Raw genomic sequence first — 140,287 nt, forward strand, 5'->3', positions numbered from 1 at the left:
AGCCATGAAGGGGTTTTCAGTCTCGCTTGCCACTCTCACAGAGTATCTGACTATTAGCAACAAAAACTAACAGATTTTTTTTCCTTTGCAGTCAATAGACAAAATATAAAGTATAAATATTTTGTAAGTGACAGAGAAGAAAATGTAACAAAAATTTCAAATATCGTAGTTGGCAAATGTAGCATTGTAGTCATGTAGTCAGTAAAAATCAGGTTCTCAGATAAATCTAGGTCTACAAAATGAAGTTAAAACAAAATTGAACTCAAAGAGAATTCCAAGGTCATAGTTAACGCCATAAAGAAACTTTAGAATACCAGACAGAAATGCCCAAAGGGAATTTCAAATTAAAAAAAAGGAATTCCCAAAAGCCTAAACTCATTTTAGGGAATTCCTACTCAGTCCAAATTCTCGGTCCCTAAACTAAGAAAACAAAATCAAAACCTAAATAAACTTTGCTGCAAACAATTATTCTGAACAATTATCTTCTGAATTTGCACGCCAATATTTATAGCAATGCCTACCACATCACAGTGATGTTGTCACTTTTGAAATAATGACATCAACAGACAATGTCGAGGAATCAAGATAATAAACAGAAACCCAAACAAACAGTTAAAAGATTATCTATTTACATCAAACAGAACAAAATCAAGCTAAAAGGCTCTAGACCAGTGGTTCCCAGCCTTTTTTAGGCCATGCCCCACCTAGGCCTCTCTAAAATCATGATGTCCAGCCATCCATCCATTATCCAACCCACTATATCCTAACTACAGGGTCACGGGGGTCTGCTGGAGCCAATTCCAGCCAACACAGGGCGCAAGGCAGGAAACAAACCCCGGGCAGGGCGCAAGCTCACCGCAGAAAATCATGATGTCCCCCCCTGTAACATATACCTTATTCGTATTATTACCTATTCAAAAAGTGAACTCCTACTCACATGGAGGAAGCCCATAATATCATTAATTTGTCTAAACAAGCTTCCAAAGAACATGGAAACAAAAGAGGGAAAGGATAGCTGAATTACTGACAAAGAAATCACTAAGAAATTATAAAAAAATATAATATGAAGTAATATGAAAATACAGCAAATACAGTTTTGAAAACATACAATAAGAGATGTGATATTCATAAATATAAAATAACTTTCTTGACAGCTTTTTCTGCAATATTTTGATCATTTCATATTTTTGTTATATTGCAAAATTTTATAATCATTGTTAAAATTCATATTATTTTAATGGTGAAAATGATTTCTAAGTAGAAAAACCCAAGCTGGTTGTAAAAGCATAAATTAAAGGGTTCTTCAGCATCCTTTCTTTGTTTATATAAATATATAAATGTCTTTGTAAAAAATAAAAATTATTTGTTTATTTTTTTCTATCATTTTTAAGTGAATTTCTGTTTTTTCATTTTATAAATTGTTTAACATACCTAAATTCTCAAATTGCTCCCCTAAAAAAATTCTCAAAACTAATATCCTGCTATATACAGTACCTCTTAATACATTTTCTGGTGCTAGGAATGAAACTGGTGTGTGTGGCATATAGTGAGTTGTGATGAAATTAAAACAAAGGAGACTGGTCCCAGTTGTTTTTGATTTTAAAAAAGTGCAAAGATCCTGTGAAGAAAAAAAGTATATGTATGTTGCCAAATTGTGCTCATTTAGGAGTTGACATTTTAGACTAACCTGCTCTCTGTAGTGTCCCCACAGTCCTGCTAGACGTTTGTAACAATTTTTTCTTCAACCAAACATGTCACTTTGGACACTAAGGTCTAAATGTCAAAGCTAAAGTTAGGAAACCAAAGTTGAATTGTTCAGATATTTGTGCTTCTTTCACTTGTGGGTCAGACTGAGTTTAAACACATTGGTTTGTGGATAATAGGACTATGTACTTACAAATGCCAAGATTGTCACTGGAATCAAGTAATGAAATCACTTTCAGTTTCGAGTTGTGCATGTGCCTACAAGCAGATGGCAAGAGCACCACATAGAATGGCAAAAAGATGTCAAATGCATGTGACATTCACAGTAAAAAAAATGTAAACAAAACTTGATATATGAATAAACAGTAACAAAAAAAAATCCAGTTTCATAATGGTAGAAAACTAGTGCAGAGTCATCCACACCTGGTGCTTCATCAAAAGGGGAATTCTACCATGACAGTAGATAACAAAGGCAAGAAAGACAGATAGTGCACAGTTGATTTTTAATAAGGCAGAAGGAACAGGAGCTCAGGGAGATTACTGTAGATAATTTGATTAATATCCACGCATAAAGGGGGACCTCAGTTTTCATTTTGATTTAGATTGTTTAGTGTTATACTGAAGACTAATGCTGATCTTCTTACACTTCAATGGAACCTAATGAGAGCACCATAAACTGAATGCTCAGTTTCTGCAGAGGACGTTCATTAACCTGGACGATTCTGGCATACATTAGTTACTGGATGACGTGGTGTTTGAAGTGCCATCTGGAGACTGGCATTTTATTTACACACAATATCACCTGACCCTCAACTACTTCTTGATGGTAATGAGGTTGCACTGAAAGTACTCCTACATTTTGGGGCCAAAAAGGAGCTGCTTTGCTTTACTCAGGTGAGTTAGCGTTTGGAGTGGAGTTGGGCATCGGGAATAAGTGGAAGACAAAGACAAGAAGAAGGAATTAATAAAGAAGAAAGGTGGAGAAATGTTCAAAGAGATAATCTGTAAGAAGGTATTTGGCAAAACAAAAATACTTTCTTTGAGCTGGGACTGTGTTGGTGTAGTTGTGTCAAGGGGTTGGAACTCAGTTATGCCCCCTAGTGTCAATGCTATCCTTAATTTTGGGCCTTGTTACCACTCATTGAATTTCTCAAGAAACATACTAAAGACTCACTGAAGAAAGATCAAGGAGAGGCACATACTGTCAAGAAAGGTTTAATCAGGGAACACTAAATAGTATATTTTGCATCTTTATGAGTCTACCTTTTGCCTCCCATATTAATATAATAATGAAAAATAGTAGCAGGAAATACAGAATATGTGGTGGTATGGGTCTGTATTTGGTCATGTTAAACATCTTTTAGGTAGATTGAGTAGTGCAGGAAAGCCCAATTAGCCAAAAAGACCCAGTGAATAACTAAACGGTGGTGGACAATGGTGATTATTCCTTTAATTTGATTTGAGAGTGCATACTTGTTACAGAGATAGGATAACCTGGCTGTAGGACTACTGACACCCCCAATTAAACATCAGAAAGACTGCAGCGTATTGCTGAATACAGTGGAACTTCATCCTTTTATAGCAGCTGTCCATTAATTAATGACCTATTATAGTTACACGATTCATCCCACACATGTATGTAATTTTAAGTGCTTTATTAAGAATTGTTTACAAGGCACATTTCAAATGCAGTTACATGAGCATATTTTAAGCAAAAAGAAAGATAACAATAAAGAAAGTACAGTGCTTTCTAAACATGTATTCTTAAATTTAACATGGTAAAAAAGCTAGAAAAAAATAATGTATTGTCCCAAGAAAATCTATAAATTCTCTACTTGTAGCTAGTTTGTTATGTAAAATGGCATATGGTAAACTGAGTTCAATAAGGGATGGATAAATGTGCTGCTCCATTAAAGGGTACATGCTGAAAGGGGTGTTACCCGGGAACAGTGGACATTGTAAGAAGCCTGGGCCAAGTCCATCTAGCCAGTGGGGCAGTTGGCCTTGTGTATTTACTCAGCACAAAGGGAGGCAAGTACTTGCTGCTTGATATTATTTCTTTGTCACTAAGCACACTCACGTATTGACACAAAAATGACCTTGGCCATGTCTGCTAAGTTAACATGAATAAAAAAGGATATGGTTCCAAAAACGTTTTTTAAATGGTTTTTTCCATTATAAGGTCTCATCGAGTCAGGGCCTATACTGGTGATACTGGATACACACACACACACACACAGTTAGGCTCTGCCCTGGAAGCATTTGTATTCACACAAAGCAAGTTAATATCTAGCCAATAACTAAGAGGAAGAACCTTTATAGTCCACATAAACATATATTGGGCTGGATTAAAACCCAATTTCCACAAGTTGCAAGGCAGCAGTGCTAAATTAGGTGCTACCAGGCCAACCTGTACAATGTATATAATTTCATAACATATGAAATACTTAACTCTCCTTCATATTTTGTTAGACTTTCCAATACAATAAGCCAATTATATATACATATATATATATATATATATATATTGGACTGGCGCCCTGCCCGGGGTTTGTTTCCTGCCTTGCGCCCTGTGTTGGCTGGGATTGGCTCCAGCAGACCCCTGTGACCCTGTAGTTACGATACAGCGGGTTGGATAATGGATGGATGGATATATATACAGTATATATATGAAATAATGTATGAATGTATGTATAGCTCTGCAATCTACTGTACACATATTCTCTCACATAGACATTGTGCATCACCATAATCTATGTGACAGAAAATCATGACTGGTATGACTGGTCCTGTGACACATCTCATTTGGATCAATGTGATGTACGGCACAGTAAAGGTTATAAGGAGCCCGCTATATATTCATTAGAAAGTGCTAGAGATGCTGTCAAAGCACTTCCAGTTAGTGCTAGGGGGTGGAAGCCTTGACCATGTTTTTTTAGAAGGAACACTTAATTGAGTTCACATCTCAGAACAAAGCTTGATTTTCTGTTCCTTATAGGATTGAACAGGTACATGTACAGTAGTTGACACATTAGTGCCAAATATCCATATTATGAAAATAGGTCAGGGTTTTACAAAGATGGGGGCTGAGTGAATACAACACTTTATAATTATTATCCAGCATCAGTAATTAATGTTTGAAACATTGGAGAGGAAGGCCTGAAATGTTGTTGCAGAAAGTACTGGGGCCCAAGTTTATTGTATTATTCTCCCTATGACCTTCACTGTATTAAGGATTGTACATACCTGTGATGCTCAACAATTGCAGAGTGAATAATATATGGAACATTCAAAAATGTATTTACATACAAGCAGACAGAAAGTAAAGGCTCCTAAAATGACTCCACTGGAGCCAAGCTGTTCAGCATCCAGGCCTACAAAGCCATCTTTAAATTCTTGCAATCATATCCATTCATTTTAAGATAGCCTTAAATCAAAGAAATTTAAAAAATAAGTGCATATTTGATAAATTAGAGAGTTATTTTCATTCATCCGTCCATTCATCCATTTTCTAGTCTTTCAATCTTCTCTTACAGTGGTGGGAAGTATTCTGAATTCATATCAAAATGAGGTTTTGGTACAAATGAAGACTGCAATACTTAATAGGATTTCAAAAAAAGTTAATGGCATGATTTAGGTAACATAAAAGCATTAAAAGGAGAGATCCAAAGTGGAACTGAAGTCTATATTGAAGGATTCTGGAATTAATACTGATAAGCTGTTGATCCTATTAAAGACACACTGTTGTTGTCAGCTGATTCAAGAAGAGTTCTGAAATTCCTGACAGTAGGAATGGAGACTGGGGAAAGGGTGATGCTTAAATTGTCCCCATGTGCTCCATGACAACAGTATGGTCTTGCAGGACACATTATCCATGTAGTAAGGATAAACAGGATCTAAAGGCTTTAAGTAAATACTTTCAGAAGAGGGAGACAAGCTTGGTTTCTTCTGCTGCTACTCTTCAGAGAGCTGTGCAATTCAATGCGTGCTTCTGGTAATTTAACAAGAGTAGTGCTATAGGCCTGCAATGATTCATACAAGTATCTCAACACAGAGGAAAACCTGGAGAACATGAAAGCTCAGTCAAAATTGTAACATAATTCATCTCGATGTGGCAACCAAAGGTATTAGCTAATGAAAATCATTTATCCAAAATGACAGAGAACTGTAGATATTACACCATTACACTGAAAATGAATGTTGTTGAAGGCATGAAAGAGAAAGGGAGCACTGAAGCTTATGCAGGAAAAGTAGTACATTCAGTTGAAGCTTTGCAAATGGTGGCCTCCTTCCATTCCTCCTTGAGCAAACCTGAAAGAACAACAGACATATCAAAAATAAAAACCTTTCCAGTGCTGCAAGTTGTTCTATCATGTGAAGAACGTTCATATGTGGGTATTGGCGTGGATTGAGTTACACAGGGCATTGCTATGAGTCATTTGTGAGAGCCATAGGTTGTTCACCTCCATTGAAGAAGTCAGTAGTGTGAGTCATTTCTGGAATTGTTTTGGAGAGAAAGACCAAGACGAGTACAGTACTCCTAAAAATACTGCTTTGTTTCCTATATTGGAATACTGTTGGTGGTTATCAAACTAATTGAGTTAGAACCGTTGTCTTCATTTATGCAGATAGACAGGTGATATGCCTGACTGGTAAGTGATCAAAAAAGTTACAGGTTTAACTTAAAGCCCGAGATAATTATGCCTATCAATAGACCTGTGTTGGGCTGGTGCCCCGCCTGGGGATTTGTTCCTGCCTTGCACCCTGTGTTGGCTGAGATTGGCTCCAGCAGACCCACGTGACCCTGTGTTAGGATATAGCGGGTTGGAAAATGACTGACTGACTTATCAATAGACTAACTGCAAGAATAACAGCTGTAAAGAGCTTTGGGATAGATGTTGTCATGAAAGGCATCACACATAGTACATAAATAATAATAATAATTCATTACATAAAGCAAAGAATGCTTTAATTTCTCTATTTTTTCTTATTAGTACGGGGCTAAAATTATCAGGAAACAGCAGGATGCTTGGGAGTTTGATCAAACTAGCCACTTGTTGCTAAAAAGAGAAAAATGGACATGCCAGTACTAGAAAGGATCCCTAGGAAGTGCAAAGCAGAAGACGACTGTGATGTAGGCATGTACAATTAGGTGTCACACTTACATTTAAATGTTTCTGAAAAGGTTAATTTGAACTCAGTCTTACCTAAATGTTTGTCAAGGCCATTTTCTGCAGAGATTTTATAGTGGAAGTGGCGACATCATTCACAAAGAAACCCTTTTTTAGTCCTTTCTGCAAAAGGAAGAGAAAAACAAAAACAAACAAGACAGATTAATGAAGCAGATGTCACCTTCTTATAGAACACTCTATTACATAACAGCATGTTGGCCTTTCCACATTAACTTGCAGTGCAAGTTTCTCATTTGCAAATTGGAAGGAAAGTGGAAGGTTTCAGGCATCGGCTGCATGATATTTTTAAAGGTTATTGGGATACAAAGCTACTAAAAGGACAATTAAGAGAGTAGGAGCAAAGAATCCTACATGTAAATTAAAGTCCATTTGCAAAGTCTGTTGTACATTACACAAATATAAATTAAACTCAAGACAATTCATATGCCCTAAATCTCCATCTCAATTATGTTTGTGTATACTCAGCATAACAAGAGGCATGACAAAAACACCGTACAGGCAGAACTCATTCATTATGTGCCACATTGACAGATTTTTCCCCAACTCATCAGAAACGTCTTCAGTAATTCTGAATGTTCTTTCAACACACATTGGCACATTTGTCAGTGACTGTGGATTTTTGAAAGTGATCCTAGCATCTTTTTTAAAGAAACAGAAATTATGCAAATAGTGTTTAAGGTAAGCATGTCACAAACTATGAAAAGCTATTTGTTAGAGATGAGAATAAACTGTGATTTTGAGGAATTCAATGCTATGAGACTTCAAGAAAAATCAAACTGAAAAAAACTTTTAACATAAAAACTCAAAATTTAGTAAACTAAACAGTTCTATGCAAGAAAATCATACATCCCAAACCAATAAAGAGCATAGTAATACATTACAGATGTTTAACGTCTATAGCCATGCCTATTAATAAATGAAGTCCCATTCTGATTCACCAAAGCAAACATGGGAATGTCTAGTGCACTGAATAATTCAAGAAGTATTTTCAGAACAAACTAGTTGTAAGCAGTTTTGACCAGGAGCCATGCTACTTGAGAAAATATTAACATTTTACATAATTTCAGTACAACACACAACATTACAAGATATGCCATGAAAAACTAAAAAATAAATTTTGCATTTCTTCTCTCATTGCCACAGAGCCTTTATGTTTATGCCAGTATTCTTGCATTCTTTTATGCATATAACTCTAGATAAACAGCTTGGTTTACATTCCTGGTCATGTTCAAAATTAAAAACTTTTAAAGAATATTCTTAAATACCCAAGTTTCCAAAATAATTTTGTGTATGGAAAAGTTTGCTAAGGTACTTATGTTTTTTCTTCCTATAATCAGGGACTGTTCAGGACATTTACATGCAGTAAAACACCACCTGGAAAACAAAAAATGGTTGGTTGGGGGCTTCAAGTGTCAGCTTTAGGGTCTATTTTTAGGCTCATTAATTATAAGTGACTTTCAATACAAGATTAATAAGAAGAATGAAAGAAAGAAATGTGATTATGGCATTTACTTTTTGAAATAACCTGCTAGACCAGTTACTGTTGTCTTGATATTATATCTATTGGAGACACTATACCAAAGCAGAGAAAGACTAAAACAGAATCTAAAAAAGGCATTTGTTAGGTGTTTTATTTCCAGATCCATCATTTCAGAAATGAAAATAACTGTAATTTCCAACTCATTAAACCATATCTTGACTCGTTTTTTCCATTACGGGGTTTGTGGAAGATGAGAGTTAACAGGACTAAAGTGAATTGACTAGAATGTGAATTTAGAGTCTCCATTTAATGTAACCACAGATGTGAGATAAAACCAGCGCTGCAAACGTAATCCATACAAAGAAGAAAAACCTACAAACTCCAGACAGTGACCAGGCTTAGAAACAAATCCAGGCCCATGGAGCTATAAAGCACTACCACTAGAAACTGAACCATCCATCCATCCATTTTCTAACCCGCTGAATCCGAACACAGGATCACGGGGGTCTGCTGGAACCAATCCCAGCCAACACAGGGCACAAGGCAGGAAACAATCCTGGGCAGGGTGCCAACCCAACGCAGGACACACACAAACACACCCACACACCAAGCACACACTAGGGCCAATTTAGAATCGCCAATCCACCTAACCTGCATGTCTTTGGACAGTGGGAGGAAACCGGAGTGCCCGGAGGAAACCCATGCAGACACTGCCTGACGCTGCCTATTCCAAGCAAGCTTATGTTCCCTTTATATCATGAGTGCCATACCAACAATATTGTATACAAAGATCTTTAATTGGAATAAAACAATATGAAAATGTTATAGACCTCCATTGAATAACTTTGAAAGCAGACAGTCCAAAGTCTAAGTATGAAAATGTGGGAAGTTAACAAAAGATACACCTTCAGTATGACAAAGTTTTACATTTTTTGGTCTTAAGAAAAACTGGAAAAGCGTCTTACACAGAAGGGACAGCATGGTGCGGTAAGCACAGAGTTTGCATGTTCACTCTGTGTCTGCATGGGTTTCATCCTGATGTTCCAGTTTCTTCCCATGCTAAATTGGCTCTAATGTGTGTTGGTGTGTGGTGTTCCACTTGCAATGGACTACTGCACCATCCAGGGTTTGTTCTTGCCTTGTGTCCTAAGCCCTTATCAGCTATAAGATTGAATACCTAAAGCCATCTAAAGTGATCTTAAGTGAAATAAAATTTAGAAAGAAATACTGTATACACAAAATTTACTTACAATTGCTTCAATTTATTTTGGGAAAAATGATCCTCAATGTATAGCAAAATTATGAATGAATGTCTTTTTGCAATTACTGTAGAGTCATTTGTTTTAGTAGTATATCATAGATGTATAAGAGCATACAAAGTTGAGGCAAATGCTTGTTACTTCTAGTGAGAAAATCACATAAGTGCTTTTTCTCTCCTACTTGTTGGAAGGCTATTATAGATGGCACTGAAAACATTTCTAACCAGTAGGACAATCTCCTGAGTGTTGTCTCCTACTACACCCCACAATAATGGAGGAGCATGGATATCAAAATAATATGTACTGCTAAAACATAGTTTAGCGGATTATATAGTCAATTAAAATGTTTTTACACCTCTCTGTTTTTTTATGATTAAGTATTTCTTTTGGTCAAGTTTTATCTTCCTACTCCTCTTTCATTGATGTGATATACTGCTTGAAAAATATCTTCATTGTTCCTTTTGCTAAATACAATGAACCAAAACTTTAAACAAAGGTTAAATGTTAAGTTAAGATTTTACTGTATCTAGCTAAGGCTGCTAAAAAAGTTTAAATATTGTTGTGTTATTGAAGGCACACAATGTGATTTCCAAGTGTCACATAATAGCAACTGGACAGTGTTGCTAACAACAGCAATGCCAGAAAAAAATATTGCATCAATGAAAAATAAAATGGGAGCATAGAAATAAACAAAAATAATAGTAAAAATGAATGACTAATACAGTATTAAACATAAATGCATAAAATCTAATTTTCTGAAATTCTACACTCCTAATTCATGACAACCTGAGAGTAAACTAATGACCCACAAAATTCTTCAGTAATCCATCCATCCATTAGCCAACCCGCTATATCCTAACTACAGGGTCACGGGGGTCTGCTGGAGCCAATCCCAGCCAACACAGGGCGCAAGGCAGGAAACAAACCCCGGGCAAGGCGCCAGCCCACCGCAGAATTCTTCAGAAATCTAACTTAAAATCAGACTGTAAGCTCACAGATATTTGTAAGTGATGAAAAGCACTTTTGACAGAAAAACTCTTACTGTGGAACGAACATAAGCAGTAAGAAGTATGTTAGCCATTTGCTGACAAAACATGTGGACTGGAGGCTGTGACATTCTTTCTTTTTGTTAAATTTCTGACGCATGCAATAAACATTAAAGAGCAATGCAAATGGTCCCTAAAAGGTACTGTATCCAACAATCCCTAGAGCTTACACCAAACATGGCTAAGCATCAGAACAGGATAGTGTTAAAGCATAACATTTCTGATTGCTGAAACAGCTTGGCTGCAGGCTCCTGTGTCACATCGTACTCTATCCAAAGATAAAAGCCTTGGCCTAATGGTATGGTGTGTGACTGCAAGAAAATCATTTAGCTCTCCCTCTTACTTTAGATATACATACTGTAATACATATAAACATTTTATTTTAGTGCTGTGCTTGTAAACACGTTTAACATGATGCTAGTAGGAATTAGTGCAACATGAAAAACACACATTTTTGTTAATTCTTCATTCTTTCTTTCCCACCAACATTTTTCAAAATATATACGGTAGCCAAAGCAAGTTGAGATGTAAATGCAGATGGAAATGTCTGATGTGAATGGCGGGTGAAACATGAGATAAATGAACTTAAACATTTCTAGGTCATAATAAAGTAATCACTGCCCAAGAGAAGAACAATTTTGGCCCTAAGATTATTTTTGGCACTGCTGTGAGAACAGGATGTGCTGAAGTGCAGCTCTACTTACGGAAGAAGAGGTGCCTGACACAGTTTTTAGCCCTGAAGCCAAAGCACACTCTGTAAAAATCTGGTGGTACAGCAATCCAAACAATGCGCTCTTAGTGCTGGGGTTATTGTCTTGCAGAGAGAAATTACTTTATTTTGTTCTTTGTTACAAAAAGTAATTGTAAGTATCACAAGTCAAAAAAAAGCAGGAATATCCATAAACTGAGGGAAACATGAGTGGATGTGCAGGCTCTTAGCAAGCTGTCTGTGACAGGTTTACTGCTGTGCATGAAATAATAAGCATTAATATTAATAAACTACACTACCCACCCTGACAAAATATTTACTGAACAATATGCAGTTCCACAGCAGGAATTATCCCTCTGCATGCCTGTACTTCATTTCAACAATAAGGCAATGCTCTATCATGCATAAAGAATAAAATCAAAATGGATTAAAATGGAAAAAGGGTTGTGTGATAATGCAGTTGACTCATCACTCCAAAAACTCATTGACTCTGTGTATAGGGTTTGCTAATTCTACACATGTTCATGTGGGGTTCTCCTAGTATTTCCATTTTCCAAAAATGTGTGAATTAGGATAATCCGAAATGCTAAAAATCAGATTAGTGTGGGTGTGTGAGAGAGTGAACCCTTCAGTGGACTGACATTCCATCAAAAATTGGACTTCTGCTCAATCTTCCCGGAAGAAGCTCCTGCTGTCCAATATCCAAAAATGTATAAAACAATATTGGCAAATAAACAGCTTTTGCATATACAATTCAATGAAATAGATTACGAAAACATAAAGGTATCCAGCAATCTCTTTCAAAACAACAAGAAATTTAAAAATTCAATTGAATTCAAGGTGACACAAAAATAAACCTAATGAATCATATTAATTGATGTCAGTGAACTAGGAGAAACATTTGTTTGAGATCAGTTTCTAAAGTGTTTTTCACATTTCATTGTTATACAACACTAAATCACAGTGGATTTCATTTGGCTTTTTTGACGCTGTGTTAGAGAAATCTCTATTAAATAATCAGTTGAAGCTCTGGATGATTCAAAAGGTTCTTTTCTTATACCAAAATACCTAGGGAGACAAGCACAGTTACCTCATGCAGAACAGCAAGGTTATTTATTGTAGGTGGATCTACCATTCTATTATGAACAGATACAGCAAACAGGCAGGGTTGGGGTCAGGTGTGGCCAAGTTATAATACTCCCTGCATCACCCATCGAGTGACTGGTGCTTTGTGTGTGGCAGAGGTCAGCTTGTAATTGTTTCCGTGGCGCTGCGAACCTTCGGTTGCCTCTGCAACGGACAAGCAACCCTCAAGAGATGGGCAGTCACACTTCTGCGTGTCGTTCCGTTGGGGAGAGTCTCAAAAGGGTGCAGAAGTCACACAATATAAATGTTAATGTTAAACCTTTCTCACAACTCCCAGTGTCACACAGTTCACATGACCCTCAATGTTAAACATCTCCCATAAAGTTTCTTCATACCTTTTGCTTGCAGTTCATCATGAACATGATCAACAGAAAAAGACAGCGCTCTTTAATGTCAACGAGAATACAGATCTCTGCAAAGTGGTCTAAATTAATTGAAAATATAAAACAAAAAATAATTGGTCACTTAAGTATTCACTCGCCTTAAAATGATATACCTAAAGCATCACTGGTGCAGCCAGTATGGTTTTAGAAGTCACACAACTAGTTCAATGGAGATCCCCCTTCTGTAGTCAAGAGTATTCAACTGACATAACTGAACATCACTTAAAATGTTCTGCAACTGTTGTTGTCCTGTCTAGATCACCCAACCTTCACCCAACTTATTCCCCTGTTATATGTCTATCAGCAGTGCCAATTCATGTCTGTTGGATCAAAGGTACTTGCTCCCTGTCGCTCCCCACCTCTCTGAGCTGATCCATGCCAGAACTGAGACTGCCCAGGAACAACGTACTAAGATATAGATGAATTTTAGCAAAAAATAAATAAAATAAAACATGTGATTGTTTTCTTTCTACCATCGACACAACCAGTGTACAAAGCTTGTCTCTCTCTCTCTCTCAGGTTTGATCCACCAGCGTTACCATATTTTACTTTTGGTAAACTTATTTGATACAACATCATTTTCAGAACTGTTTAAGACATTGCCAGACTATTTCAGAAGGATATACAGTGAGGATGAAAGATGAATGTTATCAATTATGAAAAATAACATTTTAGTGATATTAATATTAACCAATAACGGAAAGCTTTTGTTTTGAACACTCACTAATGTTTGATAAGTTTGACCCTTTTCAGAAAAATAAATACAGGACTAGGCTAAATCTAGAAACATTACTTACCCACACAAAAAACTATTAATAACCCCTTGTTAAAATTTCTAAATGCATTAAAAGGGAGGGTGGATTAAAGAAATATCACCTTCAGTTGTGCTTTGTATGAGTTCAGTACATAACAATTTAAAAGTAAAAAATAAAATGGTGGCACAAAACAATTCTGGAGGATTTATGCCAAAAAAAGGGTTGTGTACTTTGGCCTAGAGCTATCATGTGATATTTCATAAAATATTCATCAATAGTCTGCAATACTTAAGCATTTGCTTTGAATGATACAGGGGCTATTATCTAAAATCATGCTGTGGAATTGCTATCAGCAGAAGCCAGGATCCAAGATCATTACCAGCTTCGCAGCATTGAGTTTAAGAGCGGGGGCCCTGACCAGGTCATACAAGATTTTGCAGGCCTTTGCTTAAAAAAGTTTGGGAACCCCTGGCGTAATCTACACAACGAAAACAAAAGAACACTTCAAGCAACTCTGTAAGAAGGTGATTGAAAAGCACAAATCAGGGGATGGATGCAAGAAAATATCCAAGACAGTGAATATCCCTTGGAGTCCAGTTAAATCAATCATTAAAAAATTGAAAGAGTGCAGCACAGCTATAAATCTGCCTAGAACAGGCCATATGCAAAAACTGAGTGATCATGCAAGAAGAGGACTAGTGAGGGAGGCCACCAAGAGACATTTGAGAACTATGATGGTGTTATAAGCTACAGTGCTAAGACTGGAGAGAATGTGCATACATCGACTGTTGCCCAGGTGCTTCATGGAGAGAATGGTTATGTGATAAGTTATTTTGTGTTTTATATTTACAATTAATTTAGATCACTTTGCAGAAATATGTTTTCATTTTTACATTTAAGTCTCTTTTATGTTGATTAATGTCAAAAATTCAAATTAAACCTCAGTGATTGAAAGCTGTAATAATTCCAAGGGGGTGAATACTTTTCATTGGCACTGTACATATGGAGAGTGTTTTATAAATGTTTCAACGTTTCATATTCAAGCTTCAAAATGGAAAGACAAGTGGAAATAAACATGTGAGGAATCAGGTAGTTAGAGACAGCAAAAGTTCAGTTATGTAAGAGAATAGAAAATGTTTGCAGAGATTCATCTCTTAATATTGTTTGGTAGGCATACCTCTTTAAACAGATTCTGAAGCTCCTTCTGTCCCCAGAGATCATACATTAAGAGGGAAGCAGATTTCAAAGATTTAGGATCTGACCTGTAAAAATGTGGACTATAGTTATTATAATGGTTTTAGTATTTTGTTTTAATTCAATTAAAATTTTTGTATGCTATACCACTGTTAAGAGACATGTGACATAGCTATAATTAACTATGCTTTGATCTAAGAAAAAACAGATTACATTTTGATACAATACTCTTTACAAAAGAAACAAGGTGAGTGTATTTTTGTTTATCTGGTTGCACAAATGTTTAATTTCAGACAACTGAAACTAGATTTAACTGAGGTCTAACAAAATGAACTTTGGATAAAAGACAGGGGTCTTCCTGAGAGTCATACCTGCGTAAGGTAACGTCATGCAGCACTGTCAGCAACTGGCCATCAGCCAGCGTCCTCTTGGCAATTCCAGTGTCAGCCATTGCCAGTAAATGAAAAGTGTTACACGCTGTTGACATAAGATCATCTGAGGCTTTTGGATTGTTACCTGTATCCCTTATCATATTGGAAAGATCAGGGAGGACTTGTTGACCTAAATAGATAGATAGATAGATAGATAGATAGATAGATAGATAGATAGATAGATAGATAGATAGATAGATAGATAGATAGATAGATAGATAGATAGATAGATAGATAGATACTTTATTAATCCCAAGGGGAAATTCACATTCTCCAGCAGCAGCATACTGATACGAAAAACAATATTAAATTAAAGATTGATAATAATGCAGGTAAAAACAGACAATAACTTTGTGAAATGTTAACGTTTACCCCCCCGGCTGGAATTGAAGAGTCGCATAGTTTGAGGGAGGAACGACCTTCTCAGTCTGTCAGTGGAGCAGGACAGTGACAGCAGTCTGTCGCTGAAGCTGCTCTTCTGTCTGGAGATGACACTGTTTAGTGGATGCAGTGGATTCTCCATAATTGATAGGAGCCTGCTTAGCGCCCGTCGCTCTGCCACAGATGTTAAACTGTCCAGCTCCATGCCAACAATAGAGCCTGCCTTCCTCACCAGTTTGTCCAGGCGTGAGGCGTCTTTCTTCTTAATGCTGCCTCCCCAACACACCACCGCGTAGAAGAGGGTGCTCGCCACAACCGTCTGATAGAACATCTGCAGCATCTTATTGCAGATGTTGAAGGACACCAGCCTTCTAAGGAAGTATAACCGGCTCTGTCCTTTCTTACACAGAGCATCAGTATTGGCAATCCAGTCTAATTTATCATCCAGCTGCACTCCCAGGTATTTATAGGTTTGCACCATCTGCACACAGTCACCTCTGATGATCACAGGGTCCATGAGGGGTCTGGACCTCCTAAAATCCACCACCAGCTCCTTGGTTTTGCTGGTGTTCAGGTGTAGGTGGTTTGAGTCCCACCATTTAACAAAGTCATTGATTAGGTCACTATACTCCTCCTCCTGCCCACTCCTGATGCAGCCCACGATAGCAGTGTCGTCAGCGAACTTTTGCACGTGGCAGGACTAAGAGTTGTATTGGAAGTCCGATGTATATAGGCCGAACAGGACCGGAGAAAGTACAGTCCCCTGTGGGCTCCTGTGTTGCTGACCACAATGTCAGACGTGCAGTTCCCAAGACGCACATACTGAGGTCTGTCTTTAAGATAGTCCACGATCCATGCCACCAGGTATGAATCTACTCCCATCTCTGTCAGCTTGTCCCTAAGGAGCAGAGGTTGGATTGTGTTGAAGGCGCTAGAGAAGTCTAGAACAGGGGTAGGCAACGTCGGTCCTGGTGAGCCGCAATGGCTACAGGTTTTCATTCCAACCCAATTGCTTAATTAGAAACCAATCATTGCCAATCTCAGACCTTATTTAATTTTATGGCTTGTTAGTCTGTGCAATGTAAGGCTCTTATATCGTAGATTTTTTTCCTTTCCAAGGATATCATGCAAATGATATGAAGCCTAAAACAGATCATTTTCAGTCTGTAACATTTTTCTATTAAGTGTTTTATTAAATCAAACAGTGCATGATGAACACACACAGATGTAATTGGAAAAAAGCTAGCTGGAGAACTGCTGGCTGCTTTGTCTTTTACATCTTATTGCTAATAAGGAGCAATTAAAACACTGAATGCAGCAGTTTAAGATTGAAATAAGCAATTAAGGTTGGAGAACCTTAACAAGCGAGACCACTAAAATGAAGCATCAAAATGTCACTTAAGCAATATGTGCTTCATCAGCAATAATTGAGTTCTCGTTAAGGAACTGGGTTGGAACAAAAACCTGCACATACTGCGGCTCACCAGGACCGACGTTGCCTACCCCTGGTCTAGAAACATAATTCTTACAGCACCACTGCCTCTGTCCAAGTGGGAGAGGGACCGGTGTAGCTCACTAGGATGTGATACCTTTGGGACTGGGGTGATGCAAGATGTTTTCCAAAGCCTCGGGACTCTCCCCTGTTCCAGGCTCAGGTTGAAGATGCGTTGTAGAGGACCCCCCAGTTCCGATGCACAGACCTTCAGCAGTCGTGGCGATACTCCATCTGGACCCGCTGCTTTGCTAGCACGAAGTCTCCTCAGCTCTCTGCTCACCTGCGCCTGTTGTAATTATGGGTGGGGATGTCTCTCCTATGCTGGTATCGGCAGAAGGATGTGTGGAGGGTGCAGTACTCCGAGGTGAGAGTGAGAGTGGGTTAGGGTGGTCAAACCTGTTAAAGAAGTTGTTCATTTGGTTTGCTCTCTTCACGTCTCTCTTGATGGTGGCACTCTGCTTCGAGCTGCAGCCAGTGATGATCTTCATCCCATCCCACACTTCCTTCATGCTGTTATTCTGCAACTTCTGCTCCAGCTTTCTTCTGTACTGCTCCTTCGCCGCCCTGAGATGGACTCGGAGTTCCTTCTGCACGCACTTGAGCTCATGCTGATCACCACTTTTAAAAGCATTTTAAACATCACATTTTGAAATCTGTTATTAAGTAACACAATTTACAAGTGATGACAGAAAAAAACACCCCAGCTATTCTGCAAAGTTTTTGAAAACATAAGGTACTTCCTATTTATATACTGAGGTTGGCCGTAATGCAGTGCATAACATTACTTAATAAGAGAATTTATTTTTACCATGTAGTTAAGCCTGTAATCACATGAAGACAGAGCTATATGGCAACCTCAAGCCATTAGACTGACTCATAACCCCCAAATTACCCCATGCTTGCTGATGTTCAACTATATCATCTACAGTGGTTTCAGCTGCTAGGAGAGAGATGATGGGTGATATAGAAAAGTAAATGTTTCTGTGATGCTGTGAGACTAGTCCTTCCATCATGCAGAAATTAGGCATGCTTTGTTAGTTGTTATTTTGGGATAATGACTATGTTTCTGTATGTTTGCACACCACAATCAAAATAAATAAGCAAGTAAATAAATGAATAATTTTGCAGTTTTAGGAGGCCATCTGAACTTTGCTTGATGTTAACCTAGTGCTTACTGCATTTATAAATTAAATCCCTTCTTATTCATATTCTTTATTTTATTTGAGTTCATATCCATCCACTATATGTATTCATTCACCCAGCCAGCAAGAAAATGTCTGTCTTCTTTTCTGTTTGGAGTCAATGGCAGTTAACAGCAAGAGGTAAAGTTAGGCACTAATCCTTATCAGAATGCTCTCACTCATATTAATCCAGTTTACAGTGCCCAGTCCACCTAAAAGATTTCTTAGGGATATGGGAGAAAACCTACACAAATGTAGTTAGAATACGGAAGCTCTGCACTTCAAGGCATTCAAACCAGAATTCACACACAGTGGACTGCTAATGTCATCTGATGCATCAATGTGCTGCCCTACTCTCAATATAAACAAAAATAAAAATGATATTTTTTACCACCTATAAGAACTATTCCTTTTTGTATCAAAAGTTGCTTGTCTCATTATTGTGTCTTAACTTAGGGACATGAAACAGAATTAATAAAAATTTTTTTTTCTTTTTTTATTTTAATGAAGCACATGAATGCCAAAATGTAGAAATGGTAGGTTCTATTATTTAATCTCCCCAGGTTTTACAGTAGTGTTAAATTTCACATATTTCTTGTATCTGCCTGATGTTCCTACATATACTCCGTTTTTTATATCTCAAAGATGTTCAGTTAGGTTAATTTTCAATAATAAATTTTACAATTTATTCTTCTAAGAAGACAGCTTTAAAATTATAAATTAGTAACAGGAAACTACCAAAAATACAGGCATACAGTATACCCATGTAAATATGCAAAACATACCTACTCCAAAAATCATAAATTAATAAATAAGTATCAATGTTTTATATTATTTGAAATTGGAGAAAATCAAATTCTCAGTTAGAGGATCTGCACAAATTTTTTTCAAAACCTGGCAGGATCTAATCAATAATATTTTAGAATAAGAGAAATAACTATTACCGCATTTAATTCCCTTCTCCATCTCTTATTTACAAATATATTTTTTTCTCCCTTTCTTTTGTTTATTGTTGCCTTATTAAAAAGCCCTAAGCAATTCTCCTTTGGCTAAGCTCTCCTTCTCAGGGGTGGGGTTTGATTTGTCTTCAATTTTGTTTGGTTATAAATTGATCTATTTGTATGGAATGATTACAATAAAAATTAATAAATAAATAAATAAATAAATAAGTATGATAAGTATGATGTGTGGAATGAGCCTAATTTATTAACTTTGGTATTGGATAAGCTGCTTGTACAGAAAGTTTAAATTTATGGATCAATGTATTCTCAACGAAGTTAAAGCAACATGTGTTGTATTGGCTAGCTTTAGGTTATATGAGAGTTAATAATTAAGGGCTTGTTTGCCTGCTAGTACGGACACTAGCATGAGGACAGTGTGCAATATAAGAATATAAGAAAACTTTATCTTATGTGTGGATCCTCCTTATCTCAACCCTAATGGTGAGAACTGATCAATAAATATGGTTCAGACACCTGCACAGGGTATGATGTAATGTACATTGCTGCACATTTGGATGTCAACTATGGATCTGCAAATGCCATAATGCAGGATGACATGGGGTACCATAAAGTGTGTGCAAGATGGGTACCTAAACAGCTTACTGATCTGCACAACCAACATTCTTTGGTATGTTTCAGCAAGTTTCAGTCCCTCTTCCCAAAGAAATCTCACTATAGCATGTTTATTAACAATGGTGTAATCCTGAGTAAGGGTGTCCATTTTCATTTGACCTTGGTTTCAACTATGTTCGAACTGTCCATAAGCCAACGCAAACATGTTGTATTGCATCAGATTCTATCTGTTGCGATTACCATGTCATTTCAGATTGCTTTTACTTTTCAATTTGTCCTTGTATTTTTCCATTATAATGAGTTCTACTAGTTTGCCACTAGTTATAGCATTACAAAATAAGAAAAAAGCAGCAGTAGTAGTAGTTCATTACCAAAGAACACTTGCTTTCCCACTTACAAATTGTTTTCTGCACACTTGGAGTTCTTGAAATGTTTCCAAGCACAGACACAGCAGCCTTCTGAATGTTGGCATTGCTAGACCGCAACAGACGGGAGAATTCTGGGAGCCCCTTCACCTTATGCACAAGTGAGTCACTCATTACATCTGACACCTTGCCGGGTAAAAAGAAACAAAACAAAACTTTAAGAGAATATGGACAAAGTTAAACACAAACATTTTCACTCTTTGGCTTTTTCTTTAAGAATGTTACATTTTTCATTTTGAACCTAGATTTTTTCCAATGTAATATTTCACACTTGAACTTAGATGTCATTAGAGCATTTAATAAGGAGAAATTCAGTGACTAAAACTAGCTTCACTAGAGGTTATCTCCCAAGCTGAACCCTTCTTCATTAGAAGACTTTATAAAATCAGTCTGAGGCTTTTCATATGTTCAGAGATGGCAGGCACTTCAATTCACAGACACTATTTTTCTAATTTAGATGAACTGAGTGTCACTCATGTTTGTGCTCCTTCCTTTCTCCTGTCATGGACTTCTATTAAATACATGCTCTGAAGACCCTATGCAAAAGGTTCGGTACACATATGTATTTATTTTAATTCAATACAGAGTGACAAGTTAACTTCTTGGTCTTCTTGAGCCACTCTGACAAACACAACAATATTCAGTTTTTAGAAACTACAGTTAGGTCCATAAATATTTGGACAGAGACAACTTTTTTTCTAAGTTTGGTTCTGTACATTACCACAATGAATTTTAAATGAAACAACTCAGATGCAGTTGAAGTGCAGACTTTCAACTTTAATTCAGTGGGGTGAACAAAACGATTGCATAACACTGTGAGGCATCCATCCATCCATTTTCCAACCCGCTGAATCCGAACACAGGGTCACGGGGGTCTGCTGGAGCCAATCCCAGCCAACACAGGGCACGAACCAATCCTGGGCAGGGTGCCAACCCACCGCAGAACACACACAAACACACCCACACACCAAGCACACACTAGGGCCAATTTAGAATCGCCAATCCACCTAACCTGCATGTCTTTGGACTGTGGGAGGAAACCAGAGCGCCCGGAGGAAACCCACGCAGACACGGGGAGAACATGCAAACTCCACGCAGGGAGGACCCGGGAAGCGAACCCAGGTCCTCAGATCTCCCAACTGCGAGGCAGCAGTGCTACCCACTGTGCCACCGTGCCACCCCACTGTGAGACAACTAAAGCATTTTTTTAACACAATCTCTTCATTTCAGGGGCTCAAAAGTAATTGGACAATTGACTCAAAGGCTATTTCACAGGCAGGTGTGGGTAAGTCCATCGTTATGTCATTATCAATTAAGCAGATAAAAGGCCTGGAGTTGATTTGAGGTGTGGTGCCTGCATGTGGAAGATTTTGCTGTGAACAGACAACATGTGGTCAAAGGAGCTCTCCATGCAGGTGAAAGAAACCATCCTTAAGCTGCGAAAACAGAAAAAACCCATCCGAGAAATTGCTACAATATTACGAGTGGCAAAATCTACAGTTTGGTACATCCTGAGAAAGAAAGCAAGCACTGGTGAACTCAGCAGTGCAAGAAGACATGGACATCCATGGAAGACAACAGTGGTGGATGATCGCAGAATCATTTCCATGGTGAAGAGAAACCCCTTCACAACAGCCAACCAAGTGATCAACACTCTCCAGGGGGTAGGCGTATCGATATCCAAGTCTACCATAAAAAGAAGACTGCATGAAAGTAAATACAGAGGGTGCACTGCAAGGTGCAAGCCACTCATAAGCCTCAAGAATAGAAAGGCTAGATTGGACTTTGCTAAAGAACATCTAAAAAAGCCAGCACAGTTCTGGAAAAACATTCTTTGGACAGATGAAACCAAGATCAACCTCTACCAGAATGATGGCAAGAAAAAAGTATGGAGAAGGCGTGGAACAGCTCATTATCCAAAGCATACCATATCATCTGTAAAACACGGTGGAGGCAGTGTGACGGCTTGGGCGTGCATGGCTGCCAGTGGCACTGGGACACTAGTGTTTATTGATGATGTGACAGAGGACAGAAGCAGCCAAATGAATTCTTAGGTGTTCAGAGACATACTGTCTGCTCAAATCCAGCTAAATGCAGTCAAATTGATTGGGTGGCATTTCATGATACAGATGGACAATGACCCAAAACATACAGCCAAAGCAACCCAGGAGTTTATTAAAGAAAAGAAGTGGAAAATTCTTGAATGGCCAAGTCAGTCACCTGATCTTAACCCAATTGAGCATGCATTTCACTTGTTGAAGACTAAACTTCAGACAGAAAGGCCCACAAACAAACAGCAACTGAAAGCCGCTGCAGTAAAGGCCTGGCAGAGCATTAAAAAGGAGGAAACCCAGCATCTGGTGATGTCCATGAGTTTAAGACTTCAGGCTGTCATTGCCAGCAAAGGGTTTTCAATCAAGTATTAGAAATGAACATTTTATTTCCAGTTATTAAATTTGTCCAATTACTTTTGAGCCCCTGAAATGAAGGGATTGTGTTAAAAAATGCTTTAGTTGCCCCACATTTTTTATGCAATCGCTTTGTTCACCCCACTGAATTAAAGCTGAAAGTCTGCACTTCAACTGCATCAGAGTTGTTTCATTTAAAATTCATTGTGGTAATGTACAGAACCAAAATTAGAAAAAAGTTGTCTCTGTCCAAATATTTATGGACCTAACTGTAGATAAAGACTGATAGTTAAAAAGTAGTTAATCATCCTATAAACAGTGAAGGAGATAGAAATGTAAAGTAAACAACTTATCACAAGGTCAAACCTATGCCAACGTTTAGGTGAAGCTAGAAAATATTCTTTATTCTATAATAGCAATGTACAGTATTAGAGTATACATATGTATAAAACTACGTTTATATACACATACATATGTATTATTATAATACATAAAAAATATTTCCTTCACACCTCCCTCTCAACATTTGATGTATTACATTTTAATACATCTGTACCCCTGTTCTCTGTCAGTGATCACACTCTCCCAATTCCCATGTCCACAGGCTCAACTCTCTTACTGTGCTCTTGCAAGCTGTAATATTTTGTAGAGCTCCAGCGCAGGCCTCAATTGTGGCTTCATTTCTACTGTTTTTAATTAAAGACATGTATGTCTCTAGTCCTTTAGTGTTGCGCAGCCATTCCACTCCTTCTGGGTTTTTATCTTCTGGTACATTGAAGTTAAATACATCCTTCAAAAAAAAAAGAAAGCCAGTTTAATCCAGGTTAGTTTGTATACAGATTAAGGAGATGTACCCAGAAGTAACATCTGTTATTTACATGCATTTGCTTTGTGCCAGACATTAGTACATCAATTAAAGCATTGATGAAGTATAACAGTTAAATCTTCACACGGTGAAAGAAACAAGTCCAACTCTAAGCATTCATTTTCTGAATATGCCAAATCCAAACCAATCCTAAAATATACACTGTAAGCCCACTCTGCTAAACACAGCAAGTGTTTGTGAATTATATATGTAAAGTTAGTAAGCCACCTTTAGACAAAGGCGGCTACTTAAGTGGGGGCACTTCAAAAACAGTATAAGTAGAATAAAAAGCTAATCAAACACACATACTGTAAGTATAGCGATGTCACACTGACTGGTACTGTGAAAAATTATTCCACACAAAATATTATAGATGAGCATCCCTCTTACCTCCTCGGAAATTTTTCCACTCCGAGGGCTGAAGCAACCCACTGATGATGAAGACTTCCTAGAAGAGGAATTGCGAGGACGTGAGCACTCCATCGTTTCAAGCTTGGATGGCACCTCTGAGTTGAGTTGATAAGAAAGGTTGTGCAAAATGCAAGCACAGTTCTCCACGGACTGGGAGGGAAGCATACAGATGGCATCAAAGCATTTTATACTCAAAAAGATTTCATATGCTGTATAGTACATAAGAGTTTATGCATAATCTATTCAATCCTAGGGAGGCTAGCCCAGTACCTTATAGGGCAAGACTGCATGGGCTAGTCCAGTATAGTATTGCACATTTTTAGAAATGAAGTTTCTTTCTCCATGGTCTCTGCATATTACTGTCAGTTTCTCAAAGCCAAGAGCTGGGGTGGAAATAATGTGGGAGCCATTTTTGTAGTCAGACATTAACTGGGTATTCCACACCAGAACCCTAGCATGGTTATTTTTCAGAGGCATTTTATAAGACCCAGGACACGCTGGAGGGACTATGTCTCTCGACTGGCCTGGGAACGCCTTGGGATTCTCCCGAAAGAGCTAGAAGAAGTGGCCGGGGAGAGGGAAGTCTGGGCATCTCTGCTCAAGCTGCTGCCCCCGCGACCCGACCTCGGATAAGCGGGAGACAATGGATGGATGGATGGATTTTTGAAAAAACTAGCTTCATTTGCAGCATGCTTATTTTGCATCATATGTTGGGTACCATTTTGCTGGTTATGCTAGGTACATACACTCAACAAAGCAACAAAAAATTTCTACAAAAGGTGCTCCAAGCTTTATTGTAATCTTAGAAAGGGGTAGAGCGAATAAGAGGAGGTGAATCAGACCTCTTGTCCTTTCAGGCTGTCCAAAGTGGAGAAGTCTATAAACTGACCATGGACTAGTCAGGAATAATCCCAGATCAACATCCTCTCCCCTTGTACTAGGAGACAGTTCATGAAAAGCCAAAGAGCATCCTTCATGTAGCAGATTAGGTCCCAAGCCTTTAGATTGCTTTGTGTGTGTATGGGTGTTAGGAAATAGACCAAAGCATTAATATTCTCTAAAGGCATTAACAAAATTTGAAGTAAAACAAGGCAAACAGAGAAGGTCTCTATAACGGCTATGTCTAAAAGCATAACATGTGGTACTCAAGGAAACCAGATAAGTTAAAAAAAGAGTTGAGGACTAACTTTATCATCTGCTCTGTTGGCATCCACACAAGCCTGTAGGTAGCTCATCAGAGAGTCAATCAATCCCCGACATTCCCTCATGGCATTGCGTTCCTTTTCAGAAGAGCAGCTTAAATTTCTGTAGAGAAGACAAGCAAAGCAGAAGTGCATGTAACATTATAACTTTGGGTAACATGTCTTTAGAAGGGACCTTTGTAACTTGTTATATTTTATGAAAATTGTGTTTTGATTCAGTACTTGATGACAGCAATATTTCATTTACTTTTACCATACTCTATTGTCTCCTGTGCAAAGTATTATTATCTGATCTATAAATGCACATTGTAATAGTGCTTGTTGTAAACAGTGCAATATAAAATAATGATTGAGACTACTTTTAAATGTAATTGTTCACTGACACTGAATCATTATACAGTAATGAGAATCATCTAATCATTAAATCTGAATACAAACAGGATGAATTAGTGACTTGTTTGAAGGTGTGTGTTAGTGAGAAGTAGAATTTTTGTGGTTGCAAAGGTACAGCTTGAGAAGATACCATCTATGGGAAGCTTCTACTTAGGTTAACATTATATTCTATCCTCAAGGTACAGTACTTGGTAATATCTCAGTTACAGTTTTGTGAAAACTACTCCCCTTCATTCCATAAAGATTTTGGGGCAAACAGCCCTCATGTGTTTACAGTATGTGTTTGAATTTAAACAGTGTGTACCTGGAAATAAATAGATCTCTTGTTGCATCAAGTAACATTTTAAATTCAGACATAGCTCAGCAGCATGGACTCAACTGGACACTGCACACAAATTAGCCTTCACAAAAGTGGGGGCATACACTAGCAGATCATCCAAATAAATATTGTAAAGCATGAGACCAAAGAAAATTTGCTAGCACTAACTCCATTAGACTTTCAAATGTTGCTGGTGCACTGAAAAGTCCAAAAAGCATTACTGGAAAAGTATTCTGCAGCTAAGGCTCCACAGTCCAGGTAAGTCTGCAGGTCTTAGTGAATTGAAGCAGGATAATCCAGAAATGCAATCCAGAGTTTCCTTAATGCAGTGGTGCACCAATTGTTTCTTGTAAAATTTTTGTTCGTGCAGTAATCCACATAGAAATGTAATCCCTCTTTCAGATGACCATTAACAGGTGCTTCTCATAGCTGCATGGCTGTTTGACAATGCCGGCAGTCATTTTTTTCAATCTTATGTTCCACCTACTTAAGATTGGCTAGTGGAATATGGTGTGACCATCCTTGGACTGCAGTGGCATCCCCAGTATCAATGATGTGCCATGACAACATGTCCTTTTACAGTTCTTATCACTAACTGTACTATGTAACTATATCAAAAAACTCACCAAGTAACTCTCTAAGTTGTCCTTCTTTGCTATGAATTAGTCCCTCACTGTTGCAGTACCAAAACTCATGCAGCACAGCCTGTGTTCCTCTCAGTGCCCTAATGCAGATACCTGTCTTGGACCTGCCCAGTTCCACTGTTCCTCCAGGTCTGGATTCTGCATGTTTCAAATCTGCTTCTTAATTATCCTAGTCTCATGGGGCCAGATATGAATACATGTCTGGAAACAACCCGTTAAAAAATTCTGCACTGTAAAGGCTATGCCCACAGAATGTCTTCCCAAAACACCCACCTCCAATTCCTCCAGTCCATGAAGTTTAAATTGGCGGGATTTCAGGAAGACAGCAAAAGAAACTGGATAAAAGACTTGGCACTGAGAGAAAAGAAATGGCTAAAATTGCTGTTATTATTTCAGGAGCTCAGCAGCACAAGGTCACTGAAGCTTAACGATTAATATGGGCATTGTAATGAGCTGGGTCACAGAAGACAGAGACAGACAGACATACTGTCACACATACAAGCACACACACACATGCGTAGACAATGGCAATTACTTGGCTCCACTTGTTTGAGATGAGCTTCTGTCTGCTACTTTTGTCTGCTAAAATATCTTTCTGTCATTTTGACTACCACATCACTATATGGCATAACAACAGCAAATAGGATTAAGACAAGCATTGTGGTCTATGGATATACATGTCAAAATGGTACGTCTCTACTCTGGCATGGCATGTTTGCATTTCTAATTAGACAGTAATGATATCTTACTTTAGTTACTTGTTTAGATATGCAGTCAGAATTATTGTTAGGCATATTGAGTTGATTTACGTGTTTTGAGTACTGAAATATGCATCTCCTGTGGCTCTTCGTCATCAACTCCCATAATGGCACAACACAACTGGGTTTCACTTCAATGTGGCCTGCTGCAGGGTTGAAGCTTGCTTCATATGCAGTCAGGACATCTAGGTCCAGCATGTAGGGTTCACATATGTGCACCAGCTAGAACTAGAGGTTCAGAGTCTGACCCCTAATGCTGATTCTTAGGTAGCACTGTCCAAGTAATGTACAGGCAAGTTTACCAGTCAGCAGTATACCAAGGGCTGCTCACAGGAAGAACTACAGTATTTGCCTGACCTCACTCATTGTCAAGATTGTGGTGATGAGTGATTTGAATTTGGTGTGCACAAGATCACACAGAATGTACAGGCTCTTCCCAATTCATATTATGCCATTTTAGAAATCTGTGTGGTTGTGATATAGGCAGAGGAAGCAGTTTGGGCTGGCTGATCCTGTGTTAGGCTGATTCACTGCTGTCTTCTTGTGCCATTTTTGGTGCTATCTTTCCAAGTCTGTTCTTCAAAGGTGCCAAGAGTGTTCAGATCACCGGTAAATCTGTTCTTTTTGTTGGTTTCTGGTTCATACTTCTGCATTTTGTGGGTGTCCTCAGCTTCCTTGTTTTCTCCAGGAATTTAGGTCCAAGCTTCTGATTTGTTCCAATGTGAGGACAATGATGGGGAAAGCTGTCATTCAAGTGCATAAAAACTGATTCAGGTTCTGCTTTGTCCACTATTTTGGGTCGCGTTAAAAAGACATTGGTGGTGCTGTTGAGTCTGCTGAAGCACTGCTCAGAATACTTCCAATGATAAAGTACAGACCTCTTCTCCAGTCAGACTGCCTGTATAATCTGCATAACACACTGTATACCTGCTGGCAATATGTCTATTACTTCCTCTGGGGACTGATGGCACTGATGGAAATGGATGCTCAGCTGATCAGCACATTGCCCTCCCAATGTGTTATTTAAACATGACTGTCACGTTTGTTGTGATACCATTGATTAGTAAATTCCATGTGTAAGCGAACCAGTTGTGCTGTCTTTTCCAGGGCAGTCACAACCTCATCATCTGACCAGTCCACTAGTGCAGCCACTTCTAATGGGTGCATAATGCCTCCCAAGTCTATTATAAAGCTATTTCTGCCATCTTACCTGAGGCATCCAGTGGCATTGAAGAAAATCTCAGGGTCCATTTTGTTGTTTGCTGGAATATGTTTCTCTGGACAGCCAACAAAGGGCAGCACAACATTCTCGGTAAGAGAAGGCAGAACAACATTGATCATGCGAGATTTCAGGTCATCACGCGAGGACAAGTTCCACAAGAGGCCTGTGAAGGGTAAAACAGTTAATTAAATCTTATTTTAATAAATGTGTGCACCTTGTGCATAGTTGAGAAAAAAACACTTTATTAACATACATAATTAAACAAATATATGCAGGTGTACACTAGCATTCAGTAGTTTGAAAAGTTTGGAAACAGTCATTCATTTTCAAGTTTTTGGTAGAAATTAACACGTTTATCAAGATGGCAAAAAATAATTTAAAAATAAAGCTAAGACATTAATAATGTTGAAAATGTTGTTATCATACTGATATTTTGAAGCCAAAAAGAACATTAACTAATGGATACATTATTTTAGAATAACTTAAATATCACATATACCAGAAGTAAAAACAGACTGTTATAAAAACATTAGACCGCAGAGGCATTATCTACATGTGGTACATCTCAGCTTCAGCTCTATTAAGTAGTACATACAATAACGGTAATTCAGCACCATTTTTATGTAGCTATACACTTTTCAGGCAAGCACATTTATATAACTCTACACACTATTTTTCTACTTTAGGAATAGATAACACAGTTATCATGATAGCACATATACATAACAGTGAAATGTAGAGAATAAAGTCCCAGCTAAGAAGATAAATTCAGTCATATGAACTAATAAAGAACAATGCAGGACAGAAGAAAAATAAAAAGATACAAGCATAACCCTAACCACAAAGCCACTGACTTGCAGTCAGACATGCTAACATTTATGCTATTTTGAAATTAGCATAGACCAGAAGTAAGATTACCCTTTCTTATGATGAAATATGAAACATCATTTCTCAGATTTTTTTCATGAATAATTTAACTTTTCATACGAAGCTTAATTTTTTTTAGAGAGAGAAGGAAAGACAGAGCATTTTTAGCAAAGACCATTATTAAAGGGTGTTTATAACACAAACAGTAGTAGTTTAGAAGCTCCCCAGCCCTAAGTCCTCACCAGTCAGTTGTTTTTGAGTCTCAGTGGACTCTTTATTATTGAGAACTCTCAGTGCTTCATCGATTCCATAGCTGTTAAATATTTCCCTCTTATTCAAATCATGTTTAAAGGCAGCATTGCGTAGAGCTCCAGCAACTGCCTGCTGAACCTTGGGATTACGACTCTTAATCAGGGAAATGAGTTTTTGGATGCCCCCCAACCTATAAAGCTAAAAAAAAAACATAATGCTTATTCATCATATAAATATAAAAACACTTAATCAAGTTAAACTTCATTTAGATTTTTTTACTTATTATATCAATTGTTTCTTTCTCAAGAATATTAAGTCCCAGAAGTGTTTGTTTAATGGCTCAAGAAGCCTGTTTCAACAATTTCTAAACATTCTTGTGTACCTTATCTTCAATATAGCAGACTATACTTCAGTATTTGGCTCTTTAACATTAGGAATTATTTTATGATATCCCAGAGGTGTACAACCACATTTAAGACTGGCATCAATTTTCATGAAGTTCACAACATTTGGAGAAACACTTTTTTTTTTTTTTTTAATTTTAAATAAGTTTGTGGATTGGCACACATTTTCAGACTGGAAATAGGATATTGGATTCAAAAGGAACACAAGTGCATATGAAGGAAATTGCTCTGACCTCACAGTCAAGTAGAAAAAAGAATAGAAAGAAATTATCCTTCGGCACAAAATCCTGTTAATTTTCTTGAAGAAACACCCTTTGTACACACCAGGCTAGAGCTACCACCCTCAGCTACACAGCTGATGCCTTCACAGAAATAAATGAATTTACCCCTTAGAACCTACCTCATCTTTAGCTGTTTCATCTTTATAGCAGGCATGTTGAATGAAACTGGCTCCACAAAGCTGCATGTCCTCATTATTGTTGTCCAGGAATTGCACTGCCTCTTCAAAGCTTATATTAGCATTTGTTGGTCCTGCACTATCAACCCTACAATTATACAAACATGGCAAGAAATAGTCTGAGAAACATATCATTCTATAGAAATGTAGGAGTGAAAGTAGTAGAACAATGAAAAATATACTGTATTTATATTTAGGATAATTAACATTCTGTTGGGCTTCACAAAGCCTGAAATGCTGGTGACACTCACACTACATGATTCTTTGTGGTTCTTCAGTGCTCCAGACCTTGTATTTCTTAATATCTTTGCTATGCACAGGGTATCAATGGCATGTCATGCTTTTTTCATCTGTCTATGTTTATGAATATTATGCTAAATTACATGCTCTTTACTTCACTAATTTCATGCTTTATTCAAATGAAGGATGCAGTAGAAGTGATTGATGGGTCATGCAAATACCATCATTACCCAATAGGGTGGATGGAAGACTGAAGATAGAGCAGGGTCAGGAAAAAAGAGACATGGTTACGTTTGGCATCTACAGACAGGTATGAAATGGAAGGAGAAAGTTCAGCAAAGCTCAAGGAAAATGCAAAGCTCAATGGTTAATAAATGTGCTAAACCTCAAGTGCTGGTGCCAGGTGCTGTGGCTGGGAGTAGGTGTTGCTTCGGCAGAAGCAAAAAGAGAGTGTTAGAGAAGTAGAGGAGGAAGTATGAAAATGTGTGAAAGCCCAAAGGGACCCAACCCCCCAGCTCTTTGATTTTATATACATGTATGATAGAGCACAACAATAACAGAGGTCGCTAAGACCCTGACACTTGCTAATCATAGAACAACCCTGGACTGATGGTGTCAGTTTAAATTTAATGGGTCCCCAGGCAAGCTATTTATTTCTTAATACATTCAGATGTACAGACTTTGAAAGGGGACCCTCACCCCCAACCTCCAAAATCATGTACATGTGCAAATGCTTATTTTCTATGGCGTATCCCACATTTGCACTGGTGCTTAAAGTGGGCAATTACTTCTCAATTTTTTGCTTTCAATTACCAGCAGTCTGTGTGTTCTGATTAGTCTACCTCCAGCCCCGAGACCCAGCTTTGGTACCTTCAAAGGCACACTTCCCATACCCTGCTCTTCAAACATGGTACAATACCCTAGAGCCAGTCTTAACTTGTGGCACTTGAATTTTAAATGGGAAAGCCTCAGAAACCGTGTTGCGACAGTCAAAGCTACTGCTCCACGCTCCTTGCTCAGTATAACACTTAGGGTACCAGCACTTATGTACATCCAGTTCAAGTACAGTTTTGCATATGCATTCACATCTGCCAAATTTAAAGGCTAACAAATCATAAAAATCTAATGATGATAATAATATGCAGTTAATTATCACATATTCTACCGAATACCAGTTTCAATTCAAATGAATACATTTTGCTGTAAAACTGTGTTTTGCAATGATCACGAACAAAAGCCATGTCAGTATGAAAAGCAGGAACTGATCTAATGCAGGAATGTTTAATGCATGTGCAACTGTAAATAAGCAGCTCCAGTGACCTAAAAAATTAATATAATAATTACTTATCATTTGACTGACACCTTTATTCAAGGTGACGTACAACAATTGAGATATATTTTGTTACATTTCTTTTGTTTTCCCAATAGGTGCACAGGCAGGTGAAGTAACTTGCTCAAGGTCACACAGTGTCAGTAATAGGAGCTGAAGTCCTACGTACAATGCCTTAACCACTACACCAAACTACCTGCCAATAATATTAGCACTTGGCTTAAAAAAAATACAAAAGTATATGCAGAAAAGTACTTCATTAGTTACATTGTACTTTTTATACACCAGATTAACCAACAGTACTATAACTGTAGCCAGTTTCTTATGCCATTTCCTGGGTGAAGACAGGCAACATAGCTAGTACAATAATAAAATTAAAAATCTGGCAAAGCTTGCAAAGGCACTACTGGCTTAACAAAATCTGCTTGTGTAAAAAAAAAACTCACTACCACATGGTAGTATGATCACCAAAATATGAAGATTCAGTTTAGAGCAATGTACTGGTAGACTATCTCCAAGAATCTGGGGACATACTTTATACGTATTTCCTGGATACCTTGGGATTTCTGCAGATTCAGCATAAAGGCAAGTATTTTGGAGATCCCTATGAAATTTATTTGTGGACCTCACTTCACTCCTTTGGGTGGAAAAAGAGATATTCACTAAGCAGACAATGAATCGGTGGAAATCAAGGCCATTTGAGGGACTCATTGGCTTGCGGTACCTACAGGCATTACACTATGTTGTTGCTGCATGTGTATAGTAAGGTAAAGAAAGTGACAAGACTGTTTGCATTTACTATCATTGATAATTTTATTTAAAGATTACATAGCCCATTAAAACATCTCACAAGGTCACAGTCTCTAAAGCATTAAACCTTAAACCTTGGAAGAAAGTTGCATTCTTTATCCTGACTTCCATTGACAGTGGAACTTAAAATGAAACCATCATAGCTCAAAGGGAACAATATACATTAACAGTTCTGTTATCTCATTATACTTACACTGCTTGCTCGATGATACATCTGTTGACAGTATTCATAAATCTGTTTTGTGCAATATCCTCTATGTTGGAACTTGAAGATACAGCTCTGGAATTTTGTACGGGCATCCTCTGGGAGCTTACTATCATATCATCCCGGATGGTATCACTATACAGGCTGCGCCGGTTGGCGTTAATGCGCTGGCTTGGAGCTCCACGCAGAGTGCGACTGTAATTCAGTTGTGGCAAGTCAGGCTCACTGCGGCTGGCAGGCATTTGGACAGGGTCACGATAGCTGTTAACCTGACTGATTGGCTGTGAAAGTATATCTTTTTGGCTATTGGAGCTGTAGATCCTTCTCTGTGAAGAAGTACTGTTAATCCGTCTTGTGCCAGACCTAAACGTTTGCTGTGAAAACATAAAAGCTTGAAGAAGCCATGCACAAAATTGAGGACATACAATTCTAACACATATGACAGAAAAAGTATGAAATATTACAGTGCACCCAGAAAAATTATGAAATATTACAGTGTACCCACAAAAAATGAAAATAAAAACGTTTTTAAAGAGAACAAACTATTGAGTCTACTAAGCTTATTTGGTGGCCTAACAGTTAACATTTCTCAAAATATTACCCTATTCATTTTTAACAATTGCTAGGGTCCCCACAAACCTCTGTTAACACTGCTGCTACTTTAAATGGCCACAGGAAAAATATATAAATAACCACTTAACATATGGAATGTATCAGGTGTACACACTTTAATGGCTCAAAACAGAAAGCTCTGCCTATGAATCTTCTCCATATTCAATACCACATAGAACCTGAACAGAAGACCTAGTCAGGACTGGATCACCATTCCACTGTGAGCAGTACTAGACAAGAGCTAAGTGGTAAGGTGTCTGGGACAAGTCTGATCTGGTACTGAATTTCATACGGATGTCTGTGATTACATTCATTGCATAAAAAGTCACTTTGCTTTCAAAAACCCAGTATTATCATCCATGGCTTGTCTATTTCTTGAAAATCTGATGAATGAGGAGCTGGAAGTGTCTGTAACCAACAGTTACACGACTGCACAGACACCTGTGCATTCCCTAACGATTAAATAGTTGCAAAAAACAACTTTACATGCAATTAGTTTAAGGCATGCATTGCGAAGTGCACTCGCTGTAACAAATACCTGACCACTGTGCAACCTGTTTGCGTCAATTTGCCTTTTCTTTTTTTCTTTTAAGTAAGTGGTGAATCTCTGTAAAACGCACATGTCCAAAGCAGTATACGTGACACCACATAAAAAGTTATTTGTGAATTTCTCCCTGGGATTGTGAATTTCCCCCTGGGATTAATAAAGTATCTATCTATCTATCTATCTATCTATCTATCTATCTATCTATCTATCTATCTATCTATCTATCTATCTATCTATCTATCTATCTATCTATCTAAGCTTCCCAAATGACACAGGCACAACAGACTGCACTCGTGTGCGAGTAACGTCACCGCCAAGCTAAGAAGAGACATAATGTGTAAAATACAGATCATTCCGTAGTATCAATGTACAGGTCAGTCCTTTTAAACGACAATGACGGCTATGACCAGTGGTGTTGTCCAATCTGACATTCTGATGAGGGCAATCGCACCCGTGGCAAAAGCTGCAGCCTACCATTTGCTTGCCAAATTTATCTTTGCATATTAATCCATCCATTTTCCAACCCGCTGAATCCGAACACAGGGTCACGGGGGTCTGCCGGAGCCTCTTTGCATATTAATATATTGTATATTCTAGTAATTTGGAAATATGTTCCTGAATAAAATTTTCGATTGCAGCCAAATACGCTTCATATTATTGCTGAATACTTGTTTTAAGCGTTTCAAGTATCACGTTCATAAATTAATATGTTCACATTTTTAATGCGTTTAATTTAATTATGCAATGCTCAATTTCATTAATGTAATGTACTCGGGCATCAGTCTGCTAAAGATTATCCCACACCCCACATAGCTTTTTTAATAGCAGACAAATTTCCTTATAAATCAACTATTATTTCTTGATCAACTGTCGTTATCGATTCTTCTATTTTATGACAATTAAAAAAACTTAGCTTTTCAAAGGTGTCCAATATTACACTATATAGCAAATCAGTTTAACGCTGAAGGATACAAGTATTCAATATGCCGATATTACGCCCTGTTCTGTGCTTTTTGAGCCCTTGTAGATGTTATCAACAATTATCGGGGATGCTTATATCTTACGAGTGTGAGCACAATGAACATAACATGAAACACATGGCGTTCGTGGAACCGACTTCGTCGCAATAGGAAAACGAAGCTTATTCAAGAGATGCGTCCTCAGTTATGTGTCGACTTTGTAAGCGCAATTCATTGATTACGTTTACACCCTGACAGGTCTTCACTGCCAGTGACACGCCCCTTTCATCAAATCCCGCGCCTTTTTTTCGACCGCTTCATCAAAGTGTGCTGTTTGCGTCGCACTACTCATGCTGCTGCAAGAGCTGAGATTCACCAATAGGAAAAATGGCTTACCTCTGCGTTTTAAATTTTAGGTAATTTAGGTATAAATGTCCTTGATATTGGACAGTTCCCTTTGGTTAGTTTTAGACACTGAAAATTGCATCACATTCAAAGTTTGTCCCAGCATGGAAGGAGGTAGCTCATCTCTAAACATGACAGGCTTATGCCCTTGAAGACAGCCTCACATTTTAAAAAATTTTCATCTGAAAAATGGCATACACGAAAATATTCCCTTTAAAACCCCATTAATGAAAAAAGTTCTGTGCATACCTTCGGCCACCACCCAACTCACACTGCACCCAACCTCCTTGGCCCCTCCCATAGGTGGTAAGCCCATGGGAAGGGGGACCCACGTTGCCTCTTCAGGCTGTGCCCGGCCGAGCTCCATGGGTGCAAGCCCGGCCACCAGGCACTCGCCATCGAGCCCCACCTCCAGGCCTGGCTCCAGAGGGGGGCCCCGGTGACACGCGTCCGGGCGAGGGAAAACGCTGTCCAAATTTTTTATTCGTCATAGGAGGTTTGTATATCCGCTCTTTGTCTCATCCCTCACCTAGGACCAGTTTGCCTTGGGTGGCCCTACCAGGGGCATAAAGCCCCAGACAACAGAGCTCCTAGGATCATTGGGACACGCAAACCCCTCCACCACGGTAAGGTGGCGGTTCGAGGAGGGGGTGGCCGAAGGATCCTCGGCTACAGAAGCTGGCTCTTGGGACGTGGAATGTCACCTCTCTGAAGGGGAAGGAGCCTGAGCTTGTGCGTGAGGTTGAGAGGTTCCGGCTAGATATAGTCGGGCTCACCTCGACGCACAGCTTGGACTCTGGAACCAATCTCCTTGAGAGGGGCTGGACTCTCTACCACTCTGGAGTTGCCCCCGGTGAGAGGCGCCGAGCGGGTGCGGGTATACTTATTGCCCCCCGACTTGGAGCCTGTACATTGGGGTTTACCCCAGTAGACGAGAGGGTAGCCTCCCTCCACCTTCGGGTGGGGGGACGGGTCCTAACTGTTGTTTGTGCATATGCACCGAACAGCAGTTCGGAGTACCCACCCTTTTTGGAGTCCCTGGAGGGTGTGCTAGAGGGCATACCATCTGGGGACTCCCTCGTACTGCTGGGAGACTTCAATGCTCACGTGGGCAATGACAGTGAGACCTGGAAGGGCGTGATTGGGAGGAATGGCCCCCCCGATCTGAACCCGAGTGGTGTTTTGTTATTGGACTTCTGTGCTTGTCACGGATTGTCCATAACGAACACCATGTTCAAGCATAGGGGTGTTCATATGTGCACTTGGCACCAGGACACCCTAGGCCTCAGTTCGATGATCGACTTTGTGGTCGTGTCGTCGGACTTGCGGCCACATGTCTTGGACACTCGGGTGAAGAGAGGGGCGGAGCTATCAACTGATCACCACCTGGTGGTGAGTTGGCTTCGATGGTGGGGGAGGCTGCCGGTCAGGCCTGGTAGGCCCAAACGTGTTGTGAGGGTCTGCTGGGAACGTCTGGCAGAGCCCACTGTCAGAAGTAGCTTCAACTCCCACCTCCGGCAGAACTTTGACCATGTCCCGAGGGAGGTGGGGGACATTGAGTACGAATGGGCCATGTTCCGTGCCTCTATTGTTGAGGCGGCTGACCGGAGCTGTGGCCGTAAGGTGGTCGGTGCCTGTCGTGGCGGCAATCCCCGAACCCGTTGGTGGACACCGGCGGTGAGGGATGCCGTCAAGCTGAAGAAGGAGTCCTACCGGTCCCTTTTGTCCTGGGACTCTGGAAGCAGCTAATAGGTACCGGCAGGCCAAGCGGAATGCAGCTTCGGTGGTTGCTGAAGCAAAAACTCGGGCATGGGAGGAGTTTGGGGAGGCCATGGAGAACAACTTTCGGACGGCTTCGAGGAGATTCTGGTCCACCGTCCAGCGTCTCAGGAGGGGGAAGCAGTGCAGTATCAACACTGTATATGGTGGGGATGGTGCGCTGCTGACCTCGACTCGGGACGTTGTGGGTCGGTGGGGGGAGTACTTCGAAGACCTCCTCAATCCCAATAACATGCCTTCCAATGAGGAAGCAGAGCCTGGGGACTCGGAGGTGGGCTCCCCCATCTCTGGAACTGAGGTCACCGAGGTGGTCAAAAAACTCCTTGGTGGCAGGGCCCCGGGGGTGGATGAGATACGCCCGGAGTTCCTAAAGGCTCTGGATGTTGTAGGGCTGTCTTGGTTGACACGTCTCTACAACATCGCATGGACATCAGGGACAGTGCCTCTGGATTGGCAGACCGGGGTGGTGGTCCCCCTCTTTAAGAGGGGGACCGGAGGGTGTGTTCCAACTACAGAGGGATCACATTCCTCAGCCTCCCTGGAAAAGTCTATTTGGGGGTTCTGGAGAGGAGGGTCCGTCGGATAGTCGAACCTCGGATTCAGGAGGAACAGTGTGGTTTTCGTGGACCAGCTCTACACCCTTAGCAGGGTCCTGGAGGGTGCATGGGAGTTCGCCCAACCAGTCTACATGTGTTTTGTGGACTTGGAAAAGGCGTTTGACCGTGTCCCTCGGGGAATCCTGTGGGGGGTGCTCCGGGAGTATGGAGTACCGGACCCCCTGATAAGGGCGGTTCGGTCCCTGTACAACCGGTGTCAGAGCTTGGTCCGCATTGCCGGCAGTAAGTCGAACCCGTTTCCAGTGAGAGTTGGACTCCGCCAGGGCTGCCCATTGTCACCGATTCTGTTCATAACTTTTATGGACAGAATTTCTAGGCGCAGCCAGGGTGTTGAGGGGGTCCGGTTTGGTGGACTCAGGATTGGGTCACTGCTTTTTGCAGATGATGTTGTCCTGTTTGCTTCATCAGGCCGTGATCTTCAGCTCTCTCTGGATCGGTTCGCAGCTGAGTGTGAAGCGGCTGGGATGGGAATCAGCACCTCCAAATCCGAGACCATGGTCCTCAGCTGGAAAAGGGTGGAGTGCCCTCTCAGGGTTGGGAGCGAGATCCTGCCTCAAGTGGAGGAGTTCAAGTATCTTGGGGTCTTGTTCACGAGTGAGGGAAGAATGGACCGTGAGATCGACAGGTGGATCGGTGCGGCGTCCGCAGTGATGCGGGCTCTGCATCGGTCTGTCTTGGTGAAAAAGGAGCTGAGCCATAAGGCAAAGCTCTCAATTTACCGGTCGATCTATGTTCCTACCCTCACCTATGGTCATGAGCTATGGGCAGTGACCGAAAGAACGAGATCGCGAATACAAGCGGCCGAAATGAGTTTCCTCCGCAGGGTGTCTGGGCTCTCCCTTAAAGATAGGGTGAGAAGCTCAGTCATCCGGGAGGGGCTCAGAGTAGAGCCGCTGCTCCTCCGCATCGAGAGGAGTCAGATGAGGTGGCTCGGGCATCTGATCAGGATGCCTCCTGGACGCCTCCCTGGTGAGGTGTTCCAGGCACGTCCAACTGGGAGGAGGCCCCGGGGAAGACCCAGGACACGCTGGAGGGACTATGTCTCCCGGCTGGCCTGGGAACGCCTCGGGATTCTCCCGGAAGAGCTAGAAGAAGAGGCTGGGGAGAGGGAAGTCTGGGCATCTCTGCTCAAGCTGCTGCCCCCGCGACCCGACCTCAGATAAGCGGAAGAGGATGGATGGTTCTGTGCATAGCTTCCAACAATTTTTCAGTTTTGCTTTCCGTCAGCATCGTTATTAAGGTAGATAAAAAGCAATTGCCTAACGAAATTGCCAGAAAACAATGAAAACACAAGTGCACAAGTCATGTCTGGGTGCGTTTTCACATTACAACTCTGCCACCACTGCAGCAGAAGAGGTGGAAGGAGCTGCTGAGCAGAAGCCTGTTAGGAGTAGTACAAAATTAGCAGCAAAAGAAAGGGTCAGCTGCAGACAGGCCCTGGCAAAGAGTGCAGAAGAAAGGAACAGGTAGTGAGGCCGTGAGTATCAGATGTTTGTTACAGTATTTAGAACATTGAAACTCTGGGTTAAGGGTAAGAAAGCATCCCTAGGAAAGGAGATAATACACAACATTAAGGAAGGATGCATATCATCAATAAAGTTTGTAAAATAAAATCATTCCGTAGTATTGATGCACAGGTTAGTCCTTTTAAACGACAGTGACAGCTATGACCAGTCGTGTTGTTCAATCTGACATTCTGATGAGGGCAATCGCTCCCGTGGCAGAAGCTGCAGCTTTCCATTTGTTTGCCAAATGTATGTTTGCATATTAATGTATTTTACAGATATTCTATTACTTTGAAAACATATTCTTGAATATGCAGTAATTTTCAATTGCAGCCAAATGTGCTTCATATTGCTGCTGAATACTTACTTGTTTTAAGTGTTTCAAGTATCAAGTTCGCAAATTAATTTGTTCACATTTTTAACGTGAATAATGCAATTAAAATTGACTTATGCAATGCTCAGTCTCATAAATGTAATGTACTCGGCCATCAGTCTGCTAAAGATTGTCCTGCAGCCTACATAGCTTTTTTAATAGCAGACACATTTCCTTATGGATCAACTATTATTTTTTGATCAACTGCTGTTACCTATTCTTACATTTTAGGAAAATTAAATAAAACTTAGCTTTTCAAGGCTGTCCAATATTACAATATATACAGTACCAAAAACAGTTTTCATGCTTAAGGTCACAGGTATTTAATATGCCGATATTACGCCCTCTTCTGTGCTTGTTGAGCCCTTGTAGATGTTATCAATGATTATCAGTTATTGGGGCTGCTTAAATCTAACGAGTGCGAAATTAGGAAAGGAGATAATACACAACATTAAGGAAGGATGCATATTATCAATAAAAGACTTATTTCATTCTCCTGTCTCGCCATGCCTCATATGGAGTTGCCACAATAATATAACTAGAGCAAAAGCATTTAAGTAATTTCATGTATTAATATAAATATTTAATATCTCTCTATTATAAAAAAAATCCTGGAAAGCAAAAGCAAGGCTACGATACGTGATCTTCTCAGAAAACATTTAAAAGACCCGCGAGACAAAACAGACTTGCCACGGTGCGGCTTGCGGGGACCGTAAACATGAGACTTGGTGCCAAGAGATTGTCCAAGGGACGTCTCGCGGGGACATGGAACATGAGATTCTTGCAAGAGCCCTACTTACAAAAGATATCATATAACAGCACACCCATCAAAAAACACGTAGTACACACAGATCATGTGCTCTCAGCACATATAAAGCGTATAAGGACAATACTTAGAATTGAGACCCAAATGCGTTGGAGAGGAAAAAAGGCAGATAAGAGATTATGAAAGCAGTGGAATTCAAAAGGCTCAAACAAATGATGGCGTGATACACATGCAGAGAAAGGTACAAAATATCAAAGCAGGAAAATTCGAAAGTATTGTAGCGTCACAGCCAGGTTGAGGGCTTTTTGGTTTTAAGTGACTGTTAGGTCCGATTGAGGAAGGGCGGAGTACAGCACGTAAGACTGATAGCGGGGTATTGATTGATGCGGTAAGGGGGGCGGGGGGCCGTTGGAGAGGGTGCTATAAAGTTGTGTTTGGGGTTAGGAAGTCGGCGATTGTTCAAGTAAAACTTTTGTGACACTTTATCATGTCAGTCGCTACAGTATCAAAGAAAAGATAGAAAATATCGAATTACCGCAAACAAAAGGTGATTAATCATCAGAACCAGGTGTAATTGAAAAAATAGCAGGACAAATCGAGATCAGAAATAAAAGGCAAAGAGTACACAACAAAGTCTTTTCGCATTCGCATCATTCAATGCATAAAACGTGGATTTACACAATAATGGACCATACGCTATGAGAATCTGTGGTCCCGGAACAGTTAAAGGAACTACAAGTTAAATTTCAAAGAATACAGAATTCGGTCAGGTGTATATTGATGAGCACAGAGAAGCGATGCAAATATTAACAGGCAAAAAGAAAGGTAATGTATATATTCTGCGAATAACATTACACACCAAAGGAGATCATGATATGCCATTCGTATTAAAATGTTTACAGTTTACCGTGAGAATAGCTTTTGCTATGACAATCAATAAATCACAGGGACAAACATTAGAAAAAGATTCAGATTATTTATTAGAGAAACAGAAACAATATTTACTCACAGGCAGTTATAAGTTGCGTTGTCACAATGTGTCTCCAAAAAATATTGTTTTTAATGAAGCTTTAAAGTAAAAGTGCAAATAATGAAATTGAAACAATTCCAAAGAAAAAAAAAAATTTAAATTGTATATCCAATTAACCAAACACAGGGGTTGGCCAGCGAAGCGAGCAGGGGGCATAAAAAAAATCAAAACATTTAGTTTACAACAAGAAAGTTAACAGCTATCAATCCATGCATTTTAACACTTGCGTTAAAAGTCATTGAATTTGGTATGTGTTAACTGGGGTGACACAGTGGTAGCATTGCTGCTATATAATAAGGAGATTGGGGTTCTCGTGGATGGAATTTGCATATTCTCGTCATGTTTACACGGGTTTCCCCAGGTGCTCCAGTTTTCCCCCAAAGTCCAAAGATGTACAGGGTAGGTGAACTCGGATTGCTAAATTGGCATTAGCTTATGTGTGTGTGTGTTTGTTCAGCCTGTGGTGGACTTGCACCCCGTTCATGTATTGTTTTTGCTTTGTGCCTGATGATTGCTGTAATAAGCTCCAGCTTCCCTGCCCTGGGTAAGTGGGTTAAGAAGATGGACAAATGAATGTGTTAAGCTGTGTGCTGGGTTTTAAGGTTTAGGTTCATCTTATTGGTGCCCTATGGAAAAATATTTTAAACGATTTTAAATATATTCTAAAATATGACAAAGTAAATACAGGTAATAATAATATATGTGCCCAGGAATAATCAGATGTGCCACAAAATGTTTATATTTTGACAATTATTTAATGATTTATTGCCTTATATATTTTAATGACAAAACCTGCAACACTGAGTGGAGGCAGAACCTCTGTGTTTTTCCTAGTTGATTCTGGGGTTCATCAGGGATGTGTTCTTGCTCCTACTCTGTTCAATGCTTGTATGGACTGGGTGTTGGGCAAGGTCGTGGGGTCCAGCGGCTGTGGGGCAGTTGTTGGTGAAGAAAGATTCATGGATCTTGACTTTGCTGACGATGCTGTGATCTTCGCAGAGTCAATGCAGGCTCAGATTGGGGTGCTTTAATGACAAAATAAACTACGTGATTAAAGTGGAAATTTCGAGATTAAAGTTGATGGTGGGATACGACTCATCTTTTCACGGCGTATTTGATATCTGACCGCTTCTTTTTTATTTCAGGGACTATGCGACTTTGTGAACTTGAACTTTCAAGTTTCTCTGACACTCTATGCCACTCGATCAACTTCCTTTTGTTGATTATATCACTGTTTAAACCAACAAATAGTAAGTTTTTCCTTGCCTCCACTTGGTATTCGCTGAAATTCTTCTATTTTCCCCCATGCTTTTGCCATTGTCTTTTCACAGAAGTCTGAGCTTAAGGGCTATTTATATTGATTTGCATATTCAAAGAAGCATAATTCTGGGAGGAGTTGATGCGGGACAGCAGGCGCGTGCACATGTGTTACTTTTCACGCTGACTGGGATTTATGTAGTAGAAGAACGTGGAAATTGGCGTTCACACAGATTTATGCATCTGGATTTTTTTGTGCGTACGTACATTTCCGCTTTTGTCCATACGCCATATTATAGTGTGAATTCTACGCATGGTGTTATACATGAGGCCCCAGGTGATTACAAAGAGCATTAATAAGAGGACATTAAGACACAGAACCAAAATAAAAACAGGGAAAAAAAGATAACAGGATATCACAAAAACAGTATGTACAGAGGAAAAAAAACATCTATAGAAACGAAGAGTTAATACAAGAAAAATGCTGACAGAAAAGTGTTGAATTTGGTTTAAAAGAAGACAGTGAAAAGCAGGCTCTAAAGAATTGCAGTAATGCATTCCACAATTTAGGGGCCATAGCACTGGGGCACCTCAAGAACAGTTTGGTCTGCACGACCATTAGCAGCCTAGAGGACCCAAGTACACATGGAGGTTGTAAGAAAGCTGTAATTAGATAAGTGGGTGCAAAACAAAGTAAAACACTAAAGGTGGTAAGTAAAATTTTGTATTTATATGCAAAGAAATTGGTAACTATTGTAAACTGATAAAAGCATATGAGTGATGTGCTCTATAGTCTTAGTGTAAGTACGAACATTTACAGCTGATTTCTGAATAAATTAGTCCATTGAGTGTTTTAGCTAGAATACTAGTGAGCAGGGAATTGCAATTATCAAGTCAGGAAGCAATGTAAGCATGAACCTGTATTATGGTATATTTCTTGTCTTTAAAGGGTGAAGGTGAGCAATGCTGTGGAGATGGAAAAATGTAGTTTTTAGTAAGTGAGCTTATATGTGTCCAGTAATACAGTAGTAATATACCAAGATAATGAATAGTATGTAAAGGATTTACAATCACTGCACTAATATTAATACAAAAGTTTGATATCTTGGAAGTCTTATTTTGAAGCACTTAACAAAGCTTCAGTTTCCTCAGTATTTAATCTGAGAAAATTAGCATTTTACTACATGTTTAGATAAAAGATCATTTTTGTCAGTGAGTAGTGTAGGAAATCAGTAGTAGACTTAATCCTGAAATAAATCTGTCATCAGCATAATACTGAAACTGAGACCATAGCAGCAGGTGATCTGGCCAATGAAGAGAACATCATATATTAAAAAGAAGACCAAGACCAAGACCTGAACCCTGGGGTACACCTTGAGTAACATGGGCAAGGAACAATTTGTGGCTTTCTTGTGAGATAAAATACTTTCAGTTAGGTAACTGAAGTGAGCCAAGAGAGAAGAGTATCATTATCTACAGTATTAAAAGCAAAACTAAGGTCAGTTAGAATAAGAATGTTGAGTGCATCTAGACAGGAGGAAATCAGAAGGGCAATCTCTATACAATGTGTGATGCAGAAACCAGACTGAAAAGTTCCAAAATGTTTATGTTTGAAAATAAATGTGTGATATTGTGTAGCCACTACCCTCTCCAACACTTTTCCTAGAAAAGGGAGGTTTAAAATAGGCTGATGGTTGTCAAGAATGGGTAATTCAAGGCCAGGTTTCTGAAGGATCAGCAATTTTAAGGTAAAGTGGAACACAGACAGAAACTAACAGTTTATTGATAAGGTGGGAGGTAGGAAATAACTGATATACAGGGTTTAATTAGACAGGTCAGGGCAGGTCAAGTTTTGAGGAAGAGGAGTTTGATTTTGCAATGATATCAGAAACTGAAAAATGGTCAATGGTGGTGAAAGTTGACAGCAACTGCTCTGAAGCTTTAGGAAAAGGTTCATAAAGTTCTCTCTGTGTTTCTCTTTATCTGTCTATCTATGGGGAAGAGGAAATGGGTTGGCTAGATGCAACAGCAGATACACAGTATTTTACTTGCTTTGTTTCTGAGGAAATTAAAAAGCCCTCATTGTTTGTGTGTGAGGGAGAGGATGTTCAGCATTGTTCATAATGACATTCAGTTTTGAAGTGATGTTACCAGGCCAATACAGCACAATGTAGAAAATTGCACTGGCCCTCACAGAGTTATAGAAGATGTGAAGGATTTCATTATCCACATTGAAGGAACACAGTCTCCTAACAAAAAAGAGCCTGCTCTACTCTTTCTTGTATAGTTAGTTTTGTTATGAGACCAGTCTGTCATTGATGTGGAACCCCAAGCTCTTGTAACAATGCATCAAACGTGCCCTCCCTGACTGAACATAGAACCTATTTGGTGCAGCAAAAGTTAATAACCAGTTTTTTGGTTTTGCTGATGTTAAGTTGGAGACAATTCTTTCTGTCCCAAGAAACAAAGTTCTCCACCTGACTCCTATACCCTGTTGCTTATTAGTACACCCTTTAACTACAGAATCATCTGAGAATTTCTGCAAGTGACATGGCCTGGTGTTATATTTATAGTCTGAGGTATACAGAGTGAAGAGAAAAAGGGACAGAACTGTTCCTTGTTGTGCTCATGTGTTGCTCACATCCAAATTAATGACAGAGTCTTCTAGTCACATAAACTGTGGTCTACTGGAACAGATGCAATATCCAGAACACCATAGACACATCCCCCTGCATATATATGAGTTTAAAAGGGATGGCTAGATGGTATTGAAGGCACTGGAGAATTCAAAGAACATAATCAACACAGGTCTGCCATCTTTGTCTAGGTGAGAAAAAGCCTTGTGGAGCAGATAAATAATTGCATCCTCCACTCCAATCTGTATACAATAGACAAACTGCACAGGGTCCAGGTGGTCTACCACAAGAGGACCCATATAGTCCAGGATATTCTCTCAAAGACATAAGTGCCATTACTTCCAAAATAAATAAATAAAAAATATCTTTAGTCAATTGAATAAACAAATGCACATCTAACATCATACCCTCCTTATATGGTAACACATGGTCATCCAACATTGCCTACGTCTGACCCTGCCCCATCCTTTGTGCCAATGTGAGTGTTACTTGTGATTATTAGTAAATTACTTAGAAAGCAGTACCTCTTTGGAGATTCCCAGCTTTTTAAATTCATCAGCCTGAGTATGTGGCTGCCAGTGACCACGGGAAGAGAAAACATCATCAGAGTAACATGGAAGAAGCTGTGAAAAAGTGAAGTGATTAGGAGTGGCCAATCTGTATTCAAAGCAATAACTCAAAATTTTTATGTCAAAATGTCTATCAGTTTCTTTGTTCCTATTTAGGGTGTGGTTTGATTGTAATCATTGGCAAACATTATATGTTTTACAGAACTGTTACTATAGTGTAGTGGGTGCCCAAGGACTATTGTAATGATAGCCCTGTGCCACTACGGGAGCCAATACTGTGCCTTAGCCCGCTGTCCTGTGTGGGCTTGCCAGTGGTCCATGAAAACATTAACAGTACAGTACACTTTATTCATTTTAAGTAGTCCTGCATAATCCTCTATAATAACTGCTCTAAAAATGTATATATATATATCAGCTTGCACTACTGTGATGCCAGTGTAACTGGAAGTACCACCAGCAATTTTATCTAAGACAGAAATTATGAGCATTTCCCATCTTCATTGTTGAGGTATTTACAGTGAAACATTATTTTGTGTACACACACTTGGTTTTAATATCAGAAATCATTCCTACAAATTTGTACAGATACTGTTTTCAAGTTTAAACAAAATTGGCTTTTTATACCATCTCTATCAGACCTCAACATCACAAGTGTTTTACTAAGCACAATGAAAACAAATACAATCCACAGCAAGAAGATGAGGTTGAAAATCACTTTTAGAAATATTACAAATTTATATTACATGTAATAAATAGGAAATGTTTTTCAATTCTATGACCACCATATGTTCAAACATGAAATGATAATTATATATCTTCAGTTCAGTTTTTATTAGGGGTTAATCTAATGCCTAAATAAGGTCCTATGATAAAAAAAAATTGGAAGCATTGTCGTTTAGTTTGGCAACTAACTTAAGTGGTCCAAAGTTATTGTAACATCTGTCAGACTCTAATGAGATGCTCTGAACTTGCTCAATGTAATTGACTCTGTTGAGCTGAGTTGCTGCTATGCCCCGACGCTCAAGTTCTGACCAAGAATTGTTGGCTGAGACATTGCAGCTTTGCTAAAATTAGTTGTAATGACTACTGGTTAAAAGCATTTACAAAGCTGATCATACCAATTACATTTTTGTTTTATCCTTGCAACCATAAATTCAGCTCATTCAGAATGCTGGTTAGGTCAGTCAGAAGTGCTAAATCCATAAGTCACTTTTCATTATCTGCCTGTTCACATTCAGCATGTTTAGGCCACAGGAGAAAATCTATAGCACTTAAATTCTTTCCAGAAATTTACCTCCGCTCACGCATCACACATCAGTATGTAGTTACAAATATGTGTGTTCTGCATCATTCTCTTCCATGTGTGCAAGGAATAGCCACCTCTGTAGAGTTCTTGCCCAAGTGGAATTTGCAACATACATTTGCAACATAAATCACATATTTCATGTTCAAAATCATTTACACAAAGCAACAAAACCAACAAAATCATTATTGTGACCTGCCATTGGTAATGGAGATAAATTTACAAATAGGTAAGTAGATCTTGTCAGTGAGTTAAAGCTTAGAAAATATCTTCACCGTGTGTATACCCTTTCAGTGAAAAAATGGCAAGCATCTCTTCTTTAGCACTCATATCTTCAACTATCACTCATATGTAAATACACAAATGGATCATACCTACCACAGCAGTTGAGTCATCAAACTTAAGAGAGAAACACTCACATCTCTCGATATCCATTTTTAGTTGATTCTCAAGTTGTCCCACTACCTCACATCGCAGTGACACTGTATTTCTGGGTAATTGGATTTCCTTGATAAAAGCCACAATTTCTGTTTTATTCTTAAAATCTCCAAATAGCAAGAGTGAAGCCTCCAGAAATCCTCCTTCACCATCCCCCTGTCTTCAAATGGCTATTTTTGTTTTCCAAGAATGTGACTCACATGGTATGATGCTATGGTCGCTGTTTTCCCTCCAGTATTATGGCTCATAAAACTGGACTGTTGTGCTGTTAATTGAGTTTTAAATTCTTGGACCTTTGTCTTCGTAGCTTACTTTTTGTGGGGAAATCTCTTTCTTGGGTTTTGTGCATTGTTTTGAAATGTTGTTCTAGTTTGCCCTTCTTTGTTAGAGCAATACTAGCTTGGCATATCAGGCATACACATTTAGAGTTGGATATAAAGAAATAATCCTTGTCCCATTCCATGTGAAAATGATATGTTTTTAGGCCACTTTGTTTCTTTCAGCAGTCATTATTTTTGTGGTATGAAACACTATTACAACTTCTCAGCTGCTCAATATTTTCTACTTTCCTGCACAAATATAAAGCATCCACGTGTTTTGGGGGTCTACTCTACATGTATGTCTCATCTGAACTCACAATAAACAGGGAATGATAAACTTTCTGAGATATTTAGCTAAATTAGTAAACTTCAATACATATTCTTGCATCAATGTTAAAGGAATTCATATGTTACATTTATTCATTTATGATATGTATTCTGCAGGTTTACTCTGCTAATGCATATCTTATGTTGCATTGTTATATTAAATAATTTGATTGCAAATCTAAGTAGGACATAGAAAGGTGCTATATATGTACATAACACTTTCCTATTAATGTAGTTGAAAAATATACACTTCCTTAACTAGCATACTCATTATAATCACTGTGTCTTCTCAAAAAGCATTAAACCGCAGGTCCTAGACATGCAGACATCCACCTGAAGTGCTGACCATTTAAGACCTCAAGAGATAAAAAAGGATTGGGGTGTGGGTGCAAAGAGGGTAGTGCTAAGAATCATCCCCATCATGTTGAAAATTATCCACAGCTGCATGGACCCTGCTAAATGTTGACTTTGAACAAGGACATTTAAGTCGAGGGGTAAAGATAATATAATAAGTGAATGCCTGCCATACAGGTTGAACGAGCCAGTTACAATACTTTTCTACTACAACACAAGTTATGGAGCTGCCTGCCAGCATAACATCCAGGCATCAGTTCTTACAGGTCCTATAAAAAGCTATTTTCTACTCAACACCTTGGTCCTGTATTTCTTGGTACCTTATTAAAGCTGTTCTTTTACATGCCTAAATAAAGTTGATTTGATTATTACAGCATTGAATTTCATGCCTTCTCATGTGTAATCACTCAGTTGAAAGAAAAAAGTCTTTAAACATGGGGTTCAAATAGTATATTTTGGGGTGGGGGGAGGTTTCTTCAGTGAAGAAGTACAGTACATACTTGGGAGTAATACTTTCACAACAAACTGTATCCTTGGAGAGGTTCGTGGTTGCGTTATGTGGTATCAAAAGGTAGTTAAAGAGATAGACAAAGGGGAAATCTTTCAGGAAGGTTTGGAGTAATTGCTACTTATTGAGAAAGAAACTATTTATTTATTGTTCCTTTTAGGGGGGTTGACTTCTATCCACATTAGAACACCTGGTTACACATTTGAGTACTATACGGCAGAGGTGAGGAGAAAATTGTCTATGATAATAAGCTGCCTACACTAATTTTTCAATAACACTTCCGTGATCACTCTGCAAGCACTTCGCTATTGACTGGTTGGGCACAACTGCACTAAAGACTAATTTAATGACTAATAAAAATCACAAGTGGCTCACATTTGAAGAACTAATGAACCTCACATGGCTAGTGAATTTTGAAATACAGGGAAATCTTTTGTTGACTGATTTCATTGCTTTCAATGTTCAATCTTTATTTTATTATTACATTCAGCTGCAGCTCTGCCATGAACAGAGCCAGACACTAGATCGCTTGGGCTGTAAGTAAGTTGGGTAGGATTACAGAGCTACAACGCAGTACTCTGATTTAGACTAATATTACAAACTAACGAGGCTACATTTGAAAACACATATTTTTTTATTCATTCTGGCCTTTCGTTCACACTGAAACAACATTTTTGACCACTGAAAACAAATCATTTCGAAAATACTCTCCAAAGTGTGTATATTTGAAAACCTTGGGTCTTGCATAGCAATGTGGAGGGAGAAAACTAAGGTTTTCAAGAACACTAACATGCACCTGTCATGTTAGTGACACTGTGGCACTGACTTCACTTTTGTCCCCTGTGATCTAATCTTTACTGTGGAGTCAGTCCTTTCCTAACTTGCCAGCATCATCTGACGGGCACTACGCCTCATAGATATACAAGCATAAATGCTCCACTGTTACTATTAACAACAATATGTTTATATACCTGTCATATCGGTATGGTTGAGATCCACTTGTAAATTATATATAATGTTTGAATTAATTATAATTTTATTATTTTTCAGTTGATTTACAAAATATATTTTTTGCTACAAGTGTTAAAACATGTCATTAATTTTCCAATTTATGCAGGGTGTTATTCATTAAACTTCTTATCACCAGCTGCAGTAATCGTATGAACCACAGTACAGTATTTAATTATCAAATATGCAGAGATAATAATGAACAGAATAAGGAAATCTAATACATAGTACACAATGAATGAATGAATAAATTAATTAATTAATTAACTAATTAAGTAAAGTAAACTATACTGTACATAATATTCTGATTATACCATGTGGAAAATAATCTAAATTCAACCGCAACAATGTATAGTACCGTACAATAAAATTTCTCTATTTTGCAGATGTTCGGTGCTGTTCTGTTTTCAACCAACTTTTTTTTAATTTATATATTTGTTCTGTGACGTACAGCTACCTTTGTACTATTACTACTACTAGATAAAGAGCCCGTTTCGACAATGTAAGATGAAACAGGCATGAGTGGAATAATAATAAGTATAAGCACCACAAATCTGATATAGGTGTATTGAATGAATGCTTAATTAGGCCTGGAGCTGTAGTCGAAATCGCCTTTCAGGCCTCTACAGCTTTAATCGAAGTCGCCTTTCTCTTTGAATTTTTGCAGCCGTAAATCCGCCGCCTGCTGCGATGCTGGTCGAAGTCGCCTTTCTCTTTGAATTTTTGCGGCCGTAAATCCGCCGCCTGCAGCGATGTTGGTCGAAGTCGCCTTTTTCTTTGAATTTTTGCGGCCGTAAATCCGCTGCCTGCCATGATGTCAGTCTCGTAAGGTTTTTCGGGCAGCTGCGCAGACGGCAACTGCGAATTCGGCTTTGGACGTGCGCAGAAGGCGACTGCGCATTCGGCTTCGGACAGACGTAAGTGAGTGATTGAGTGAGGAGACTGGCGAATTATATATAAGATTACTGTTGTTACTATTGTTGTTGTTATATTCTTTGAAGATTGCCTGATAAGTAAAGGGACTTCCTATCCATTTTGTACCTAAATGTAAGCTAGTTTATTATGTACTGCTGCTAACTCATTTAGGATGGTTAATTAAGCCTAAACATGAATGCTATTTATTTATTGGACACAGCTTATACAGGTTCAGTGTCTAATAAATACATAAAAACATGTCATGTATACATGGTATAAGCATTGGAATATCACACAATCATAAAATAAATGCTCAAAAACTCATTTTTTAAGTGGAAACGTTAGTATTAGATCAGTGTGGCAGGGATACACTTTCAAAAATAAAGGCATGAGGCCTAAAAATAAGGCATACACCTCAATGTGTACAACAACTATACCATTTACATGACTATAATATTTATACCTTTCTAATAACATACAGCTTTTTTAAAGGAAACAAATATTGTACCCATACCAGGAAAGAGATTTCATACCCCTGACTGCACAACCCTACCCACAACTTGTATAATATTATTTTCCTGACAGTGCACAGTGAAAAGTGACGGGGGAACAGGCCAGTGTCTGAATCTGTCTAAGGGATACGAGCAAGTATAAGAAAGGCACCATCCCAGTTTACCTTGCATAGAAGAGAAAAATCAAGAGATGTGGAACTTCAGTCCAGCTTCCAATACCACTCAGAGGAACACAGATAGAGCAGACCACTTGGAATAGCGTACACAATGATATTACCATTCAGTTAATGTCTTGCATTTGCAAAGCATTGATCAAAATTTCATCAAACAACTGTTGTGCTGCCCAAAACGCTAAACATTAAATATATCTTAAGCACTTTCTGGTGTCTATTACTGAATGACATGACCAATATAAATGTTGATTACAATTTTTTGGCAAGTAGTTTAAATACAACATCATTCAATCTCATAAACATTAACATCCTTGAACAACATAATTTTGTACATATTAATGGTAACATATAAATATGATAGACATAAAACATTGCACACAACTGTATCAACTGTAGTACACAACTGTAGTACATACAACAAACACTTTACCTACGTATAATACATATTTTACATATTACACAGATCCAAATTTCAATACATTCCTGTTTTTGTCTATACAATGTCATATTCTGTTGCATGAACAAATTCTGTGCACAACCTCCACATTAGCATGCCAGCATGGAAAGGATGGGTTGTTGTTGAGAAGTTCAGCAACATAAGAGGGAGTGGCACTATAGACATTTGCTATAACAAGCTGCACAGGAAGCTAGTGGCTAGCAGTGCAGGAGGAGTAAGATTTATGTGATCAAATTATAATAGATGCTTGTGCTACTACATAACAACTGTGCTGATGCCTTTTTATATGATTATTTGGGCGCAGTACATTCAATATGTTTGAGTACAGTATGCCAATGTGAATGTTCATAAACTTCTCATGGTTGTGCTTGTGAGTGAGAAAGTGTACATGTGTTTGTGTACATATTTACGTATATATATATTTGTAAGTCACAATAAATTGACAGCCTGTGCTTTCAAATGTATTTATATCTGTAATGTTTATTATATGTAACAGTGTGTAAAACTGTATATTAACCATTGGGATGTGCTTATGTCCTTGCAATAGTGATGTTGTAGATGCACTTAATTATTTACAGTATATGCATATACAGACATGAGAATTTACTAATGTGTTTTTATGTTGGTTTGTAGGTGTGTTCCTATTATACTAAGTGTCAGTGTGTTTTGGGGTAGTTGTGGATGATGACTGACTGACTGACTGTTTGGAAGAATGTTTTCAGTCCCCTCAACTGGGACCTATAAAGTCAATGTGGTCTTATCCCTGCTTTACTGCTTATATCGTGCTTCCTTGCTCCCTCTGTGCAGATGTGCTTGTGCATTTAAGAATACAGAATGTTAAATTTTAAGACACTGTTAACTTTTGGACTGTGTTTTTGATCTCATTTAAGAATTTAGACAGCAGTGTGCATTCTTACAAAGAGAAGACAATGTAAGTGAGCTGCCTGTTGAAGAAAACCACAGTGACAGTTTCTGCTGGGCCAATATCAAAATTTCAAACCTGTCTGGATGATCTTGCTGCAGGCAAGAAGACATGTTTTATATTCAGCCAGGTGGCTTGATGTGAGTCTACACTGAAACTGAACCAATGCTGCACTAATTGTTATGTTAAAGTTTGTGCTGATAATCATCTTTGGTGATCAAATTTATAATAATAAAAGGGAAAGGAGTACAGTAGATTAGAATGCAATTAAAATTATTTTTCAGTAAGAGCATAACAACTTGACCCAGTGTTTCAGGCACTGATTGATTAAGAACGTCTCCAAATGTAGACTTGCTTGACTGACACAAAGAAGAGCAAGGGAATTGCCACCAATACTGTGGATTTGTGAAATAAACGAGTATGGAGGTGCCATCTCAGAAGCAGGACCATCAATTTTCAGCCTGTCTTAAACTTCTGAAGGGCATAAGATATAACATTGCCAATAATATAGGATATGAGAACTAACTAATTAGAAGAGAATGGCAATGAAGCTGGGCAATGAGGAAAACACATTTTGATTTGAAAAGAAAGCAAGGGGATTGCTAGATATTCATCTTCATTTATTACTATTTGTTAAGTCTCTTCTGCCCAGAAGCTTCCCACTCTTTGTTTCATAAAGACATTTTATATTGATTATTGCCTGGTGGATATGTTAGTGGATTAAAAAAACATTATCTGTACTAATAAAAGGCAAAGCCCTCACTGACTCACTCATCACTAATTCTCCAACTTACCGTGTAGGTAGAAGGCTGAAATTTGGCAGGCTCATTCCTTACAGCTTACTTACAAAAGTTAAGCAGATTTCATTTCGAAATTCTACGCGTAATGGTCATAACGGTCGACAACGTCCGCCATGTTAAACTTTCTTATTTATGGCCCTATCTTCATGAAATTTGGTAGGTGGCTTCCCTGCGCTAACTGAAACTGATGTACGTACTTATTTTGGTGGTATGATGCTACTGTCGGCCGCCATATTGAACTTTCCAATGGTCTTTGTTAGTTATGGGCCCATCTTCAAGAAATTTGGTATGCGGGTTCCCAACGCTAACTGAATCCTGCTTACGTACATATATATGTCCATAGCCTGCAGCTTGGTCGCCGTGTGAGGCGGCGTTGGGTCCCCCATCCCCACGCCTCCCACGTAGTTGGTTGCCTGCCTATATAAGGCCGTCGGTCACTCCGGTCTCTTCATTCCCTTCCTTGCTTCGCCAGGGTATTCACGTCTCCCTGCTGATAACTGCAGCCTTTTTATTTAATCCACGGCTTCTCCACTGTTTTATTGTTTTTTTATTACGATTATAGTTATTGTATAGGTATTTTAGACTTAGTTTACATTGTTCAGGTACTCATTTCCTTTATCGTTCCAACCGTACCCCCATTAACATGTCTATCCAGGTGATCATCATCGATCAAAGAACTGTCACTTACCGAGTGGTTTCCATGCCCGGAGATGGCGACTGCCTTTTCCATTCTCTGTGTTACACATTGCACGGCCATATCAGGCTCACTCTTGATATCCGGAGGAACATTGTGTCTTATGTATTGAATGACTGGGACAGGTTCAAGGTGTGGACTGATGACAGTACAGGAGATAATTATACTACACAGGAGCACTATAAGAGTGAAATGCTTAAGCCCTTCACCTATGGTTCTGCATGTGAGTTGATGGCTGCCGCTGAATTGTTCAGTTGTCGCTTTCAAGTGTACCAAAATGGCCAAATATTTTACACCTTTGGACAACCGCCAATGCCTCTTAAACATCTTAGATTCACAGGTGATGATTTGAGTAGTGGACACTTTGATGTTTGTGAATGTTTAAACTCTCAAAAGCTGGGTGTGAAGTTATCGATGAAACCCATTTCAATTCAAACACCTCCAATTTCCAGTAAGGCTCTGCTTCGCAATGACAATTAATAAGTCCCAGGGACAGACCCTACAAAAGGTTGGCATTGATTTGAGGCAAGATTGCTTTTCACATGGCCAACTATACGTTGCATGCTCAAGAGTAAGCTCAGCGCACAGCTTGGTCATATTACAACCGGAGGGCCGAACTGACAACGTGGTATACAAAGAGATCCTTAACAAATAATTATTGGTATATTTTCCCTCAGTTTAAAAAGGTTTACTTTTCTTCTTAATAAAAATTTTAAAGCAGTACTTCGCTGCTGCAAAGCACGGGTATTTTGCTAGTGTTTGATAAGTGCCACGAGTGAACAAGTCAATTAACTTGTCTGGGGACTAGTTGTAGAAATATGGGAACAGGTGTACTATTTTGTACCTGCAAAGCTCAGTGGGAGAATGTTTCAGATGAAAAGGCACTAAAATAAACAAAGTTACCTTTGTTTGAATTTGTTAGCAATTTCTTAATTTCTGCTGCCTTGTCCGTGTTCAGTACTTTTGATTTTACTGATGTTTGGTCAATGTTTGGTGGACACTGTAGTTGGGTAGAGATGATATTCCCAGCACAGGGCACATCCACATTCAATGAAAATTTAGGTTATTTTATGCAGTACCTTTACAGCATCTAGCTATTTTTTGTTACTATATAAGGATTATACATTGTGTAACAAAAGCCTATTTGAAGAAATAGATATAAAAAGCAGTAGGGCCTAGGTACTCAAGCAATTAATAGATGCTAATCATTGTTATTCCAAAGATCATTAATAATTAATCATTGTTATTTCAGTATTAAAGATTCTGTGTTGAATAAGGCAGTGTTCTCAAAGAAGACTGATGTCTGAAAGAAGCATTCTACAAGATAAAATTATTCATGAGGCTCACTTTGAAAAACTTTCACTAAATAACTTGCTGTGCTGTCCATCTAGGACAGGTTGAAATCTAAGCAATCAACATAGACCAAGCATCAACATTTGAGTGCATCATCAATTGGAATATACTTTGTAATGTATGTGGAAATACAGTGCATTGCATTTGTCATTCCAACAGATTGCGCATGGCAAACATTTGTAGTAATGAATGGTATGGGATTCATAAGAACAGTGTTAACGTGTGCAAGGCGTCATCTGTTGGAATGAAAAATGCAACACATTTTATTACAGTCATGGCCAAAAGTTTTGAGAAGGACACAAGTATTGGTTTTCACAAAGTTTGCAGCTTCAGTGTTTTTAGATCTTTTTGTTAGATGTTTCTGTGGTATACTGAAGCATAATTACAAGCATTTCATAACTTTCAAATTATTGACAATTACGTTAAGTTTATGCAAAGAGTCAATGTTTGCAGTGTTGGCCCTTCTTTTTCAAGACCTCTGCAATTCGCCCTGAAATGCTGACAATCAACTTCGGGGTCAAATCCTGACTGATGGCAGCCCATTCGTGCATGATCAATGCTTGGAGTTTGTCAGAGAATTTGTGGGTTTTTGTTTGTCCACCTGCCTCTTGAGAATTGACCACAGGTTCTCAATGGGATTAAGGTCTGGGGAGTTCTCTGGCCTAGGACCCAAAATTTTGATGTTTTGTTCCCCAAGTCACTTAGTTATCACTTTTGCCTTATGGCACGGTGCTCCATCATGCTAGAAAAGGCATTGTTTGTCACCAAACTGTTCTTGGTTGGTTGGGAGAAGTTGCTGTTGGAGGATGTTTTGGTACCATTCTTTATTCATGGCTGTGTTCTTAGACAAAACTGTGATTGAGCCCACTCCCTTGGCTGAGAAGCAACTCCACACATGAATGATCTCAGGATGCTTAACTGTTGGCATGATACAGGACATCAGGCCATCCTCCAAATGCCTTCACCTCAGTGTGCATGCAGAAGTACTCACACCTGCCTGTTGCCATTCCTGAGCAAGCTCTGCACTGATCCCACAGCTGAATCAACTTTAGGAGACAGTCCTGGCACTTGGTGGACTTCTTGGGCGCCCTAAAGCCTTCTTAACAACAATTGAACTTCTCTCCTTGAAGTTCTTGATGATCCGATAAATGGTTGATTTAGGTGCAATCTTACTAGCAGCAATATCCTTGCCTGTGAAGCCCTTTCTGTGCAAAACAATGATAACTTCATGTGTTTCCTTGCAGGTAACCATGGTTAACAGAGAAAGAACAATGATTTCAAGCACCACCCTCCTTTTAATGCATCCAGTCTGCCATTCTAACTCAATCAGCAAGATAGAGTGATCTCTAGCCTTGTCCTCGTCAACACTCTCACCTGTGTTAATGAGAAGATCACTGAAATGATGTCAGCAGGTCCTTTTGTGGCAAGGTTGAAATGCAGTGGAAATGGCAAAGACGGTCTTTGCAATTAATTGCAATTCATCTGATTACTCTTCATAATATTCTGGAGTATATGCAAATTGCCATCATAAAAACTGATGGAGCTAATTTTGTGAAAATTAATATTTGAGTCATTCTCAAAACTTTTGACCACAACTGTACTACAAATGTTTGTGATGCACCGCTTTTTGGAATGACAGAGAACCAGCAATTGAATAGGCACACAGATGCAGAGACACACAGACACTTGTCTTTTAACTAAAGTGGATAATGTGCAAATCATTTTGTAAAGGTTTAAGTTACAAGTCACTATATAGAATAAGGATTGCATTTTATGTTTTTTGTGATGGTGTTCACCTGAGAAAAGGCTACAAATATTACACTTTATTTTGTGAAGTAATTTACCATTCCAATTGTTTTAAATTTAGTAGAATAAACGATTGTGTGATGGTGTTTATTTCTAAGGTTCTTAAACAGATTGTAGAGTAATGTGTAAGCCATGTTGTATGCTTGCTATGAAAAGTATTATATAGAATGAGATTTCTTTGTAGAATGAAAGAAAGGCACTAAAAACAATAAAATATGAGTTTTAAACACATTCTGACACATCAGTCTAACTATTTGTGCTATATTGAAAGTAAGCTACTATTTATTTATTTTTTTCATTTATTTATTAATTTTTATTGTAATCATTCCATACAAATAGATCAATTTATAACCAAACAAAATTGAACACAAATCAAACCCCACCCCTGAGAAGGAGAGCTTAGCCAAAGGAGAATTGCTTAGGGCTTTTTAATGAGGCAACAATAAACAAAAGAAAGGGAGAAATATATATAGGTAAATAAGAAATGGAGAAGGGAATTAAATGCGGCAATAGTCATTTCTCTTATTCTAAAATAATATTGATTAGATCCTGCCAGGTTTTGAAAAAAAATTGTACAGATCCTCTAACTGAGAATTAGATTTTTTCCAATTTCAAATAATATAAAACATCGGTTTCCCACTGACTTATCAGAGGAGAGTTAGGATTCTTCCAATTTAACAGAATAAGTCTGCGTGCCAAAAGTGTAGTGAATGCAATCACCGTTTGCTTGTCCTTCTCCACTTCAAGTCTGTCTGGAAGAACACCAAACACAGCTGTTAATGGGTTAGGAGGAATTGTGATACCAAGGCTGTCTGAGAGGCACTTAAAAATTTTGGTCCAAAATGATGTTGGTTTGGTGCAGGCCCAGAACATGTGACCCAGTGAGGCAGGAGCTTGGTTGCAGCGTTCACAGGTTGGATCATGCCCTGGAAACATTTTGGACAGTTTTAAGCGAGACAGATGAGCTCGATATATAATTTTTAGTTGAATAATTCTATGCTTTGCGCATATGGAGCTTGAGTGAATTCTCTGCTTTGCTACCTTCCACTCCGTTTCTGATATATTGATTAAGAGATCTTCTTCCCAATGTTCTCTTGGATCTTTGAAAAGTAGGGACTCTAATAGGATTTTATATAATGCGGAAATGGTGTTTAATTCCTCAAAATTGAGCAGTATTTTTTCCAGCATTGTGGAGGGTACGAAGTGAGGAAAATCGGGCAGTTTCTGTTTAACAAAATTTCTAATTTGAAGATAGTGAAAGAAATGTGTAGCTGGGAGGTTGAATTTTGAACGTAATTGTTCAAAAGATGCAAATATGTTGTCTAAATAAAGATCTCTGAGCATTTTAATACCAAAACTTTTCCAGGTATTAAAAACTGGATATGTTTGCGAGGGTTGAAAGAGGTGGTTCTCTTACAGAGGTGCCACAGATAAAAGATTTTCCATCTTAAAATGCTTTCTAAGTTGGTTCCATATTCTGAGTGAGTAAAGCACAATTGGGTTATTAGTATATTTGCGATAACTTGCATTTATTAGAGAGCAGAGCAGGGAGTATAAAGAAGTACTACAGGATTTTACTTCTATTGCGGACCAAGCCTGTGTATGTTCATTTTTTTGTGTCCAGGTTTTTATGGCTTGTATCTTTGCTGCCCAGTAATAAAACTGAAAATTAGGTAAAGCCATGCCACCTTCTGCCTGAGGTCTTTGTAGGGTCGCTCTTCGGATACGTGGGTGTTTTGAGTTCCAAATGAATGAGGTTATTGTTGAATCTAACTGTTTAAAAAATGATTTATTGATATATATTGGAATGTTTTGAAATAAAAAAAGAAGTTTAGGAAGGATATTCATCTTAACAACGTTAATTCTTCCGGCTAAAGTGAGATGAAGGGTTGACCATCTATGCAAGTCTTGCTTAATTTTTTCCATACAGACGGCAAAATTTTGTTGATAAAGAGCTTTATGTTTACTTGTGATATTTACCCCTAGGTATTTAAACTGATCTGCTATGGTAAAAGGTAGGGTGTCCAATCTAATATTCTATGCTTGTGAATTTACTGGAAAGAGTATACTTTTATTCAGATTAATTCTAAGACCAGATATCTTTTGAAATTCTGTTAGTGCTGTTAAAACTGTAGGGACAGTGTTTTCTGGGTCTGATATATATAAAACCATATCATCTGCATATAGAGAAATTTTCTGTTCCAGTCCTTCTCTGATAATCCCCTTTATCTGATAAGAATTTCGACAGTGAACCACCAGTGGTTCAATGGCGATTGCAAACAGCAGTGGCGACAAGGGACATCCTTGTCTGGTACCACGTTCTAGCTTAAAGTAGTCTGAACAAATGTTATTAATACAAACTGAAGCTTCTGGATTGGTACACAGTAGTTTGATCCATGCACAAATATTCGGGCCAAACCCAAATTTCTCCAATGCAGTGAAAAGGTAGTTCCATTCAATCATATCAAATGCTTTTTCTGCGTCTAATGATAGTAATATCTCTGGGGTATTTGATTTTGCTAGTGAATATATAACATTAAACAAACGTCGGAGATTGGAAGATAGGTGTCGGCCTTTAATAAATCCAGTTTGATCCTGTGATATTACCAAGGGCAGCACTTTCTCCATCCTTGTAGTTAGAATTTTTGAGAGTATCTTAACATCATTATTCAGGAGTGAAATTGGTCTGTATTATGCACATTGTAACAAGTCCTTATTTTGTTTAGGAAAGACGGTGATTAATGCTTGACGAAATGTTTGAGGTAGTATTTGGTTGTCTCTAGCTTCTGTAAATGTTGCCAATAAGAGGGGAGATAGCTGAGTGGAGAATTTCTTATAAAATTCTATGGGGTGACCATCAGGGCCTGCTGATTTCCCGCTTTGAAGTGACTTTATAGCATCTAGTAATTCTGTTAGCGTCAGAGGTTTATCCAGTTCCTCAGCACTTAAAGCATCTATTTGTGGTGTCTGTAATGTATCCAGAAATGCATTAGATTGTGTGTTGTCTTCTTTGAGCTCAGTAGAATAAAAAAGGATTTATAATAATCTCTAAATGCGTGCATTATATTTTTATGGTCTATAATTTCTTCTCCATTCGTGTTGGTGATTACTGGTATTGCATTGCGAACTTCTTGTTTGTGAATTTGTTGAGCTAAAAGCTTATTAGCTTTTTCTCCGTGTTCATAGTAATGATGTCTTGACTTATAAATAAGTTGTTCAGTTTCTTTGGTTGTTAAGATGTTAAGTTCCGTATGCAGGGCCTGCCTTTTCCTGTGAAGAGCTTCACTTGGACGCCTGGCTTGTTCTTCATCTATTCTAGTAATTTCGCTTCTTAGCTCTGACACTTTCTTGGTTTCTAATTTATTTCTGTGGGAAAGATATGAAATAATCTGTCCTCTTAAGAAGGGCTTTAGAGTTTCCCAGAGTGTTCCTGCTTGTCTCTAGGAAGAAGCTGATTTGTTTCGATATAAATTCTGTGCAGTTCTCATCTGCCAATAGAAGAGGGTTAAGACGCCATCTGCGAGGTGAGTGTGAGGGGCTTAATGATTTTAGCTCCAAGACTAGAGGGGCATGGTCGGAGATAACAATTGTGTCATATTTACATGATTTAATCGTAGGCAGGAAATTATTATCTATAAAAAAATAATCAATTCTTGAGTAGCTATAATGCACTGGTGAGTAGAACGAATATGTTCTTGAGTTTGGGTTAAGAAACCTCCAGGGGTCTGATAAGTTGTGGTCATTTAAAAACTGTGTAATTGTCTTTGCAGTATTAGATGTCGTCCCACCTGTCACAGGAGTCCTATCTAAGAGTGGATTTAAAACACAATTAACACTAGAATTACCAGAGCCTACGAAAAAACTCGTATATCCGGCCCACCTTAAATCGCTTCTTAAATCCGTTCACACCTCTCCGCCAGCATCCTTTGTCCTCTAAATGTGCTGATAAAAGACAAGCTGCCAGCAGCCGGCTATTCCATCCCCCCACCGACTTAGAACGTGAGCGAAGTTTTCCCAGCTCACGCCTTGATTGATTATGTGGGAGTGAAGTGGAGTTTTACAGTGGAAATAAGAGATCATTATTCTAAAGTAATCTGTGTAAACACATTGTTAAAACAGAAACTTTGTCATATTTTAGTAATAAATGTTACAAAATGTAGTAGACATAAACTATAGAATATGTAAAGCCCGAGTTCCAAAGATCAAATAAACACTTTCACAAAAGCTTCAAGGGTAATACAACAGCTTCTGTGGCGTAGTGCGTTAAGATTTGCCACTTAGAGCAAAACAGCTCTGCCTCTTCTCAGACCTGAGTTCGAATCACCGCTAGGGATAAAATGTTGCTTTTTTTTTTTGTTTCTTTTTAACCTGAAACGGACATAAAATTTATAAATTGGTATGCACTGTCAGTTAATGAGATCGTTATATTTTCATGTGGGATGCTCCTTTTAAAATATTTTTTTAACAATTGAGACTGCAATTGAGCACTGCAATTGAGCACTGCGTAATAGGGAGACAGACAGGCAGAGATATATAAATAAACAGGGAAGGCACATGTACTGAAAGAAAAAAAAAGATCAACGTGCGTTGTTGTTACTTAGAGAGTCAGATGGGGGGGAGGGGTGATGTTAGAGCGGGTGAAGCTCATTCAGTGCTACAGGAACAACGCATGTTGATCTTTTTTCTTCTTTCAGTACATGTGCCTTCCCTGTTTATTTATATATCTCTGCCTGTCTGTCTCCCTATTAAGCAGTGATCGTCTGTCTGTGTGTTATGGATCTTAAAAATAACAGTTATAAGGACAGTTGTTCCTGTTAATTGCAGTCTCAATTGTTAAAAAAATATTTTAAAAGGAGCATCCCACATGAAAATATAACGATCTCATTAACTGACAGTGCATACCAATTTATAAATTTTATGTCCGTTTCAGGTTAAAAAGAAACAAAAAAAAAAAGCAACATTTTATCCCTAGTGGGGATTCGAACTCAAGTCTGAGAGGCGGCAGAGTTGTTTTGCTGTAAGAGGTAAATCTTAACGCGCTACGCCACAGAAGCTATTGTATTACCCTTGAAGCTTTTGTGAAAGTGTTTATTTGATCTTTGGAACTCGGGCTTTACATATTCTATAGTTTATGCCTACTACATTTTGTAACATTTATTACTAAAATATGACAAAGTTTCTGTTTTAACAATGTGTTTACACAGATTACTTTAGAATGACGATCTATTATTTCCACTGTAAAACTCCCCTTCACTCCCACATAATCAATGAAGGCAAGAGCTGGGAAAAGTGCGCTCACGTTCTCAGTCGGTGGGGGGATGGAATAGCCGGCTGCTGGCAGCTTGTCTTTTATCAGCACATTTAGAGGACAAAGGATGCTGGCGGAGAGGTGTGAACGGATTTAAGAAGCGATTTAAGGTGGGCCGGATATACGAGTTTTTTCGTAGGCTCTGGTAATTCTAGTGTTAAAGGCCCCGTGCCATTATAATTTTATGAGTGTTCACATTGGGAATGGATGCAAATAGATTTTGCATGAATTCCTTATCATCGACATTGGATGCATAAACATTTATCAAAATCATTTTACTGTTAAATAAGTTGCCCATAACCATCACATATCTCCCTTCAGGGTCCGATACTACATCTGATGCTACAAATGGAACTGTTCTGTGTATGAGAATTCCCACCCCTCTAGTTTTCTTTATAAAGCTAGAATAGAACATTTGGCCAGTCCAGTCTTTTTGTAGTCTGAACTGATCCTTGCTTAGTAAGTGGGTCTCCTGTAAAAATACTATTTTAGCATTTAAGCCTGTTAGGTGAGAGCATACTTTCTTTCTCTTTAATTCGTGATTCAGGCCTTTAACAAGCTACTATTTAAACATACATTTTTTCACCTGTTTGCTCATTTCTTCTTGAAGACAAAGACAATCTGAGCTAGCAGATGCACATATCCTCACTAATGATACTGCTTGCTTTGATGAGTTGCTGTGTATAGGCTTGTAGCCTTGATTACTTAGATTACCTACAACATTTTTAAGATCTCTGTCCTGACTTGCACAGTTGGTTTGCCTGCAACATTTAACCCTGAAAGCAATATGCAAAACACTGGATCTCAAAACAAAGACACACCAGTAATTAGCTTGTTGAATATATTGTCAAATCCAGTGGGTCTATACAAACAGCTTTTTTCCATCAGCACTGAATCTGGTACCTGCTATACAGAACACCTGCTGAAATGATCAAAATATTACTCCATACTTGGTATTGAGTAGGATACTAGCAAACCATCTCAGTGATCTTTACATTTATACGTAACAGGCATTGTGTCACTCCGGCATACTGAGAAAAGTGAGTTGAATGCTATATAAGATTCCATTACCACAACAACAGACTTCTGATTCCAGCCGTTTCACAAAATCACCTGTATATGCAGCAAATCGTGAACAAGTACGAATAGGGTAGTGTGATAGGTGGCCGGCCGTTCCTCCCGGCCAATACCCCCAGGCCGCCAGGTGGAGCCCTTTCTGCAGCATGGAGGTGCCCCGAATGCAAGCAGGGAATTCTGGACAATGCAGTTTTATCCCCAACCCTGCTGGATGCCGTGGTGGATGCTAGGGGACACTGCACGGAGGAATAAGGATTATTTGCCCTACGCCCCAGAAGTACATTCAAGTCACATGGATAGGAGGAATGACATGCTTCCGGGGTGAAGAAGAAAGGATTTTTATCTGACCCAGAAGTGTTCCAGGTCACGTGGACAGAGAGGGCGAAACACTTCCGGGTCAAGGACTATAAAAAGGACTGTGAAAGACCAGAGCGTTGAGCTGAGCTGGGTGGAAGGGTGGCAACGCATCTGGGAGTGGAGGATTGTATTGATTGTGATTGATTATTGATTTATTATGAGTATTGTGGAGTGTAGGTGCTTTGTGCACTTTAATATTGTCCAAATAAATAATTACCCGGTGTCTGAAGAGTGGTCAGAGGGTTCAAGGGGTTGAGAGGACCGCAAACTGTCACAGTAGTCATTTAATCTGTATGAAGCTATAGTACAGGCTTATGTAAAAATGCCAATTAACTCTATCCTGATTACAAAAATACTACATTTTTCAACACACTCAGTCCAGCCTGAGAAAGCATCTCATGTCAGTTACTCTTGTCAATGAACATAGCATTTGCCCAGACCCTTTTAAGGAACTTTAAGGCGCTATAACATTGACTGCATTCATAAGTTAAAGTAAGTGCCATACAGAGGTTATTAGCTGGCTGAAAATGTTTTAATATAGGCATTTAGAAGCTTCTGCAATCAAAGTGGCGTAAAAGCAAATCTGATTCAACAGAAAACTGGGCTTACTTTGGAGTGGTGTTCACCATTTATGGTGTTATGTAAAAGATTATTGCAGAATCTGTACTGTACTACAAACTAAACTGGAATCACTGACTAGGTAAAACAAAAAAATGGTTTACACTGATTTTCTATACAACATGAATAACATAAATTCATACTTGGTATGGCTTTATAAAGAAACTGTGCTAGAACATGTACTACACATTTTGACTATGGAAGAATTAAAGGAATGGATGTAGACAACCTCAAATAAAGCGTTGTGTTTACTACTGAATGGGAGGACCTCAGTTATGAAAATAAGTTAAATTTATAAAGGTGGAGAGAGTCAATGAGTGTCATTAATACCAGCTCTGGGCGTCACCCTTCAAAGGCAGTACCCAAAATGGCAGCAGTAGTGAAATGCAAGGAAAATGAATTGACAGAATAAGATGTGCTGGCTTAGCCTCAGGATTAGCAAAAGGGATCAACAGACCAAGATTTTCCACAAGTGTCTTTTTTATGTTCTACAAAACTTGTTTTTGTTTTTATGGTCCTCTAGTGCAGTGATTCCCAACCACTGTGCTGCGGCACATTAGTGTGCTGTAAGAGATCATCAGGTGTACTGTGGAAAATTATCCAATTTCACTTAACTGGTCTGAAAATTATTATTTATTTACTGCAAATAATTTGTCTTCGTTCGTCTATGCGACAGTGACAGACAGAACAATTAAATACTCTTCCAGTAGGTGGCAGCAGATGGCTAATTAATCTGTGTATCTACATGTTGCCATTCAAACAAAAGAATTAGTGATGCTTCGGCTGTGACAGCAGTGATAGCGATGGATAAATATCTGAAAAGAAAAAGTACACAATCCGAACTGGATTCTGGAGAAAATTGTAACCCAGATGAAGGCCCTAGTATAAGTTATGGTCAGAAGAAAGCAAAAAAGGTGAACTCAAGACAATACAATGAAAGTTATCTTTCCTTTGGATTTACTTTTACCGGGGAACCAACCGAGCTGATTCCGTTATGCTTGGTATGTGAGGCAAAGCTGTCCAACAGTGCCATGATTCCTAGCAAACTTAAACACTATCTCCAAACAAAACACCCGTCACTTCAAAACAAGAACACAGACTATTTTGTTCAACTTCGTGAACAGACTAAGAAACAGGCAGCTGTAGTGAGGAAAACCACAAAGACAAACGAGAGAGCTCTCAAAGCTAGCTACCAAGTTGCTGAACTCATCACCAAATCAAAACAGCCACACACGGTGGCATAGACATTAATACTACCTGCCTGCAAAATCATTGTAAATGAGATGCTCAGCCCTGGCACTCTTAAAGAAATAGCCCAAGTCCCTCTCTCAAATAATACAATTGCCAGACATATTGATGACATGTCTGCAGACATTGAAAGGATCATTTTGGAAAAGTTGCATGTCAGTGGAATATTTGTATTGCAACTCGATGAATTTACGGATATCAGTGGACATGCACAAGATTTGGCAAATGTGCGCTTTGTAGACGGAGACACCATCAGAGAAAACTTCCTGTTTTGCAAGGAATTGCCAGAAACAACAACAGGAGAGGAAATTTTTCGAGTTGTATCAAAGTACCTTGAACAAGGAGGACTTAAGTGGGAAAACTGCATAAGTGTTTGCACTGATGGAGCAACCGTCATGTTTGGGCGCACCAAAGGATTTGTAAGCAGAGTGAAATAGAACACCCTGCCCAGGATTGGTTCCTGCCTTGTGGCTTGTGTTGGCTGGGATTGGCTCCAGCAGACCCCCGTGACCCTGTGTTCGGATTCAACGGGTTGGAAAACGGATGGATGGATGGGTGAAATAGCAACATCCAGATGTTATTGGGACGTATTGTTTTCTACATTGTGAGGCACTCGTTGCCAAGACATTACCAGCAGACCTAGCTCCTGTATTGGACGATGTTGTGCACATTATAAACTTTGTGAAGACAAGACCTGTAAAAAGTCTCATGTTTGCATCATTGTGTGAGGAAATGGGAGCGGAGCATAAAGTGCTATTGCTGCATACAGAGGTCCAGTGGTTGTCCCGTGGGAAAGTTTTAGCCTATGTGTATGAGCTGCGGGAAGAACTAAAAGTGTTTTTGACAAATGAGAGGTGTGATGACGCTAAGTTGCTTTCAAGTGATGAGTGGACTGGCATATCTGGCAGATATATTTCAACATTTAAATGACCTGAACACACGGATGCAAGGCCAAAAATGATAAAATAAATGGATTTTGTTCAATGGTGCAGCTCTGGCAACAACATGTGGAAAGTGCCACACACCCAGAAATGGCAAGGTATCAACATTGCTGCACTGTGTGAGACAATAGGCAAGCATTTGAAAACTCTTGAACAGAAGTTATCATTTTATTTCCCTTCAGTTTCCACTGATTGCCTTGACTGGGTTAGGAACCCATATAGCTCAACCACAGTTGGAAAGGACATGACTTTGCAGGAGAAAACAACTGTACTGAAAGAAAATTGTGGTTTAAAGCTGACCTTTGCTGATCTACCTTTGGACAGTTTTTGGCCGACTGCTGCCAAGGAGTTCCCCATTCTGGCAAGCAGAGCTATTTCAGCCCTGCCCCCATTTTCCACAACCTACCTATGAGAGTTTGGCTTTTCAAACATGACTGCTATAAAAACTAAAAAAAGAGAGAGACTCAGAGCTGTTGAAGAAGACCTTCGTTTGTGTCTTTCTTCAATTCCTGTATGTATATCAGCGTTGTGTTCAACTAAACTTTTAAATTGTGAGTAAACTGAAACTAGAAGATCATTATATTTCATTACATATACTTTTTGTGACATTTTTGTTTGGTGGTGCGCCATGGAATTTTTCTAATATAAAATATGTGCCGTGGCTCAAAAAAGGTTGGGAAGCACTGCTCTAGTGGACGAATGCCAGTTTTCATTAATTAAGTATATCAGATACATATTCATTAGACGTTCTGTAGGTTAGGCCAATTGAAAACTCCAATTTTGGACCTTATGGATGTGTATTTATGTGCCCTATGATAGACTGGATTCACAATCAAAGTCCAGATGTTGCCTTGCACCTAATGCTGCCAGTATGACCTCTGGGCCCTGTGACTTTGAGCTTGATTGAACTGGTTCTATAATGGATGGCCAGAGTTTTCCAGGCTAGCAAACATAAGCACTGATTATATCTTCAATAAGGCAGAAAAACTAGCTGTCAGAGTGTGTTTTGTGCATATCTTATTTTACTGAAATAAAATGAGACTGAAACTAAGAAACTTTTTTGCTCTTGTAAAAAGAGAGTGAGAGCAAGGGAAAGAATATCAAAATCCTTTTGCTCACTTAGCAGCTGACCTGTGATTGCTGCTTCATGTGCCCAGTGTCCTGAGATAGAATCCTGTGTCAGTGTGATTTGTATGTAGATTTTGCATATTCTTCCTGTGTTAGTATAAGGTTTCCCCTTACATGCCCAAAGACATGTGCTGACTCAACATATTAAAAAAACTAGAAGAGCTGGTAGTGGAAACAAGGCTTAAGGCACTAAGTTATCCTCAACTTTAAAAATCACTAAAAAGGCAAAGCTGTACACCATGTACTATAATATAAACCACACTGTTCAACTTGGTAAATTATTTCAATTTTATGAGCATGTTAACTTGGCTTGCAGAGAATGGTCATATAATGTGCTCGTATAAAATAGCTGACTTTCGGAGTTTGGTCATTGTTCTGCTGGCTCAGATCAAAATGTGTTTAGTTTGTGTTATTTTTTATTTAATTTGCTTCTTATACACCCACTACTTTTGTTTCATGATTTATGATCACCAGACACTCATATACCTAGGATCACAGGTTACTGACCAGCTTTGTGACTTCATATTCGTTGATTTAGCTTGGCCAAGTGAGATCCTTTTGGAATAATGGTAACAACAACAGTGGACCCACTCAAATGAAAAAAACGAAGTGCGCAACAGACTAAAGGCTTGTTCATACTTATGTGTGATGCTGTGCACAGACCAAAACGCAAAGCATATACGTGATCATCTACCAAAACACATTCATACTTGTGGCCTGTTCGATCAGTGTGCTGATAGTCTCTTAGTGAGTAAGTTGATTGTTTGGTCAGTGTTACATGTCATAGCAGAGGAAGTGAGACTCCGTTTATGAAAGAAGAGTTGTGCCTGCTGTTACTGACTTTACAAAAAAATGCAGAAGGTGGAGTGAAGTGTGGGATATACATGATGAACAGATTCAGTTCAAGTATTTCTGAATCTCTGTTGTGTGCTTTGATATCCTGTTGCTTCTTATTCAATCCTTCATTCATCATTCTGGAACCCACATAACCAGACTTTCCTTGAAATTCACCACTTTGAATACATAGTGCTGCATCCCCTTCACTGCGTAGGTAGAAAAAATGAAGTGCGCAGCATGTAGCAAAAGCCTATCATGTGCCAGCTGCACATGGGGTATACCTCAATCTCTTACATCATTTTCGTTGCACAGCCCTCGCACCCAACATGTACATGTCAAGTATGAATCTGCTTTGAGGGCTCGAGCACACTGACCACCAGTACCCAGTGTTCTACTAGCAAATGTTCAGTCACTGGAGAACAAGCTGGACAACTTCAGAGCAAGGATAAAGTTCCAGCATATCACTGTAATAAAAATAATCTCTCCTTAAATAAAGTCTGTTGTGCCAACATGCTTTAAAAGATATTTCATTGTCCCTGTACCTGGGTTTGTCTTAATGCCTATAGCAATGAAGTGTTTCAAGAAGCTAGTGAAACATTATATACTGTATGCTCTTCTCTGACAAAAGAACTGCATCCATTACAGTTTGCATATCACTCCAGTAGATCCATAGAGGATGCCATCACCTTAATTCTTCACACAGTACTAGCTCACCTGGACAACAGGAGAGGCAGTTATGTGTAAATGCTATTTATAAACTATAGTTCTGCATTTAACACAATAAACCCCTCAAAGATCATCATCAAGCTCAGAGACCTGCATCTGAGTGTTTCATTGTGCAGCTGGGTTTTTAACTTCCTGACAGGCAGACCTTAGGTAGCTGGAGTGGGTGGCCACATTTCATCATTTTTCCCTCTCAACACATGCATTCCAGAGGGCTGTGTTCTGAGTCCAGTGCTGTACTCTCTCTACACATGTGACTGCAAGACTCCAACATCATCGTCAAGTTTGCTGTTGACAACAACGAGAAGACTTACTTGGATGAAGTAAAGAGCCTGTCACACTGATGTCATAACAACAGTTTAATCCAGAATGTCAACAAAACAAAAGAGTTGATTGCGGGTGTTGGGAGAAAACAGCACAGGCACTATCATCTTCTCAGTATTAACCTCACTAGAGTAGAAAGGATGGACAGTTTTAGATACCTGACTTGATCCAAGCACAACAACACCTTGGTAAGAAAGGTACAACAACATCTTCACCACCTGAGACGCCATAAGGATATCAGGCTGTCCTCCCAATTACTAAAGAACTTCTAAACATCCACCATTGAAATTCAGGAAATATTATTGTCTGGTTTGGAAGCAGCAGAAGGCTCTGCTTGTGTGATGCGGTCAGCTGAACACATCACTGATTAAGCACTCTCTAACTTCCAGGACATTTACACCAAGCAATGTCAGACCTGAGCAAAGATAACTGTCATCCCAACAGCGGCCTCATTTCAGTGCTCCAGGTCAGGTAAACGCTACTGCTGTCTAAATCCCAGATCAAAGAGACTGAGCACAAGATTTTTTCCACAGTCCATCTGCATGTTGAAAGAGGAAAATGTCTAGAAAATAAATGATGCCCTATTGTTAACACTCTTACATTAAGTTATTCAACTTATTATTTATTTAGTTTTTATTTATTGCATATTTTATAATTCTATTATAATGTTTTATTGCACCCATTTAACATAATGATTTTTATTGACATCTGTAAAGTCATGTATTATTGTTATTGTCCTTTATATTCCTCCTAAATTTACAGTTTTTGAGCTTAGCAACTAAGCATTTCACTACATATTCTACTATATTTATAATTTGTAAATAAAGTTTGACTTGACTTGACTTGAAATATATAATACAATGTAATCCCCTTTTTTAATATAATTACTCATCTTGGTACTGGAACACTTGCCAGAACTTGTCACTCTTTTTTTGTTTTCTCACAAATGCACAGAGAAAAGATTTAAGTTTTAACCATGTATTTTCATTTGGTTGTGCTTGATGTTTATAGTAAGCTTTCCTCATTGTTATGTGTTGCAAGAAACTCATTTTTTGTGAAATATAAAATTGTTTTCATTTGACTGTTTGAAATGGAAGGAAATCTCACCCAGGCAAATGCTAAAACATTTAAACTTTAAATATTTTTCCCAGCCAGCAAATAACCAAATATGATTAATAAAGACATTCAGTTACTACTTTGGTTCATATCTTGGCAGGAATGGACACATGGTAGCAACAACCCTCCAGATCGGATGCCAGTCGATTACAAATTCACTCGTGGTGGGTCAGCACAGAGTCACCAGTTAACTTGACAGCATGACTTTCAACTGTAAATGTAGCAAAGAAGCCCTATGGGAAATGCATGTAAATATAGGAAGAGTAGGCAAGCTTGACAAAAAATCAAAACATCCAAGAATCAAACTGTAGTCCAAGAACAAATGAAGTGGCAATGCTATCCAGTATCAAAATAACAGCACTAGTGTTAGCACTCCTGTCTTCTTATATGTCCAGACCAATGTTTGTATCAAACAAGCTTTCTTTGTGCTGCGGTAAAAACATAAATATTCTGTGGACTGGGAACATGGAGATTTATTTTGGCTCAACAGTAAACTGGCACCAGAAACAGTAAGAGCAAGTGGCTGGACTATGTACTTTTCAGCAGAGACTTTTATGACCTGGATCAAAGTATAAATGCATGGTTGCCCCCACCCTCCTTTCCTCAGGGTGAAACTTGGCCAACTTGGCTACAAATAAAAAACTGAATGCACTGACTGGTGTCATCTTAATTGAAACTTCCTGATGTTCTTATCTCTAGCTCCAGGGTTGGTTGGACACTTGAGGTGTCTGGTAAAGAGGGAGCTTAACAGTATAAAACAAACTTTGCAATTTACTCATCTATGAAAAAAATGCAGTATTAGAAGAGGAATAGAACAACTACAGCATAACAATTATATAATGTGTATCTTAAACATACAAAAGTCAGCTAAAGAACCACCAGACAGGCTCTAATGGTGTTAGGGATACAATGCATGCCGAATCACTGGCAAGCTGGTTTTTTTTTTGGCTAGGGACGCAAAGTAGACAACTTGTATAATAGATTCAGACAAAAAACAACAGGTGTTAAAAAGAGTCAACAAACACTGAGAAAGTAAAATGATTCTGGAAGATCAGAATTCTGTTCATTCTTTACTGTGATTAGGATTTATTCTCCTTTCCTTTACTAAGGCTACATGCTTATACTCTTAATTCATGCATCTGTGGTATGAGTGCACAGAGGAGAATGTACAATTGTGTCAGTATTTGTGCTTATTAGCTTGCATCTCTTCATGCTTGGTGCTTTTATGTACTGTATGTATCAAGCATGTTTCTTGAGTGTTTCTGACTGTGTGAAAAGGGTGGGTGCATTTGTGTACTCATGTTCACTCTCATAAGTGTGTACATATTTCTATGTTATATGTGTGTGTGTGTGTCTGAGAGTATGTGTTGGCATTTGGTTGTTAGAGAATGTTTACATCAGTGAACAAAAGGTGGTATCTGACACATGGGAGATATGAATTTCACAGTCACAAATTTCATGGAAACACCCCTTGTAGTGCGAGATCTGAGGCTGACAATTAAAAGTAAATAATGCAGCCTGAATTCTCAGAGTTCTGACATTACAGTGATCTTTCACCTTACTGTATAACCTAAAATTAAAAAAATAATCTGGTCAGCCAGAAATTGCATTTTTATATTTGGAGTGACACAATCTGCTTTCCATGCATTTACTTTGCTTTTTACAACCTGGCTGAAGCTCGCAAGTTGTTCATTTTGGCAATAGCATAAGCCTGTGAAATTAGTTTGCAGCCATTTCTTTTGCATTTTGCCTGTCTCAAGTTTGCTCGTGGATCAGTCCAGTGACCTAGGACAATCTGAAATCAGCAACTGAAGCTTAACAATTGACATCTTCCAAGTCAACAGAGCTTTTATTTAGTAGTAGGGTAGGCATGTTCTTCCTCTACTGGCAGTGGCATCTTGTCCTGTCCTTCATTTTTCAATGTTTTGAAGTGTAATGTGGATTGCAAGTGAGATGGACTTGCATTTTGTCTTTGAAAAATTGGACCAATACATATAACGTTGTTTGGTGTTATCCAGTACTTTCTTCCTTCATGTAAGATGCTACTGCTGTCCTGACACAACACTTTCCTTTGTGGTTTGCTGCTTTTCTTCTGTGTTTAATATCTGTTTTCATATATATCTTCAGCTGTGTATTCCTTCTAACATGCTTCTAGGCATTCTGCCTCTGTGGGTGAGATTGGGGGCTTGTAAAGGTTTGCTGCACTTGCACAGTTTAACATGTTTATTTCTTGAGTGAGATTTTTGCATACAGGCAAATGTGTGGCATGGTGGTGTGGGAGGCAGTAGTATGAAAGATTTAAGTTATTGTTTAATGCTTCATTGTGTTTTTTTTCCATATATAAATCTCTATGTGGCACTTGTCTTCCCCCACTCCAAAAGCATGTCCTTCATTCTTCTAGATCATTATGCAAATTTGTATCATTAATTTAATTAATCTGTGTGACCCATGTCGTCTCCTTAATCCTTACACTAAGATTTTGTCCTTTTTTTCCCCTTTCCAACTTATTTTCATTATTGCCACTTGTTATCTTTTTCAATGTAAGTTCCTACATTGTATTAGAAACCCTGGTTTGGACTTAAATGGCTGCCAAAGTACCTGCAAGGAGAGAACTCACATAGTATTCACTCACACTTAAAACAGGAGGCTGTGGGTTTGCCAAGACTTGCCCCTTAACACATTTTGTGAATTAGCCCCATTTCTCATTTGTTCAAGTTTATTAGGAAAGGCGCTATATAATACAACAGCATTACATTTTATATTTGCTGCATGTTTTACATGCTTCAGCTAAACTAACAACCATTAAGATGAACTGAAGTGAAACCAAGTGTAGTCATCCTGAAAGATAAACACTAGGCATACTGCTTGCCACTCATCCAAATAAAGCAATATTGAATCTTTTTCATGAGTACATACTGCAAATGCTGAAAGAAACTTTGCAAAGTGTTTCTTAAAATGACACAGTGAATAAATTACCTGCCGTCGAGTTGTTGGCACCCTGTACATACTGGAATTATATCCGGATAGTGTACCTCCTCCTGCCAAGTAGAAAGATCTATGGCCATAACCATTCATGTCAGCTGAACCCTCCAGATCTATAAAGAAAAGAGGAGCATTAAAGGTGCAACCGAAATTCAGCACCATTTGAATTGTAATTGTAAAGGACACCTTTTCAATGTATTTTTTTTATACAAAGTGCACTACATGCATGTTCAGGGCAGGAAATAATCTGTTTTGTAAACAATTTTTGACTAAAATTCATGGGCATTTTATATGCAAATAGGAGCATTTTACAAAATATACAATATAATAGTTTATATTATCTGAATAATGAAATCCATTACTTAGTCTCATTGGTAGCAGAAACACTTTATAAATAAAACAATCAGCTTTCTTCTTTCTGATTAATAATGGTCAAACATAAGTAATACACAATATACATGTATATCTAGTCAAAAGAAAACATCCATCCATCCACACATGTTTTATGCAATTCAGAGGTACTTAAGGGTTTTCAGGCTACGGATAAATTTGACCACCTATAGCCATCAATCACTAGTTAGTCTAATTCTGCCTTACAATTACCATATTTATTTTACTAACTTTATTGATAAGAAATATGCATAAATTCAGTACTTTTAATTTTCCTTTCAATGATATAACTTGAATATGAAAAATCAGTGTTCCAGAAACTCTCAACAGGAGTGTATTGTATTGCTGTCATGCTGTTGCAAACCTGCAATTTTAACAAGAAAACAGAGACACTGGCTATAACAACTGAGGTGTTAAACACATCCTCTAAAGAACAGCATTCAAAGCATCACTTTCAGATTTGAACTAAAACAGAACTGTATCAGGTAGCTCAATGAACATGCACAAGCAAAGCACCTGTCTCATCCTCTGTCCTGCATGCATTTGTTGCCATTTTTGTCATGCCTACTACTCATTTGATTTAACCCTAAAGGGAATGTTGCATAAGGGTCCTATACTAATAATAGCATTGGGATTTTTGCAGAACTATTATCGAATGTCTTTAAAATGAGAAATTTGAGCTGTTCATCTGACTAATAATACGGTCAAGTCTGGTAAAAGACATCAACCTTGGACAGAAAGACTTATACAAGTTTTGTTCCCTAATCAGTAGTTTTTGGCATGAAAATTCAGATGGGGCCACATAGATCTTGGAGAAAGAGAGAGAGAGAGAGAGAGAGAGAGAGAGATGCTGTCAGAAAGAGTGGAGCTATTCTGAGAAGCCATGCAGAAGGTGAATATATGCAAGAGAGAGAACAAGCACTTAAACAGCAGATTGTTTGAGACCTGCAACATTAGTCTTGCGGAGGGAAAACCCATTAAAAAGTTTGTAGTGAATACTGGCGAAATCTTCCACTACAAATGCTAGGCCCACAGGAATTCTTCCTAAAACACATGCCCCCAATTCTGCCAGTCTGGGCACTTTAAACTGCTGGAGAATCAAGAGAGATTAAAAGGAAATGAACAAAAGACATGAAGACTGAGAGAAAATAAAAAAGCTATAATTGCTGTTATCAATTCAGTAGAAGTAGTACCACAAAGTAACTGAAGTTAATGATTAATTTGTACATTGTAATGTGTGCATTGCGACAAGAAAAGACATACACACACACACACACAGGTAGACCACTGCAGCTTCTTGGTTGTAATTGTTAGAGAAGTGCTTCTGTCTGCCATTTTGAATATTGCATTACTACATTGCATAACAACAGCAAGAGTTTAGATAACCATTATGGTCTATACATATACAATGTGTTAAAACGCTGCAGCTATATTCTGGAATGGCATGTTTATATTTCCAGTTCGACAGTGATGTCAGCTTCCTTCAGTTATTCGTTTAGAGGTGTAGTCAGAAGGTGGATGTTGTGTAGCATCGCCCATGCTTTTACTGTTGTGGTTAGGCATATATGTTGATCAGGGTGTTTTGAGTATTGAAATCTGTATCTCCCATGGCTCTTCATTATCAGCTCTTTTAAAGTAGGGTGTGGCACATTGTTTACTTTGAATGTATATTTTGCAGTTCAAATTTTCATGAACATAGCTGCTAATTCTTTCAACCTTACATTGACTCCAACACTATCATCTTAACTAAACAACAGAATGCACACACAGTACCTGCAACATGTCATTCACTTTTTTCACTAGTGCACCAATGTCGTCAAATGCCATTTGTGGACGTTAGGGCTCGCTGTTGCCCCTTAAACCCAACAAACAGACATGCAGGACACAGGATAAAAGCAATGAGAAGTATTTTTAATGTTGTTTCTTCTCTGAACAGTGCCCTAAGCACCACAGCCACAACAAATCAATGAATACCAAGTACAATAATCTTAAATCTCTCCTTCACACCTCCCAGCAAGCTTTGCCCACCTCCACCGAACTCTGGCTCCCAGTAAATACTGTCCTGGAAATACTTCTGTCATTTCAATCAAGTGACTTGTCAGCACTTTCGGGTTAGATAGAGAACTTCACTTTTTCTTCTGCCCCTATGTACTTCGGGGCTACTGTTCCCGTGACCTTCTAGCACTTCTGGGCTATGTAGAAAATAAGAGTCCCAAGGTCTTCTCATAGTGTTCCTGGCGGTGCCCACAGTACCCAGCAGGGCTGCAATACCAAACTTCAAATTTCATGATGCCCTGCTGGAATCCAGGGCACCGTTAAGAGGCAGGGAAGCTGCCATCTACCATCCTGGGGGAGGCAGTGTCCCAAAGTAGCAGCCTTCCCCCATCCTTCCACTCTTTGGACGTCGTGGCAGGGTTCAACTGCCGGCCGTCCATCACACAGTGTATAATCTGATGTTACAGGTTATGTTTATGCAATGTGGTCTCTGCACATGTGACACAAATTTATATGCTTAATTGGGCTCTTTTTAGGAGACATTTTGGCAGTAGATGGTTCATTGTAATCAGAAACTTGCTCTTTGTCAAACCAGTTTAATGAGAGCACCATTTCTCTTTGCAGTTCAAACTTACCACCCCTTCTTTGAGTGACACCTTCATGAGGTTTTGGATTAGTTTACAAATGTGACACTCTGTTAGCTGTCAAATTGCTCCCATCAAAATTTTAAAAAAATTCACTCGTGGTTGTCTCCAGTCATATTATAAGTCTGGCTCAGCAAGATTACCCACACCTCTACTTATATCCATTGGCCTGGGTACGTTGCCTCTGGTGATTATAATATTGATGACAGTTATACCAAACTGTGTGGCACGGTGGCGCAGTGGGTAGTGCTGCTGCCTCACAGTTGGGAGACCTGGGGACCTGGGTTTGCTTCCTGGGTCCTCCCTGCGTGGAGTTTGCATGTTCTCCCCATGTCTGCGTGGGTTTCCTCCGGGCGCTCCGGTTTCCTCCCACAGTCCAAAGACATGCAGGTTAGGTGGATTGGCGATTCTAAATTGGCCCTAGTGTGGGTGTGCTTGTGTGTGTCCTGCGGTGGGTTGGCACCCTGCCTGGGATTGGTTCATGCCTTGTGCCCTGTGTTGGCTGGGATTGGCTCCAGCAGACCCCTGTGACCCTGTGTTTGGATTCAGCGGGTTGGAAAATGGATGAATGGATGGTTATACCAAAATAGCAAGATATACAGGCACACAAACTTTAAACTGCATCATGAAAAAATCAACCAATATGTTGCTTGAAAGGGGCTTATCCTTCAAACTCCAAGGTGGAATTGAAAAGATCAGCACATGAGCACACAGTGTCAAAGGGTCTCCCTAAGCTACCTTGAAACATGCTAGTGGCACAAAGAAAACTTCACATACCTCTAAAATAAATATTTTCCTACATTAATAATTGCATTAACCAGATCAGGTCAGGTCAGGTTGGGGAGAATGCACTGGTACAGCACATTGCTGCACACACCACACAACGAAGCAGCTCAGGATCCTGGTTGGTAACCCCCCAGGCAGACACGCAATCCAGTCCCACCCTCCAGGAGTGACCATCTATGTGTTATCATACCATCAGGTGTTATGTAGGCATCCCCCTGGCCTGGTCCAGCCACTTAGGTCATTAACAATGAGGATCCTGCAAGCTGGAAAACACTCTTGCTCCACATGGCCGTAGTGCCATAACTGATGCTCCCTCACAATGCAGGTAATGTACCTCATTCAGGACTCTGTGTCCAACCTCTCATTCGAAACAAAGTCAAACCAGCAGTACCCAAGGATTCTCCGAAGAGAAACAGTACCGAAGGATAAGCATATCATGGAAAATTGGGAAAATCTCAATATGACGAATAATGTTGAGTTTGTTATAAATATGTTATCAATATGTTAAATTATTAAGGCAATTTTATTACTTACTACATTTTGCTCAACAGTGCCCTTTTCCCCAAATGCAGAGATGAAAGTGACCCTAATATATGATAAAAGATGTTTTATCACAGGAATTGATGGACATTGACCTGAATAAGTCAAATTAATTTATAAAAAACACCTATTTTAATTTTGTAATTCTAACCATTATGTTTTGATTAAAATGTTTTGCAGCTAGTTAGAAAATGTGCTTGTTATCTGTCATTTATTATAATGATTCCTCTAATAAAATGATGCTTGTAACCATACAATTGTCACTTAATGATCTCTTTAGATGAAGATGCAATCTAGTTGCTTTCTAATACTACCTTTTTACATTTTTTATACTTGTTACAACCCCTCTAAAACATTTAACACATCAATCCTTGGTCTGTATTCTCTAATAATTATGAAAAAATGTGGCAAGGTGAGACTTGCTTGAGAGATGAAATGAACAATGTTAAGATATTCAAGTATATATCCCTAAGGTTTAATTTGCATAATTTATGTGCCAAATATTTTCCATTGTTTGTGGGAAGAGCTTGTTGATATGCTTGAAAGCTAAGTGTTAGTCAGTTGCTGGCTTTGTCTGAAATGGCTTGTGGCACTTCTGTATACACATCAGACTAAAAAGGAAATAGCACAGCAGAAAGCTAGAGTACAAGCTCTCTTGAAAGCCAGCTCTACCAACACTCCATTGATGGTCTGAAGATCTTATGAGAGCACACTTCTTATTTCATAGAACCATTATAAATAATGATTATCAGTATCTTACAACTTAATCCTTTCATTTTTTAGTATTAAACAAAACCAAATAGCTATAAATATAACAGAAAATTAGTTAAGCACAGTGTAGCAACAGCACCACAAACTGATAATTAAAAGCTACTAATTATAAATCAATTCTAAATGTTTACTCAGATATGTGTTTAAACTGAATATGAATTCTCTTCATAACTTTGATTTTTTTATGGTCCTCCAAATGGGTGCCAAAAGGAGCAAGACAGAAAACAATTAAAGGAAAAGTCTATTGCAGCACACACAGATGTACTCACAAATACAAGCTCAATGTGTGGTTTGAGCTGGCAAATGGCCTAACAGCATGTTTTTTTTTCATAAAGGAAGCATGGATTGCATCAAATGTGCAAACAGAAGCCATCATATTTAGGAATCAAACCAAGGACTGTGAGAAACTGGTGATCTCTGCTGATCCACCTTTTTTCTCATGTTCATGATGCTATTTGTATTTTAATATGAATCTGTGCTGATTTTAGAAGATACAAATTGAGATTGCAAATTGTGATAGAATATATATGGTCCTCTTTGCCATTTTATATCTACTGCTTTAGACAGTGTGCTGTAGTATTCTCCCACCTTACAGCTAGTGGGCAAATTTATAACTGGTTCAGAGATGACAGAAAAGTCAGAGCATGTGAGTTCTTCTTATTAATAAAATGCAAAAATGCATAGTTTAATGCCAATTACTTCAATGTATTATAGATGCAAATACATTCATGTCCATATCAACAAATTAATGAAAAAACTGTGTGGCTAAGTAGTTGAGAGTGATATTTGGCTCTTTATATTTACTCTACTTGATCTCAATGTAATTTTTGACACTGTGAGCTCATAATATTTTATGTGAAGATTATCCAAATTGGAAGCAGAACAGATAGTTTATTTTACTTGATGTTAGGCCATGTGTTTGCTCTTTCTTATGGTATTAGGTTTAGGTTTAGGTTTAGGTTTATTTGTCATATATAGGTTAACACAGGGTCAACATACAATGAAATGTGTATGACGAGAAAAACAAGTCACTCAGCCTAGATCCAATAAAGCTAAAAAAAATTATTTAAAAATATATTACAAACATTCCTTATGGTTCTTTGCTTGTCCTATTTGTATTTACTATGAAATTGTATCCTTTAGCAAAATATGTGTGAATCTGGAGTTACTTCCATATACTGTATTTGCTGAAAATACTCAAGAATACTGCAATGGTTCTGACAAGTTGCATAAGCCTGCGCATGGTAAATTCTGGTTTAAGATGCTAAAAGTTTACCAAATAAATAAGTAGTAGTATTATTAAAAGAAAAACAATTTGGACTATAATCCAAATACAAACTTAATGGAGATTCGACAAAGTCAAGCATCAAGCACAGCACATTTGAATGTGCTATGAATTTAGATTTTTTGACCTCTAGCCTTTATTTTGTTTTGGTTTTATGGGAACTAATATTATTTTTTACTTCCATGTAAATGGAAGTATCGTGATGAGGTCAAAATTCATTTTTGAGTTATGTTCAGATTCTGTTTCTACAATAGCCAGGAAAAACTGATTTTAGCATGGTGTGTCTATGGGTGTCTGTGTGTGAGGTCTGTGGAAAATCAAAATGGATTTTCATATTCTAAAATTACAGTTTTCATTGGAAACTTGTGCATTATGTGGCACTCCTAAAAAGACCACATCCCAGCAAAGATACAACAATTTACAACATCCAATTTCCAAAATACTGTATCTGCCCTGAGCACTGAGGTCTATGTACAATGACAGTGTCCAAAAAAACTCACATACAGTATGTTTTGCATCATGTTTGTCCTGTTATAGGCTCAAGGCTTTTGTTCAGGTTGATACAGTACTTATCCCTGTATCCTTCAGTAACAGTTTGACGTATGTTCAGCAATATCTACTATAGGAAATGTTTTACTCAATGGGAATTTTTGTAGTCTGCTCCATTTAGTCATGGGGCCTACTGAATTGCAAAATATTTGCACAAGTAGTTTTTGAGACACAAACTTTATTTAAATATACATGTATGCACACATGGAGGCACAAGCACATAGGCACATACACAAACACTCAAACAAATTTATAAATAAAAATAGAAGTGCATTTAACGCACCTGAGCGTATGTTGGATGATGAAGAGAAAGAAATAAACACACACATACCTAAACTCTAAAAAATAAAGGTGTCAAAGTGCTTCGTTCCATGCGATGCCATAGGGGAACCATTTTTATATCCCAAAAGAACAATCCACTTGAAGTTTACAGAAACATACTTTGTTTATTTGTTTATGGAGCTTCCTACAGATCTAATCATGCATACATGATAACAATTTTTGAAACACCAGTAGATTCCTGAGCTTAAAAAGACTCTTGCTGTATACAATGACACAGGCTAATTTTGGATGTTTTTGATATTTTTGTATCCTCCTAGGTACCCTACTATACATTAATGATTCTTATTTTGTCCACATATTAAGAATCTTTTCAAAGCCCAAAGAACTAATTTCATACGTGAAGAACCCTTTCCTTTGTTTAGCAATGGCTTTACAATAACCCACACAACACAGTAAGGAGCCATCACAGAATCATTTTTTTAAGAATGTAGATCTGTAAAGATAGACAATGACTGAGGTGTTAAGACACTCCTGTACCAATCTATGTAGCTTGTTTACTTCATTTGACCCAACTTCCTATTCATTTTACAGAATGTTTATTTGTGTACATAATACATTTTACAAAAGTTCACGTACGTGATTCTATATTATTGTACAGCACAATTGGTTATACTGTAAAATCTTCTGGTGAGTGTTTTCCTGCAGTATCTCTCATGTGAAATTTTCATAGAAGTACTGTAAGGACTATTCCATTCCAATGGTGATGTAGCATGTCATCTTCCTGTGATTGTTTTTTGTTATAATCTCTTTCAACATGGGATATCCATGTTGTTTATTTCTATAACATCACGTGCCAGTCATTGCTTGGACATTTTAAAAGATGGCTGGTATTCTACTTTTAGAACTAGCTATATATTGTATTTAAAATGCTAAGATTTGTCTGTCATCGGATTACTCATGAACTACCTTGATTATGTTCTTAATCGAAAGCTTATGACCTGATTTGTTCCAGAAATTTAAAAACTTTTAGGCATTGGCAACCTTGGCAGAGTGACATGTAGTCATGTTTTAACTGCAAAGTAATGGTAAAACAAAGTGATAACCACCATAATGGCAGAAAGAAGAGTAGTATCAACTGCAGAGCATCAAGCAAATCACAGAAGCCAATTACATGACAAACAACAAGAATGAGTAAGAAGACAGAATGCTGAAGCACATAGACAAACAAGAAGTAATCCTGAATATAGCCTATTATGATCTGGAAATTTAAAAAAATGAGGTAGCAGCAACCCGTTCAGAATTCATAATTGAGTGTATGTATTATGTTTACTGATCATTGAACATTAAACTTTATTTCTCATAAATAAACAATGACCAAGTGACCTGTGGTCATGCGTTCACTGCAGAGTGATTGAAAAACCAAGTGATAGCCACCACAATAGCCAAAAGAAAAAGAAGAGCAGCAACATATGCTGCCTGTCAAGAACACCTCAGAAAGCAATTAAGTGATGAAGAACAAAAAGAATAAGAAAACAAGATGCTCAAGAACACAGACAACCAAGAAGTAATCCCACATATACAGCAATTGAGAAGAGGCAAACATGATGGCCCATAGGCATGCAAGAAAAGTCCAGGATACAGAATGTGAGAATGAGAAATGCACGGCAACAATCCTGAAGATTGTCAAATAGTCCACTACTTAGCAGTATATTATAAGTTATATTAGCAATGTCATCAATGTCAACATGTATTTTGTAATGGTGAAAAGAAAAGAATACGTTGCCAAAATTGAAAAGTTCTACTTACTTCATATGAGCCACCACAAGTAATAAAACACATTATAATTGTAAAGGAACTGAAACAAGCAACTATTTAGAAACCATAAGAAGTATCAGCAGCTCCAAATCTTAACTGTTTTTTTTTTTTTTTTGTATTTTATTTTAGTAGCGTCGGGCATGTTTCACTGGTTAGAGTATAGCAAACTAAATGGTGCTTCAATATGATTTTATTGTTAGGAACCTTTGCCTTGTTTCTTGGCCTCCATTTGGTTTTACATATTAGTTGCTGACTCTCAATTGTTCCATTTTTACTTGCTGTGTTTACACCTCCTGTTATTCTCTGAACACTAGTAGGCCTTCTCCTTTTCTTTGTTTTCATCTCCCATTTGTTTCTTTTAAAATCTGCTTTATTCCCTTGCTCTCTGTGTACAAGATGATACCAGAATTAGCCTGTAGTATTAATTGGTGGTTGCTATATAGAATAGAAAGTATTAATTTGACATTTCTTCTAATGGAGAGAGGAGTATTATTCATATCTGTTTAAAAATGTTGCTGATCTACTGAACAATGTTTGAAGATGTGCACATAAACTGAAACAAAGTCATTTACAATATAACAGTTCATACTAAAGATCGACCTGCAGTTATTTGAATATATTGTTCAGAAGCATAAGCCATGTTTATTGTCTCAGTTCTCAAGCTGGTGTGTTTTAACTTGTCTAATTCAAACCAAACAGCACAATATTTGTTTTTCAGTACATGTGTATTAGAGTTGTGGCATCCTTGCAGTTAAAACAAGCATAAATTACAGAACAGTTTCACACATTGCACTATTTGCTTTCTTGTTTTGAATTCTGAAGTAAATATAACCTGAGATTTGAATGAAAAATCATTGCCAGTTTTAAACATGAAACTGTTTTTACTGTAATGTTGTTCCCTACAGTATTTGCATGTGAAGCAAAAATGCTTATATTTTGCAAAGTAAAATGTGGTCATTGCTACATTTGTTAAAAGATACATAAAACAAAACATTTTTTTTAATTTCTAGTACATACGATTGAAGTTTATAATTTTGTAACTTTTATGAACAAAATGGTCTTCTTGTACTCCTAAGTTGGAAATACAGTCCCAAAACATTGGAAATAGTGCCATGCTCACTTTTGGCTCAAGAAAAGCTTATTGACTAAAAGCTATGACAAACTATCCTGATAGCTGGATGATGTGAATTTAAACAAATGCAAAACAACAAATTATGGTAGTGCTAAGACAAAAATCAAACACACCTTAAGTAACAGTGTTATTTAATCAGTGCATCAATTTTGAAATCACTCAATCCATTTCTGGGTTGTGGGGATTCATAAGATATCCTGACAAAAGAAGCAGAATGAGGAAACCAATCCTGCATGTGATAGGAGGAAATGCTATCCCTCTTTCTTACAATTTCAAGTTCCCTGTTGACCTACATTATGCAATCATGAGGACAACATAAAAACTACACACTACACCAACAATAACAATTGACAGGCCAGTATTTGTGTCTAGGCTCTTGAGAGAGCGCCTAATCATGGTGCTATGTTATCCAGCAGTATAACATTTTCCAGGCCACTTACTCTGTTTCAGGCTTGAATGAGACCGGAGCCTGTGCCAGCAGAATCTGACACAAAGCAGGGGATAACTGGATGTGGCACCAGTCCTTTATGGGGATCCCTAAGACACAAAGGGACAATTTAGAATTGTCAGTCAACCTAACACCTACATTTCTGGGAAAGTCGGAATAAAGCCGGACTACCAAGACAAAAACCCACCCAGATATGAGGATTTCAGCTACAGGCAATAAATTCATAAAGCAGCAGTACTAACCAATGTATTGCTAGTACTGATAGTTTAATTTAGATAAGTTTATTTAGCTGAGGCTGCCACCCAAAAATGTAACATGTTACAAATAAACTGGGTATTATTTTATGTATTTTCAAAATTGAGCAGCAGGTCAAGTGTCCTATAATGAGTATGTATTACAGAGTAAATGTTCAACTGCATGATTTAGATTTCAACAGCTCAGATACTAGATCACACTGCAGCTATCAAACACACCCCTTTATTGTAGAATCACACTGTAAAAAAATAAACAAAATCTCAAGCTATTCTATTGTTAACATGCTGTATAACAATTAATTCTGAACCTAAAGTATTGGCTTAGATTAGTTATTTGGTGCCATAATATATGTATGTAGACATGACCAAACTATTAATATTTTAGTTATATAGTCAAACACATTTGCTTCTAGGGAACATCCACTATATTTAACACCTTTTTATTCTTGGATTTGGTAAACAATCCTGCATGTGACATGAGTAAGCAATGAAATAATGTTAGAAGTTCAGATGTAATCAGATAGAACCCTAGCTGCCCTTATACTTTTAGAGCTTGTTCCCCATAATACAATGAGAGTATACACAACCATGGTTGGATGAATCTAAATAATGGTACAAGTGAGACAGAGAACTTTGTTTTGCAAGCCAAAGTGTTGAGTAAATTCTCCTTGAGGTTAAGGCTGAGGCTGCCCTTCCCTTTTTGCAGTATTATTATATTGGCATGATCTACTAGCAGACATGACAAAATTCCGGTTTGTTTCTGAAGCTGCAAAGAACATCAGAGAATGATACACTGGTGAAAAGTGAAGATGAAAGAACATGATCTGATTCACAGAACATCTGTTTTTTTGAGATGCCCGCTTGCACAGACTTGCCTATGTTAGTAAAATGAGTAGTTTTAACAGCATATGTATTATTCAGTACAAAGCCATATTTAGTCTGATTGCTTTGGAGTGGTTATCTGTCCTCAACAATTGTTCTGTGCATTGGTGGAATCCCATAAAAATGAACACAAACACATGAAAAAATCATAAGCTGTTAAACACTACAGACGTTTGAATAGATGTCTAAATGCTTAATATGCTATTTAATTGCTATACTAACGGAAAATAATTCTTAAAAATATTTCCTTCTTTATAACCACATACATTAAATTATTTTTGACATGAAATATCCTGCCCAATATTGGACACATAAACCATGTAGCGATGATAGAGGAACAGGATTTTCCTCTTTCTAGTAGAAGTATAATAATCCCACTCTTTGTCTACCCTCACAACTATAAATGTAGTGGTTATCTCCACCTTTTCCTTATTGATCAGTATATCCTTGTGCAGCTGTTTTGCATTTAAATAAGCAAAGCTGTTGGGAATATGCATACACTCGCTTCAGACACTTGTACACTCATATATTCTGTGACATTTTATATATCACTTTACAAAGTTACACTTCATGACGCATAACATGGCTCACAGTCATAAAAACAATATGTAGTTTAAGTTACCAGTGCATATGTTAAAGAGTCAACAAGGTCATCTGTTCTTTTGTTATATTGTTTGTGGGAGGGATAGCTTGTCATGTTCTGAAAAGTTACACACGTATAAAAAAGACAGTTGAAAATACTCTACCTTTGAATAAAACAATGAGTTTACTTGCATTGTAATTTATAAACAAAAATTCAAGTGAACCACAACAGTTGTTTTTTTCACATTTGTACTATCATCAAAAAGAGCCGATCAAAGCCTGTACCAATTACAAAACCTCATAGATTTTCAAAGCTTCATGACTAAATAAAAATGTTATCAGAAAACATGTTAATGTCAGAAAAATAAATAAAAATCAATTATATGAACCTGGTTAGAATGTTGCTTTGATATGCTTTTTTGCTTCTCATTACCACCTGTTGTTTAAGTCTGTTACTATTGAGTCACTGATTTGTTTAGGCTGAGTCTCTTATTTCTGAAGTAGAATAGTATTACTCACTTGTTACTAAAAGTTTAATGTGTTAGATGAATTGAATGATAGCAATGTATGCTGAGCTACAGTTACTGTTTTCCAGTTTTCATATTTAGATTTTTAGATTTTGTACTGGTTTCAGGTAGTATTTTACATTAGGCAAGGATTATTGCCTTAAAGAATTAACTATTTCATTCCAATTCTTTTTAATGTTATTATTTTAAAGCCTTTTTAGCATTAACCGCTAGTTACTACGTATGCTTATAATTAAACATTTGCTCTTGAGCCTGATTTTAAGTTTGTTTTCGTTGGATAGTGTTTCGTTCTTTAAGCTCAGAATTAGCTGATAGTTTTTAAATCTATGTAGAATTTGACATAATCTGTTTTGAATTAGACACTGGTTTTCACTTTTTTATTTTTTGAAGTTACTTAGTCTGTTTATAAACAACCACCAATTTCCATGATACTGGAATCTGTTTAGTATTTGACAATATCTACTAAGGTATGTACAGTATATAAAGAAGAAGTCATTTGTTTCTGAAACTGTTTATGATTCATAATTAAGGTTTTAAGACTTCTATATCAGTATGCATAGCATTCAAATATTCATGTTTCTGAAAGTTTAAGAGAGGAAACTAAACCTGGTTACCCAGACACCAGTCGATCACAGGGCCCAATTAAGCACACAACTACATTCACACTCAAATGGGACTGATTTGGAATCACCAAATAACACAGCACGCATGCCTTTGAAAATGTGAGAGAAAAGCCTTAAGAGACTAGGAGCAAACTCTAAACAAAAACTGAGCATGTACAGGATTTGAAGCCAGGATGGTGGATCTATGCTTCAGCAGTCTTAACTACTTCACTGCTATCAGTCAGTCACTGTCCAAACCTGCTATATCCCAACACAGGGTCACGGGAGTCCGCTGGAGCCAATCCCAGCCAATACAGGGCGCAAGGCAGGAACAAACCCCGGGCAGGGCAGCAGCCCACCACAAAGCAACACATACACACACTAGGGAAAATTTAGGATCGCCTATGCACCTAACCTGCATGTCTTTGGAAGGAAACCCACGAAGACACGGGGAGAACATGCAAACTCCACGCAGGCAGGACCCGGGAAGCAAACCCAGGTCTCCTTACTGCGAGGCAGTAGCTCTACCACTGAGCTACCATGCTGCCCTACTTCACTGCTGTTTCCTTTATAATTCTGTTTAAAAATTTTTAATAATACTGACTTCAAGATTTAGCATTAGATACTGATTTCTGTGTGTTTTTGGCATCTGCCAATTATTTATACAGCATAATATATTTTTTCCAGCACTGTTAAGAGTTTAATGTGAAAGCACAAACATATTGCAGAAAAGTATGTAATTCTAACATATATGCAAAACATTAAAATAACTTATGAGTGTGTAGTGTGCTTTTTATAAATACATGGCATCTTCACATGATTACCACGTGGTGTGCAATGTTATTGCATCTGCTAAACAGGAAGGCACGTAGCACAGTTGTTAACTGTGTTTCAGCACCTGGGTTCTAATTTCAATTCAGGGCATGTATGGATTGTCCACATGGTCTCGGGATACTCAGGCCTCTCTCATGTTTTAAGATGTAGGTCTCCATTTAGCTGGCTACACTAATTTTGTGCAGTAAGAGTATTGTGAATTCTGTGAATACACTTGGATGTATTGTGCTTTGGAATTGCGTCCCATCCAGGGTTAGTTCCTAGTACCTAGTACCCAAAGATGTAATCCTATGGTGGTATAACTGGTTTATTAAATTGACTACAAGATAGATGGATTAGTTAAGTCAGATTTCATTTTAATGCCATTCATTTTTGTGTAATGTTTGTGTGGTGGGCCTTTTGGGCTTGAACAGTAATATGAAATTGTCCTGAAATAACTTCATAAAGTAAAGATTGAAGCTTTTGTCACCTGTGTAGGGTAAAAGAATGTTCAAGAGATCATCTAACAATACATTAGTTAGCAAGTTGGGCATTAAATTGTTATAATTTAACTTCTGATGTTACCCAATAAAAGTTGTTTTTTTTTTAATCTACTGTTTAGTTGCCATTATTGGTACAACTAAGAACACATTATCTAGATAATAAAGGTCGACTTCTGTCCGTCCAACAGTTAAAATTAAAGAAAGCATATTTCAAGATGAAAGCAGTTTTGCAATAATTAAAGGAAACTTGCTCCCACTACTTGGTTTATCCACTTGCATTAACTGACGGTAGTCCACGATTTATAATACTGTTAGCATGTGGAGTCTAAACTATTTTCTATGTCGCAGTCTCTTTTTAACCATTTTTCGATCATGAAACGATCGAAGCTCTTCCTTGAGAGGATAATTCCTTAGACTGTACAAAGGAGGACCAGTAATAACAAGTTATTTTATAAGGTCTTGGGTATTTACGTGCTGATGGGGCGCTGCAGCGTCCCCTAACTCCTCAGCATCTCACTTCTCACAAGTGTTTGGTGCAGCTTTACGAACAAATCAACTCTCATTCCCCCCGCAACCACCACTCATTCGACAGAAAGACAGCAAAGTCCCTTACTTCTGATGGTGTTCTGTGCGATGGTCCCATACTTTGACTTTTTCCTTTTGATCGTGTTGACTTGCTCCAAGACGCGCTGCTGCCGGGTAGTATCGGACTTTCCTTGCCTTTCTGAGGGAATCGCTAGGGAAGTGTTTTCAGAGGTGTTAAACAAATCCCCGGCCGTTGCCGTCTTAAGGTGCTGGGTGGACATTGTGTCTGGCGATAAATTGTCAGCTTCAACAGATGCCCGCCGCCGCCGCTGCACGCTCCAGCAGTCTTCCTTGGAGCCCCAGCTACCGCAGACACCTCAGACAGACCACACCTTTGTGAATATGGATTTGCCCATCCCACGCCCAGAGTCGCTAGAGCAGGGTGTGTGTTTTGATTTGAAACGTTGACAAGAAGCGCTACCAGACGGACAGGTTAACCGGTGTACAAATGTGACATGGATTAGCATTTGCCGCTACTGTAGTTTCAAAGACTGCAAACATTTTGCACATTTTTGGGTCGAAGGTATTTGTGAAAATTGTATCACAAAAATAAACATAATAATTCATATTAATTCAAGTACGTCTACCACAGAGTATCTGTTTGCTTATTCACAGCTGCAATCAGCACATGTTGTATAAAGGGTTGGTTTGAGTAAAGTGTCATCAAGTTTTTAAATGACAAGGAATTCTAGAGATTTCAGCATCCATATACATGGAGTGTATGTAGTGGTAACATTCTGTTTGTAGGATGCATGATAAACATTTAGTCTGCTTTACATAATTATAGTCTAAATCGGACAATACCATATTGTTTATGTGGACTGCATGCAAAAGATGTAATTTCTACAGTGAATACATCATTTTTTGTATTATTGTATTATGCCTGCTACAGTTATACACAGATGATTCTAGGAGGTATTGTATGAGAGACTGAGCGTGTAATGGACTAGTACCTTTATCCAGTGTTGTTTCCTGATTTGCACCTGATGCCACTGGTTTAGGCTCCAATCCCTTAAAACTGGGTTAAGAAAGCTCAGTTAACTTTGTCTTTTCAAATTTTTTAGTTCTCAGACCATTAGCTCAGTCATTTACTTTCTGGTAATACTCTTCAAATAGTGAAATGCAGAAGCCATGAGACAGACTGGATGTATGGACAAATGGATAAGGACACAGGCTTATATATTTAGTACAGTGTTTAACAGAGAATAGATAGTCATTCTCTGTACTAGAAACAGTTGCTTCTTCATTAACAAATGTCTGTATTTTAAAAGAGTTTTTCTCAGTAGCATTGGCTGTAATGCAGGAATGAACCCTGGATGGGGCCACCACTTCATTGAACGCCACCTCACTTGCCACTTACGACTCATATACAGTATACTGTATGCATATATAGCCAATTAACCTAACATGCTTAATTTTGGGATACAGTAGAATACTGAAATATCCAGTGAGATATGTACACTCTATGCAGACAATGGCAAAGATGATTTCTGAATATTAGACTCTGGAGCTGTGAGGCAAAAGACCTAACTAACCACTACACCCTAATTTCACTCCGTATAGAAATTAAAACACAAACTGGAAAATGTTAGTGATTGCACCCCTTTTTACTAAACATTACAATTTTGATACATAACCTTCATACATTTTCATGTTTCATGGGTAGATTGAGTTCCGGAAAGAAGCCGAGTCTAATTGCACAAGTTGCTTGTTTTATTCATTCTGTGTCAAAAAATAGTTGTGCTCAGATGCAGCAATTAAGTCAATCAAAACTTCTGTAAAGAGCAGGTAACAAAATAAAATTACGTAGAACTCAAAGTAAAAGAACACTTTTATTGGTTCAGAAAAAAGTGACATTTGTGGATTATTTTGCATTAGGATGAAATGTACTTAAAAAAAATCATATCCATGTAGAAATCCAGTTTCCTCAGCCCAGAGACTTCAATGAGTTATCAGCGTAGGGTCCAAGGTGTTACCTGGTGATCTGTGGCAGATACATCTTTGAAGAAGATGGAAAGCATTGGCATTGTTGCTGTAATGGTCAGTCTCATGTTCAATCAGTCCATGTGGTGTTGTTTGTGTTGGCTTCCCAGACTCATCCAAATTGATTTGAGAAACTTTCAGCAAGCATTATCAACATGATCATACTGCAGTCTGAATTGTGCTGCCACCATAATTGTTGTATAACGAGCTGTATGTTCATTTTCATGAAGACAAATGGTTTGACCTCTGTCAAACTCAGTTATTGGCTTGATTCACTGACAAATGCAGTATTTTTAGTATGCTTCATTGACACATCAGGAATCCTACAGTTACTCAGGATTCCAATTTTTTGGTTATCAAAGTTCTATGCTGAGCTCAATCTGCTGTCCTTCATGGCCAGTTGTGAGGCTAATGTGAATATAGACCTAATTAAATGTGTACCTGTCATACTGATCTCTCTTTTGCTGATTTTCATGCAAGATGGGCTGTTCAGATATTTTTTGTAACAGAGTGTATGTTTAAGTAACGGGCAAAAAGGTACAATTGGTGAATAGTCCATCATGCCTCTTTTTGCCATGATAAGTAAAAAATGCAGTGGAACTGAATGTGTTAGAATCTAGATTTGGGCAGGGAAAATATCAGGGGAAAATTTATTCTACCAGAAAATGTGTTTGCTAATATCTAGTTGTAGCAGATCTTGTCCCTAAAGTCCAAGGATTTTCCATCAGCTACAAACTTTATCCATATCTTGAAAGACCATGTCTTATGGTCAGTTTATTTTATAATTAGTAGGCTATTGGGTGATGTTGCATTTTTGTGTTTGCCCTCTTGTAAGACATTTCCCTCATTTAAAAAGAAATGTTAGGTTGAAGATGACCAATCGTAATTATTAAATACCAGTAATGGCACACTGCACGATAACGTGCAGTGAATACACTTGACTTGAACATGCATAGTTTTCATCCTTTTTCTCTGTACGTTTAGCATTCATTTGCTCAGAGGTTGATGCGCTTGCTGCTTCCTGACCAACTCTTCTTTTCTCCACTCTAGCAGCCCACTTCATCTCTACTTTCGTCTGAATCTTTTCACATTAAAAATGACTGTCAGTGTTTGTGTTGCAATTACTTAGTACGTTTTCTTTAATTTTTAACTTAAGCTGGCATTTAAGTCTTCAATCTGCCTCAAGAATGATTTAAGATATGAAGAGGTAGGGGAAGTGATGGCGAAGGTGGTAGGGAATGAGAACGGCGCCCATACGCATGCGCTGCATGGTTGCCCTGCTGGCCGCTGCTGAGAGTTGATTCTACAATAAAATAAAATAAAAATAAAAACAGGAACAACCTTGGAGGTCAAGCTAGCATTTTTAATCCCTGACCCAGAGTAGTTTGTGCATGTTTACTACTTTTAACGAAAAATGTGTTATTTTGTAATGTTCTTTACAGTGTAAATAACATCTCAAGACACTTTTAAAGTAGAGAATTACAGCACAATTTGTTTCATATTTTTTACAGTATGGGCACTGCCAACCTGCTCAATATGAATTTAAACAGTTGAATACCTGAGCTAGTAAGCTACATTTATTGTGTTTACGCAACTAGGAAGCATAGTAATATTAATTACCTGGTTTCAGTATAATTTGTACTCTGTATTTATTGAAATGTTACCAAATTTAATTAGAATTTATAATGTAGTTGACATATTCCAAGTATGTGATATTAATACAGCAGCTATATCTAATATTTTGTTTAGAGTTGAGAATGAGTTAAATATTGCTGGAAGTGTTCCTGCATTGTTTTAATTGTACCTTAAGGACCGACGGTTTAGCTCTGACCCATCTCATCTGCTCCAGGGTGTCCACCGGGGATTAGTTCTTGACCCTCTGATTTTTATCATTTATATGATTCCTCTTGGTACCTTTATTAGATGGCATGGTCTATGAATTTATTGTTATACTGATGATACATAGGGCTACACACTTGGCTTACACAAACATTACCTCTTCCTGTATTGGTTGCCTGTTTGGCTGGCATAAAACACTTGTTGTCTGGGAACTTTCTCAAACTGAATAGTGATAAGGCTCAGACTTTAATTTTTCATCTTCTGACACTTCAAGGAAAATAAATAATGTCCCACTACAAATCCTGGGCATCATTACATCTTTGTCAGCATAGGTTATTCTTGATTCCACACTCTCTCTTTCGATCCACATATTAATAATATTAATAAGGTTGCCTTTTTCCACCTTAAGCAAATATCAAGACTGCGTCCATTGCTATCTGATATGGAAAATAAGATACTTATCCATGCTTTTCTTACTTCGAGACCTGACAATTCCAATGCAGTGTTGTTTGGTATCTCTGCTTAGAGTCTAAACAAGCTATAATATACAGTATACAAACTTCCGCGGCAAGGGAGGTTACACATTTAAAACGTTTACTTTGTTCTTCTGACTCCTTGGCGTTAACCATTCCACTATGGAGGTTGCGCACTATGGGTGATTGGGCTTTTAGTATATCAGAGCCACAGTTATGGAAAGCCCCGTCTTTGGAGCTCCACACATGTACCTCACTTTCTGTTTTTAAATCTAAACTTAAAACTTATCTTTTTAATATTGCTTTTTGTTCATCTTGTTAAGTACTGCTTGATATTATGTATATTTGATGTACAGTAGTGTTCTTGAGTACCTTGAAAGGATTTAATCAAATTTATTATTATTATTTTTACTATTATTATTATATGTGTATATACAGTGCATCCGGAAAGTATTCACAGCGCATCACTTTTTCCACATTTTGTTATGTTACAGCCTTATTCCAAAATGGATTAAATTCATTTTTTTCCTCAGAATTCTACACAAAACACCCCATAATGACAACGTGAAAAATGTTTACTTGAGGTTTTTGCAAATTTATTAAAAATAAAAAAATGAGAAAGCACATGTACATAAGTATTCACAGCCTTTGCTGTGGAGCTCGAAATTGAGCTCAGGTGCATCCTGTTTCCCCTGATCATCCTTGAGATGTTTCTGCGGCTTCATTGGAGTCCACCTGTGGTAAATTCAGTTGATTGGACATGATTTGGAAAGGCACACACCTGTCTCTATAAGGTCCCACAGTAGACAGTTCATGTCAGAGCACAAACCAAGAATGAAGTCAAAGGAATTGTCTGTAGACCTCCGAGACAGGATTGTCTCAAGGCACAAATCTGGGGAAGGTTAAAGAAAAATTTCTGCTGCTTTGAAGGTCCCAATGAGCACAGTGGCCTCCATCATCCGTAAGTGGAAGAAGTTCGAAACCACCAGAACTCTTACTAGAGCTGACCGGCCATCTAAACTGAGCGATCGGGGGAGAAGGGCCTTAGTCAGGGAGGTGACCAAGAACCCGATTGTCACTCTGTCAGAGCTCCAGAGGTCCTCTTTGGAGAGAGGAGAACCTTCCAAAATGACAACCATCTCTGCAGCAATCCACCAATCAGGCCTGTATGGTAGAGTGGCCAGACGGAAGCCACTCCTTAGTAAAAGGCACATGGCAGCCCACCTGGAGTTTGCCAAAAGGCACCAGAAGGACTGTCAGACCATGAGAAAGAAAATTCTCTGGTCTGATGAGACAAAGATTGAACTCTTTGGTGTGAATGCCAGGCATCACGTTTGGAGGAAACCTGGCCCCATCCCTACAGTGAAGCATGGTGGTGGCAGCATTATGCTGTGGGGATGTTTTTCAGCGGCAGGGACTGGGAGACTAGTCAGGATAAAGGGAAAGATGACTGCAGCAATGTACAGAGACATCCTGGATGAAAACCTGCTCCAGAGTGCTCTTGACCTCAGACTGGGGCGACGGTTCATCTTTCAGCAGGACAAGGACCGTAAGCACACAGCCAAGATATCAAAGGAGTGGCTTCAGGACAACTCTGTGAATGTCCTTGAGTGGCCCAGCCAGAGCCCAGACTTGAATCCGATTGAACATCTCTGGAGAGATCTTTAAAATGGCTGTGCACCGACGCTTCCCATCCAAACTGATGGAGCTTGAGAGGTGCTGCAAAGAGGAATGGGCAAAACTGGCCAAGGATAGGTGTGCCAAGCTTGTGGCATCATATTCAAAAAGACTTGAGGCTGTAATTGCTGCCAAAGGTTCATCGACAAAGTATTGAGCAAAGGCTGTGAATACTTATGTACATTGGATTTCTCAGTTTTTTTATTTTTAATAAATTTGCAAAAACCTCAAGTAAACTTTTTTCACGTTGTCATTATGGGGTGTTGTGTGCAGAATTCTGAGGAAAAAAATGACTTTAAATCCATTTTGGAATAAGGCTGTAACATAACAAAATGTGGAAAAAGTGATGCGCTGTGAATACTTTCTGGATGCACTGTATATGGTAGGTACTATATTGTATTCTTAATTACCACTTACTACTATTATGCTGATAGTAAATGTTATGTAACCAAAGATAGCGTGTCCAAAAGTATATCAATGAGTGTTAAGTGCAGAATTATATTATTACATAATATACAGTAAGTATAGTCTCCAGGCTAAATATTTTGTAGTAGCAATTTAGACATGTGAGCCAATAAAGAACAATGCAGTACATATAGAAATGGCAACATTTCTGATTTAATAGACATTGGTAGTCTAATCAACGTAATTACAGAATGCAAAAGATAGTAATGAAAAACTCGAAATCAAAAGATGTTACTATGCTACCAATCAGTAAAATAATGTATAAGAAATGCACACGTAACAAACATACTAATGTAAATACTGAAATGAATAGTGTGAACATCTTACATTTTTTAGAGCAATGTAGGACAATATTTTTATTAAATGATAACAAATAATATTTTACTAATATTCTTACATTTTTGATGTCACTGCCATAGTGTTTATAGTTATTCTTCTGAATAAATTTTATGTGAAACATAAATGGAGCAAAACAAAGCAAAGGTCAGAGGACATGCAGGGGACAAAAGCAGTAAGTCAAATGCAACAAAGCAAAGCACCAAATTTTAGTGAGCCAAAAATAATTTGTCAAAGTCTTAGTCAAAAATTCCTGTTTACTTAAATGTATTTTCCCTGGAATAACTAATTGTAAATCTTTTGTGTTTGAGTTTCTCCACCTGCTGCAACCACTGTGCCATCTTAAATTAAATCAGCTATTGTGATGTCACATGTAGTATTCCTATAGAACAAATGACTGAAAATAACATTGTTGGCAAAACAAAAACGCAGCAATAGGCAAAGGAGAAGCCCAAAATGATGCAGAGATGATGCTACTTAAGAACATATAGAAAAATATAAAAACTTTTAAAAAGGGGAGAGACTGGTTGTAGGACAGGCGCTTCTCAAATTCAAGAAAAGATCATAAGAACCAAGTGGCAAAACCAAAAAACATAATTGAACAATTAAGGTACTTAATACTAAGTACCTGGTCTTAAACACCTTTCCCTATTTCCTATGGAAAAAATGGAGAAAAAAATGTAGTCTTTCCTGTTCTACATTCATTTTCTGTGAAAATTGGTCCTTTATTATGTTGATTTTGTCAGTTTGATTGTCTGTTGTCATTTCATATCAATGATGTTACATCATCTTTAATTCCTAATGTATTTTAGTTTTGCAGAATGGAGTGATATAGTGTAAAAAGAAATATTGTAGCATCAAGTAATGCCTTAGATGGTACTTCAGAGAGCAAATACCCTGAAGCATGTTTCCCATGCCTTAGTTGTCATACAGACATCATTTATATGATGTCTATTTAAACAAATTTATAGGCAAAATCATTTGTACTGCAGAACACTTTTCAGAGCTGTAGTAATCTGCCTGTGTATTTAGCAAAAAAATAAAAATAATGATGATGATTGTGATGAATCAAGTAGCAAAGAAAGATATTCTTTTCACCCTAAGGTGACAGCTTTATGTGAACACCGTCTCTGATTTAAAATACCACCATATAGAGAGACTGTAGACTCCACTCCATGAGCAGAAGCCTAATGTAGTTTCTTAATTCTCACCATTAGCTTACTTTGTAATTCTCTTATCCACAATGTAAGGGGAAAGGCACTTGTTGGATGTGACACAGATGAAGAACTGTACCATGAATCCTAGATCATTAATCTTTAAAATACTGGTTTTATTGTTTGCTACAAGGCACATAAATTTGTAGAGTGTACCACAGTGTGCTGGAAACTACCACAGGCAATGGCTTCTTAACAGAAGTCAACACTAAAAGCTTATGCCTACTGTTCCTTGTTTTTATTCCTGTTATGAGTGTAGCTGCTATACATATGCATGGTGGCCTGTTAGGACTGTAGTCCTATTGTTGTTCATAACTGTTTCTTGAAGAATTTTTTGTGGAATAATTTGTGCTTTGCAGCTATGTTTTCATACTTTCAGAAACATACAGTATGCATACATTCACTAGCATATGTAAGTCTTAGCTACCAAATGATTCAATATGTACTGTAGATGTGTGACTTGGAGTTTTGTGTCTATGTTAGGCTTATATGCTAACTGTGTCCAAAACTGGCACCCTACTGAACTGGTCTTTTTACTCCGATTTCATATGTTCTTTATATTTCAGTAGGTCCTCAAGAAATTTCAGCAGTCTTTGGAAACTTAGCCCAATTGCTCACTTCTCAGTATAATTTAGTGACTTTTGTTTCACTAAGCACACCTATTATTTCACCATTTACTTTACTTGGAGTAAGGGACATGTTGTATTATCTCAAACTATTTGTTAGACATCAACTTGCCTATTTTATAAAATATGGCAACCTTTTTTAGAAACTACACTTTACCAGTCTCTTTAGTAAGAAGTGCAAAACCCTTTATTGTATTTTGCAATTTTATCTTTTCTTTGTTGTTTCTTTTCCTTTTGCCCTATGGCTTACGGGGGAGAAAAAAATCATCCTGCAAATTAAGGATAACGAATACATTATATAGTGGTACAGCTGATAATCTGAATTATGTTGTAATCCAATGTTACACTGTTAAAGCTCTGTGCACTTTTAGGGTTTGTTGTGTTGGCCTACCTTTCTAATTATTTCTTTTGTGTTTTCTTTCCTGTGTTTAGTCTACAAGAGTGTATTTGATTGTTGACTGCTGATTTTTAAGTAGGTACACTTCAGAAATTTTACAATTCTTTATAGCAAGGTTCTTATAACAGTCCATGACAGTTTTGCATGAGTGCTATAATCAAGCAGTACTTGTACAACTGCTGCCTACTTAGTAGTACAAAACTAATCCAACGTTAAATATTGACAGTATATTTTAAATTTTATTGATTTTATTTGAAGAAAATAACATTCCATACGATCAAGTCTAACCCTAATTGAGTCAAACTTAACAAACCAGAATTTATCCCCCACCCTAGAAAAAGAGTGGAGAGCCAACAGCAAGAGGAAATCTTTAAAGCAACAAAGAAGGGAAAATGTCCTTTTCCCCGATATATCCATCCATCCATTTTCCAACCCGCTGAATCCGAACACAGGTCTGCTGGAGCCAATCCCAGCCAACACAGGGCACAAGGCAGGAACCAGTCCCAGGCAGGGTGCCAACCCACCGCAGGACACACACACCCACACACAAAGCACACACCGGGGCCAATTTAGAATCGCCAATCCACCTAACCTGCATGTTTTTGGACTGTGGGAGGAAACCCAAACAGACACGGGGAGAACATGCAAACTCCACTCAGGGAGGACCCAGGACACAAACCCGGGTCTCCTAACTGAGAGGCTGCAGCGCTACCACTGCCCTCCCTGATATATAAATGCCTATTCTAAAATTTTATTAGTTAGATCTTGCCATATTTAAAAAAGTTTTGAACAGATCCTCTAAGTGAGAATTTGATTTTTTCCAATTTCAAATAGTATAGGACATCAGTTACCCACTGAGTTATAACAGGTGGACTGGGATTCTTTCAGTTGAGCAAGATAGTAGCGTGCTAGTGGTATAGGCAATTACAATTAATTTGTCCATCTCTACTTTAAGCCCATCTGAGACTACACCAAACACAGCTGTTAATGGGTTAGGAGCGATTGTGACACCAAGACTGTCTGATAGACCTTCAAAGATTTTTGTCCAATGTTAATTTGGTGCATGCCCAAACCATGTGGTCAGTGAAGCTGGATTGCAACATTCACAGGTTGAATATTGGCCTGGATATATGTCAGACAATTTTAAATTAGATAAATGTGATCAATAAAACATTTTAAGTTGAGTGATTGAATTCTTTGCACGTATGGAGTGTGGCTATGCATGGATCCTTTCCTTAACGTACCCTGGAATCTTTGAAATGAGGAAACTTTAAAATATTTTTATATATTATTGGGATGCTTTTTGACTCTTCAATACTGGTCAGCATTTCTTCTGGAAGAGAAATGGGTAAGAGGTGAGGAAAATTGGACAGGTTCCTTTTAGCAAAGTTTCCGATTTGAAACCAGTGGAAAAATTGTGTTGATGGGAAGTTAAGTCTGAATTGTAATTGTACATAAGATTCAAAGACATTATCTATATATAATTGTCTAAGTGTTTTAATCCTAGACAATTTCCAAACATTAAATACTGTGTAGGTTTGTGAGGATATAAAAAGCTGATTATCATGTAGAGGTGCAACAGATAAAAGCTTATCTGCCTTAAAATGCTTCCTACATTGGTTTCATATTCTCAGTAATTGATGGACAATTGAATTATTAGTATATATATGATAATTTGTATTTACTGGGGCACAAAGCTGGGTATATAAAGAAGTACAGCAAGATTTTATTTCTATTGCAGACCTGGCTTGTGTATATTCATACATTTTTGTCAATTTCCATGTCTTTATAGCTTGTATATTTGTCAGTAATAAAATTGAAAGTTAGGTAATGTTCTGTTTTAGGTCATTGTAGAGTTACCCTTTAAATGCATGGATGTTTCAAATTTCAAATAAATTGTTATAAGTTATAATTGAGTCTAATTTCTTAAAGAATGATCTGTTAATGTATATGGGGATGCTCTGAAATAGAAAAAGAAGCTTGTGAAGGATGTATATCTTAACAGTATTGATTCTCCCTGCTAATGTAAGATGAATGGTAGACCATCTATTCACATCTTGTTGAATTTATTCCATGCTGATAGCAAAGTGATTTTGAGATCTACTATGTTTATTTTTGATTTTTACCCCTAGGTATTTAAACTGATCTACTAAAATAAATGGGTAGGTGTTTAGTCTAATATTGTGTGCAAGAGAGTTCACTAGAAAAAGCACATTTTTATTTAAATTAATTTTGAGTCCAGATATCTTTTGAATTCTGCTAGTGCATTAAGAACTACGGGTACTGAAGTTTGTGGGTCTGATATATACAGTACCATATCATCTGCCTATAGTGATGGTGTCTGTTAAAGCACTTCTCCGGTAATCCCCTTTATCTCTGATTTATTTCTAAAGTGAATGGCTAATGACTCAATGGCTAGTGACTGCAAAAAGCAATGATGATAGGAGGCATCGATGTCGAATACCACATTCTGGTTTGAAGCAGTTTGAAATAATGTTGTTAAGCAAACAGAGGCTTCTGGACTGGTATAAAGTAGTTTTATCCATGCATGTATGTTTGGGCCTAACCCAAATTTGTACAATGTGGTAATTAGGTAGTCCTATTGGTTTGTCAAAATGTATATTTCCATGTCAGATAATTTTTCTATGTCCAAAGATAATAAGATCACTGGTGTGTTAGATTTTATGGCTGAGTATATTATACATTAAACAAACATCGAAGATTAGAAGCTGTGTCTGCTTTTGATAAATCCAGTTTGGTCTTGTGGCATTACATAAGGAAGAACTTTCTCAATCCTTCTAGCTAGAAGTTTAGAAAGTCTGAGAGTGTCAGATATTTATGTAGTTCCAATGCACTAATAGTATCTAGATGTGGTATTTGTAATGTATCAAAAATTATCTTCTTTAAATTGAGTAGAATATATGGACTTATAGTATTCTGTAAATGTGTTGGTTATATTTTTATGGTCAATGATTTTATCGCCATCTGTGTTGGTAATATCTGTTATTGCGAACTTCCTGCTTGTGTATTTGTTGAACTAAGATCTTATTAGCCTTCTCTCCACGTTCATTTTAATGATGTCATGATTTAAAGATAAGCATGATTATATAATTTAATTAGCTGTCCCCCACAGCTCCGCCCGTGTAGTAGTGAAACAGGACAAACTTTAAAAATCAATTTAAAAAAAAATGTAATCATTTGTATTGAGAAGAATTTATATTGATTGCTTTCATATCCGAGGGCCTCTTGATATACACTATTTTTGGTTTTGCTATCGGGGCGAGAATGTAGCTGTGATCTCTTTGCCTAAAATGTAAAAACTTGGCAAGGTATCTCTGGCCAAGCAGAAGGTAGGTACGCTCCAACATCAAACATTCCCACTATATCTGACTGTGTTCAACTGATGGGAGAGCGTCCCCCTCATGAGGAGAAGAGCATGTGGCTGTGATATCTCTGCCAATGAACAGGTACCCTCTAAAACACACGTAGCTGTGATCTCTCTCTCAAAAACGTCAAACCTTACTCTTTAACAATATCTAGATGATAATATCTGCTGAACAAACAGGTATTGCTAGCTAAGAGGAGGCAAGGTACATTCCAACACGTGGCGATAGGTACAGTGACTCAAACGGAGGCTGGCACGTGAGTAAGGATGGACCCATCCGGTTCCCTACTCCTGAGGTCCTGCCTTCCCCTCCCCTCGGCACGCAGTCTGTCTGTTGGATTTGCACAAATAAATCGTGCTTCAACTGAACTATAATGCTTAGCACGATGAGAAAAGTCACAAAATCAACTGGAATGTTCCAACAAATTATAGAAAAAACCTGATCTAAATCCGTTAAGTAGTTGTCCCGTGAAAAGCAAACAGACAGAAAGACAGACAGACGTTGGATTTTATATATAGAGAGAGATATCATGAGAATCACTGCCTGTAGCAACATCAGGAGCAATGTAGAAAACCATGGACAAGGAACCATCATAACCATCATAGTTAGATTAAGGCGCAAACTCATATTCACTCCTAGGGCAAATCTAAGAATTGTCAAATAACCTAAACTACATGACACGTCTTTAAGATATATAAGATAACCTATGCAGACATGAGCATGCCAGCTCCACACAGACAGTACCTCAGCTGGTAGTCAAACACAGTACTCTGGAGTAGTGAAGTACTAATTACTTCACTTCATTGTCTCTGTAGAACGCAATATTCACACATGTATGAACATAATATAAGCATATGGCCTCCAATTTAGCCGTCTGTGACAAAAAGACATTTACTGTATGTAGTTGACAATTGGGATGCACCTGTTTGCTCTTATCTGAAAAAAAACCAAAAAAAACTAGGGAGTGTGAGCTGAACCTCTCTTAATTTATGTCCTAAACTTTAAAAAATTTATTAGCAAGTTAATGGTTTCTCCTTACTGCCTGCAGGATGACAACATTACCTCAATTTGAACACGTAAGTCAATTTTATAGTTTGCTTCCCTTCGCTCATTTTGCGTATATGATTCATTTTTTTACTACCTTTGTGAGGTGCTTTTCAAATATCTTTTAAGACTGCATACATGTTTCTGATTTTTTTACATCTAATCATTCATGCTTTATCCCTACATTTTTACTTTCTTCTGGAATTCTCATAAGTATAGTCATTGAAGTTGACTCTTTGTAGTTAATGTAATTTAGAAAGTGACATTAGTGGCCTCAACCCATTTTAATTATTTTTTTATCACCTCTCTTTTTCCAGATGAAGGTCTAATATATTACTGAAAAGGTAGAAATTGTGTTTTTTAATCTATTGAATGGAACTGAATGGATTCAAATACATTTTGGTAGTTTAATATATTTAACAAAGATGGTCATCACACTTTACTGCGTGTTTTCCATGTGTCTGTGATATAATGAGTTTGTCATTGATCTGGGAGTTCATGTGTTTCCCTCCACAGTATCCCTGAAATGCTTACAATGACATCGAAAACCAGTAGCAACATCTACACCGGGGTGGCCAACTCCAATCCAGGAGACATAGTTGGTTACAGGTTTTCATTCTAACCATTTTCTTAATTAGTGGGTAATTTTTGGTACTAATTAACTTCATTTAATTTACAGTAGTTGCTATTTAAGACTCAGACCCTTTAAATCAAGGCTGAGCAACATCGGTCCTGGAGGGCTGCAGTGGCTTCAGGTTTTTGTTCCAACCCAATTGCTTAATGAGAAATCATTCATTGCTGATGAAGCACTTTTTGCTCTATTGACATTTTTCTGCTTCATTTTAGTTGTCTCGTTTATTAAGCTTTTGAATCCTTAACCGCTTATTTTAGTCTTAAACAGATCTATTCATTGTTTTAACTGATCCTTTTTAGCAATAAGATGCAAATGACAAAGGAACCAGTAGTTCTACATCTAGTTGTGTCCATTTTCACCTGTGTGTATTCATCATTTACTATTTGGTTTAATTAAGTACTCAGAAGGTAACTGAAGAGAAAGTGAAGAACTGAAAATTACTCATCTGTTTTAGGCTTCAAATCATTTGGATGATACATGTATCATTAGAAAGGAAAAAAAAAATTCTGTGATTTAAGAATGAACTGACATAGTAGAGTTAAAACACTAACAAACACTGAAATTAAACAAAATCTGTTATTGGTGAGGATTGGCTTCTAATTAAGCAACTGGGTTGGAATAAAAAATCTGCAGCCACTGCAGATCTCTAGGGTCGGAGCTGGTCACACCTGATCTACACAGTAGGTACTCAGTTTAAAGAGTAAAAGAACAAATTGGAAAACCAAAAGACACAACAACCTAATAAGATGGCAAAGGTCCTCAACTTGATGAAATTATTACAGAAACCACAAGCTAGCTTAATTGCCTTTTGTTCCTCCTTGTTTTAGAATCCTTTTCAAGAATCCCCCATCCATTCCTGTAGCTCTGAAATAAACCACATCCAAGTTGTTGTTTATGTTGCGTTCTTTATGTTGACCAGAGTGATATGTGTAACCTTTAGAATTGCACATTTTGGCAATATCAGTGTCTCTCTCTATTAACAACCCCTTCTTGTATGTGGTGTTTTTTGGTTACAACAGAATATCCATTCATAAGGCTGGTTTAGGTGAAGACATGTTTTTTCATGATTTTATTGTTAAAATAACTTGACACATTAACCTTAGTGTTATATAGATGCAATTCAATAGTTGTGTCGGTATTTAATGTGACTAATTTAAATAATCATAATAAATAATAAATGGTTTATATTAAATAAAGCTTGAGAGCTGTTAGTTGGAGGAAATTGTTATATGAAAGATTATGGAACTGCTTACTAGATAGTCTCCATTTAGGCCGTGTTCCATACCTAACTTCTGGATATCATGAAATTATTATTGTCTTCTCAGGGTTAGAGTTAGAGATATATCAAACTTGTCCATTACAAAGTATTCACTGTATCACTGAAACCTTCCCTTCTCTATCAGCATGCACCCGTGTTTGCTATTTGTAAAGGTCAGACCTTTGTTTTTTTTCTAGTGTTATACATTTATGAGAAGCAAACCTATCCAAATGGCCTGCAGGCTAGAACCACTTGAGTAAGATGACAGGCAGACAAACCTGTTTGGCTTTTGGAGGTGAGGAACCTTCAGGAAATATGTGGATGTCAATCAAGCCTTTCATTTATTTCACCCAGAATATAAAGGCCTCTTTAATAAATGAATCATGGTGACCACACCTAGATTGTAGTCCTGGGGCCTGCAAATGCTGCATGTTTTGGGTGTGATTGCATTTCAAAAGCTTTGCCAAAACAGTCTTTTAAATATTAATTTCTGTCAGAAGATAAAAAATATCCTGAGGATTAGACATGCTGAGATTTGTTTGGGCCTCATCTTCACACTGCAGTATAGTTACTTTCTGATTTCATCTTACTTAGGATTGTGGGTGGTGCTATGTTTTTAGTTGTCTAGTAGCTTACAACTGAGTTTAACTGACTGGCCCTGATCCAGGATTCATTACCAGACAGCGACAGAAAGAATTAAAGGGGAACAATTATAACATGATATTTTATAGGAAAGCCAATTGTATTACCTAAAACAACAAAGCAATTGTTAAAGTAGTAAAAGCACTCAAATTAACAAGATAACTGTAGAAATATTAATAAGAGGAGAGCTGAATAGAAAGGAGAAAGCAAGGATAAAATCAGGAGAATTAACAGAAATGCAAACTAAAAGGGAATTAGCAGTTGTGGTAAGATGAGGAAAACATTCAAATCACTATGGCCCCAAATAACAATTCTAGTAGAACATAAACTGTATATGATGAATAAAGGATTAAACTAGATCTGAACAGGTATAAACTGTGACATTACAATTACCATATGTATTGGAGAAGCTAATGACATTAAGTGATTAACAGTACAACACAAAATGGCACAAGGCATCCCCAGGTCACCCTACAACTGTCATTATCATTATTTGGTTGAATTATTATTTTTAAACCTGAGCTGAAATGATTACATGAGACAAAAATTGATATCCATCCATTATCCAACCCGCTATATCCTAACACAGGGTCACGGGGGTCTGCTGGTTTCATTTATGCCTATTACTTTACCTTTGTAGTTTAACATGTTAGAACACAAAAAGATGACAAAGGGGAACATTTTTTTTGTATAATAGGTGGTTTTCTTTTTCTTTTAGGCAAAAAACATGTAAATAATAAATGAAGGGGCAATAGGAACCCTTTATTGTGACTGGGGTGCAAATTTCCTTAATGATACTGTTACAGGTTATTGTTGATGTCTGTCTACAGGACATTGATATTTCCCTGTTTGCTTTGAAGATGAAACTGTTTTGAATCTCATTAACATATAAGATTGTGATAACAGAACTGCCTGCTTCCTTGGAAAATGTTTGTATTTACCTGGTTTGAAAATTAACATGTTCTGGGGACATTGGTTTTTAATCAGCATACAGTGGTTGTGAAAGGGTACAGCCCGGACACAGACAGGAGGACACGGTTTCAGCCATCACCACACGTTTATTCACACAATCCTACTACTATATACAAAGTCACTATGTGCACCGCCACCAAATGCCCCCCACAGTCTCTCACAATCCCGGCTTCTTCCCTAGCTGTCTCTTCTCTACACACAGGGCCTCTCTTCGCCCACCTCCTTCTCCGACCTTGTCCACCTCCTCATCCGACTCCAGCCTTGATTGTCGGGAGGCGGACCCTTTTATAGGCAGCTGAATGCTGACCACACCCAGCCACCTGTGACATGGTGTATGTACTTCTTGATAGCTGACAAAAGTGCTCTATTACCAATGAAAATATGTTTACACTATTGATAAGCAAATAAAATTGATTTGTACCATTGTTTAATTGATCATCATGATGATAAGCATTTATATACTTTTGGGCAGTGGGTGGTGTTTGGACTGTGCGAAGAGCAAAAGCACAAGCAAAAGGGATGGAGCAATCCAGAAGATGGTGTGAAAGGGCAGACGGTGTAGAAGAGAGATGTCAAGATCACTCGCACTGAGCCCAGGGACTCTCAGGCAGTTGAGGATATGTGGCTGACAAAACGTAAGGCACACAGACTGTGACACCTACCTCCAGGGAGGAAGAGACAGTTTTACCAGAGACACACTGGATCCAGTGAGAGAGGGAAGACTCACAAAGTCAGTGTACAAGAACCAAGACTTCTGTTGAGAAACAAGCATTTGACAAACTGAGCATTTCAGTGGGACAGTTGGAAGATCAATCACAGCATGCAACTTGGACTTCGAGCACCAAAGGTTGTATCCTCTACTGTTATGTTTTAAAGGACTTTAGAGTGTGGACTGTGTGCTTTTCTTTTTAAAAGGTTTTCGCTCCTGATATTTTTAGATTCTTATGTACTTTTATCTTCTTGGTAGATTTTATATTATCTGGTGTAATACAAGTTACTGTTGTTTTTCTTGAAATTGCTGCCATGTCTTTCATTGTGTGTTTATTCACCACCCAGTTTAAAGAAATCTGGGCACTATTACCTTTAAAGTTCAAGAGTTCCCGGACTCTTAATAAAATTGGGTGACTTAGTGGATATTGTAACTGAGTTTAGGTTGGATTACCTAAAAGTGTGACCAGACACCCATCACAAAGTGATTCTTTTCTATCAGCTCATTTCATTTAAGCATAACTAATGATCAAAATAGTTCATTTAACAGTTGTTTCTTGCTACATTGATTGAACATACAGTATAATAAAGGAGCTGTAACTGTGTAGTGTTGAATTTAGTCTTTTTTTCAGCTTTTGTTTGAAGAATCAATGCCTTATTGTGGTTCAGAAAAATACGCTACATTTGATGAATATAGGTTATAATTATGTAGCAGTGCTAGAACTTAACAGAGTGATGCTGGTAATTATCTATACAAAAATAGTTGCTTTATGAATAAGCAACATGCAAAATTTCATTGTATTGAATTTTACAATACTAATAACTGCTGATATGAATGTGGCATTTTGTCATGTATTGTATAACATTAGCCAAAGACTAAAATTAATGTTAGCAGATGATTTAGAAATCAATAGAAAAGCTAAAACTAAGGTGTACCTGACAAACTGACCGTGTTTTGGCAGAACCATTATTCACCATATGTGCATAACTGTTATATTTCAGTCAGGATTCCTCCCCTGGTTGGAGTTCAAATATATGACTTACATCTCTTTTGTTCACTTTAGATTGTTTGATTTATTTTTTCCGTTGATCATGTGCATTATTCTTTGTTTTTGATTTTGTTTATTTATGTAAGCTGCCTGTGTTATGGTCCATTTGTTTTGTGGGTGATCCCTAAGAGGCAGACCTACCTGCCAATCACCACCAAGAACACTGCCCTCCACCCTATAAATCTGGAGGGTCTCCCACAGTTCCTGGTGGTACATTTTGTATGTGCCTGGGACAGTTGAGTACTTATTTTTTGCTGTGAGTTTTGTGATTTATTAATTATTTGACCTTGTGCTCTGTTCCTTGTGATTATGTCTTTGGATTTTGTGTTGAGACTTTGTTTGCTTGGATTGCCTTGTGTTTCAGGCAACTCCTTTTTGAATTGTGTGCTCCTCTGAGCTGACTTTTTGTTACAATGCATTTTGTGAAATAGAATCTTTTTTTATTTATAAAGATTCTTTTCTTGCCCTTAATCTAGCCGGGGTTGGTGGTATACCTGCCTCTAGTAGGTATTTTGGAACTCTTCAGTGCCTGCGACTTCTAGTCCACAACAATAATGATGTGAAAGTGAAAGTTATACCATAGACATCATTGTATGCGAAAGTGAGTTTGGACCCCAGGTTTTGTGTTTTGCACAATTAATTAAGTGAGTCACATCCTAAGGTGAGTAATTGGTGAACCACAACATTATTTCATAGATGCACCACTGCATCCACATACTTGTTTTAAAATAGATAAGGACCTCCAAAGCACAAACATATCTTCTTGGAAAAGTTCTCATGATATACATGAAATGAAAATGAATGCATGAAATGCTACTGGAAGCGGCAAGTTGCAGTTACTGCAGCTACACGATACATTGAAGTATACCTTTCACTGTAACTGATTCAGAAATAAAGGTAGATTACAGCAAGGAGGAATTATACAGCAGTGCATCTTGCATTGCTCTCAAAAGTAGACATCTGGCATATTTGAGGGAGAAGGCAGCCAAACTCCCAATGCAAGCTTTTCTAACCAAATCATACAGTACTTCTGTACCTAGTAAGTGAGTGTAGGGCATGTTATCACTACAGAGAGGTCTCAACTTCATACAATGTTGACATATATAACATTATAAGTTCTTCATAGACCCAGTCAGGACCAATAGCTAACAGGACAGTAGGGCATTCAAGCTGAAAATTGAAGGACAGCCAGTGTTGTATGGCACTACAAAATGCCTTTTCTTTGTTGTGACATTTCTCATGTTTAACAGTGAAGGCTGAAGGAGAGAACATTGATTGGATAAGTAGCTTACTCTTTCATTTTCTTTTTTTTTTGGGACTTCTAGACTCTGTGCCCGAAGACCCTTAAAATTTTAAAATTGTTGTGCATAACCCAATCCTGTGAATCACTTAATTGTTCCAGGATCCCCTTATCTTAACATTCTTGTTGGCAGCCACATTCTATTTGTTCAATGGGGGGTGTAGCATACATTTCACATCATCGAGCAGGACACTGATCACTATCATTTTATGTTTCATTGTGATCATGACCATTCTGTACCTAATGTGTACAATTAAGGTTTTTATTTTACTTCTTTCATATTTACTCCCAGTCCAAATAAGAACATCTTTTAGATCTTAAGGTTCTAAGGCATCCTCCACACTGACACTTTCATATAGCTCCTGTGATGTGCTGCAGGAGGGAGCAACTGTCAAACTAGTGTTTTTATTAAACAAAATGAGTGTTTAGAGTCCTTAATGTCAGCTGGGCTGACTGCCAAGACTTTTTCCAAATGTCTGGCTGGGTAGTAATATCCTGTTTGTTGCTAATGCGCTGGGTATTTCAGTCTTGACTCTATTTCCTTGATCTCTGCCTTTGCTTGAAATAGACTGTAATGTGTGTTTTTTCTTTGATGTGGCAGAGATTTTTTAGGTGACATTGTGTACTCCACAATTGGTCCTCAAGTTCATATTTAGATAACATTGTGGCTTCAGACTTTTATTCAAACCAGTTTCACAAATTAACAGGTCAGACTAGCCTTTATTCTTCTGTTATTTTACATTTAGAAATTCTGACATTCGAGTTTGTTGCATTAGAATTAAATGCGTAACTTTCTTTTATCATTTTCTTTTTAATTTACTCTTTCTTGTAAAGTTTGTATCCAAATACTGGCAATTAGTGAAGAACACTGAAATCACATGTGCAAATGACACAAAATACTAAAGCGCAACCAACACTGCAGCGTCCTGTTCATTGTGTACTTATTAGTAAAAGTAAAGCTTAAATCTGGGGATCTCAAGTTCTGTTGAGTGTATCACTTTAACTACACTTAACTATTTATTTCAAAAGCTTTTTTGGGATACCTTGGTTCATTCATCCTTATTAAATGTCCACACCACTGCAGCAAGATTTTCATGAATTGTTGCATTTCCAGTTTTTTCACAGATTCTTTTACTTCTTACCCTGTCTCTTTTTGTTTTACTAACCACTCATCTCAACTGTTCTTCATTTAAACTGTGCTACAGGAGGTTCCTACTGGAGAACCTAAACATCTGAGGGTATATCCTTTATCTTGATTTATCATACTTTTGCAGAACTATGAATGCCTTAATTACTCAATTTAAAACAGTCATATATGTCTGATGTTGCTTTCTCCAACAGTTAATGAGACACTGTTCTGGAAATAACAAAAACATTCACATTTATTGCTGACTCCAAAAGAGAAAATGGAAAGACACAACTAAATGTTCTGTAAGTTAGATAGATAGATAGATAGATAGATAGATAGATAGATAGATAGATAGATAGATAGATAGATAGATAGATAGATAGATAGATAGATAGATAGATAGATAGATACTTTATTAATCCCAATAATTCAAATACTCCAGCAGCAGCATACTAATAAAGAAAATATTAAATTAAAGAGTGATAACAATGCAGGTATACAGACAGACAATAACTTTGAATAATGTTAACGTTTACCCCCCCCCCCCCCGGGTGGTATTGAAGAGTCGCATAGTGTGGGGGAGGAACGATCTCCTCAGTCTGTCAGTGGAGCAGGACAGTGACAGCAGTCTGTCTCTGAAGCTGCTCCTCTGTCTGGAGATGATACTGTTCAGTGGATGCAGTGGATTCTCCATTTTTGACAGGAGCCTGCTCAGCGCTCGTCGCTCTGCCACAGATGTCAAACTGTCCAGCTCCATGCCTACAATAGAGCCTGCCTTCCTCACCAGTTTATCCAGGCGTGAGGCGTCCCTCTTCTTTATGTTGCCTCCCCAGCACACCACCGCGTAGAAGAGGGCGCTCGATACAACCGTCTGATAGAACATCTGTAGCATCTTATTGCAGATGTTGAAGGACGCCAGCCTTCTAAGGAAATATAGTTGGCTCTCTCCTTTCTTACACAGAGCATCAGTATTGGCAGTCCAGTCCAATTTTTCATCCAGCTGCACTCCCAGGTATTTATAGGTCTGCACACAGTCACCACTGATGATCACGGGGTCCATGAGGGGCCTGGTCCTCCTAAAATCCACCACCAGCTCCTTGGTTTTGCTGGTGTTCGCACCATTTATCAAAGTCCTTGATTAGGTTCCTATACTTCTCCTCCTGCCCACTCCTGATGCAGCACACAATAGCAGTGTCATCAGCGAACTTTTGCACGTGGCAGGACTCCGAGTTGTATTGGAAGTCCGATGTATATAGGCTGAACGGGACCGGAGAAAGTACAGTCCCCTGCGGCGCTCCTGTGTTGCTGACCACAATGTCAGACCTGCAGTTCCCGAGACGCACATAATGAGGTCTGTCTTTAAGATAGTCCACGATCCATGCTACCAGGTATGAATTTACTCCCATCTCTGTCAGCTTGTCCCTAAGGAGCAGAGGTTGGATGGTGTTGAAGGCGATAGAGAAGTCCAGAAACATAATTCTTACAGCACCACTGCCTCTGTCCAAGTGGGATAGGGATCGGTGTAGCATGTAGATGATGGCATCCTCCGCTCCCACCTTCTCCTGGTATGCGAACTGCAGAGGGTCGAGGGCGTGATGGACCTGTGGCCTCAGGTGGTGAAGCAGGAGCCGCTCCATGGTCTTCATCACATGCGACGTCAGAGCGACAGGCCGGAAGTCATTCAGCTTAAGTTAGCCTTTTGACATAATCCCAAGATGAATGATGTGGGTTTGGCTCAAAAATAGCAGAAAGGGCTGCTGTGGTTTGAAAAAGGGCAGTGTCTGCTTATTTTAACAACTATTATTGGTATAAAACATTAGAATGAAACCAGCTTTTAAAGCCCTGGAAGACAGCATATCATCTGTAGAATAAAGTGGGCATTGTCCATTGTGCTAAGCTTTTAGTGACACTCAAGGTCTATTAAGACAAAAGACAGTAGCTGGGATACAGAAATTCAGCTACCTTCCTGATTTAACAAGAAAGTGAATGGCTGAACTGTAGATTTACCCATACAAAGTAAGGCTCAAGTATGGCTCCATCGTCCTACTTGAGCAGAGATCAGATCTGGCTGCAAAGTGATGAACAGATGTTCAACATGTTTTGAATATATTGGGCACCACAGTTTGGGGAAACTATTTTCATGATGGCACAGTGTATATTCTGAGCAAGGGTTTATATGAGGTGTTTAAGCCCACTGTGTTCCACTGTAGCTATGGGAGACATATACTTCATGATGTAGTAGGAAATGGCATCAGTTATTTCCTTCCATCTTCTTGACTCTTTTCATATTGTGTAGCATTTGTAAATGCTTGTATTATCAACAGCTGCAATATGGAGGAACTTGCTGCTGGGCGCTTATCAGTCTCTCTCTTTTTTTGAACCATGCACTGTTCATATTTGTTGAAACAGATTGGTGGTATTACCTTTGGTCACTGAAACTGTTTTTCTGTAGTGTTTACATTTAATTTCTTCTTGTCCAGAGTCGTCTATCCTGAAATCAAAATGTGTCCAAACGATGGACACTGCATTTTTCATTGGTAAGAGCTGCACGGTGTTTGAGATGTCCTCCATGTTGCTTACCCTGCACAGACTGGATGGGTGGAGTCATCTGACAACACACACGGTAGTATGTTTTTAAGGGGACCCCTGGTGAAAGTATTAACAGAATTTAAAAAAAAAGTACTAACAGAATAAAAAAATAAATAACCAACATGGGCAAGATTACGCTGATCAGAGGTTCTGAATGTCAGTTTCAATTAATTAATTTATCATAGTTCTAGAATCCTTGTGTTTATTAATAAATTGTATTATTCTGTTTCTTAAAATAAGTGTGCATCAGTTACCTTGATATAGGTTTAACAGCTGAAAAACCCTCCTACAGAGAAAGGCAATTGAAATAAAGTGGGAGCTTTACCAAATCATTTAATTAAGTACTGGCATTGCAAAAGCCAAAGCTTATAATTAGTGGATTGATTACTATCGCTCAGTTCTTCTTATCACATCCTACACCAATTTGTTGCATTTATTTGCCATCCCTGGATGGGCCATGAAACACAGATCCCTCACTCATTTCCTACACATCAGAAGAACAGTACAACATGGCTATGGGCCACTTCCTCATTTGTTGCTGAGGTTTTGGCTTTTCAACTGTGCTGACCTTGTTTAAATTGTATTAATGATCCAAAGGCTGGATGGCTCAATGAATTTCCATAAGACAGAACCCAGATGCTAACCATTGTGACAGACAAATCACTTTTTTTAATTTATATATTGGTTATAGAAATTAGTCCAATAAACAGTACGGTACTCTATAAATGACTTGATATGCCTAATTATAGCTCTATGATATTTGTAGCTTTGCTGTTGATTCTTAATTTTGAAGAAGGCTTTGTTTTGCAGATCATATAGCATCTGATATTCCTAGTATATATATATACTGTGGCAGACAGCCGGGGCCCTTACCCAGCTGGGACGCCTCGACACTGGAAGGACCAGGGGAGAGAGCTTATTCAGGGTACTACCTCCCCCGGAGTTCCAGGTGGCAGCCCCATGGTACCTCAGACCAGAGAATGTGTCCAAAAGTGCTGCTACAGAGAAAGAGTAGGGTGCTTCCAGCTTTTGTGTTAATGGCATGCGTTTTGCTTTGTATTGCTATTGTCATCTTTACCCATCATACACCCTGTTCTTTTAAGGACTAATAAAGATTCTGAACTTAAATGATCTCTGTAGCTTTCTATACACAATAAAGCTGAAATATGCTTTGAGATATGTATTGCTATCAGTTTTCATACTAACAATGTAATGAAAGGATACCACCCAGGAAACTGTTATATTATAACTGATTTCATGGAACAAATACAGTATATGCACTCACAGGACAATTTACTAATTATAATATTACCTCAGGTTTCATGGGCAGTGTGTTTAATTCTGATGTCTCAGGGTTTAATGAAGATGTTGTGAAATATTTTTTTTTTTTAAAGCAGGCTGTATGCATAGTACAAAAATCACTGTTTTTACTGAGAAAAATAATCCTGCCTGCCAAAACCTAATTTCTCCTTGGTGAATCTTACTGGGAAAATGCAATGGCAAGGTTGTATGAATCTATTCTTTCAGGCCGAGTCCACAAGTAAATTTCATACTAGTAGAAAATGAAAACAATGTACACAGGTAAAGGATTACAAAAATAGATACAAGTGCTTTTTTTGGAGATGACAAATGACAGACTGTTTTAGACAAATATATAGAAAATTAGATGAAAAACCAGTAGATGGGAACAGCACACTACACACTGGATATAGTACATAAACATCTTGTGCATTGTAATTCTCTCAAGCTTCTCTTATTTTCTGTCTTTTAATGTTCATAAAAAGATCAACACATTTGTGGCATAGGCATATCAAAAATAAATAACTCCCTGGAGTCTTTTATGTGCATATCTGAAAAAGACCATTGTATTTGAATCTTGGACTGTAAACATAGGTTGTCACTCTATCAACAATACAAAAATAGTTCAGAAGATGAATATATGTCTCTGTGCACTGGAGAAAAGGGAAACTGCAATTCAATGAAGGCAGCATCAGATTTACCTGAACATTGGCACAAAGGATATTGCTAATACTGCATATACATCAAATCCATAATTATCTGTTGATGAAGTTTTGTTTCATGCCCACAGTCTCTTCAATGATCACCATTTGGTATCTGTTTTAATGTGATATAGTCCCTCAAAACATGACACCAAGATTTGGTGACATATGCCTTTTTTAATGGTCTCTAGATGAGTCCTTTCTCTAGGGCTTCTGCACCCATTACTTTATCTTAACCTTACTCATCACTGAATTTTAATTTGCCTACCTTATGCTAGCTAGAGTAACATTTCTTGGAACTAGATATGTTTTTTCGGTCTGTGCAAATGATAGTTCCAAATTATTTCCTAACTGAAAAGTTACACAGTTACGTTTTTGCTGTTTGTACTGTATTGTTTGAAAAAATATTACATTAAAACCCAGGAGTGCGGGTTAACTTCATTCAAACAGCAGCTACTACTCAGTCTTGTGACACTTCATGCTACTACAGAATGGATTTATTCAGGGAAATGTTTAAGTATGAGAGCAGTAGTCTTTGTGTTGTATCTCTTTTCTCTTCAGTAACAGAACACCCTTGGAAGACTAACCTTGCATACCTGCAACCTCTTAAAAGGTCCCCAGACATTCTGTAGTCATGGAATAACAACAATGGAGGTAATTGTATGACAGACGGAAACACAGAGAGGGAACAGAGAGATCCTGGAACTTAACTTGCTTCACTGGATTTGCCTCATATCAGCAGGAACTGCTGGTGAGAATAATACAGCCTTTACTTGTATGTACATAATAAACATAGAAACTGGTATTGCCCAAAATATTTGTCTGTCTTTAGCTCTTTAGCTTGTAAGATTATTAACTTTTCCACAGATTCCAATGATTCAATAATGGAGGAAGTCAGTGGATGAAGTTTTACATGCTCTTTATTGATTAGCTCTGACCATTCCAGTTGTAATTCACGTGATAATTAAATGAGCTGGCAGGGTATGCCTGCATTAAGAAGGAATGTAATTGTAGAAAGGCTTAAGCTTGTGCAAATCTTAAATGCCCTTTTCCTTTACAGATCACATTGAAGTACACCCTGTGTTGTATTAATAGGCTGCTGTTTGTAATTTCACTTAAAGAAGAATAGTTACTCTTGTACCATTTCTCTTGGGAGACAAACTCTAGAATTATGACAACCTAAATGAAAGGCTTATTATAACCTGGATAAGGTGTTGCCAGTGACTGCCCAAAGCTAAAGTATGAGATTGTCACCCATCTTTGAGTTACACCCACAATCATTACTACAGTACCTGATGGAATGACCTGCAGAAACTGATAAGACCACAATTTTTTAAACTGTGGAAATTGGGGCTAACTGTTTAGATAATGATGTTAATCTACTTCACTGGATGGTTGAATGATATTTATGAACGGTTCTATACAGGTTTTTTCTCTCAAAACTTCATTACTCCATTCAACAACATGGCTAAAATACACTGAAAGACGTTAATCATCTTTATTGACAATGCTGTATTTTAGCAATGGTTTAGGTGAGCTGGCTTATATTCGGGTCGACTTATACTCGAGTATATACGATAGTTCAGACAATGTTCTTTTTTTTATTGAATTTATTAAAATCAAATAACATTCCATACATATAACTCAAGTTTTACAAAAAGAAAAAAAAAAGGTTCAAAACAAATCAACCCCCACCCCTTCTGATAGTGCCAGAGGTTTATCCAATTCCTCTGCCCTAAGAGTATCTATTTGTGGTATCTGTAATGCATCCAGAAATTCCTTAGATTGTGTCTTGTCTTCTTTAATCTCAGTAGAGTATAAGGATTTATAGTAGTCTCTAAATGTGTGCATTATATTTTTATGGTCATTCAGAAAATGTTCTGCTGAAAAGGAGAGATGTTGAAGCACAAATAATTCAAAGAATCAACCAAAGGAACATACGGAGAAATAACTGAAGACATACAGAAACTACCAGAAGGGAAGTAGACGTTGACCAATTAATTTTATACTTTTTTATATACTCAAATCAAGTAAACAAACTATTGATGCAAAGGAGATTACAAGGAACACTACCAAGAAAAAATAAAATATAAAGATACAGTGAAATTTTATGATAGGAGCCATAAGCTGCAGTAAAACTGATAAGACCAAGACTACGAAAAGAAAGGGGCTCAAGTGAAATATTAAAAAAGAATGGAAACAGTGGACAGGCCTTTTTTGAATTTATAGATGTTGTTAAATAGTTGGGCTGGTGAATATTAATGTGAATTATTTAGATTACGGCCAATTTTGATTCTCACAACTGCTGACATCAGTTATCAAATAAGCTTCAGGGATGTTACTCTATGTTTTACGTACACAACAACATCATGAATTTTCTACAAATGAATTCAGATAATTGTACTCCTGATGTACATCACTGAGTTTATCTAAAGTCAAACACAGATCTTCTTCCTTATATGCTATGTTGTTCTAAAAAGTATTCATTTGCATGATGATTTTTAGACACATTTATAGTTTGCATATTTCCCCTGTTTTTCTAGCAGTGGTAGTAGTATAAATAGCAGTGGTAGTACTGATGTGTGTACAAAGTACAGTGAAATTCTTACTTGCATATCTAGTGGTTTCAGCATATGTTCCATATGGCCCAAAATTTACTCTGAAATTGACATAGTAAAATTATTAATTTTATCCTCTGTATACTTCAGAAAGTATTCCAACCCCAGCACTTTCTGCACACTTTATTGTGTTGTACAGTTCATTTTAAAATGGTAAATTTGCCATTTGTGCTCATCAATTTACACTCAAAAACCTATAATGATAAAGTAAAAGCATGTTTTTGGAAGCATGTTTTGCTTTTATTATCCTTCAGATGTGTCTAGAACTTGATTGCAGTACACCTGTGCAAACTGAATTAATTGAACACTGTTTAGAAAGGTACACATATCTGTAGATAAGGTCTCACAATTCTCACTGCATGTCAGGACGAAAAACAAGCCATTAAGTCCAAGGAGGTCTCTGTAGATCTCTGAGATAAAATTATGGTGTTGCATACATCAGGGAAAAGATTTCAAACCTTTTATAAAGCTTTGAATGTTCCGTGAAGAATAATGGTCTCAATGCTTTTGAAATGGAAGACATTTGCAACCCAGAGGCCCCTTCCTAGAGTTCTTCATCTGGCCAAACTGAGTATCCAGGCAAGAAGGGCATTAGTAAGAAAGTTGACCAAGAATCCAATGGTCACTTTAACAGAGCTTCAGTTGTTCTTTGCTGAGATGAAAGAAGCTGTCAGGAGGATGATCATCATAAAAACATTCCATTAATCAGTCATTTATTATTGAGTGGCAAGATGGAAGTTAGTAAAAGGCAAATGCCTTCTTTGAGTTTGCCATTTGGCATTTAAATATTCTCAGGTTTGATGAGACAAAAGTTTAACTCTTTGAGCAGAACTTCAAACACTGTTCCAAGCACTGTCAAGCACCAGGCACTGTTCATCACTTGCCTAATAACATCCCTGTGGTAAAGCGTGTTGGTAGCAGAATCATGCTCTGAGGATGCATCTCAGCGGTAGGGACAGGGACACTGGTCAGAACTGAAGGAAGGATGAATGCAACCAAATACAGAGAGATCTTTGAAGAAAACCTGCTCCACACAACACAACTTCAGAGTGGGGGCAAAGTTTCACCTTTCAGGAGAACAAAGACCTGAAGTATACACCTAAGACTATGCTTAATTTGCTTCAGGATAGGTCTCTGAATGTTCTTGAATGGCTCAACCAAAGGTTAAAACTTACAGAACATCAGTAATGGAGCTTGAGAAGATCTGCCAGGAAGAATGGGATAAATTGCCCAAATCCAGGTGTGCAAAGCCTGTGGAGACTTATCAAAGAAGAATTAAAGCTGTAATTGCTGCCAATGCTGCTTTTTATAAAGTACTGTATTGAGGGTCTGAATGCTTATATGAATGAGAGACTTCAGTTTTTAATTTTTAATAAATTTGCAAACCTTTCTGAAAATATGTTTTAAGTGTCATTAGGGGTTATTAAAAATAGATTGATGGGAACAATGGCAAATGTATCAATTTAAAATTAAATCCATAACACAAAGTGTGCAGAAAGTAAAAGGTTCTGAATACTTTCTGAATCCACGGTATATATCCCAAGTAATAAGTGATAAAAAAAGAAACATGATGTAGTGTTAGGTTCATCACAGGACTTGTTCACTCACACACAGAGTGTATTTAGAGTGGCCACCTAACCTCACAATTATATCTTTAGGCTGTATAAGAAAATCTGAATAATTAGAGAATATCTGTGCAGATATAGTCATATGAAAAAGTTTGGGAACCCCCTCTCAGCCTGCATAATAATTTACTCTACTTTCAACAAAAAAGGTAACAGTGGTATGTCTTTCGTTTCCTAGGAACATCTGAGTACTGGGGTGTTTTCTGAACAAAGATTTTTAGTGAAGCAGTATTTAGTTGTATGAAATTAAATCAAATGTGAAAAACTGGCTGTGCAAAAATTTGGATTCCCTTGTAATTTTGCTGATTTAAATGCATGTAACTGCTCAATACTGATTACTGGCAACACCAAATTGGTTGGATTGGCTTGTTAAGCCTTGAACTTCATAGACAGGTGTGTCCAATCATGAGAAAAGGTAATTGCAAGTTGTTGTTCCCCTTGATTCACCTCTGAAGAGTGACAGCATGGGATCCTCAAAGCAACTCTCAAAAGATCTGAAAACAAAGATTGTTCAGTATCATGGTTTAGGGGAAGGCTACAAAAAGCTATCTTAGAGGTTCAAACTGTCAGTTTCAACTGTAAGGAATGTAATCAGGAAATAGAAGGCCACAGGCACAGTTGCTGTTAAACCTAGGTCTGGCAGGCCAAGAAAAATACAGGAGCATCATATATGCAGGATTGTGAGATGGTTACAGACATCCCACAGATCACATCCAAAGACCTATAAGAACATCTTGCTGCAGATGGTGTATCTGTTCTGGAATGGCCATCACAGTCCCCTGACTTGAATATCAGCGAAAATCTCAGCAGCCATCAAATTTAACTGAACTGGAGAAATTTTGTATGGAAGAATGGTCAAAAAAACCTCCATCGAGAATCCAGACACTCATCAAAGACTATAAGAGGTGTCTAGAGGCTGTTATATTTGCAAAAGGAGGCTCAACTAAGTATTGATGTAAAATATCTGTTGGGGTGCCCAAATTTATGCACCTGTCTAATTTTGTTATAATGCATATTTTCTGTTAATCCTATAAACTTAATGTCACTGCTGAAATACTACTGTTTCCATAAGGCATGTCATATATTAAAAAGAAGCTGCTACTTTGAAAGCTCAGCCAATGATAAACAAAAATCCAAGGAACCAAGAGGGGTTCCCAAACGTTTTCATATGACTGTATGGGGCAGATGTGCAAGTTCTTTATATGTATGGACCAGTTCAAGAATTGCACCAAGGACACTGGAGTTTCAGAAAGTAGTGCTACCCCACTGATCCATGTTGTGCTGCCTGGTCTTTTACATGTATTTAAAATATGGGGAATAAATAGGTAGATCTGTAGGTTTATTTTTGTGGTTAAAAATGTGGTTCCAGATAGGATCCAAAGCTTCTCCAGGACAGACAGCACGATAATTATTTACACTTCCAAGCATTACATTTCAGCTTCACTATGCTTGGGCTTTGAGGATTTTTGTGCTCAAGTGACACCCCAAAGTAATTAATTTAATATTTAGGGTCTTCTACAATCTATTCAATTACCACTTTTAAAATAATTTTATGACCTCTTATGCTAGCCACTAAATAAGTGTGCTTTTCAAGTTAACCCACCTAAGATTTACCTTAAACCAATTATGCAAAGCACTTTGAACAATTAACTTTTTAATCCCTTGGACCACACAGTTCTTCAACTTGTACAGACTCGACCATACCCCTCATGCATCCCTAAGGCAAGCAAAGCCAGCCATGATTAATCAGCACTCCTTTTCTTGACATAATGGTGCCATCTGGGTTTTTTATAAAACAGAGTAGTGGAAGGAAGTAACTGCAATGCAGAAATGATTATAGATTGAAAGACAGATCATTACTCCTATATTTTGTATCTTGTTTTAGCCACAAGATTTAAGAATTCATTTTTCTTTGTCTTTACATTGAGCATATGAAAGAATGGCTGGGAAAATGTCAGAAGAGGTTTTTGCCAGTAACTCTTTAATTAACATGTTTTACGATGTGGGTAATCTGGGAATCTTTATTACATTATTTCTAATGAGTGTGTAATTACATTTTTTGGAAGAGAAAAAGTACAGTATAAGCACCATGTGGTTAAATCAACATGTGACCTATACAGGTCTAACCCAAGTTTGACTCATAGCTTTTCTTTTCACTTACTCTCTGGGCAGTAGATGTGACATTAAGAGCTAAAGTGCGGAATTTCAAAGGGAAGAAGATAATGACAATAGTATGGATTATTATTGCACCTTTTGGCAGATATACTTTAGTTCAGGAAACAGAAGGCAAGTCAAAACCTCTGTGACAGGTGGGGCTCTGACTTATTCTGAGTGGCAAATTGACTTCAATTATTGTGGTGTTAATTATGGGGTTTCCATTTTCATCCACATTCACTCTAGCTTTCACTTCATCATTAAATGTGGTAAAAGACTGCAAGGCAATACTGTTTTTCTTTTTTTTCTCTTTTTATAAACTTGGTATATTGGTTAAAGGTGATGACCAAAAATTAAGAGACAATAATTTAAATGAGAGGGGTGGAATTATGACACATCTGCAGGCTCACACTGCTGCACTGCTAATCTGCTCCTGGCAACCACTTTCCTACTTTGCACCCTCTCATCTTCTGTTGAAAAAATGCAAGCTTGCAGACCTCTAATTCCTCTTTATCTTCTGTTGCTAGGAAGGACAAAGAACAAGTAAGGTAGTAGCAGCTAATTATTTAGCTGCACATGCTGTTATTAGTTACTTAAATGTGTGTCCAGATACAAGACATAACTGGACAGTGGCCTGGACCATAATTTCAGGTAGTGTCACTGAGGTTGCAAACTTGGAAGTAGTGGAGCATGGGGAAAACACAAACATATTGATATAAGCTATCTGTAACTTGAAAGCAGGTGAAAAGTGTGAAAGAAACAGGGAGAGACCACTGTGAAGGATTTGTGAGTACCACCATGGTAAACCTCGTATATTTGGCAACAAGTAAAAAAAAAAAAAAACAATAATGATGTCTTTACAGACAGAGCTCATGAATGAACTAATGACATTAGGCAAAGATGGCGGTTATATAGAATGGTGACAAGAAGGGGCAGGTCCAGGGGAACCAGAAGTGATGTCATCAAGATGTTAGTCTGTACAGGGAAAAAAAGGGAAAAAAAGAAGTAAGTATTAGAGGAAAGCACCAACCCCAAGGTCCAGTAGATAATTAAAGTTATTCAAGCCTGTAAGCTGTTCCCCATGTGCATGTGTGTGACAACAGCTAAGAAGTGTTTCAAAAGCTCGTGTTAAACTAAGATGGAAAAAGACAGGCAGAACCTGAAGCACCAAAAGACAGATTTTCAACTGTGAAAAGCAGGAAAGAGGATAAAACTGAGAAGATAAAACTGAACACCAATACATTGTGCTTTAGAAAAATTTGTTTCATTTACCTTGACAATATGGAATATTATCTGTTTCTTATTAAAATCAATGAAAATATTAAAAAGGAAAATTTGTAGTAAAATAATTTGTTGCTAGAAACTAAGCCTTAAAGTCAACAGATACCATGCACCTAAACAATAGACAGAACTTAAAGCCAAATATAGCAAAAAATTAAAGCCTTTGAAGGAAAAACCAAAACTAAACCACTCTGGATTTTTAAAAGTATCCATATCCTGAACAACACTGAAGTGCATGATCCCAACCTTTATACCATGGGTGGGCAGATTCAGTCCTGGAGGGCCGCAGTGGTTACAGGTTTTTCTTCCAACCCAGTTGCTTAATTAAAAACCAATCCTTGTCAATTATTTAATAGCATGGCTTGCTAATGCTTTAACTCTGCCATGTCAGGTCATTCTCATATCCTAGATTTATTTTCCTTTCTAAGGATATCATCCAAATGATTTGAAGGCTAAAATGGAGGAGTAATTCTCAGTCCTTCACTTTTTTCTCTTCACTTTCCTTCCAAGTATTTAATTAAACCAAATAGTGTGTGATAAATACACACCGGTGTAAATGCAAACAAGCTAAATGGAGAAATGCTGGTCTCTTTTGTCATTTGCATGTTATTTCTAATTAGGAGCAATTAAAAACCAAGAATACAACTGTTGAAGACTAAAATAAGCAATAAGGGTTCAAAATCTTAACGAGCAAGATGACTAAAGTGAAGGTGAAGTGTTACTTGAGCAATAAATGCTTCTTATTAAGCAATTGGGTTGGAGCAAAAACCTGCAGTCACTGCAGCCCTCCATGACTGAATCTGCCCACCCCTGCTATACTGTAGCAACAACAATATCACACACTTCCTTTTGGTAGCACGCATGTAAAAACAAAATGGTGGCACATAAGAATAGAAATATAATGCATATCATATTTAAATAAGTCAAAAGCAAATCAAAAGTACAAAATTACAGTTTTAAACTCTGCAAAGTACCAAATAAAACATTATTCCACAAAAGTTTTAAATGTATAGTTAAACAGGGAGGGGAAAGAAATATCGATTAGTTTGTTAAACAGTGAACATGCTCATTAATATTCAAAGCTTCCTATTGTTTCTGTAATTTTTATACTATTCACCTTCACAAAAAGCAGACATGTAGATCTGACAAATCTTTCTGTGTTATAACTAGTATGTAGCATGACATGATATTTAAAAAAATGTTTAAAAGTCTTGTTTTTTTAAGTCGTTTTTTTTTAACTAAAACCTACATTAGAAACAGTGAAACATGTTGTTTATATTACACTATGCACTGAGTACAGGCTCAGAGTGCTTACAAATGTTTACCAGTCTAATATATGACTAATATGGCATAAACCATGCAACATTTAAGGGAAGCGATTAAATTTTGAGTATTAACCTAAAGCTGTTAGTGTACAGCATTGACTTTGGAAATAGTAAGATTAGCTTATTTGTACTAAAATACCGGCATGTGATTCACACATTTGTAGCATATGTGGTTTATAGTATATGCTTTATATTTCAGAGTCAATTCTTCATATATGCATCATGTACCAGGAAATGTCTCTTTTCCATATGCCATGGTCAAGAGGTACACTGGTGTTTTCCATTTGTGGCAAATGTGAAGAAAATGTTGCCACTTTACAGACACCATCGGAGTCATTTATGCATTAGTTACATTTCATTTCAACAGTTAAAAATGAGAAAACTCATTGCATGTCAGATTCCCTGAATGTTGACTCCTGAAAAAAATCACCATCTCATGCAACAGACAAAAAAAGAAGGCAAGGTGTTTCTCCAACACTAAAGAAATTCAATGTCCAAGACAGTGCTGACAAAATCATTTGCAAACATTTTTATAACGATGAGGGCATTGTCCATATTGGAATATTACTGAGAAATGTAAATTGTTTTATTGGATTATTTATTTATTGAACATCTTTGGAGCATTGTACTATTTGAACACTGTTTTTAGATTGTTTTAACAAAAGCACCAAGGTACTTTTGTACCTACCCCTTGCTTTGTGTGTTGTGTCCTCATCTGCTAGGCTCAACCCTCTGGTACGTTATCAGCGTTAGAGGGTTCGAGAGGCTCCTGGAGGGACCCAGTAGTGTGGGACCAACTTGCACTGCTACAATCTGTCAATAATTGTCTTTCTCTATCACAACAATGCTTCTGCTCTCACTGTACAGGTTGTCAAAGCTGCTCAGCAAAATCATGGATTAAAAGAGATGCCACACCTACTCTATACTCCAGACCTTGCCAAGTGTGACTGCCACCTACTGCACAATCAGAAGAGCATCTCTGTGGCATGTCCTATATCAATGACTAGCAAAATACCCGTGCTTCGCAGCGGCGAAGTACTGCTTTAAAATTTTTATTAAGAAGAAAAGTAAACCTTTTTAAACTGAGGGAAAATATACCAATAATTATTTGTTAAGGATCTCTTTGTATACCACGTTGTCAGTTCAGCCCTCCGGTTGTAATATGACCAATCTGTGCGCTGAGCTTACACTTGAGCATGCAAGGTACAGTTGGCCATGTGAAAAGCAATCTTGCCTCAAATCAATGCCAACCTTTTGTAGGGTCTGTCCCTGAGACTTATTAATTGTCATTAGACAAAGTAGAGCCTTACTGGAAAGTGGAGGATTTTGAATTGAAATGGGTTTCACCAATAACTTCGCATCCAGCTTTTGAGAGTTTAAACATTCATAAACATCAAAGTGTCCACTACTCAGATCGTCACCTGTGAATCTAAGATGTTTAAGAGGCATTGGCGGTTGTCCAAAGGTGTAAAATATTTGGCTATTTCGGTACACTTGAAAGCAACAACCAAACAATTCAGCGGCAGCCGTCAACTCACATGCAGAACCATAGGTGAAGGGCTTAAGCATTTCACTCTTCTAGTGCTCCTGTGTAGTATAATTATCTCCTGTACCATCATCATTCCACACCTTGAACCTGTCCCAGTCATTCAATACATAAGACACAATGTTCCTCCGGATATAGAGAGTGAGCCTGATATGGCCGTGCAATATGTAACACAGAGAATGGAAAAGGCAGTCGCCATCTCCAGGCATGGAAACCACTCGGTAAGTGACAGTTCTTTGGTGATCACCTCGATAGACATGTTAATGGGGATACAGTTGGAACGATAAAGGAAATGGGTACCTGAACGATGTAAACTAAGTCTAAAATACCTACACAATAACTATAATCATAATAAACAAACAATAAAACAGCGGAGAAGCCGTGGATTAAATAAAAAGGCTGCAGTTATCAGCAGGGAGACGTGAATACCGTGGCGAAGCAAGGAAGGGAATGAAGAGACCGGAGCAACGGATGGCCTTATATAGGCAGGCAGCCAACTACGTGGGGATGGGGGACCCAACGCCGCCTCACACGGCGAATGAGCTGCAGGGTATGGATGTATATATGTACGTAAGAAGGATTCAGTTAGCATTGGGAACCCGTGTACCAAATTTCTTGAAGATGGGCCCATAAGTAACAAAGACCGTTGGAAAGTTCAATATGGCGGCCGACAGTGGCGTCATACCACCGAAATAAGTACGTACATCGGTTTCGGTTAGCGCAGGGAAGCCACCTACCGAAGATGGGGCCATAAATAATAAAGTTTAACATGGCGGACGTTGTCAACCATTATAACCGTTGCGCGTAGAATTTCGAAGTGAAACCTGCTTACCTTTTGTAAGTAAGCTGTAAGGAAAGAGCCTGCCAAATTTCAGCCTTCTACCTACACGGGAAGTTGGAGAATTAGTGATGAGTGAGTCAGTGAGGGCTTTGCCTTTTATTAGTATAGATGATATGGTCATGCCAGTTACAGCGCTGTGTCTTAGCCAAGGTCTTAGCCCAGCTTATTTTATTTATTGTGACATTTTTGTTAGTTTTTAAATATCTTTATTGTGCATATTATGTTTTTTGCCCTCTTGTATGTTTTAAATATTGTTCTGTTTATTAATTTGTAATGTATGTTATTTCTTCATTCTTATTCTAGTGTTTGTAGTCATATGTCCTGTCCTCTTTATAAAAAGATTCAGGAGGCAGGTCCACCATGGCATTCAGCTGGAGGTACCACCTGCTGCCAATTTATTGTAGAGAAAGGGTCATATCCTCCAAATTAGCATTGATTATTCTTGGAAATACATTATTTTGTCAGTAAGTGTGGGTTTTTTTTCTCTCTGTTTTTAAAGATTTCGATATTGGACTGTGATTTTAGGGTGGCAAGGTGGCTCAGTGGTAGCACTGCCTTGTATTAAGGAGTCCAGGGTTCACGTCCCAGGTGGTCCCAGGTCTTCTCCATATGGAGTTTGCATGTTATCCCTGTGTCTGTGTGAGTTTTATCCAGGTGCTATAGTTTCCACCAACCAGTCCAAAGACATGCAGGTTAGGTGAGCCAGTGATTCTCAATTGGCCCAGGTCTGTGTGTTTACCCTGTGATGAACTGGTGCCCAGTACTGGGTTTGTTCTTGCCTTGTGCCCTCTGCTAGTTGGAATGGGCTCTCGCAACCCTGGTCTGGGTTAAGCGGATTAGAAAATGACATGACTATGAATTAGATATGCTAGCTTTGGGTTCCCTTTTAGGAAATCTTATTTCTTCACCAATTTTCGCCTTTGCTTTGTTTCTATGTATGTTTTTTCATATCAAAATACATTTTTGAAAATAAACTTTGTAAATTTTAAAAAGCCAGAGTTTTTATACTTTCTTTTCTATTTATTAATTTTGGTGTTTTGTCTGAAGATTGTCAAAGATGGCTTTGGTGCAGGGCTTTCGCCTTTTATGCCTGTGAAGGCAAGGAAGAGCCAATTTTGAATGCTAGGCCTTGGTTAGGCCTGAGGCTAGATTTGCAAGGTAATGTCTCATTTTGGTATTTTAGTGGCAAGAGTCACAACATACATAAGGATGGATGCACAAGGAGGACACCACATTTATTTCAGAGACATAAAAAAAGCTTTGTGAATGCGTTAACAAGTGACACACTATCACATTTTTTACTGTACTAGAAAATTATTTAAAAAATCAGGATTACCCATGATGTGCATCATTCATTTCCTTTCACTCAGGCGTTGATGAAATGATTTTCTTTCAGCAGTGGAAGTTCCTGACACATGGCCATTGGTAGAAAATTATTCCAGTGATGAACATGGATGTATCTGTGAATGTCAATCATTATTAGCAGTTTTACATGAAAAAGGTTGCCATGGAATATTTTTATTCTTGAACCTTCAGTTTTATGGCTTTGCTCATATATAATCTAAGAGGGTCAATCCAGATAAAACATAAATGGTCTTCACTTCAGCAAATATCCAGATTGAGTCTCCCAGAATACTGATTCAGTTTTTTGTTCACGTATGACTTTAAGCCAGAAGTTTGCCATAGTATTCTTGTGACAGACTTCACATGTGTAAGTGGCTTATTACATTTCATTGGTGCTTTTTGGTTCAGATTATGCAAACACATCTGTATCACTTGTTTAGTCCTTTTGAAGGCAGACTTACTAACTGCAGGGTTTCAGGTGTATAGACTCACTAACCTTTGGCCTGGCAAGCAGGGAGCTAGGTCAAATAAAATATTCAGAAAGGGGAAGACAACATGTAATATTCATGAATGCAGGGGTAAAAGGAGTAACTAAAAATGCATTTTTAGGTTCAGAGCTGACATAGACTTGACTGGCAGCTTGTGGCCTATACAGAATTTTTGTTTGCTGAATTAGGCTGTGAAAGATGTTTAAAGACTAGCAAGAGAGTAGCTACTTTTTTATTCTGGAGAACTCTGAATTACAGAGACCTGACATTTAGAAGGCAAAAGAGACACACCCTGAACTTGATGCAGCATTACACAGTGGGAAACAGGATTAGCTATGTCTCCCAGTGAGGCCACAGAGGAGCCATGCCGCCTCCTCCCTGTCTCCACCTCAAGAAGCTTGAAGGATGTTGGCATTGTTTTCGGTGTTTTTTTGGCAATCAAAGGTTCCTCAGACTATCCCTCTCTTAAGATGGAATCATGAAGTGATATAATAGCAGAGATGTGCAGGATATTGCCTCAAACATTGACGTGAGTCAGCATACTATGCTCCTCAAAAAAATTCTCCGGCTATTGCAGTTTATTGGTGGGTGGGCTACCCATGCACCAGCTTGTTTTGTTATGTAGAATGAGTGATGTCAGGTGTCTTTATGCAAATCAACAGCGCAAGTGCATTCCTTCTTGCCTAGAAGCTTGGAGGCTAAGATAAGATCCACCTGTCAGAGTAAGCCTTCAAGGGACTCCAATTAGCCTGTTTATCTAAAGTCTCGTTTTGGAGGATCAGGGTGTGGAGGATGCTTCAGAATAAACACCTTGGGCTAGACAAGTCTGGGAAAGGTGTGAAGCTGAATTGCATTTCCAGAAGAGAACAAACAACGAAACATCTTGCTATATGGCACTAGCATTCTCTAGTTTTTATTTAATCAGAGATGTAGTCAGCCAACAAGTAGCATACTCTCAGCAGTTTTTCATAGGTGACAATAATTATTAATAAGCTGATTTTATGAAAATTTCATGAACGCCTGAGAGTCAACAAGGGAGTTAGCAACAGTCAGCATTTATTTTACAACCCAGCAACACAGTCTTTTTAAAATAAAACATATTTCAGTGACTTCTAGAGGATACTCTCTTCCTTAAATTAAAGGACAAATGACATAATAGAATCAACTACAGTGAGTCTGATATGCTAGATGGTGTGGTTTTCTCACTTTCTAAAGATTAATAATGATAACCTGTCATTTCTTATCACGTGCTGAGCTTTCAGAATAGGTTCCTGTTTGTGGTTAGGTGACCTGCAGGGCAGAGTCAATTCCAGATCAGTGGATGGCCTATTAAGTCAGGGGCCATGTAATGACACCTGTGTTCAACTGTAAACATTTAACTGCCCTGCGAATGCTCTGCCTCGAGAGCAGTGTACTGGTGTCTATCCTTTGAGAGATACCAATTCAGGGCTGAAGGAGATAAAGCTGACACAATGATTTTCTTTCTTATCATCTCTTATAACCCTGGGCCACTATAGTAATTTCTATGACAAGTTACTGAATAGACATTTCCCCATTAAGATCACTGTCAGTCCTGCTAAGTTGCTGCAAATGCTCCTGGACAAGCCAACTCACTCATGTCTTCTTGTTTGAGGTTGTGAAAGAATAATTTAGAGATAACAGTAATTAAGTATTTTGGTTTGCAGTACACACTGAAATATATAAGCATTTGTTTGAAAATGTCATGAAGGAAACAAGTGTACTAGGAGGAAGGTTGATATAATCCACAAAATGTACTAAAAAGATGACTAAGAGATCAGCAGATGTCCTTTAAACAACAAGACTGGACAGTTGTTACATACACAGAAATGTCAAGGGTGGTGGCTCAACCCAAAGGATATGAGAAGAATAGGAATATAATAACATAGACTTTTATTTTTAATAAGTTATTTGGGTGTAGACCAAAGAACCAAAAAGAGCAAATGTTTGCATTGATTGACACTGTTATGTAAATTCAGTTGCTTATAAAATAGACCTATACTCTTAATATTTTGATCATTGTGTAACAGACTGCTGTGATGGTTGCTCCCTCTTCAGCACATTGCTGCAAGAGTAACAAAGGACACGGATGCACAACTTTTCTCCTGCCTGATTACTGACATAAAAGGGTTTATCAGAGATCAATGTTTCCTGCTTTTTTTATTTTAGCTTGCCTTTTGTTGCCCAAAAGAAAGTCTAATGATACCTGTACTAGATGAGGTGGCTTAAAGATTGTTCATGATTTCTTTTCTCCAAGCTAGCAAACTTCCTATGGCAATAATCCTACAGTCTATTTCTTTCTTAGGTAAGTTTACCTTTCTCAATAATATTCCTAAGCTGCACACATATCTAATTGAGTATAATGTGGGGATGAATGTCAAAGAAAAGAGCCATTGCCTCCTTCACTGCAACAATATGGCCTCCTGAAGAAATTATAGCATTCAGATTTATTACTTCTATACCAGCTTCTTGTTTCATTTGTAAAGACTCATCCATTGTCGATGACTTTTTAAGGTAGTTCTTCAAGCTTGAAGTTTTCCTTAAACTTCAGCATAAACCTGTGAGATGCAGCAAAGACATTTGTCAAGACATACCTTTTACAGATTTATAGCAATACTTTGGCATTGTTTGCGACCCACAAAGAAAAAAATCACTTATATTTGAACCACTGACCAGATTCTTCCACTGTAACACCAGCCATATATTCCCACTGGACTTGTTTTGGTGTCTTTAACCACAGAGCAAGACCATCTAATGTTCCATCTTGTGGAAGAATTTGTGTATTTGTGGTTTTCTGTGGTGGGGGACTGGTTCCACTGACATCTGATCAAAGTTGTGGATACCCCAGCTTTTGATGAGACCCACACTGCATCTAATCTTCTAGAACTGTGCATGAACAGTATTAAACTACTTTAACAAATTGATGTTTAGTGGAATGCCTAACAGGGCCTAGGTAGTGTTTTGGACTTGGAACCCCTATAGGTGTATTTTCTCCACCTACCTGAACTTTTATTTTCCTGTCATCCCTGGCTATCTGCCCATAGCATTAGGCTTATCATTATATTAATTAAAGACTTAACAAAATTAGTTTAGCAATTTAGTCTATACCTAAGAAACTTACTTATTTGTTTATATTTTGTTTGTATTTTTTATTTTATTTTTAATTTTATTTATTTATTCTTTGTAATTGTAATTTTTTATTTATCTTCTTCTAAAGCTTTTTGACCTACTTATTTTATATGAAAATGTTCCATAGAAAAAAATGTTAGTATTGCTGTTGTACATGTAATAACTCTAATGTACAGTGTGAGCAGTTGCACCCATGGAGACAGTATTAGATAAAGCAGAGCAAATGCTGCATTTCTCAGGTCCTGTGCTCTAGCACCAAATCTTCACTGTTCCGGCAGTGTTTTAAGGTTGTGCTGTTGAGATCAACAATTGTCTTCTTTATGCTAATCTCTCTTTTTCAGCCTGAACATGTTCCTCTTTTGACTTGTGTCCTGCACTTGCCAAAAACACCAATAAATATTTTCACTTATCTTTCTTAGACAAAGAGGAAATCTGCTTTAAGCTGCAGACAGCTGAACCTCCGGAAGCTTTATGCACTTTATTAGAAACAAGACACGACTTCACAAATTATTACCTACTTTGGTACCATTCAGATCTCAGTAGAATTATGTCTAAAGAAAAACAGCCTCAGTTTTTCAGTAGAACAAATAACGCAACAATACTAACTTTAACTATATAGGTTAAGGATGACAGGTGACCAGTTAATGCCTAAGGAAATTTTTAATTTACAGATACAACCAAATAAATTTGTCATTACACCCTGATAATGAATGCTCATATATTATAGATCTGTTTCCTGGGTAGTGAAAACACTGCTGAAACATATTTCATTTGTAAGTTTTGCTAAAATGTTAAGCAAAAGTATTGACCTGTAGAGAAATGCAAACTGAACAGTAGTATTATATCATTGTCTTCGTATACAGTTTCATTTGGTTGCTTAGCTTATTGCAAAAGAAAGAAAGAAAAATTAAAGTTGCTAAAAGGTCAGTGCTCCTCAGTGGTAGTTTTCTTCTTAAATAAACACAGCAATGGCTTCCTGGTTTTTCTAATCTCCCACATAGCCTCCAGTAGGCAAACACTGCTCACGCACAGCAAAAAAAGGACTGGAAATACACACAAGGAGATTATGCTTGAGAAGCTTCTCTGTATCCTGTGAAACTCACACCAAGGCATGTTTATCCAATAACAGGCTGTTTTCTTGTGTTGTTTTAAACATAGCCTTGTGGAGTAGCAGTTTGTTGAGGCTGCGGTATTTACAACTCTGAACTCTTGACAAGAGGTCCTACTACCTTCATGGTAGTAGATGAAAATGAGGAACAACACTGTACATAGAATTAGGTGGACGCATAATATTTAAGACAAGACTTTTTTGTTTATTGTGAGTGTAGTGGGTCTGAATAAAATGTCAGAATAAATACACAAACACAAAGAAAGTCAGTCTTTACTTTATATGGCCAGAAAGATATATAACTTTATTTAGCAAATTATAAGTGCACAAGTTTAGGTCTGCTGCCTCCAATATCCTTAAGACTATTTATAAATCTTGACTTAGACACTGTATGGAATACAATTTTTTTTCCTATGTCTCTATAGTTGTTTTCAGGTGTTCCAGTTTTTCATCAAAATCTGAATGATGTGTGTTAGGGTGCTTGCTAACTATAAATTGGCTTACATAAGTGAAAACAGAATTGGCTAATTCACTCTCATTCCCTTCCTATTGCTGCTAGGATGAGCTTAAATTCATCTGGCGCTGAAATATGATTATTGGACAGAACTCTCAAAGCAACTGCCATTTTGTAGTGCTTTATAAAGTAAATTAACAAACATACATTCGTACATTGTAAACCTGTTTTTTTCTCCACTACAACACCTTTTCTACCAGCATTACATGCAAGGAAAAACAAACCTCAAAAAATATCCAATTATTAACAAGACAAATTCAAACACACAGTATGGAGTTAATAGTTAACTTGGTATGGATATCCTTGGAATGTAGGAGGAAAGCAAGAGAATAATCACTAAGACATGGAGAGAACATGCAAAAACTACACTGTATTTAGACCTGGAATCAGGTCTGAGTGTCTCGATCCTAGAGGTTAAGAAAGCAAGAAAGGAGAGGTGGTTCTTTATTTTGATGTGAATATTGTGCCAGGTGAAGCATTATGTTAAAACCAACATTGACATTTTAGAGAAAAGGAAACATTAACTGAAAGTAGTACTTAGAGACAGATAACAGAGCTTAGGACTGCAACACCAGTCAGCACCAGATAACCTCAGACAGCTTCATGCAGAGCAAACAGTACTTACCGAGATTTTTGGGTGGTGGAATTTATAGCTCTGTGAGTCCATTGTGCAGTTTTGAAGAGGGTTATGTATGAGGTGGGTAACCCGTTAAATTGAGGTTCCTTTGGGCTAGTGCATTGTGTTTTGTTTGAGTGAGTGGAAAAAATAACTCAGAACCTCACTCTACAGTCATAAATTTTCTAATCAGACTATTGGGTTCCTGTATCATCTTTTTTTTATACAATGCAAATCTACTAACCTGTGTGAAGGGCGCTATATAGCGCCTGACCCGGCACAGACTGAGGCAGAGGCACGTACTTAATTAAAATACTTTTTTATTTTTCTTCAGCCGTGGGGCACGCCTTCCCCGTGTCCCACAGGCCCAACACAGTCCCAAAAACACTCACAAATACCACAACAGTTCTTCTATCACCACCACTCCTCAGGCTTAGTCCTCCTCCTCCCGACTCTGGCTCTCCCGAGTGGTGGTGGCTGGCCTTTTTTATACCCCACCCGGAAGTATTCCAGGTGCTTGATCACCTGGGCCTAATTGCATTTCCGGGTGGGGCTGAGGAATTGACCAGCCGGGCTGCAAAGTCCATGCAGCTCTCCCTGGCGGCCATCCGAGCCCGCAACCAGGCTGTGGAGGACTCCATCTCCCATGGAGCCATGCGCCAGGTTGGGGAATCATCGTCTGCCAGGGAGACTGCCACCAAGCGTCCCGGGGGACGTATTGAGCTGTCCATGGTAGCTCCCCCGGAACAGATGCAGTAGGGGCGTCCCTGCCGGGCATGGAACCCAGCTGTCCTTCACACCTGTATCAAGATCTTATAATAAGTATCGGTTTCCTCAACACTGTAACTCTGTTTTCCCTAATCCAGGAAACTGTCAAGACCTGACTTTTTAAAAAAATTTTGGAAGTACTTGTTAGTCTTAAAATATTTGAATAATGGTGGTGGTAGTGGTGGTGGTGGAGGTGGGGCAGGCGTTCAAGGCCAAGGAATCAAGTGGTTATGTTTATTTTTTGTTTCAACACATTTTAATGATGTTTAAAAGGAAATTGTTCTCATGGGTTTTATGTTGGGACCTTTCTGTTGATGGCTGCTATGCTGTTGCAAGGCAGGATCAACTGAAAGTGGTATAAAGGTCAGTACTGTATTGGTTTTCCAAGTTTTTCAATACAACAAAGAAAAGACTTAGCCTTCTTATTAGTATTTCTATCTAATATTCCTAAGCTGCACACATATCTAATTGAGTAAAATGTGGGGATGAATGTCAATGAAAAGGGCCATTACCTCCTTCACTCCTTTTAACAAATTTAACTTTTCCTGTGTGCGTATCTAGTTCAGTCTCTACATTAAATTATGACCTAGTTTATATGAATAATCCTAGGTAAAGTTGTGACACTCTGACTTCTTTTAAGAAGGCCTCTCATTTCTTTTGCTCTGGATATCATTGTGATATATAAACTCTCTTCACCTTTCTGTTTTACTGTGTTTAATAAATGATGCACTGTGTCTGTCATCAGTGCCCATCCACAAGAAAGCATTTGATTTCTTGAAGCTGGTGAGTTACACTTGGTTACAGAGTCCCATGAAATAATTCAGGAAACGCAACCAAGCCAGCACATCCTGACTATTTATTACACACCCATTGTCTCAAGCTTCTTCTTTTTGATTTCAGAAATCAGTGGCTTTGTGAGAAGCTATAATTGAGAAAATGAAAGGATACAGCCCACCTAGTGAATAAACTAAAGAGACAGGATACAAGATTCAGTGTGAAAATGCGAACGTCAGGTACTTCTTAGAAGGGTGAGAAGTGATAAAATATTTTAAAATATACAGATTTAGAAAGATAAGTTTGAAAATGTATGCATGACATTTTTATTTATTTCCTTTCGTAGACACCTGATCGCAGCTAAAGTAATGTAAAATCATTAGTTGTTGGTTGAGGAGGGTCTATGTCTAATTGTAGTTGATATCCCTTAAGCATAATACCTTTCAAAGGCTTATCTGATGGGGAGTAAAACATATGTTTTAGTTTCAGGCTAAAATTGCTGGCTGCAACAGATCATGAAGGATAGCAGTTAATTGTGGTGATTTTATGATAAATAGAAGTATAAAAGAAATATTGAATCATTACAATCTACAGATAATGCAGCTGTGAGGTTGTTTTTAGTGTAACGTGAAAAAGTAAACACACATTTATTTATGTAAAAGAGTAAAATATGAAAAATATATAAGTTGAAATAGCTTCTAAATGAGAATTTCAAAATTTTGTCTATGCTTTTTAAATGGAAGGTTTTAAATTTTTCAAAAATGTATGCAGCTCACTTCATTTTAAATAATTCAAATAATTTAAAATTGTTTCATGTGGAGAGACAGACATAACATTGATAGTAGGTGTGTTTTGCATTTAATGCAGATGAACCTAAAAAGGCATAATTCTTTAAAGCTGCAAGTCTGCAAGAAACCTATCCAGCATAAAGCAGAAGCCAGTTCTGGATGGGGTGCCACATGATTGCAGGTTACACTCACACTGAGAACTAAATAAGACCACTTAATTAACTGGCAACATATGTTTGTGATATTGGAATAGAGTTCATTACCTTGAGAAAAGTGTCATAGGCATAAGGAGACACTGATCACAATTTCCTAAAGCTTTAAGGTCACTATGCTACTGCTCCCTAAATAGCTTCCTCGGTCTCAAATGCTATATATTATTGCAAATTAAGCTCTAACCATTGATCAAGTCAAACACCTTCATCTCTTTCTCTTGCAGTGACAGGATAACTAAAGAATGTTAGAGTTTAAAATTATTTGTGGATTGTATCGTGCAGAAAAACAATGAAATGCAGGCGCCACAAAGCCTAATGACTCTTATGCAAATGAGGTTGACGAGGCTCCTGAATAGCTTGATGTTCCAGCTTTGTATCTTAAGGGACTCCAGAAAAGAGATGTTTCTGATTAACTATGACCTGAACAATATTTTGAAACAGATCAACAGCTTAAAGCTTGCAGAGAGCCAGTATGTGATCCAGCAGGGTTAGAATGATTGAACCTCTTCTTCTCAGGGGTGGGGTTTGATTTGCTTTCAATCCTATTTTTTGTAAAAATTGACCTAATGATTACAATAAAATTAATTATAAAAAAAAAAAAAAAAAAAGAATGATTGAACCTGAAGGTCTCGAAACGGACAATGTTAAGCATTTAATTATGGTCTCATATGTTTGCATGCAATGGAGTTGTAAACTGAAGAGCAACTGTGCATGTTTCTGTCTTTCTGACCCAATTAGGCATTGTGGCAAGGGAGCACAGCTGCACATTCCAAAGGCAACGTCCTGCACCTATAACTTTTATGAGTTTCGGTGCCCTTTACTATACATTGCCCCTTTGTGTAATAAACACCACCCTAAAGTGCATTCATAGTACAGAGATTTAACACATTTTGCATTTTTTACAATATATAGTATGTATAGTGACTTGTTTCAGGGTCTCAATTTGAGTGGTGGGAAATGAACTTGTGCTTTGCATGTAACCAGCTGCCTTTGCCAGTAGATAACACTACTACCTGAGTGGACTATGAGCAGAAGGTGGGCTGTCTTTAGGCAGAAATGAATATACTGATGACAGATGAGGGAACAGCAAAGGACAGGACAGAATATGAACAGATAATGATGGGCCAGTTATACAACTGTTAATATATCATGGCACTGGGTGTTATGACAAAGCAGAAACAATGTGCCAATCTTCTTCTTCCTCGTTTGGCTGCTCCTGTTAGGGGTCTCTACAGCAGATCATCTGTTTCCATATCTTCCTGTCCTCTGTATTTTTAACTGTCAAGCCCATCACCTGCATGTCCTCTTTCACAATATCCATAAACCTCCTCTTAGGCCTTCTTCTTTTCCTCTTGCCTGGCAGCTCCATCCCTAGCAACCTCCTCCCAATTTACCCAGCATCTCTCCTCTGCATATGTTCAGACCAACATAGTCTAACTTCTCTAGCTTTTTCTCCAAATCATCCAACCTATGCTGGTCTTCTAATGTACTCGTTCCTATTCCTGTCCATCCTTGTCATACCCAATACAAATCTTAATATCTTTAATTCTGCCACCTCCAGCTCTGTCTCCCGTCTTTTTGTCAGTGCCACTGCCTCCAACCCAAATAAGATAGCTGGTCTCACTAAGGTATTTTAGACATTCCCTTTCACCTTTGCTGGTACCAGTGTGTCACAAATTACTCCTGACACCCTTCTTAACCCACTCCACCCTGTCTGCACTCTCTTCTTCACCTCTCTTCCATACTCCCCATTACTCTGTACAGTTGATCCCAAGTATTTAAACTCTTCCACCTTCGCCAACTCTACTCCTTGCATGTTCACCATTCCTCTGACACCTCTTCATTCACACACATGTATTCTGTCTTGTTCCTACTGACCTTCATTCTTCTCCTCTCTCAGTCATATCTGCACCTCTCCAGGGTCTCCTCAACCAGCTCCCTACTCTTGTTACAGATCACAACTTCATCCACAAACATCATAGTTCACCTGGACTCACGTCTAATTTCCTATCTCTACCTGTCCATCAGCATTGCAAATAAGAAAGGGCTCAGAGCTGATCCCTGATGTAATCCCACTTCCACCTTAAATGCATCCATCACTCCTACCACAGACCTCACCACTGTCACACTTCCCTCATACATATCCTGTACCACTCTTACATATTTCTCTGTCACTCCTGACTTCCTCATACAATACCACAGCTCCTCTCTAGGCACCTTGTAATATGCCTTCTCTAGGTCCACAACGACACAATGCAATTCTATTTGGCCTTCTCTATACTTCTCTATTAACACACTCACAGCAAACATTGCACCTGTAGTGCTGTTCGCTAATCATCACCTCCCTTCTAAATCTAGTTTCCACCACTCTTTCCCATAACTTCTTGCTTTGCCTGATCAATTTTATCCCACTGTTGTTACTACAATTCTGCACATCCCATTTATTCTTCGGTACCACTACACTTCTTCTCCACTCTTTTGGCATCCTCTCACTTTTCAAGATTGCATTAAACAATCTGGTTTAAAACTTCACTGCCATTTCTCCTAAACACTTCTATGCTTTCATAGGCATGTCATCTGGACGAACATCCATTCTTTATCCTCTTCATTTTTGTCCTTACTTCCTCCTTGTTAATCAATTGCACTTACTGCTTCACTAACTCCACATCATTCAACCTTCTCTCTTTTGCTCTGTTCATTAATCACTCTCTAACTATTCTTTCCATCTGCTCAACACATTCTCCTTGCTTGTGAGTATGTTTCCATCATTATCCTTTATCACCCTAACCTCCTGCTCATCTTTCCCAGCTTGGACCATCTGTCTAGCAAATTGGTACAGGTCCTTTTCTCCCTATTTAGTGTTCAGCCTCTCTTACAACCCATCATATGCCTTATCTGTAGCCTTCACCATCTCTCTCTTCACCATATACCTTATCTCCTTGTACTCCCATCTACTTTCTTCATCTCACTGACTATCCCACTTTTTCTTCACATACCTCTTCCTCTGTATACTGACTTGTACTTCCCCATTCACCACAAGGTTTCTTTGTCCTCCTTCCTCTGTCCAGATGTCACACCAAGCACCCTCCTAGCTGTCTCCTTTGCTACTTCTGCTGTAGTTGCCCAGCTTTCTGGTAACTCTTCACTACCTCCTAGTGCCTGTTTACTCCCGCCCCCAGAACTCCACCTTACAGTCTTCGTTTTTCAACTTCCGCCATTTGATCCTTGCTTCTGTCCTCAATCTCCTCCTCTTCTTGATCTCCAGCGTCAACCTACAGAACACCAT

General features: G+C 38.1%; 1 protein-coding gene across 2 annotated transcripts; it reads right to left on the bottom strand.

Annotated features, from left to right (window-relative positions):
* Positions 1 to 3,344: 3,344 nt before the first annotated feature.
* On the bottom strand, positions 3,345 to 90,465 carry LOC114648138 (plakophilin-1). 2 transcript variants are annotated; one of them, XM_051925468.1, is made up of 14 exons: positions 90,160 to 90,465; positions 74,741 to 74,859; positions 33,131 to 33,516; positions 30,501 to 30,645; positions 29,687 to 29,894; positions 28,566 to 28,740; positions 25,227 to 25,344; positions 24,019 to 24,189; positions 23,383 to 23,553; positions 20,328 to 20,481; positions 15,240 to 15,429; positions 14,852 to 14,936; positions 6,912 to 6,998; positions 3,345 to 6,004 (listed from the first exon to the last, which is right to left on the bottom strand). In XM_051925468.1, exons 1-13 carry the CDS (start codon positions 90,350 to 90,352, stop codon positions 6,912 to 6,914), a joined length of 2,202 nt encoding a protein of 733 aa, XP_051781428.1. In that variant the 5' UTR covers positions 90,353 to 90,465; the 3' UTR covers positions 3,345 to 6,004. The 2 variants fall into 2 exon arrangements, with proteins under 2 accessions (XP_051781428.1, XP_051781426.1); XM_051925466.1 differs by having other exon boundaries at positions 3,345 to 6,015.
* Positions 90,466 to 140,287: the final 49,822 nt, after the last annotated feature.

Source organism: Erpetoichthys calabaricus, chromosome 3 (genome assembly GCF_900747795.2).
Source record: "Erpetoichthys calabaricus chromosome 3, fErpCal1.3, whole genome shotgun sequence".
In the NCBI taxonomy this organism is placed as follows: domain Eukaryota; kingdom Metazoa; phylum Chordata; class Cladistia; order Polypteriformes; family Polypteridae; genus Erpetoichthys; species Erpetoichthys calabaricus.

Bases quoted from the DNA above. Each gene is read 5' to 3' on its own strand.
- LOC114648138 (XM_051925468.1), bottom strand. From the start codon at position 90,352: ATGTCCACCCAGCACCTTAAGACGGCAACGGCCGGGGATTTGTTTAAC. The intron at 74,860-90,159 runs GTAAGGGACTTT...TTTTCTTTATAG, and splicing joins CGCACAGAACACCATCAGAA to ATCTGGAGGGTTCAGCTGAC. The intron at 29,895-30,500 runs GTAGGTTCTAAG...TTTTTTTTTTAG, and splicing joins ATGAAACAGCTAAAGATGAG to CTTTATAGGTTGGGGGGCAT.